The sequence below is a fragment of the Solanum verrucosum genome, unplaced genomic scaffold (genome assembly GCF_900185275.1).
Source record: "Solanum verrucosum unplaced genomic scaffold, falcon-dt-bn FXZP01000289.1, whole genome shotgun sequence".
Taxonomy (NCBI): Eukaryota; Viridiplantae; Streptophyta; class Magnoliopsida; order Solanales; family Solanaceae; genus Solanum; species Solanum verrucosum.
This window is the reverse complement of record NW_026020016.1, coordinates 841,927-986,105: the sequence shown is the minus strand read 5'-3', so window position 1 is coordinate 986,105 and position 144,179 is coordinate 841,927. Positions and strand designations below refer to the sequence as shown.

At 33.3% G+C, this 144,179-nt stretch overlaps 8 protein-coding genes across 9 annotated transcripts; 3 read left to right on the top strand and 5 right to left on the bottom strand.

Moving 5' to 3' along the window:
- Positions 1-51,337: 51,337 nt before the first annotated feature.
- Positions 51,338-52,596, bottom strand: LOC125820914 (uncharacterized). The gene has a single exon (XM_049500340.1). It carries the CDS (start codon positions 52,594-52,596, stop codon positions 51,628-51,630), a length of 969 nt encoding a protein of 322 aa, XP_049356297.1. The 3' UTR covers positions 51,338-51,627.
- Positions 52,597-53,557: 961 nt separating this feature from the next.
- LOC125820902 (kinesin-like protein KIN-14N) lies at positions 53,558-60,463 on the bottom strand. The gene is made up of 17 exons (XM_049500327.1): positions 60,093-60,463; positions 59,530-59,781; positions 59,176-59,320; positions 58,987-59,096; positions 58,780-58,899; positions 58,485-58,688; positions 57,864-58,073; positions 57,703-57,777; positions 57,440-57,586; positions 57,214-57,352; positions 57,000-57,109; positions 56,598-56,759; positions 56,303-56,517; positions 54,478-54,559; positions 54,284-54,388; positions 54,083-54,187; positions 53,558-53,910 (listed from the first exon to the last, which is right to left on the bottom strand). Exons 1-17 carry the CDS (start codon positions 60,147-60,149, stop codon positions 53,731-53,733), a joined length of 2,418 nt encoding a protein of 805 aa, XP_049356284.1. The 5' UTR covers positions 60,150-60,463; the 3' UTR covers positions 53,558-53,730.
- Positions 60,464-74,145: 13,682 nt separating this feature from the next.
- LOC125820946 (uncharacterized) lies at positions 74,146-75,960 on the top strand. Its single transcript, XM_049500368.1, has 2 exons — positions 74,146-74,494; positions 74,834-75,960. Exons 1-2 carry the CDS (start codon positions 74,146-74,148, stop codon positions 75,958-75,960), a joined length of 1,476 nt encoding a protein of 491 aa, XP_049356325.1.
- Positions 75,961-76,251: 291 nt separating this feature from the next.
- Positions 76,252-77,060, bottom strand: LOC125820919 (histone H2A.6-like). Of its 2 annotated transcripts, XM_049500346.1 has the most exons (3): positions 76,872-77,060; position 76,813; positions 76,252-76,717 (listed from the first exon to the last, which is right to left on the bottom strand). In XM_049500346.1, the coding sequence occupies exons 1-3, from the start codon at positions 77,058-77,060 to the stop codon at positions 76,509-76,511; spliced, it is 399 nt and encodes a 132-aa protein (XP_049356303.1). In that variant the 3' UTR covers positions 76,252-76,508. The 2 variants fall into 2 exon arrangements, with proteins under 2 accessions (XP_049356303.1, XP_049356302.1); XM_049500345.1 differs by having other exon boundaries at positions 76,252-76,755; positions 76,813-77,060.
- Positions 77,061-84,278: 7,218 nt separating this feature from the next.
- LOC125820945 (dihydroflavonol 4-reductase-like) lies at positions 84,279-88,496 on the bottom strand. Its single transcript, XM_049500367.1, has 7 exons — positions 88,373-88,496; positions 86,545-86,712; positions 86,234-86,451; positions 85,926-86,085; positions 85,601-85,811; positions 85,424-85,526; positions 84,279-85,169 (listed from the first exon to the last, which is right to left on the bottom strand). Exons 1-7 carry the CDS (start codon positions 88,494-88,496, stop codon positions 84,279-84,281), a joined length of 1,875 nt encoding a protein of 624 aa, XP_049356324.1.
- Positions 88,497-98,057: 9,561 nt separating this feature from the next.
- Positions 98,058-104,886, top strand: LOC125820904 (tRNA (guanine(37)-N1)-methyltransferase 1). The gene is made up of 10 exons (XM_049500329.1): positions 98,058-98,849; positions 99,697-99,795; positions 101,063-101,182; positions 101,264-101,430; positions 101,537-101,607; positions 102,013-102,155; positions 102,411-102,522; positions 103,657-103,769; positions 103,874-104,007; positions 104,816-104,886. The coding sequence occupies exons 1-9, from the start codon at positions 98,058-98,060 to the stop codon at positions 104,000-104,002; spliced, it is 1,746 nt and encodes a 581-aa protein (XP_049356286.1). The 3' UTR covers positions 104,003-104,007; positions 104,816-104,886.
- Positions 104,887-106,406: 1,520 nt separating this feature from the next.
- LOC125820903 (G-type lectin S-receptor-like serine/threonine-protein kinase At4g27290) lies at positions 106,407-110,319 on the bottom strand. The gene is made up of 8 exons (XM_049500328.1): positions 110,203-110,319; positions 109,078-109,909; positions 108,324-108,464; positions 108,042-108,205; positions 107,557-107,767; positions 107,111-107,348; positions 106,836-106,986; positions 106,407-106,755 (listed from the first exon to the last, which is right to left on the bottom strand). The coding sequence occupies exons 1-8, from the start codon at positions 110,260-110,262 to the stop codon at positions 106,450-106,452; spliced, it is 2,103 nt and encodes a 700-aa protein (XP_049356285.1). The 5' UTR covers positions 110,263-110,319; the 3' UTR covers positions 106,407-106,449.
- A 24,545-nt stretch (positions 110,320-134,864) lies between these two features.
- Positions 134,865-136,418, top strand: LOC125820925 (chlorophyllase-2-like). Its single transcript, XM_049500353.1, has 3 exons — positions 134,865-135,212; positions 135,446-135,656; positions 135,761-136,418. Exons 1-3 carry the CDS (start codon positions 134,967-134,969, stop codon positions 136,273-136,275), a joined length of 972 nt encoding a protein of 323 aa, XP_049356310.1. The 5' UTR covers positions 134,865-134,966; the 3' UTR covers positions 136,276-136,418.
- The last annotated feature ends 7,761 nt before the right edge of the window (positions 136,419-144,179 follow it).

The window sequence follows — 144,179 nt, the reverse complement described above, 5'->3', positions numbered from 1 at the left end:
TTACCAAATCTCTCCAAGGTTGTCCTGGATAAGCTAAAGGGTGAAACCAATCCATCAAATTCACCCTACCAACACCAAACTCAAAAGGAGGATCGATTGGATTTGAAGCAGCAGTGAAGCAACTGGTTTTTCCTATAAAACAAAATGAGTAATTATAGCATATAAAGTGAATGAACAAATGGTAAAATACAATTACACAACAATACATACTTTCCACGTTTCTTGGATAATTTGCTATCAACCCATTTTTTTAAAATGAAGGCTAACTTCACTCACATATCAAACCCCTTGTAATTTACAAAAGGATGCCTCCATAAACAGTACTTCACTGTGTTCACCGATGTGCCATCTGATTCACTTAAGTTTGTGTATGATGATTGGGCATACTTTCCTAGAATCTTCGTACAAACATGTTGAACTGGAGAGATATGTGTGTTTTCACCCTCAAAAACACCAAACTGATTGAACTTTGTTTTTCTAGCTTCAGCAACTTCCAAAGGTGTGACACAAATATTTTCAGATTCAACTTCTACCAATGATGACACATATGTTTATCCAGTTACAAGAGCAACCAATTGTGATTCACGCATATTGGGCATAACAAAGTCATCCAATGTAAGAGTTTTTCTATTTATTTCAAAAACATATTTAAGCTAACAAAAAAGAACTTACAACTGTTATAAAAAATATGATTACGAAACGAAGATGGTGTCTGGACACTATCTTTATCTCCACAATCTTGCAAATGTTTATTTTGGACATCAACTTTTCCTTTTCTTTGATCCTCAACAACAACCTTAATGTTCTCAATAAAAATAAAATTTTGAGTCATTCAGCTATTACAATAAGACAACAATATAGCTAATTACGGATATGTAATCAACAAGAAGATTAAACATATTTAGAAATCAACACAAAATATACACATTAACATTTATAATAGTTTTGAACTATCATTATACTGGCCATTGTTTAAACATATATTTTTTAGAGCATGATAACTATTTTAACAACATACTACAAAAACATAAAATAAAACTGAACTGTTAAAAATAATACAAACAACACTGCAACTTTCAAAATGAACATAACAATAAATAAATAAATCAAATACTATACTAAAACAATAATCTAATTACAAGCATAAATGGGATAATAATCATATTTATATACCAACAACACTACACTTGATCATACACTATCATAACAACCAAAAAACAAAAGTTAAAATTTTGAAAAGCAAACAACAATTATTTTAATATAATAAATTATCAATATGTGGGATAACCCTAGAATCAGAGATTAAAAACAAGATAATCATATCGTGTAAAAGAAAACAAATAATAAAAAAATGAAAAGGGAGAGACAAGAGTACATACCAGAGGCCAGATTTTGGATGGTAGCAATTAGATCAGCAATAGAAGTTAGAACCCTAACTTAGATTTCGGATGGTAGCAATCAGATCAACAATAGAACTTTTGACAAAAAAATCGAGTTAAACTTTTTTGAATGTCTGAGTAGATATCAATAGTCATATATTGTTTTAGAGTACAACACAAATACTTTTTTATTTTATTTGTATATAAACCACGTATGTTTTTAGTTATTCCTTATTTTTTTGTTTTTTCTTTTAATTTTTTGTTTTTATATAAAATCACATATGAAATTATCCCAAAAAATAAACAGTGGCTACACTGAGTTTCGAACCCACGTCCAATGGGCCGAATGACTTCGCTAGGTGCGCAACACCACTGGGCCAATCATTTTATTGTGCTTGTGGGTTCGCATGAAATTTATCTATAAATTTTATTTTATATTTTTATACAAATATAGGGTCTACGAAAAAGCCAGCGGGTTCATCCGAACCCCCTTTTGATACATTAGCTCTGCCCCTGTGTTGGGTGTTTGGTGTGGAGGAAAATATTTTTTCCTGGAAACAAGTGGATTTCTGACTTATTTTCCCATGTTTGGTGGGTTAGTAGAAAATATTTTCCGGAAAATATCTTTATTTTTACTAGAGAGTAGAAAATAATTTTTGAAATTGATTTTTTTTTTTAAAAACAAACTTAATTTTTTTTTGCGGGGGGACGGGGGGGGGGGGTAGGGTGAGGTGGGGTAAAAAAAAATAAAAAATAAAAATAAAAAATATTTTTTAAGAACAAACTTAATTTTTTTTTTGGAGTGGGGGGGGGGGGGGGGGGGGGGGGGGGCGGGGGTGTAATAGAGGGTTGATGGGAGGGGGGGAGGTTCGAGGGTAGGGGTGGATTGGGATTAAAAAATAAAAATTGGAAATTGGAATTTTTTTTTAAAAAACAAACTTAATTTTTTTTGGGGGGTGGGGTGGGGTGGGTGGGTTTAAAATATAAAAAATTGAAATTGGAATTTTTTTCAAAAACAAACTTAAAATTCTTTTGCGGGGTTGGGTGGGGTAAAAAAAAATAAAAATTGAAGCTGAAAATATTTTTTAAAAACAAACTTTAATTTTTTTTCTTGACGGGGGGGAGGGTGGGGTGGGGAACTAATTTTTTGTTGCAGTGGTGGGTGGGGCAAGTCAGGTGTTGGCGGGGTTGGGGTAAAAAAATAAAAAATTAAAGTTGAAAATATTTTTTTAAAAACAAGCTTTAATTTTTTTTTGGTGGGGAGGTGGTGGTGGTTGGGGGAGGGTAGGGGGCTGGTTGGGGAGGAGTTGGGGTAGGTGCGGGTTAAAGAAAATAAAAAATTGAAATTTTTACTTTTTTTTAAAAAAAAACTTTTGAATCGAAAAATTTAAAATTTGAACTATTTTTGATAAATAAAATTTTAAGTTGTGATTTTTTTGGGTGGGGTAGGGATAAAATAAATTGTTTTTTTTTATAAAAAAATTGTAATTTAAAGTTGGAGGTGAATTTTGGAAAAACTTTTCCTTAATTTTTGAAAGAAAGTCATTTTCCTTAAATTTGGGGTAAATTAGTTGATTTGGAAAACATTTTCCAAACATTTAAGGTCAACTAAACTTGAGAAAATTGGTAAACATTTTCCAAAAAACGTTTTCCTCCATACCAAACACACCCGTTTTCCTCACTATAAATAGATGGTCCTTAATCTTTGTCATTTCACAAAATTAATGTATAAATGACACTGTTCTTTCTATTTTACCCTTGAGAGCTAGTAGAGTTGAAACTTTGAATTTGACCGACATAAGAAAACTAAATGATAATTCATGTTCATTGGTCAATATTAAGAATCAAAATAAATTAACTTATGTTCATTTATTGAAAACTTGACATCAAGAAAATACTAAATAAAGGTACAATGGTAAACTTATATAGTCTCATAAGGGATGTGAAATCTAAAATGATGACATTTAAATAGAAATGGAGAGAGTAATAAATTCTAGCCCAAACTTAATTATTTCTTCTGAATGTTGAAAACGATTTTGCACAACTCTATTCCTTTCATTTCAAGTTGTTTTCAATATAGAATTCTTAATTTTCTTTGGGCGTGATGTAAAGTTCATGTATGTTCTGAAAACAATATATACCCATCATCCTGGTCAACAAATTGTGGATCTTCAGGAGCAAGTGTGGTAGCGTTTTCAACAGTTATATCATCATCAGTGAATTCACTTTGAAAATCCTCGACATCATTAATTTTACAATTATTCCTACCATCAACGATTGTATAGGAAACTTGTTCGTCTGATACTGAGAATCTTTTGGGTGTGCCTATTATATTATTAATGTTCTTAAGTTAGAAAAATAAATAACATAAATTTAAACTACATCGAGAAGAAAATAATATATATATATATATATATATATAAATATATAACTCACTACAAGGTATTTGTAACGACTGGGTTCCGTCGTTATAGAAAATACAACGGGGAAAAATTCTGGGCCGAAAAACTTTTTCGTAGTAACTTGAAATTTCCCAGCCTAGTCCAAATTTGGACAAAATCGGAATCATTAAGGTGTAGGGAAATCTGATAACAATCGGGTGATTTAATTATGATTTTGATTACATGAGTAGATAGATAAGTTGTTAAGCAACTCGTACGACTTTACAGAATTGAATTCAGGAGAGTAGAACGCTCGAAATTGATCTTAGCGTGAACGTGTAGTTTCTGAGTGTCGTTGGTTGAAGGTGTGTTGTGAAATGGGGGTAATGAAATTATTAAAATAGCTCACTATTTCGTGCAAGTCGCTTTGGCGGTGATTTCTATCGCCAGGGCGGGGTCACTGTAGCAATGTGAGGGCCGCTGTGGCGGACCAAACGCGACTTAAAGTCGTAAATAAATCTCAAAAATATTTTATTCTACATTTTTTGAATTTGAGAGCTAAGGAACGAACCCAGGGATTTTTCTTAACATTTTTCCATCATTCTTGAGGCGAAATGTAAGATTTTCACTCTCTGAATATGTTTTTCAATCAGTAGAACGTAATCTAGTGGGTAATTATCAATGGGGGAGGGTTTTTGATCTGGAATTTATGGTGGAAACAACCCTAATTGGGATATTGGGATCAAGGGTTTGATCTAGGGTTGTTAGAATTGTTTCGGGTAATTAGTGATTGTTTATTGATTCCCGTATTATATTGATTGTTTGTAGACCAAGAACAAGTGGAACAAATCCGGAAAGGGAAGAATCAAGTTTCTTAGGGTTTCAAGCTTGTTTCGAGGTAGGTGATGGTTGTGATTCTATGATTGTATGATGTATGTTTGTTCTTGCTTCATTATGATACATGTATGTATGTGAATGTTGCATTATTGATCACATTAATTGTAAATGAGGATATACGAATGATGATTGCCATGAATCATGACTTGATTGTATGATTATGAGAATGTACTTTGTGATTGTGATTGTAGCTTGTTGAATGGATCAGGTGTTGCGTTCCGACACACTAACTTGGATCGGTTGCCACGTTCCGGTATGCTAACATTTTGGGTTTGGGTTCCATGAGAGGACCAATGAGTTTACATAATTGTGTATCTTGAGAAATGTGAATTGTACCTTGTTCGTAATTATTGATAATATTGTATATGTTCGATATATGCATGTGATTATATTGTTGTAATGGCTTATGTATGTTACACTTAGTGGGATAGCCGCGTGATCCTACTAGTACATTGTGGTTGTGTACTGATACTGCACTTGCTTTTTCTTTGTTGAGTACAGGGCATCTTCAGGTGACTATTGATTGTCGTTCGAATTCAAGGGTGAGCCAGTTCTTTCAGGCTGCCATGAGTTCTCTTTCTGTCTATGTCCACATTTCGGACGTAGATTTTCTAGTTGGTTATTAGTTTAATTAGTTTGGGGTTGTAATCCTTCTTGTTTAGACTATGGTTCATTGTTAGGGTTTTGGTACATTGGCTTTTAGGTTCTAGGCGTATTTCTACATTGTTAGTTGTTAGATCTTTTGGAAGTTTATGGGAACTTCAGTTTTTAGCTATTTAACTTGCTTCCATAACTTAAATGCTTTAGTTTTTGGTTTAGTTGCTTGGTTTAAGTTGTAGTGGTGGTTTTCCCACCGGAGGGTTAGTGTGGGTGCCAATCACGACGGTCTAGATCTTGACAGTATTGCTCCCAGACATCATCTTCAACATCAACTCTTCGAGTTTCTTCATTCTACCCAGGCCTTTAATGAATTTGTTGCATGAACTATGAAGAAATGAAAAAAAAATGAACTCAATGAGTATTATCCCATGTCCAAACAAAGATACATAGCATATATATCCAAACAACCAAATAGCGATAGAAATGTACGTTTTTATTTTATATGGTGATACACTATTACAAAGATTCATATTCATAGAAGTGTAAAAAAATTCCATCTTTTAGTTGTAACTATAATCTATCTTTTTCCTACTTATAGAGAAGAATTGAGACGGAACAATCAAGATTGAAGCGATTTTTATCTCTTATACTACTTCAGAATAATAGATATTTGGCTTGGAATTAGAGAAATGATTTCTTCTGCTACTATGACTTGCACTTGTCTGTAGTTAACTGCCAGTGTTTCCATTAACAAAAAAAAAATCATGTCTTAAACATGCTAATCTTATGTGTTCTTTAGAACTAGGGAAGAAACTTCTTGTTGTCTGTTATAACTTGGATGAACTAAGCATTGGTATAAGCATTGAAGAGAATATTGGTGCTATTGAACTATATGTTACCAAAGATTCTGATATTCACTTTTAAATAGGAAGCAACATAACTTTGTGAAGTTGAATTTAGCAATAATTAATGTTGCCCCTTATTTAAATAATAATGAAAATCAAAATTCTTGAAAGTCATAGTTCAATAATACTTAATCTTCTTTTCAACACTTGAACCAATTAATTATAAGTCCATTCATGTTATAATAATGGATAAGGACTATTATGTTCTCTAAATCATTGGGACACATAAGATTTACATGCTTAAAGTATGAAAAATAATATTATTGGAAACACTTGCAATCAATTGCAGAAAAGTTTTAGTAATAGTAGCAGAAAAACATTCTTACTATTTTTTAAAGCCATGACCTCTATTCATATTTTGAAGTTGTACAAAAGATAAAAGTCGCTCAAATCTTTCCTCCTCCATCTCAATTTTTCTATTAAGTGGGAAAAAAAAGAGGATTATAGTTACTAACAAAAAAAATGTTTTTTTACACTTCTATGTATGTTTAAGTCTTTGTTATATTGCATCTACATTCTTTCTTAAGAATATAAATCTATGATTAAAAAATATATGTTAAGAGGCACCTTGATCACTGATCACTTCTTATTTCTTGAGGATGACACTCTTATAAAGTGGTGGATACTTTAGTCATACCCTAACATGTATTATTACTTCTAAGTCCTTAGCAGCTAAAATAAAGTAAAGTGCCTCAACAAAGAAAATAATGAGAAATTTTCCTTAAAACACCACTATGCAAAAAAATTAATGAGAAATAACTCACTTATTTTCTTCAAATATAATTATTCAAAGAGAATAAAATAATAATAATCCTTAGCTTTTAAAAAAATCAATTTTGTAGTTTGTTAGTCCAAATTATGACTAAACTTTAATTTTGTAAAGAAGTTCAAGGAGCTCTCCACCCAAAATCTCACATACATAGCTTCTAGTTGCCATGAGATTAAGAATATCAAAGAACTTAGCTTTGCTTTTAATCCTGTTGAAGAGCAGTATATCATTAAAATATACAATTCAAAATTTGAATTTTTTTTTTTACATTAAATGCAAATTTATTCTTGGTATGAAAGTTATATTTATTATAGTTATCAATCATCCTTCATATGCAATTATTGGCTTTTGTCATTTCAATAAACATGAGTACTATCTAGTAATGTGTGTGGATAATAAATGAAACTGTTGAAGAAATCAAGGGCTGCTTACCAGGTAAAAAATACAGATTCAACATATAATAATGGAAGGGAATCAACTTACATAATACTTGGCAAATATGACTATAGAATAGGGAAATTTCATATTCATAGATTTTCAGAGCATGGATGCGAAAGGAAGGAAATTTATAAAAAGTGACAAATTCAAAAGCTCATATCTAAGAGTATCACTGATAAGGAGATAATGGGGAAGGGAAGGCTACAATATAAGCTTTTTCACATATACATTATTTACAAAAGGTATAGGGAAAACAAGAAATGTGAAATGCTATCCATCCTAGGCTATTTTCAGCTAGCACAAAGGAATCAACAAAATAAGAGGATCTAAGTCAGATGGAGACACTTTAACCTGGAAGAAGTTTTAATCACTAGTATGAGGAGGTGGAAAGAAGTTGCCTGTGTACTCCATTCAAGCACCACCTTTAAGGTAGCAGAAACAGAAGAAATCAGAGTTGAGGGGAAGAATTATTTTTAAAAAAAAGTAGAAATCACCAACATAATGATTAAGCATCCTTCCCTAAGATAAGATCTAGAAGTAACGTACAAGGAGCACGGTCCACTAAATCATAGAACACAACTGCAAAAGGCACTTTGGTCAGCTAAAGCAGGCATATGAACAAGGAAGTAAGGAAAATAGAGAAGACTTACTCTAATTTAGCTAATAAACAAGGAAGCAAGGAGAATAATTCAACAATAATCCATAACATAAGGAGGCGAAACTTCTTGTTATCCTAAAGAGGGAACATCATGAAGGTGATGAAGGAATATAGGCTGATTTATAAAACCCTAGACTAAATGAAATATTTATAGGGATTATATTTTGGGCTGGACGTGAAGTAGGTTGTGTCTGTTAGGTTATTTTGTTAAGTCTTAATAGAATATTGTTTGGTGGAATCTCATGTCTTCTAGATATGGTAGCCAATCTTTGACACTGATCACATTCTTTCACATAAGCTATAGAGTCTTTGAATAAATAGGACCAAAAGAAGTCAGATTGCAATACCTTGTGAGTTGTGTGCTCTCCTTTATAAGGACTTGCATGAAAACTCTCGAGAACTTGTTTGACCTCATTTTTTGGAGTGCGTCTTCTCACAACTTGATCCACTTCTTGTTTAAATAAGAATGGTTCATCCCAGATGTAAAATTTAGCATGATGATTCAGCTTCTTTCTTTTTTGAGTAGTTGCGCCTAGTGAGAACACTCCACTCGCTAATAGATTTACTATATCAGCACACCACTACACTTGGGATATATCTAAGGCCATCAACTGCTCATTCAAAAACTCTGCACATATTTTTCCCCTTCATTCACATAAGAGAAGTCTTTTAACCTCGAAAGATGGTCAGCTATTTGATTCTCTCTGTACCTTTTCGGTCTTTGATTTCAAGGTTAAATTCTTGAAGAAGAAATATCCATCAAATGAACCTTGGGATAGCATCCTTCTTGTTGAATAGGTACCTAATAGCTACATGGTCAATATAAACAATCATTTTGGTATCTACCAAATACGCTATGAACTTGTTGAAGGCAAACACCAGAGCAAACATCTCCTTCCCAATCACTTTGTAATAAGCTTGAGCAGAATCTAGGGTCTTGCTAGCATAATATATCGAATGGAACACCTTCTCTTTCCTTTGTTCCACTACTGCACCCACTACTACATCACTTGCATCACACATGAGTTCAGATAATGGTAGCTCTCAATTAGGAGCAATCAAGATTGGAGCTTCAATTAAGTTTCGTCTTAACACCTCAAACGCTTTAACACAATTTTCATCAAACTCAAATTTCACTTCTTTCTTCGATAGACTGCACATAAGTCTGGCAACCAATTGTTCCTCAACTCTAACCGTTCTTGAATCAGTTAATAGATCTCTTGTATTCGTCTCATCTGCAGGTTGCAAGAAACATCCAACATTCATATGTAGTAGGTCATAGCATCCACGAGGATGTCTTTCAATCAAATCTTTGATAAACTCCGGTCTAATTAAAGTACACATTTTGCCAGAAACAAAACACCATGAAGTGATCTTCCTTTGCCATCGTATTTATTTGACAAGAAAATGAATTAATTTTAGAACTGTAATGACATAAGATAGAGAGGAATATTGTTATGATGGACGTTTGGAACAAAAATGTAACGTAATTAGAAAACAAAGAAGATTTAAATAATATTGTCATGTACAATTTCAACAAAAAAATTGCATTTTTGTTATCTGCAAGAAGGTCATCAGTTTGCGTAGTTCATTCATCGTCGAAGTTTAATTCCAATATCAAAGGCATTAATTTTTGGAATTCATGTTGTAGCCTTATTTGTTCTTTAGCTATTGTTGTCCATCTATCAACAGATTTGGCCAATAGAATTCTTAATTCTCTTTGGACATGTTGTAAATTTCATGTATGTTCTGAACAAATTATATATCCATCATCATGGTCTACAAATTGTGTATCTTTAGAAGCAGGTGTGGTAACTCTTTAAGCAACTATGAAGAAATGAACAAAAAAATGAATTCAATGAGTATTATCTCATGTCCAAAAAAGATACATAACATATATACCCAAATAGTCGAATACCAATAGAAATGTACGTTTTCTTTATATGGCGATACACTATTACAAAAATTCATATTCATAGAAGTGTAAAAAATTCCATCTTTTGGTTGTAATTATAATCTATCTTTTTCCTACTTGTAGAGAAGAGTTGAGATGGAACAAGCATGATTGAAACAGTTTTTATCTCTTATACTACTTCAGAATAATAGATATTTTGGCTTGGAATTAGCGAAATGATTTTTTCTGCTACTATAACCTGCACTTATCTGTAGTTACATGCCAGTGTTTCCAATAACAAAAATTTTCATGTCTTAAACATGCTAATCTTATGTGTTCTTTAGAACTAGGGAAGAAAATTGTTCTTGTCCGTTATAACATGGATGAACTAAGCATTTGTTTAAGCATTGAAGAGAATAATTGGTGCTATTGAACTATAGGATACTAAAGATTCTGATCTTCACTTTTAAATAGGAAGCAACATAACTTTGTGAAGCTGAATTTAGAGAGAATTAATGCTGCCTCTTATTTAAATAATAATGAAAATCAAAATTCTTGGAAGTCATAGTTCAATAATACTTAATCTTCTTTTCGAACACTTGAACCAATTAATTATATGTCCATTCATGTTATAATAACAGATAAGGACTACTATGTTCTCTAAATTATAGGGACACATAAGATTTGCATGCTTAAAGTATGAAAAACAATATTATTGAAAACACTTGCAATCAATTGCAGAAAAGTTTAAGTAAGAGTAGCAGAAAAATATTCTTACTATTTTTTAAAGCCAAGATCTCTATTCATATTTTGAAGTTGTACGAAAGATAAAAGTCACTCAAATCATTCCTCCTCCATCTCAATTCTTCTATTAAGTAGAAAAAAAGGATTATAGTTACTAACAAAAAAATGTTTTTTTACACTTCTATGTATATTTACGTCTTTGTTATATTGCATCTGTATACTTTCTTAAGAACATAAATCTATGATTTAAAAATATATGTTAAGAGGCATTTTGATCACTAGTCACTTCTTGTTTCTTGAGGATGACACTCTTATAAAGTTGAGGTTACTTTAGTCTTACCCTAACATGTATTATTACTTCTAGGTCCTTAGCAACTATAATAAAGTAAAGTAACTCAAAAAAAGAAATAATGAGAAATTTTCCTTAAAACATCACTATGCAAAAAATTAAAGAGAAATAGCTCATAGACTTTCTTTAAATATAATTATTCAAAGAGACTAAATAATAATAATCCTCATCTTGTAAAAAGATCAATTTTATCATTTATTAGGAAAAAATATGAATAAAATTTAACTTTGTAAAGAGGTTCAAGGAGCTCTTCACTAAAATTCTCACTTGCATAGCTTCTAGTTACCATGAGATTAGAACATCAAAGAACTTAGCTTTTCTTCTAAATTCTATTATAAAGTAGTATATCATTGAAATATACGATTCAAAATTTGGAAAAAAAGAATATTACATCATATGCAAATTTATACTTGGTATGAAAGTTATATTTATTATATTTATCAATCATCTTTCATATGCAATTACGGGCTTTTGTCATTTCAATAAATATGAGTACTATCTAGTAATGTATGTGGATAATAAATGAAACAGTTGAAGAAATCAGGGGCTGCTTACAAGGTAAAAAATAAAGATTCAACATATAATGATGGAAGGGAATCAACTTACATACTACTTGGCAAACATGACTATAGAATAGGGAAATTGCATATTCACAGATTTTCAGAGCATGGATGCGAAAGGAAGGAGAATTATAAAAAGTGGCAAATTCAAAAGTTCATATCTAAGAGTATCACTGAGAAGGAGATAATGGGGAAGGGGAGGCTACAATATAAGCTTTTTCACATATACATTATTTACAAAATATATAGGGAAAACAAGAAATGTGAAATGTTATCCAGCCTAGGCTATTTTCAGCTAGCACAAAGGAATCAACAAAACAAGAGGATCTGAGTCAAATGGAGACACTTTAACCTGGAAGAAGTTTTAACCACTAGTATGAGGAGGTGGAAAGAAGCTTCTTGTACACTCCATTCAAGCACTACCTTTAAGGTAGCAGAAACAGAAGAAATCAAAGATGAGGGGAAGAATTATAAGAAAAAGTAGAAATCACCAACCTAATAATTAAGCATCCTTTCCTAAGATAAGATCTAGAAGTAAATCACAAGGAGCACAGTGCACTAAATCATAGAACACAACTGCAAAGGCACTTTGGTCAGCTAAAACAGGCATATGAACAAGGACGTAAGGAAATAGATAAGACTTACTCTAATTTAGCTTATAAACAAGGAAGCAAGGAGAATAATTCAACAGTAATCCATAAAATAAGGAGGAAGAACTTCTTGTTATCCTAAAGAGGGAACATCTTTCAGATGGTTAGGGATGAAGGTGATGAAGGAATAGAGGCTAATTTAGAAAACCCTAGACTTAAGGAAATATTTATAGGGATTAGTTTTTGGGCTGGATCTGAAGTAGGTTGTGTATGTTACGTTGTTTTGCTATGTCTTAATAGATTTGGGTGTAAAGCCCAAATAAGTTTTGGATTTGTGTTTGAATTTTATCAATAAAAGCCTAGAAATTTGACCCAAAAAGTATTATCTATTAATGAATTGAGTAGTCAAATTTGAATTGAGGTATGACAATTCTCTTTTTTATATTGAAAAATTAATACATCTAACTCCATTCACTAAGAATCAATAATTGGTCATACTTGCAAAAATAAATTTTGTTATAGACTTCTTCACCGACTAAGAAGTTTTTATCGAGGGTGACTTTCAGGAAAAAAATGTTTGTGTCTCCTCAAGTATGATGCTTTTTGTAGAAAAAACTCATCTCAATAAAATATCACTCGATGATTATAAATATTTTTAATATTCATTATGTGTTTTTCATGAGCACATTCTACGTATATTACAAATACCAACATAATTATAGACATTATTTGTGCATCAACCACTAATCTAGCGCAATATTTAGATCGGATAAGGATTTGCGATGAATATTGTTGATGAGTCCACAAATTGGACTCATCTAGGGCTATATTTTAATAGAAATTGTGTCCTCAAATGCTTATTTTATCTCAATATATGATGAAAACCCTTAAGTTTGAGGTATTTGAAGTTAAAGAGAGCATGTACACTACGTCACAAAAAAGAAACAAAAAGGGCTGAAAAGAACGAAGAAATGAAGGCCAGAGGATCGCCGAGTCCACTTGGCGAGTAGCCGAAGGGTCTTACTTCGCCTTTTGTTCCAGTGTGCTGAGCCCTGAAGAAAAGGATCAAGTCGGCGGAAAAAGGGAGCAGTCGGCGCATCGCCGAGCAGTTCCACGAAGCAGTACCATACCGCCCAATGACCCAGAGCACGACGATGCAGAAGGTTGGTACGGGACGGCGATGAACTACACCAAAGGGTGAATCACCGAGTTGATCGGCGATTCCGACTAATGACTTCGAAGCAGCACAAATCTGTGATAACTATAAATAGTAGTTAGAGTTTTAGTTTTAGTGTGGAACTTTTATTATAATTTTCACTTAGAGAATAGTACATTTGGATATTTTTTTCTCTAAGATTTAGAGGGTTTTGGAAACTTCAAGAAAAAGAGGGTTTCATCTCCAAGGATTTGGACTTGGGTCTCTTGGATTCTTCATTCTTGGCCTGTAACAAGATTTAAATCTTCATACCCATTTGAATGCTAGCTCATTTAGGTATAAATTTCTATCTCTTAATGTGTGGCTAAAAACCCCCATTCTTGATGTGATTTAGTGAGTGTGGGTTAAAATTGTTGTTGGGTCTTGTTTGTTGATAGTTTAGATATAGTTTAATGGTGATTTCGTCTAGTAGTTGTGGATGAATTTAACAAATTTTTAGTTGCAAATACAAGTTTATTTATGTGTTTTCAGCTTGCTCGAGAGAGAGGTCGCGAAACCAAGACTACTAGATTGATGACCTAAGGAGTGGGTCAATATGAGGTTCAGTTCAAGAGAGTGAACCCTAGTCCCATATCCTAACACTCAGCTCGAGAGAGTGATTGGGGTAATGCGTAGGTTGGTCTTCATGCGGCAAGTGAGTGTCCGAGAGGAACCCATTTGAAACGGGGTAAGTTGCTCGAGAGAGAACTTATTCCCACATAAAGCTTAGCCTAGTCACTATTACTCTATAAATTTGCTAGCGAAAGCATGTACCCAATAATTTAGCTTAACCCATATTCCCATCACATCCCAAGGATTCCCTCTCATTATTTAGAAACCCTTGCTTATTTTGTTGTTTTTACGTACTTGTGACAAAAAATCCCCTTATTGTTAATTGACACTCTTGTGTCCCACTCTTTAATTTAAAATTTTTTTACTCGTTAATGTATTTAGCTATGACTAGTTAGAATGAAATTTTATTTTTCTACAAATTCTTAAAACCACTCTCTTGGGACGATCCCAACCCTTGGTTGGGTTATTAAACTATTGCACGATCGTAGACACTTGCATTGGAAGTTGTGTCCTTGATTACGCACACATTAAAATGGTGCCTCTGCCGGGGAGTGGTGTTATTTGAGAACTTTTAGATTAGTAGAATTTTTGTTCTTCTTAGTTGTAGTCTACTTACCTAATTTTTAGTTTTGTTTTGTTTGCTGTGTGAATATTTCAGAAAGCATGAGTGTTGATGGTAGCAACGGTAGCCAGGTAGGCCACCAAGACGACATCGGAACTGTCAACGATGTCCAAGAGCCTAACATCAATGGCCCCTATCTCATGGGAGGTGTTGGAGCCATTCGTTTATCCCAGACAAGGGAAATGTAGTGTTCCACATAACGAGCATCATGTTGCAACTCTTGCAACTAAAAGGACTTTTCAGCAGATTGACTCATGAGGACCCTCACGAGCATGTTCAAAACTTTGTAGATGTGTGCGGACCATTCTTGTTCAAAATATCACTTAGGAGTCGGTCCGATTGACGTTATTCCCTTTCTCGTTGATGGGAGAGGCGTGCAAGTGGCTAGTTGAGCTACCACGTGAATCCATTACTTCTTGGGAGAAATTGGTAACCGCATTTCAAGTGTGATTTTTGCCTCCCTCAAAGATGATGTCATTGAGGGATAGCATCCAGAGCTTTAAACGTCTAGAAAGAAAGCCTCTACATGAAACTTGGCTGCGGTTTAAAAAATTGGTGCTACAATGCCCAACCCACGGTTTGCCGGACAACGTGCTACTTCAATACTTTACCGGAGTTTGGATTCGGTAAACAAAGGTGTCGTTGACCAACTCTCACCTGGAGGCTTAATGCAGCAGCCATATGCAGTATCAGCCCAACTCTTAGATGGCATGACGACCATCAATAAGGCATGGTACACCCGTGAAGAACAAGTCTCCTCTCTCACATTCAAACTTTCCAAGAAGCAGATGGACAAAGGTAATGAGAGAGACCAAAACATGGCCAACATCATGACACAACTTGATATTTTATCCGAAAATGTCATGGGGATTGGTGCCCGAGATGTCAACGATGTGGGGGTCGGGTGTGCAAATCCTGAGGAGGCGAATTTTGAAGCATTATATAATGAAGAGGTGAACTTCCTAGCTAACCAAGGTGGTGGTTATCGTTCAAACTACCCAAGGCAGGGTGAAAATCAAGGTTGGGCTAGAGATGAAGGATGGAAGGATCGAGAATGCAGAGTCTGAAATCATAATTGGATGGATGGGAAGAAGGACAGATATGTGCCTCTCTACGAGTGCCAAAAGCCAAAGGACTCGGAGTGTGGTAGGTCTTAGGATATGATTTCGCGTATCCTCAACAAAGTTGAAAGGTCAGACAAAATGTTGAAAGGCATGAAAGAAGATGTTTCTACCCTCAGCCAGACCGTCACCTCCCATTCTGTTTCAATCAAGCAGCTGGAGACCCAAATGGGTCATATCTCATCTCACCTTAATCCGAAACAAAAAAGGGGGTATGCCTAGTGATACTATGGCTAACCCAAAGAGTGAGATTTAAAGATGGACTAGCGTCGTGCCACGACGATAACTAAGGAGTTGTTTGGGAGGCAACCCAAACCCCTTTAATTGCTTTATTTTTACTATTATTACTTATTTCTTGGTAAAACTATGGTGTGTTGTTTGTACAGGTTAAAGTATGATAAGTGTTTGAAAAAGTGAAGGATGGCAAGCAATAGATCCAGTCGGCGAGCATCGAAGGAGTTTGGCGAATCTAACCTTCCCCGCCGTGTGACTCAAGACATCGTCAACATTGGAGTCTGTAAAACTCGGCGAGCTTTGGAAATTATTAGCGAATCGCCGACCATGTTGGCGATCATGATAGAAACCGCCGTTTGGACCTTCACGATGACTGAAGGTCCTGTAAAACTTGGCGAGTCGAGTGCTCACTTAGCGAGTCGCCAAGAGGTTCGGTGATCAGAACTAATGTCGTCGAGTGTGGCGAAAACTGGATGGTTTTTGTAAGCTAAAAGTTTAAAAGTTTCAAATTTATTCACTTTCCCTCAATTTTTATCTGCCCAAACTCACACGTGCACTTTATTTTCAATATCCCTACAATTTTAGAGTATTTTAGTTGTTGGTTTACATTCGGGACTTGGATTACATTGCTGCCTAGCGAATCAATTCCATTCTAGTCAACACAAAAGGTTGGTTCCCAAACTCTGAGTTCTTTCTATCGATTTTGGACTAAATGCAATGATGTTACCTTTTATATTTGTGATGGGATTCTCTGGTAGGAGTAGAATATTTGTTTGCCCGTTAGATTTGCAAATCTTGCATGTACTAAGTTAAATAGTTAATTCCTGAAGGTTGCGTTTTTAAATTGACTTAAAATTCATGGGTTGAGAATGATTGTCACTGGGTCTAAGCCTAATTGGAGTCGTGCATAGTTTAATTGTGTTTTCGGGGGTCGCAGGGTTGATTATGAAAAGATGGGTCGAAAATAGGCACGTTGGGTCGGTTGGGTAGGTAGGTCGAGCTCACCATACGACTCAGTGGTTCGCCTAATGTCCCCATCTTGTCGATAATGTCACACCTTGGTTGTTCTTTGATACTGTAACTTTTGGCGAGAAGTCTGAGTGCGCTGAAAGCACTCGACGACTCGCCGAAAGTGTTCTTATCACCCTTTATCTACACCCTTGTATTCTCTACGCACTACACTCGGCGAACCACCTAAGTATTTGTGCGCTTCGCCAACTGGTTCGGCATAGTGATTCTGCAATTAAACTGCATTGTTTGAATACTTTCTATTTTTTTCTCGAAGCTTTGCGGAAATGGCTAGACCAAAAGTAGCGGGAAGAGATATGCCACCCCGACAGACAAGAGCAAAAAATTTCAGGAAAAATACAAAGGCAACAAATCCCCCCAAAATGGATAATGAGGGCAAGAAGCCCAATCCCAACAAGGGAACAAATCCCCGAGACCCAACTATCCCCTCGTGGAAATGCTCTATCAAGACCTAAAACAAAGAATACCATCTCCCAGGGAGTCTTTTTATTTTGCATATCTCCAGTTTCGAATTCTCGTCACGTTTTTTCCATCACGATTTTCTCTTCGAGAATGCTCAACTCATCGATCATTCCCCTCGTTCTTTTTATCTTGGACATTAAGATAAACTGATTCCAGATATTATATCTTCTTTGGTCAATTTTATGATGTGCTGGTCCATGATGATTATTCTGTTAAGGGAATAAATATCTCCAATATAATCTTCACAGCCATCCACTCCTTTTTGGCGGCTCATGACTTGGACAATCTTAGTAAGTCAACTACTGTTGAATCTTCTGAAGAAGCTCCGGGGGCCATTATCAAATTCCAGGCTGACACGTTAGGCACTGATGCCTAGACAGATGGAGCAACTGTGTAGACAGGATTTCTACCTCCCTTTCTGTTTTTCTTTATTTTTAAAGCCTAGATATTCTGCTAGATGCATTTGAGGACAAATGCTTTTATTTGTGGTGGGGTAAGGCCCACTTTTTGTGTGCTAATTTTGCTCGTGTTCTTGCTTATGTATTTGGGCTTTGAACTATTATTGTGTTGAATACTGCTTTTTGTGGATGTTTGAGCTTATGGCTCCTTTCTTGTTTTTAAATTGTAAAATAATTTTGACCCTTCCAAAAAAATTTGAATTTTTCGAACATTTTTGCCACCTCTTGTGTGATGAATGTGGTTATTCTTTTGCAAAATTTAAGTCTCGGTCCCGATCAATTCTGATGACTTGAATAGTGCTTACAATCAAACGAACATGAATGTGCAGCTATAATGAGGCCAAATGAAGTTGCATAGACAATATGTGAACTCTTTGCATCTTGTTATGACTAGCCTTGTATCTAATTGATTCTCTTGTGATGATCATTGCACACTAGCGAAAGTGTGGAGTCTTGTACTTCTTGATCTACATCCCCTTTTCACCACACCCCCAAATTAACCACAACTTCATGAGGATTCTCTTGTGATAATCATTTCTCCACTACCCATAATCCTCATGAAGTTGTGGCTAAGTTGGGGGTGTGGTGAAAAGAGGATGCAGATCAAGAAGTACAAGAAAGTCAATCCCACCCATGGTTTTGAGAAAAATGGAACCCCTCTATATAAAAAAAGAAGAAGAGAAAAGACAGAAAAAGAATGAAAAATAAATTTATGGAATAAAGTACAAAAGAAATTGGGTTTCCAAGCATTCCATGGAAACTGAATAAAAGGATGACTTATGACCACTAATGAAAATGATGAAAGAGAAAGGAAAGGAAGTGTTATGAGCACCACATTTCATGAGGATGAAAGTCACTGAGCCTAAATGACCATACCTTTGCACTCTGCCCCATTACAAGCCATGAAAAGACCTTCTTTTTTTTATCGTGAGTGAGCTGAAACAAATGTTGATTGGAAAATATGGGCAAACCTATGGGTGAAAGCATGCATTATGTTCTTGTTTGTGAGTGTGAGCATTGCATATGATTCTAAACCTATAAACTGTGAAACCATTGTGTGAATATGGAATCATTCTATGTGTGAGGGCATTTGAACAATATAGTTGAGCTTGAACTTGCATTTGAAGCAAGTATTGTGAGCATGAGATTTGTTGATATTGGTGAGTCACAACTTGAATCTTTAAGTGCACATTTGATCTTTGCATAAGTAAATTGAGTCTTGTTGTGTGCATTTATGATTGAGTCTTGTGTAGCATTGTTTGAGACACCCTTTTTGAACGGCTGAACTTGAGTTTGCTTGAGGACAAGCAAAAGTTTAAGTTGGGGGCGTTGATGAGTCCACAAATTGAACTCATCTAGGGCTATATTTTAATAGAAATTGTGTCCTCAAATGCTTATTTTATCTCAATATCTGATGAAAACCCTTAAGTTTCAAGTATTTGAAGTTAAAGAGAGCGTGGACACTACGTCGCAAAAAAGGAACGAAAAGGCTGAAAAGAACGAAGAAATGAAGGTCTGAGGATCGTCGAGTCCACTTGGCGAGTCGCCGAAGGGTCTTACTTCGACTTTTGTTCCAGTGTGCTGAGCCCATAAGAAAAGGATCAAGTCGGTCGAAAAAGGGAGCAGTCGTCTCATAGCCGAGCAGTTTCGCGAAGAAGTACCATACCGCCCAATGGCCCAGAGCACAATGATGCAGAAGGTTGGTACGAGACGGCGATGAACTACACCAATGGGTGAATCACCGAGTTGATCGGCGATTTCGACTAATGAACCCGAACGATCCGCTGCAACACAAATATTTGATAACTATAAATACTAGTTAGAGTTTTAGTTGTAGTATGGAACTTTTATTATAATTTTCACTTAGAGAATAGCACATTTGGATATTTTTGCTCTAAGTTTTAGAGGGTTTTGGAAACTTGAAGAAGAAGAGGGTTTCATCTCCAAGGATTTGGACTTGGGTCTCTTGGATTCTTCATTCTTAGCCTGTAACAAGACTGAAATCTTCATACCCATTTGAATACAAGCTCATTTAGGTATAAATTTATATCTCTTGATATGTGGCTAAAAACCCCCCATTCTTGGGGTGTGATTTAGTGAATATGGGTTAAGATTGTTGTTGGGTCTTATTTGTTGATAGTTTAGATGTAGTTTAATGGTGATTTCGTCTAGTAGTTGTTGATGAATTTAACAAATTTGTAGTTGCAAATACAAGTTTATTTATGTGTTTTTGGCTTGCTCGAGAGATAAGTCATGAAACCAAGACTATTAGATTGATGGTTTAAGGAGTGGGTCGACATGAGGTTCAGCTAGAGAGAGTGAACCCTAGTCCCATATCCTAACACTCAGCTCGAGAGAGTGAGTGGAGTAAGGCGTAGGCTGGTCTTCATGCGGTAAGTGGGTGTCCGAGAGGAACCCATTTGAAACGGGATAAGTTGCTCGAGAGAGAACTTATTCCCACATAAAGCTTAGCCTAGTCACTATTTTTCTATAAATTTGCTATCGCAAACATGTACCCAATAATTTTTCTTAACCCGTATTCCTGTCACATCCCAAGGATTCCATCTCATTATTTAGAAACCCTTGTTTATTTTTCTGTTTTTACGTACTTGTGACAAAAAATCCCCCTATTGTTAATTGACACTCTTATGTCCCCCTCTTTAATTTAAAATGTTTTTACTCGTTAATGTCTTTAGCAATGAATAGTTAGAACAAAATTTTATTTTTCTACAAATTCTCAAAGCCACTATCTTGGGACGATCCCAACCCTTGGTTGTGTTATTATACTATTGCACGATCGTAGACACTTGCATTGGAAGTTGTGTCCTTGATTACGCAAACATCAACTGTCACACCCCAAGCCTACACCCTGGACGTGGCCAGCACTCGAGAACCATTGTTGGCCCCGAGCGAACCTTTGGCTTAGCTTAACTCTCAGCGGAAGACTTACTCAACAATGGAATGTATGGAAAACATTCATAATTGAACTGTCTCAACAAATACTTAGAATGTTTTAGAAATAAACATTCAACTAGCCAAAGTGGCAACTGAAGTCTCAACATGAATAACTGGAAATGAAAAGACTCCTGAACTATAACTATCTATCTATAAAGCCTCTAATACTACGAGAGATGTCGGGAAAATACGCAACTCAAGTCTCAACATGAATAACTGAAAACGAAAAGACTCTTGAACTATAACTATCTATCTATAAAGCCTCTAATACTACAAGAGATGTCGGGACAATACTCGCGATCATCCTAACAAATTGAAAAGACAAAACAATAATAAAATGGATCCTCCGAAAGCAAGGAGGCTCACCAACACTTTGAAGCTCAACTAGATCAACGAAGCACTGGATGTTGATCCTGGTTACATGTATCTGCATCATAAAACATGCAGGCCAAATGGCTTCAGTACATATAATGTATGAGCATGTGAGGGGAACTCTAAACAAGACATAAGCTTGAACTGGAATCTGAAAGAAACACTTACCTCATCTCAACTCAACTCATCTTAATATAATGCAATAATAAAGGTGAAATATAAAGAAAAGTTCTAAAACATGTAGCTAACAACTCAGTGTATAAAAAGACACGACAATAACTTAGTTTTGTGTATGAAAATACAAGTAACTCTATAGGAGATTCTCTAATCGACAACCATCACTATGAGCTATGTGATGATACAACGTCTAGCCCACGTTGCCAGAACTATCTTATACTTTGCCGGGGTATAAAACCTACTACTAAGTGGATCCACTAGTATATGCTAAAAAACATTAAGGAATCATCTAAAAAGTATGACCCTTTCTACCCACTGTAACACCCCAGAAAATTTTTGAACTAAGACTCGAACCATCCTTCATTGTGTGTAGGATTTTACCAAGGTATTTAAAATTTCTTAAGTATTAAGGCCAGGTCACTAGATATAATACCTTGAGTTCCAAAAAGAATTAAAGAGAATTCATTCAAGTCATTCCTTAGTTCTTTTAAGTTTTGGGTAAACTTCAAACAACCATAACTTTCAGTACAGGATGAGTTAGGAGACCCATAAGATATCAAATCAAAGATTTCTGAGTCCTCTTTCCAACGCCACTGAGTTTGCTAATTTTTGAGCTCGTATGAGGGAGATATGTTTGTTTGAATTTAGGCTGACTATTTAAGGAAAGTTACCCAGATTTAAGAGGGGTATTTTGGTATTTTCCTTACCCTATCAAATTTAATTCATTTTTAGTAATTTAATAGGGGTCTAAACTGATTTGGTTCAGTTTACACAATCATAATTCACGCTAGGGTTTTAGAAAAGAGTTCAAGAGGAGAAAGGAGGAGAAAAGTCAAGGTTTCATCAAGTTCTTGAGGATTCGTTGCGAATTCCGCCAAGGGTTTGATCCCTAAGAGGTATGTAAGCTTCTATGGTGTTGGGTTTATTCACCCACACGTCAATCATGATTTATTCAACGTAATTTCATTCTTGAAATTTAAGGATTTAAGTTCTTGAAGAGTTCTTGATAAGTGTTCTTGAAGTTTCATTCTAAATCTTGTTTTGTTGGGATTTCGATGAGTTCTTGAGATAATCATATGGATTTTAAGAGTTTTTTTATTATATTCTTGTATACTTTAGTTGGGTATTCGAATCTAAGTGATTATGGAAGAAACCATTCGATTCTAGGTGAATTAGGGCAAAAAATCGAAGAGCAAAATTCATCGGGTTTTCTGGGTGGTGTCTAGGGCAATGCGCCACCAATACACTAGGGGTGGGTGGCGTGCTGCGCCATCCAGTACGCCAAGAATAATGTTGTCACGCTCTGAGCTACCCCCGAGACGTGGACACGGGACCTAGGATCACAAGTGACCCCAAGCTAACCCTGATGGCATGACATTAGCATACTATGAATAATAAGAACTAATGCGGAAGCTAAATCATGAAAATGAAAGTGATGGGGAATACCCATATACTAAACTGAGTATATTAAACTCAAATACTAAGCCGAATCTAACTATGTCTGAATATAGCCTCTAATTGAGTAGAGTGTTGGGACATGCCCTAGCTAAGTCTAGCAAAACTGAAACTAAAACAATGAAAACTGAAATATAACATGACTATTATCCTGGAAGAATGAGGACTCACCACTGATGTTACTGAACTGGAGATTGGGAACCGATTTAAGCGTGATCTGGATGCTAAGAACCTGAACCTACATCACGAGAAGATATAGCGCAGAGTATGTGTCATTAATTGAAAGGTACTGAGTATGCAAGATAGAGTAAAGCTGAAATAAACACATAACTGAACAAGCAATAAAGCAAAAACATAATCTGAATATGATATAGATATTGAATACTGAGCTAACTGAATGCAATGACCAAACTTATAATATGTTGAGACTGAATATTGACTGTAATGAAATATGTTCAATGCAATGGAGTCTGATTGGACTGTAGGAGCTACTAATAACCGATAATAAAACCACATGAGCTAAATGTGGAGTCCGATGTATACGCCTCATCGAGAGTACCCAATACACCCGACCAAAGGTGTAGACGCATGTTGGCGTGATCACTAAAATGATGCCTACAGAGGTGACTTACAACCTATGTGGCTCTTAGTTCTGGGACTATATGGGTGACTGACCCTAGTCCAACTCAGTATTATACTACTCCCAATATATAAAATGATCAACACATTTTGACTGAATTTCTGTAATATACTGGATAGCTCAAAACTGACATGCAAACTAAGAACACATATTTATATACTGATAATATCACATTCAAGACTGAAGCATGTATATCTGAAATACAAAAATATCTTACCTAGCATGTGTAATTCAAGAACTAAAGAAATACATAGGTAGGGTTCTGAAATTCATGCAATAAATGAAGTAATAATATGGTAATCTGATTTGGAACATGTAAATAACCAATTCATGATAATTTGCGGAAGTTCTAGAAACCCCAGGTCTAGTTAATAATAGGGACCTAATGGGCGAAAGGAACTCACTAGTAAAATTCCACATACCTGGTGATGAATTCCACGGAGAAATCTTTCAATCAGGGCTGGAACTAATGGAACCTTGCTGCATTCTTGAACTAAGGTTTGGTCACCTCTTTCTTCTCTCTAGCGTTCAAATTTTCTAAGTTTGATGAAAGATCTAACTTAGGTAAGTTCTAGTTATGTTTCTAGGCTAAAACTGACCAGAACCACGTAGTTTAGGGTTAAAACGACATAGTTTAGGGGTCCAACAAAATAGGAAAAGACCAAAGAACCCCTGACTTAAGTTGTAGACAGGGTTGACCACGACAACTTTCACGGACTGTGAAAGGGACCACGGACTGTGAATGCCCTCGTGGTATTCACTTGGTCCTGTGATTCTGAAGGCTTGGTCCATGAGCCACTACCACGGCCTATGTGGAGAACCACGGACCGTGAAGGTCCCCGTGGTCCTCACTTGGGCTGAGATCTGGAGGCTCAGTTCTGAGGGACTACAAATTGGCTTTCACAGACCCTACCATGGGCCGTGTGGAGGACCACGGACCGTGAAGGTCCCTATTGTCCTCACTTAGGCTTGAGGGTCTGAGGGCTAGTCTATGAGGCCTACTGCCTAAGTCTTCACGGATGTCCCCACGACCCGTCTTCAGGACTACGGACCGTGAAGGTCCATGTGGTCCTTACTTGGGCGAGGAGTGTTTGAGGGCTAAGCTTTAGGGCCTACTAGTTTAACCACTACGGGCGCCACCACGGCCCGTCATCAAGATCACGGACTGTGAAGGTGCTCGTGGTCTGATGCCTGGGCCTGGTGACTTCCAAGTCATGACCACGGGCAGGTCAACGGACTGTGAACCCTCTCGCGGTCCATGAACCCTACCGTGGTTCACTGCTTCAGGTAGAATTTCTGCAATTTTTTTCTAGGTCTAGTTTTTGAGGTGTTAGAATATTTCCCCCTTGAGATCATTCGTCCTTAAATGAAGACTAAACTAGCTGAAATGGAGGAAATGAGCTACAACCCTACCACCAAACACTGAAGACTGATTTCTGACTGAACTGAGTTCCAAGAACATGCAAATACACTGAAAATGCAATTACAAAGTGAAGGAACATGATGCTAAACTGATTTTACCCATGAATGACTGAAAAACTGAAGAGAAACTATTACCTCAAGCTGGAGTGGAATCGGAAGGAAAGAGGTGAGGATACTTGGACTTCATAGTTGCTTCTACTTCCAAAATAGCTCCCTCTACGAACTGACTCCTCCACAAAACCTTGATTGAAGTGACTTCTTTGTTTCTCAATCTTCTAACCTGATGATCAAGATTCTCAATTGGTACATCCTCATAAGAAAGACTATCTTTCACAGCCACACTCTCTAATGGCTCTACAGATGCTGGATCACCGACACACTTCTTTAGTAGTGAGATGTGAAAGACTGGATGCACTGCTACTAATTCTGCTGGCAACTCTAACTCATAAGTCACTTTACCAATCCTTTTCAAAATCTTGTATGGGCCTACATATCTAGCATTGAGCTTCCCTTTCTTGCCAAATCTCACCACCCCTTTCATAGGTGACACTTTCAAGAAAACCCAATCATCAACTTGGAACTCTAGTTCCCTTCTCCTTACATCTGCATAAGACTTCTGGCGACTCTGGGCCATCTTAAGTCTATCTCTAATGAGTTGCACTTTCTCTATAACATAATGGATTGAATCTGGTCCTACCAAGGCTGTTTCACCTACTTCAAACCAACCAATAGTAGATCTTCATCTACACCATACAATGCCTCATAATGGGCCATCTGAATTCTGAAATGGTAGCTATTATTGTAGGTGAACTTTATAAGAGGAAGGTGATCATCCCAACTACCCTTGAAATCGATCACACACGCTCTCAACATGTCCTCTAAGGTCTGAATGGTATGCTCTGCCTGACCATCTGTTTGTGCATGAAATGTCGTGTTAAGATTAACCTGTGTACCAAGACCTTTCTGAAATGAGAGGTAAACTGAAGACCTCTATTTGAGATGATAGACAAAGAAACCCCATGTAACCTAACTATCTCATTAATGTAAAGCTTGGCGTAGTCCTCCGTCGTATATGTAGTCTTGATCGCCAAAAAGTGAGAAGACTTAGTGACTCTGTCAACTATCACCCAAATGGAGTCATGTAGTCTACGAGTACGAGGTAAACCTGTAATGATATCCATGTTGATCAGTTCTCACTTCCAAGTAGGAATGTCAATCTCTTGAGTCATACCCCCTGGTTTCTGATGTTCTACTTTCACTTGCTGACAATTGGGGCACTTAGCCACAAAATCTGCTATGTCTCTCTTTATGCCATTCTACCAAAAGACTTCCCGCAGATCACGGTACATATTAGTGGCGCTTGGATGAATAGAGTACCTGGAATTATGGGCTTCTGTAATAATATGTTGTCTCAACTCGCCCACATTAGGAATACATAATCGACCGTGGTAGCGAAGCACACTATCTCGCCCCTTGGGAGAAAACCTCAACTCTCTGTTGATGGACTGCACCTTGAGTTCGAGAAATATCGAATCACTGTCTTGCTTTTCCTTAACCTCCGCCACTAATGAAGATTTTAATCCATTATGAACTGTCACACCACCATCTGATACACTCTTGAGACGAACTCCTAGACGAGCAAGTCTGTGAACATCCTTCGCTAGCTCTTTTCTTTCTTCCTCAACATGGGCTACACTACACATAGATAGTCTACTAAGGGCATCTGCTACTACATTTGCCTTACCCGGATGGTAATGCACACTTATGTCATAATCCTTGAGGAACACAAGCCATCTTCTCTGGTGAAGATTCAACTCTTTCTGGGTGAACACATATTGAAGTCTCTTATGGTCTATGAACACATCTACATGAACACCACACAAGTAGTGTCTCCAAATCTTGAGTGCAAACACCACTGCTGCAAGCTCGAGGTCCTGAGTCGAATAGTTCTTCTCATGCACCTTAAGCTGTCTAAAAGCATAACTTATAACCTTACCTCGCTGCATTAGCACATAACCTAGTCGACTCTGGATGCATCACAATAAATCACATAACCATCTGACCCCTCTGGTAGAGTCAAAACAGGAGTTGTAGTCAACTTAGTTTTCAGTTCTACAAAGCTTTTCTCACAATCATCTGACCACTGAAACTTGACCATCTTCTAAGTCAACGTCAATGGTAAGGCTATGGATAAAAATCCTTCCACGAACCTTCTGTAATAACCGGCTAGACCCAAGAAACTTTTGATATCTGCAGGAGAGGTAGGTCTGGGCCATTGTTTCACTGCCTCTATTTTCTGGGAATCCACTCTGATCCCTTCGCTAGATACTATATGCCCAAGGAAAGCTACTGATTGTAACCAAACTCGCACTTGTTAAATTTGGCGAATCACTGGCGATCCTTGAGAGTTTGCAGAACAACTCTCAAATGACTCGCATGTTCTCCCTCATTCCTAGATTAAATGAGGATATCATTAATAAAGATGATAACGAACAAGTCCAAGTATTGCTTGAACACTCTGTTCATCAAATCCATAAAAGCTGCAGGAGCATTGGTTAGTCCAAAAGATATAACTACAAATTTATAATGACCATACCTAGTTTTGAAGGTTGTCTTCGGAATGTCACTATCTCTGACTTTGAGCTGATGATAACTTGATCTGAGGTCTATCTTTGAGAAATGACTAACACCCTGAAGTTGGTCAAACAAGTCATCAATCCTGGGGATGGGATACTTATTCTTGATTGTGACCTTGTTCAACTACCTATAGTCAATGCACATTCTGAGAGAACCATCTTTCTTCTTCACAAACAATACTGGTGCACCACATGGCGAAATACTAGGTCTGATGAAGCCCTTATCTAGAAGGTCTTTCAACTACTCTTTCAATTTCTTAAGCTCAGCTGGATCCATTCTGTAAAGAGGAATAGAGATAGACTGGGTATTTGGAAGGAGATCAATTCCAAAGTCAATTTCCCTATCGGGAGGAACTCCAGAAAGATCTTCTGGAAACACTTATGGGAACTCATTAACCATAGGAACTGACTCAAGAGTTGGGATTTTGGAGCTTCAATCCTTAACCCAAACTAGATGATAGAGATAACCCTTAGAGATCATCTTTCTGGCCTTAAGGTAAGAAATGAATCGACCCATAGGTGCTAAGCTACTACCCTTCCCCATTCTAAGATTAGTTTATCTGGAAACTGAAAATGAACAATCCTAGTTCTACAATCGACTGAGGCATAATAGAAATGTAACCAATTCATTCCTAGAATGACATTGAAGTCTACCATTTCTAACTCTACAAGATCTGCTGAGGTGACTTTCTGGGAGACTGTGACAGGGCAATTTTTGTATACCCATCTAGCTATAACTAGGTCATTGACTTGAGTAGAGACTGAGAAATGTTCTAAGAGAGTTTCTGGACTAACATCAAACTTAATTGTTATATAAGGAGTAACAATGGAAAGAGTAGCCCCTAGATCTAACAAAGCATAAACATCGAGCTAAAAGACTCGTAACGTACCAGTGACTACATCAGGAGAATCTTCCTGATCCTGGCGAGCCTGAAGGGCATAGAGCATGTTTTGGCGTTGTCCACCACTTGCACCAGATGAGTTACCTTGCTGAGTTGGGAGACTTGTTGGTGTTGCTGAAGTTGTGGACTGAGCTCTACCATTTCCTCTTTGACCCTGTTTAGAAGGACAATCCCTCAACCTGTGACCAGACTGACCGCACCCAAAGTATCTTTTCTTTTCTGCAAGGCACTCGCCCGAATAGTTCTTACCACACTTAGGGCAAGTTGGGTAGGTTTTGGTACCTGAAACACTTCCCCGAGACTTAGAACCTAATGCCCTACCTTTTTGATCTTGTCTAAACTTGGAGGATGGAACACTAGCTGATGAAGGTGTTAGAGCTGAAAATGTTAGTTGACCCTGCGAGCGATTTCCAGCACCCAATTCTGTTAAGAATAGTCATAGTTTTCGGTCCTAGCCTTCTTATTCTCCTTAGAATGTTCCCTAAGCTTATTACCCTCAACCTGCTGAGCATGAGTCATGAGCCTAGAGATGTTTATATTTTTCAGCAACATAGCATTTCTACACTCTATTTTCACCAAGTCTGACACTCCATATAGAAACTTATTCATCTGAGCCCTGGAATCAGAAACCATGTGAGGAGCATACCTGGAGAGTTGGGTAAACTTAAGCCCATACTCTTTGTCTGTCATGCTACGTTGCCTTAAGTTCATAAATTCCTGAGCTTTTGCCTCCCTTAGCTCTCTTGGGAAAAGCCTGTCCAAAAAAGTCTCACTAAAACAATCCCAAGTGATAGGAGCTGCATTTGTACCCCTGTTCTCTTTCCACTAAGTATACCAGATATGAGCCACATCCTTAAGTTGGTAAGATGCTAAATCAACCCGATCAGTCCCAGTTACCTGCATTACTTCGAAGATCTTCGTGACTTCATTAATAAAGTTTTGGGGATCTTCAACAATCTGTGATCCTAAGAACTCTGGCTGATTCATCCTAACAAAATCTCGCACTCTGGCTGCAGCTGACCCAACATTAGTATTTGCCGGAACTGCAGTCCACTGATTGTTATGGTTGGAAACACTCTGAGCCAATATTTGAATGGCGTTCCAAAACTCTGCATTCGAAACTTCTTGATCTGGGACTGGAGGAGCTGCGTTTGAATTCCTGGCATTAGCGTTCTTGGTGTTAGGTCTACGATGAGGTATGATCACTGAAATGTAGAACGTCAAGTTAGAACGGAATTAGATCATAACTTATGTACGATAAGAGAAACAAGAAAATGAAGATCTTTCGTAAAAACACTTTGTAGCCTCCCTCTCATTAGATGTGGTGAAATTCACACCCATGAAAAGGACTCTACTTAGTGCGGCTTTTCAGACATCCTAGGACTCTTAAACCCTAATGCTTTGATACCAAGTTTGTCACGCCTCGAGCTACCCCAAAGACGCAGACATGGGACCTAGGATCACAAGTGACCCCAAGCTAACCCTACTGGCATGACATGAGAATACTAAGAATAATAATAATTGATACGGAAGCTAAATCATGAAAATGAAAGTGATGGGGAATACCCTTATACTAAACTGAATATATCAAATTCAAATACTAAGTTGAATCTAACTATGTCTGAGTATAGCCTCTAAATGACTAGAAGTGATGGGACATGCCCCAGCTAAGCCTAGCAAAACTGAAACTAAAACAATGAAAATTGAAAGATAACATGACTATTGTCCTTGAAGAATGAGGACTCACCACTGATGTTGCTAAACTGGAGATTGGGAACCGATCTAAGCGTATTCTGGATGCTGAGAACCTGAACCTACATCACGAGAAGATGTAGTGCAGAGTATGCGTCAGTACTTGAAAGGTACTGAGCATGCAGGATAGAGTAAAGTTGAAATAAACACATAACTGACCAAGCTATAATGCAAGAGCATAATCTGAACATGATATAGATACTGAATACTGAGCTAACCGAATGCAATGACCAAACTTATAACATGCTAAGACTGAAGATTCAAGAATCTGACTGAAATCAAGGAACCTAATGGGTGAAAGGAATACACTAGTGAAATCTCACATACCTGGTGACGAATTCTACAGAGAAATCTTTCAATTTCAGGGATGGAACTGATGAAACCTTGATGCGTTCTTGAACTAGGGTTTGATCGTCTCTTTCTTCTCTCTAGCGTTCAAATTTTCTAAGTTTGATGAAAGATCTGACTTAGGTAAGTTCTAGTTATGTTTCTAGGCTAAAAATGACCAAAACCACGTAGTTTAGGGCTAAAACGACATAGTTTAGGGGTCCAACGAAATAGGAAAAAACCAAAAGACCCCTGACTTAAGTTACAGACGGGGCTGACCACGGCCACTTTCACGGACCGTGAAAAGGACCACGGACCATGAAAGCCCTCATGGTCTTCACTTGGTCATGTGGTTCTAAAGGCCTGGTCGACGAGCCACTACCACGGCCCGTATGGAGGACCACAGACCGTGAAGGTCCTCGTGGTTATCACTTGTGCTTAGGTCTGGAGGCTCAGATCTTAGGGCCTACTGACTGGCCTTCACAAACCCTACCACAGGCCGTGTGGAGGACCACGGACCGCTTAGGCTTGATGGTCTGAGGGCTAGTCCAAAGGGGCTACTGCCTAAGTCTTCACGGACGCCCCCACGAACCATCTTCAGGACTACGGATCGTGAAGGTCCCCGTGGTCCTTACTTGGGTGAAGGGTATCTGAGGGCTAGGCTTTGGGGCCTACTGGTTCAGCCACTACGGGCGCCACCACCGCCCGTCATCAAGACCACGGACCGTGAAGGAGCCCATGGTCAGATGCCTAGGCCTGGTGACTTCCAAGTCATGACCATGGGCAGGTCAACGGATGTGGACCCTATCACAGTCTGTGAACCCTGCCGTGGTTCACTGCTTCAGGTAGAATTTCTGTAATTTGGGCTGGATCTGAAGTAGGTTGTGTATGTTAGATTAATTTATTATGTCTTAATAGATTTGGGTGTAAAGCCCAAATAAGTTTTGGATTTGTGTTTGAATTTTATCAATAAAAGCCTGAAAATTTGACCCAAAAAAGTACTCTCTATTAATGAATTGAGTAGTCAAATTTGAATTAAGGTATGACAATTCTCTTTTTTATATTGAAAAATTAATATATCTAACTACATTCACTAAGAATCAGTAATTGGCCATACTTCCAAAAATAAATTTAGTTATAGACTTCTTCACTGACTAAGAAGTTTTCATCGAGGGTGAGTTTCAAGAAAAAAACGTTTGTGTCTCCTCAAGTATGATGCTTTTTGTAGAAAAAACTCATCTCAATAAGATATCACTCGATGATTATAAATATTTTTAATATTCATTATGTTTTTTTCATGAGCACATACTACATATATTACAAATACCATCATAATTATATACATTATTTGTGCGTCAACCACTAATCAATCGCAATATTTAGATCTGATAATGATTTGCGATGAATACTAGCATTCCCTGAGCCTACACCTTGGGCTTGGCCGGCACTTGAGAACCATTGTTGGCCCCAAGCAAACCTTTGGCTTGGCTTAACTCTCAGCGGAAGACTTACTCAACAATGAAATGTATGGAAACCAATCATAATTGAACTGTCTCAATAGATACTTAGAATGTTTTAGAAATAAACATTCAACTAGCCAAAGTGGAAACTCAAGTCTCAACATGAACAACTGAAAATACAAAATAATGATAAAAAGCCCGAGGGATGTTGGGACAATACCCCCGATCTTCCTAACAAACTGAAAATACAAAATAATGATAAAACGGATCCTCCGAAAGCAAGGAGGCTAATCAGCACTTTGAAGCTCAACTAGATCAACGAAGCACTGGATGTTGATCCTGGTTACCTGTATCTGCATCATAAAACATGCAGGACAAATGGTGTCAATACATATAATTTACGAATATGTGAGGGGAACTATAAACAAGACATACGCTTGAACTGGAATCTGAAAGAAACACTTACCCCATCTCAACTCAACTCATCTTAATATAATGCAGTAATAAAGGTGCAATATAAAGAAAAGCTTTAAAACATGTAGATAACAACTCACTGTATAAAAAGACACGACAATAATTTAGTTTTGTATATGAAAATACAAGTAACTCTATGGGAGATTCTCTAAGCAACAACCATCACTATGAGCTATGTGATGATATAGTGTCTAGCCCACGCTGCCAGAACTGTCCTATACTTTGCCGGGGTATAGAACCTACTACTAGGTAGATCCATTAGTCTATGCTAAAAAACATTAAGGAATCATCTAAACAGTATGACCCTTTCTACCCACTATAACACCCCAGAATTTTTTTTAACTAAGACTCGAATCATCCTTCGAATCATACTCAGTACGCTAGGGTCACCTGCCTCCACCCGTTCTCCGTCGTTTCGTCCGTGTGAGTTCTTTCGAAGGGTACCTTTACTCCCCTTTGATTCTAACACTTTAAACTACTTATAAATAAATATAAATCATTCATAACATGAATCATAACCTTGAATTAATAATTCAAATGCAAGGTAGAGTTAAGAGCCAAGTCTTGAGAGTTCCTTTGAACATTTTGAGAAAGTCCCTTTGAGTCTTTTTGAGGAGTCTTCTACAACTTCTAATAACTTGTTTCAAGACTCGAGCAAGTGAGTATGAGAATGAGGAGAATGTATTCATGAGCCTACATTATCATCACGAGATCCTTCATATCATGAACCATAACTCTTGAATTCATAATTCAAATTCAAGAGAAAGTTAAGAGTAGAGTCCAAGAAAGTCTTTAAGTTCAGTAGTGAATTCTTTGAGATCAACTATCCATTTGAGCTAAGTTTTGAGGAAGTGAGTATGATAATGAGAAGAGTCGTATACATGAGTCCCATATTGCTATGTAGTCCTCGAGTCAAGTCGTGCATGCCCATAAATTCCACATGAACTTCGTAAACTGAGTATCTTTGAGAGGAGTAGTACCTTCAAGTTCTAAGTCTTGAGTATTGAGTTCCTAATCCTTTTGAAATTATATTCCTATTCATGGGACTACTACATGTTACCCATGAAGGTCCTTGAGTTGAGTAGTTCATGCCCATAATTCTACATAAACCCTATGAGTCGAGCAGTCTTGAGGTGAGAAGTATCATTGAGTCCTTTAGTTGAGTAGTTCATTCCCATAAATCCGCATGAACCCTCCGAGTCGAGCATTCTTGAGATAAGTAGTATCATTGACTCCTTGAGTTTTGGAGTTGTTGAGTTCCAAGTATCGATTTCTATGCATGGTTATTGAAAACCTTAAATTGAATCGTTCACGTCCATAATTCGACATGAACCCTATTTTAAGAAGTCATTTTACAAATTATTTTAAAACTTGTTTTAAAGACTTGAGCATATGAGTTTGAGGAAGAGTAGAGCAAAGTTCATTTTCTCTAAAATGATATATGGGAACTAAGTATTCCCAAGAGTAAATGTTTTTACATTTAAGATGAGAGGAAACACCGATTTCCTAAAGAGTTTTCATGAGCAGTTTTACTACCATCTCTTTTAAGAGATACTTTTTTTTAGTAATAATCTCAAACCACAAAAAAAGTTATGTTTTTTAAAATATGAGCTAGTTACATTTTGGGAGTAGTATTGAGCACCGATATAGGGACAAGTTCAGATAACTTAAGTCTCCATAACCATGTACCCAATGTGGGCAGAAAGGGTCATACTTTTTAGATGATTCCTTAATGCTTTTTTAGCATAGACTAGTGGATCCACTTAGTAGTAGGTTCTATACCCCGGCAAAGTATAGGACAGTTCTGGCAGCGTGGGCTAGACGTTATATCATCACATAGCTCATAGTGATAGTTGTCGGTTAGAGAATCTCCCACAGAGTTATATTGTATTTTTATATACAAACTGAGTATTATTGTATTTTTCAACACATTGAGTTTCTATGTACAGTTTTATAGCTTTCCATATATTGCATCGTTTATTGTTGCTTTATCCTTGAGTATCTTGAGTTGAATACCTTTGAGTTGATTTGAGTATATAATCTTTGAGTTGAATATCTTATTCTTGAGTCGAGTTGAGTTGAGTTGAGTTGAGTGAGTTGAGAAGAGGTAAGTATGTTTCCGTTTATCAAGTTCAAGCTTATATATATGCTTTAGAATTCCCCTTACATGCTCGTACGTTCCACGTACTGAGCCATTTGCATGCATCATTTCATGATCCATATACAGGTATTCAGGATCATCAACATGCATTTCATTGGGGTCATGTGATATTCCAGTTAATTTTGGTGAGACTTCTTATATTCCGGAGGACTTCACTTTTATCTTACAGTTAGTAGTTTTGAGATGTCGTGGGTCTTGTCCAGATATCCTTTTGTAATAGTAGAGGCTTCATAGATGGATAGTACAGTTGAGAAGTTTTTTTCATTTGTTTTGTTAAATGATTTAAAGATTTGAGTTTCATATTTCTGGCGAGTTGAATATACTATTTTATTCAGAGTTAATCTTTTGAGTTAAAGATTTTATAATTGAGTTCAATGGATTTTATTCAGTTTTAAGCTTTGTATGCTTGAGTTAGTCTTCCGTTTGTAGTCATCCAGGATGAGGGTTCGCTTGGGAACCAACAATGGTTCTTGAGTGTCGGCCACGTCCAGGGTGTAGGCTCGGGTCGTGACACCCATGTTGGCTACATGGTTTATGGAGACTTGAGTTATCTCAACTCATCCCCATATTGGTTCTCAATACTACTCCAAAAATGTAACTAGCTCATATGTTTAGAAACATAACTCTTCATGTGGTTTGAGATTATTACTCAAAAGTCTTTCTCTTAAAAGAGATGGTACTAAAAACTGCTCATGAAAACTCTTTTTGAAATCGGTGTTTCCTCTCATCTTAAATGTGAAAACATTTACTCTTGGGAATACTTAGTTCCCATATAACATTTTGAAGAAAATGAACTCGGCTCTACCCTTCCTCAAACTCAATGCTTAAGTCTAAAAACAAGTTTTAAAACAATTGCAAAAGACTTTTGAAAAGACTCTAAGAACTCTCTAGATTTGAATCTTAGCTTTACTTTGAATTTGAATTATGGATTCAAGGGTTATGATCTCATGTTATGGGTGATCTCTCGATGTTTAGACGTACCTTAGAGTCTAGAAAATAACTAGAAAACATAGGTACGATTCGAGGGAACTTAAAATGGAAAGAAGTGGGAAAGGGTAGAGGACTTGGCGACCTTGGCGTACTGAGTGGCGCAGGGCGCCAGACCCTGAACTATAGAGTCTGGGTTGGGATGCACTGAGTGGTGCGGCTCCCCAGAGCCAAAACTACATACTCCTCTTGCTAGCTCACTGAGTGGCATGGTGCGCCAACACCCTGCCCAGAAAACCTAACGAATTTCCTTACTCGTTTTCTAACCCCAATTCACCTAGAATCGAATGGTTTCTTCCCCAATCACTTAGATTCGAATACCTATCATTAGTGTACAAGAATCTACTTAAAAACAACCTTAAACCTTATACGATTATCTCAAGAACACATCAAAACCTCAACAATCAAGATTATGAAGGAAAACTTCAACAAAATTCATCAATAACTCATATCCTTTACTTTCAAGAATGAAAAATGGCTAAATTAATCATGATTGGTGCGTGGGTGAACGAACTCAACGCTATGTGAACTCACATACATCTTAGGGATCAAACCCCTGGTGAAATCCATGAAACTTCAAGAACTTGACGAAATCTTGACCTTTCTCTTCTTTTCTCTTCTTGAACTCTATTCTAAAAACCTAGCATGAATTATGATGGTGTAATAGACCACTAATTAATTACTAAAAATGAAATAAATCTGATATGGTAAGGAAAAGACCAAAATACCCTTATTAAATTCGGGTAACTTTCCTTAACTGGACAGCCCAACTTCAAACAGGAATATCTCCCTCATACGAGCTCAAAAATTAGCAAACTCGGTGGCGTTGGAAAAAGGATTCCAAGACGTTTCATTTGATATCTTATGGACCAAGTAACTCATCTTGTACTCAAAGTTATGGTCGTTTGAAGTTGACCCAAAACTCATACTTAACATAACTTGCCAAAATTTCCAAATTTATTCTTTCAAAAAATAGTTTCTTTCTAATTCTAGTTCTTTCTAAGGCAGGATGTTACAAATACTTGCATCACTGGAATTACATCATGATTAATGGTATAAAAGTAAAAAAAAATTACATTTATCTATTTTGACACATACAAAATTTCAGAAGCATTATCACACAAAAGTGTTGATCACCATTAATGATACGTTGTCATCAATTGTATATTTTAACGAAATATTATTTGTGAATATCAAATACACTTATTCCACACAATTGATAGAGAAATCATCCGCCTCCTAATTGCTCCTCTTTTGGTCATAGTTATGCAAATTATATATATATATAGACACTTTATAAATTCAACCGATAAAATCATAAATTTACCTAATATAGTGATCAATAATTTGTTGACAAAATAATTACCTATTTGAAATGAATCCAACCAAAGGTGTTGCCTCTAGCTATGAGGAAACATAACAATTTCATTTAACATTTATTGCTTGCATTGTGGTTCATTGAATAACTTGATAACTCATAAATTCAATATTTATTTGATAAACCCACTCAAAGAAATCTAACATAGAATTGGGATAAATTTTGGGACAATTTGTAGGTCATGGGTAATGTGGACCATTTATGAAACATTAAAATAAAAGGTTAAATAAGATGTAAAAATGGATAAAATGTATAAAGAACAAGTAGAGAGCTTGTCATGACCCGAGCCTACACCCTGGACGTGGCTGACACTCGAGAACCATTCTTGGTCTCCAAGTGAACCCTCATCCTGGCCGACTACAAGCGGAAGACTAACTCAAGCATACATAAGCTTAAAACTGAATTACATTCATTAAACTCGAATAATAAACTTTTAAAAAAGAATTCAATCTGAACAATACTCAATGAGAATACATACAGTTTGTAAAACAACTCAAAGAAAGTAAATACCAAAAAACTAATCAACTATGTCTATCTATGAAGCATCTACTATTACAGAAGGATTTTGGGCCAAGACCCGCGACATCTCAAAACTACTAATTGTAAGGTAAAGGTGAAGTCCTCCGGAATATAAGAAGGCTCACCAAAGTTGACTGGAATGTCACATGACCTCAACGAAACGCTTGTTGATGATCATGAACAATTGTATCAGCATCATTGGTTGAATGAAATCAGTACATTGACTATACAAGTAAGTGATAAGGTTAGAGTAAACAATTAACTAGCTTGAATGACTGAAAGAAACTCAACTGAATCAATACATGAACATGAAGTGAAAACCATTTAAACTTTACCATAAAATATATAATGAAAGCAACATGAAAATAATATACTTTACTTATGGGTAGTTTCTCTAACAGACAACCATTACCATAAGCCTAGCAATGATACAATGTTTCACCTCACGTTGCCAGGGCCATCCTATACTTTGTCGGAGTATAGGATGATATCGTGGATAATGATCCATTTGATTGGCCTTTTGAGAAGCAGTGAGGAGTCGCATGAAGAATCAATGTTATCCTATCCAATATTGGCTACGTAGTTTTATGGGACTTCCAAATCATAAAAGACTCTAACCCACTTCGGTGCTTGATACTACCCAAAATAAGTGATATAACTTTATGCTCAATTCACCCATTAAAAAGAATGGACTTGTTATTTAATTGAAATAATTTTCAAACATTAGACGTGTTTAAATTCTTGAAAACATGCGCTTGTGAACTTATCTTTCAAGTCCAATAATCAACAGAGGTACATATATATAAATAACATTTGTAACTCTTAAGTTTTTAGGAAATAGAACCTTTAAACTTTTTCTCAAAACTTAGTTTGAAACACAATGATTGAATTTCAAAGACTCTCAAGACTAATAACTCAATTGTTTCACATAAGCTATAGAGTCTTTGAATAAAGAGGACCAAAAGAAGCTAGATTTCAATACCTTGTGAGTTGTGCGCTCTCCTTCATAAACTTTCGAGAACTTGCTTGACCTCGTTTTCTAGAATGCATCTTCCCACAACTTGATCCACTCCTTGTTTAAACAAGAATGATTCATCCTAGATGTAAAATTTAGCATCATGCTTCAGCTTCTTTCTTTGTTGAGTAGTTGCGTCTGGTGGGAACACTTCACTCGCCAATAGATTTACTATATGAACATACCACTACACTTGGGAGATATCTAAGGCAATCAACTGCTCATTCAGAAACTCTTCACGTATTTTTTCTCCTTCATGCACATGAGAGAAGTCTTCTAACCTCGAAAGATGATCAGCTATTTTATTCTCTATACCTTTTTGGACTTTGATTTCAAGGTCAAATTCTTGAAGAATCAATATTCATCGAATGAACCTTGGGTTAGCATCCTTCTTGTTGAATATGTACCTAATAGGTGCATGGTCAGTATAAACAATCACTTTGGTACCTACCAAATACGATATAAACTTGTCGAAGGCAAACACTAGAGTAACCATCTCCTTCTTAGTCACTTTCTAATTAGCTTGAGAAGAATCAAGGGTCTTGCTAGCATAATATATCGAATGGAACACCTTCTCTTTCCTTTGTCCCGATATTGCACCTACTACTACATCACTTGCATCACACACGAGTTCAAATAATGGTAGCTCCTAATTAGGAGCATTCAAGATTGGAGCTTCAATTAAGTTCCATTTTAGCACCTCAAACGCTTTCACGCAATTTTCATCAAACTCAAATTTCACCTTTTTCTCCGAGAGACTGCACATAAGTGTAGCAGCCAATTGTTCCTCAACTCTAACCACTTTTGAGTCAGTTAATAGACCTCTTGTTTTCATCTCATCTGCAAGTTGCAAGAAACATCCAACATTCATATGTAGTAGGTCATAGCATCCACGATGATTTCCTTCAATCAAATCTTTGATTAACTCCGCTCCAATTAAAGTACACATTTTGCCAGATACTAAACACCATGAAGTGATCTTCCTTTGCCAGCTTAATTGACAAGAATATGAATCAATTTTAGAAGTGTAATGACATAAGAAAGAGCGGAATACTCTTATGATGGCAATTTGGAACAAAAATGTAACGTAATTTGAAAACAAAGAAGATTTAAATAATAGTATCACGTACAATTTCAACAAAAAATTCAGAATTTTTCTTATCCAGCAAGGAGTTCATCAGTTTGCATAGTTCATTCATCATCGAAGTCTAATTCCAATATTAAAGGCATTGATTTTTCAGCACAAGTACTGTTTTTTGGAATTCATGTTGTAGTCCTATTTGTTCTTCAGCGATTGTTGTCCATCTATCAACAGATTTGGCCAATAAAATTCTTAATTCTCTTTGGATGTGATGTAAAGTTCATGCATGTTCTTAACAAACTACATATCCATCATCCTAGTCAACAGTTTGTGTATCTTCAAGAGCAGGTATGGTGACTTTTTCAGCAGCTATATCATCATCAGTGAATTCACTTTGAAAATTCTCAACATCATTAATTTCACACTCATTCCTACCATCATTAATTTTCGAGTTTCTTCATTCTACCCAGGCCCTTAATGAATTTGTTGCATTAACGGTAGAAATGTAAGTTTTTATTTTATATGGTGATACACTATTACAAAGATTCATATTCATAGAAGTGTAAAAAATTCCATCTTTTGGTTGTAACTATAATCTATCTTTTTCCTACTTATAGAGAAGAATTGAGATGGTACAAGCAAGATTGAAGCGGTTTTTCTCTCCTATACTATGTACTTCAAAATATGGATAGATATGTTGGCTTGGAATTAGCAAAAATGTTTTTTTGTGCTACTATGACTTGCCCCTGACTATAGTTAACTGCAGTGTTTCCAATAACTAAAAACTTCATGTCTTAAACATCCTAATCTAATGTGTTCTTTTGAACTAGGGAAGAAAATTGTTCTTGTCCATTATAACATGGATGAACTAAGCATTGAAGAGAATATTGGGTGCTATTGAACTATAGGATACCAAAGATTTTGATCTTCACTTTTAAATAGGAAGCAACATAACTTTGTGAAGCTGAATTTAGCGAGGGTTAATGATGCCTCTTAATTAAATAATAATGAAAATCAAAATACTTGGAAGTCATAGTTCAATAATACTTGATCTTCTTTTCAACACTTGAACCAATTAATTATAAGTCCATTCATGTTATAATAACGGATAAGGACTATTATGTTCTCTAAATCATAGGGACACAAAAGATTTGCATGCTTAAAGTATGAAAACACTATTATTGGAAACACTTGCGATCAATTGCAGAAAAGCATAAGTAATAGTAGCAGAAAAGTATTCTTACTAATTTTTAAAGCCCAGATTTCTATTCATATTTTGAAGTTGTACAAAAGATAAAAATCGCTTCAATCTTTCCTCCTCCATCTCAATTATTCTATTAAGTAGAAAAAAATAGATTATAGTTACTAACGAAAACATGTTTTTTTACACTTCTATGTAAATTTAAGTCTTTACTATATTGCATCTGCCTACTTTCTAAAGAACGTAAATCTATGATTAAAAAATATATGTTAAGAGGCACCTTGTTCACTAGTCACTTCTTATTTCTTGAGGATGACACTCATATAAAGTGGTGGATACTTTAGTCAAACCCTAACATGTATTATTACTTCTAGGTCCTTAGTAGCTAAAATAAAGTAAAGTACCTCAACAAAGGAAATAATGAGAAATTTTCCTTAAAACACCACTATGCAAATAATTAATGAGAAATAGCTCACTTATTTCCTTTCAAATATAATTATTTAAAGAGATTAAAATAATAATAATCCTTAGCTTTAAAAAAAACAATTTTATAGTTTGTTAGCCAAAATTATGACTAAAATTTAATTTTGTAAAGAGGTTCAAGGAGCTCTCCACCCAAAATCTCACATACATAGCTTCTAGTTACCATGAGATTAAGAATATCAAAGAACTTAGTTTTGCTTTTAAATCTAGTTAAAGAGCAGCATCTTTGAAATAAACAATGAGGGAAGAGAATCAGGTTACAGACTACTTGGCAAACATGACTATAAAAAAAAAGGATATTGCATATTCACAGATTTTCGAAGCATGGATGTGAAAGGAAGAAGAATTATAAACATGGGCAGAGCAACACACATTCAAGGATGGTCAGATAAACACCTTTCGACGAAATTTTTTATGAATATACAGATTAAATATAGATATTGTTGAATATATATACTAATTGTTGAATACCCTTGACACAAAAAGAGAGATATAGCTCAGTGGCTAAAGTTATGCAAATTTTCCTCAAGGGCCTGGCTACGACCCAAGGCTCCTACAACTATATTTAGTTGTTTTTTCACTTTAACAAAGATCCTCTTTTGTTGTTGAAGATAAAATGAAAAACTCTCTTTTATGTTAAAAACAAAAAGTTCCTTTTTTATTAATCAAAACAAGCTAAGGATATCATTTAGTATTTGACTTTCTACTTTTTAAAAATAATTACTATTTTTTAAAATTTTGGTTAAAAATATTAAGCCGCCACCCCCCCCCCCCCCTGTCATAAAAGTATGAACACCCTTGACAAAAATGTTGGCTCCACCACTGATTATAAACATCAAAAAATTAAAATTTTCATATCTAAAAGTATCACCGATAAGGAGATATTTGGAAGGGAAACCTATAACATAGGTTTTTTCACATATACACCATTTACAAAACACACTTGGGAAATAAGAAATGTGAAATGTTATTTGGCCTAGGCTATTTCATCTAAAAAAAAGAACTCAGCAAAATAGGAGGATTTGAGCCAGATGGAGACTCTTTAACCTAGAAGAAGTTTTAATCACTAGTATGACCACTCTATTCAAGCACCACCTGAAGAAATCAAAGATGAGGTCAAGAATGGAAAAAGAAGAAGTAGAAATCACCAACCTAATAATTAAGCATCCTTCCTTGAGATAAGATCCAGAAATGACGCATAAGGTGTCACGACCCGAGTCTACACCCTAGACGTGGCCGGCACTCAACAACCATTGTTGATCCCCAAACGAACCCTCATCCTGGCTGACTACAAGCGGAAGACTAACCCAAGCATACAAAGCTTAAAAACTGAATAAAATTCATGAAACTGAAATACAAAACTTTAACCCAAATGAAAAACTCTGAATAAAATAATATATTCAACTCGCCATAAAATAGGCAACTTAAGTCTTTAAAACATTTAATAAAATAAATGAATAATACAGACTTCTCAACTATACTGATTATCTATGAAGCCTCTAACTGATAAATATGGAAGTCGGGACAAGACCCACGACATCCTGACTAAACTGAAAAGTAAATGAAATCATCCAGAAACAAGGAGGCTCACCATAGCTAACTCGAACTCCCGGATGTATCAACGAATCTCCTGTTGATGATCCTGAATACTTGTGTCTGCATCATGAGAAGATGGAGGCCACATGGATTAGTACGTGGAATGTATGAGCATGCAAGGGGAATTCTAAAACATAAACATAAGCTTGAATCTTGACAAAAAAAAAATTCTTACCTTTTCTCAACTCACTCAACCCAAGAATAAGATACTCAACTCAAAGATTAAATACTCGACTTCAAAGATATGATACTCGACTTGAAATACTCAACTCATGAATACTTAACTGAACTGATTTCATTATAAAGAAGTTTAAAACAAGTGCAATATAAAGAAAAGGAAAACTGTTTAAAACATGATGTCAACTCATAATCATAAATTCATTGTAACACCCCAGAAATATTTTGAACTAAGACTTGAACCATCCTTCGTTGTGAGTAGGATTTTACCAAAGAATTTAAAATTTCTTAAGTGTTAAGGTCACTATATGTAGCACCTTGAGTTCCAAAAAGAATTAAATTGGAAATAGAAAATTTTGAAATTTTGCAATTAAGCTAAGTATGAGTTTTGGGTTGACTTCAAACGATCATAACTCCTAGATCAGGATGAGTTAGATGTGCTACCAGATACCGTAGGAAAGATATTTGAATTATATTTCTAAAGCCACTGATTTTGCTAAGTTTCGAGTTCGGATGAGTGAGGTATGACCCTTTGAAGTTAGGTTGTCCAGTTAAGGAAAGTTAGCCGAAAATAGTGAAGGGTATTTTAGTCTTTTCCTTACCCAATCAGATTTAATTCATTTTTAGTATGGTTTTAAGGGTCTAATCCTATTAGGTTCAGTTTTATAATCCTAAAATTAGCCTAGGGTTTTAGTTGAGAGTTCAAGAAGAGAAAAGAGGAGAAGAGAGGAGAGGATCAAGCGTTCGTCGAGATGCTTGTGTGTTGTAGCGGATTTTACCCATGGGTTTGATCCCTAAGCGGTATGTAAGCTTCCAAAGTGTTGGGTTAGTTCACCCACACGCCAAACATGTTATTTTCAGCATAAGTTTCATTCTCAAAAAGTTGAAGGATTTAAGTTCTTGATAGGTGTTCTTGAGGTTCATTCTAAAATCTTGTTTTGTTGGGGTTTTGATGATTTCTTGAGATGAAAGTGATTGTTTTGAGTGTATTAGTGTGTACTTAGGATGGGTAATTGAATCTAAGGAAAACATGAGAAAATAAATTGATTAAAGCGATTTAGGGTCAGAAAACGAGAGGCGAAATTCGTCGAAACTTGGACTGGGGAGAAGCTGGCGCGGTGCGCCCCAGATGCGCCCAAGGGGCTGGGGAAGTGCGCCCATAAGCAGACTCTGAAGTTAGGGGCGGGCGCCCCAGTCCCGGAACGCGCCAGGGTCGCCTGCCCCCACTCATTTTCCGTCGGTTGTCCCATTTGAGTCCCTTTTTAGTGTACCTTCACTCCTTTTGATTCTAATCACTCTAAACTACTTATAAACACTTAGAAATCATTCATAACATGAATCCTAACCTTGAATTAATAATTCAAATTCAAGGAAAAGTTAAGTGTTAAGTCTTGAGAGTTTTTCCGATCATTTTGAGACAGTCCTTTTGAGGAATCTTCTACAATTTCTAGTAACTTGTTTCAAGACTCAAGTAAGTGAGCTTGAGAGTGAGGAGAATGTATTCATGAGTCTACTTGATCATTACAAGATCCTTCATACCATGAAGCATAACTCTTGAATTCATAATTCACATTCAAGAGAGAGTTAAGAGTAGAATTCAAGAAAGTCTTTGAGTTCAATTGTGAATCCTTTGAGATCAACTATTGATTTGAACTAAGTTTTGAGAAAGTAAGTAAGAGAATGAGAAGAATTGTATCATGCATTCCATAATGTTATGTAGACCTACGAGTCAAGTCGTTCATGCCCATAAATTCTGCATGAACTCCATAAGTTGAGTATCTTTGAGAGGAGTAATATCTCCATGTACTAAGTCTTAAGTATTGAGTTTCTAACCCCTTTGAGATTAAATTCATAATCATGGGACTATTACCTATTACCCATGAAGTCTATGAGTTGAATTGTTCATGCCCATAATTCTGCATAAACATTATAAGTCAAAAAATCTTGAGATGAGAAATATCTTTGAGTCCTTGAGTTGAGTAGTTCATGCTCATAATTCCGCATAAACCCTCTGAGTTGAGCATTCTTGAAATTTGTAGTATCATTGAAGTTCTTGAGTTCCAAGTATGAGTTCTATCTATGGTTATTGAAAACCTTGCATTGAGTCGTTCATGTTCATAAATCGGCATGAACCATATTTTTAGAAGTCTTTTACAAATGTTTAAACTTTGTTTTAAGACTTAAGCTTTGAAGTTGAGTAAAGAGTAAGAGTAAAGTTCATTTTCTTCAAAGAAGTATATGGGAACAAAGTATTCCTAAGAAGTTTGAAAATGTTTTCACATTTTGAGAAAGAAAAGGGAACATCGATTCCAAGAGAGCTTTTAAGCTGAGTTTTGAATAATTATCTCAAATCAAAGAAAGAAGTTGTTTTAAAACATATGAGCTAAGTATATTTTGGGAGTAGTATTGAGCACCGATATGGGGATGCGAGTTCATATTAACTCAAGTCTCCAAAAACCATGTAGCAATCATGGGTATTAATGGCTCATACTTTTTAGATGATCACATAAGTTAAGCTAATGGATCCACTAAGTTAAAGTGTTCTATATAACGGCAAAGTATAGGACAGTTATGGCAGCGTGGGCAAGACATTGTATCACCACTTAGGCTCATAGTGGTAGTTGTCAGTTAGAGAATCTCCCACATAAACTATATTAATTTATTATATAAGTAAAGTTAAGTTTGTTATTGCATTTTCTTTAACGAACTAAGTTGTTTTTACTATTTATAAAGCTTTCCATATATTGCATGTATATTGTTGCTTTATATTGAGTTGAGTACCCAGAGTCGAGTATCATATCTTTGAGTTGAGTATCTAATCTCTGAGTTGAGTATCTTATCTTTGAGTACTTCTGAGTTAAGTAAGTTGAGTAGTTTTGAGTATTCCTTGAGTTGAGTAAGTTTGAAAGGAGGTAAGTATGTTTCCACTTTTCATCAAGTTTCAAGTTTAAGTTTATGTTTTAGAATTCCCCTTACATGCTCGTACATTCCACATACTGAGCCATTTGGCCTGCATCTTTTTAGGATGCAGACACATGTATTCAGGATCATCAACAAGAGCTTTGTTGATACATCCAGAAGTTTGAGTTAGCTATAGTGAGTCTCCTTGTTTTTGGAGGATTTCATTTACTTTTCAGTTTAGTCAGGATGTCATGGGTCTTGTCCCGACTTCCATCTCTATCAGTTAAAGGCTTCATAGATAGTCAGTATAGTTGAGAAGTCCGAATTATTCATTTATTTTATTAAATGTTTTAAAGACTTAAGTTGCCTATTTTATGGCGAGTTGAATATCTTATTTTTATTTAGAGTTATCTTTTGAGTTAAAGCTTTGTATTTGAGTTATTGATTTTATTAAGTTTTCAAGCTTTGTATGCTTGAATCAGTTTTTCGCTTGTAGTTAGCCAGGGTGAGGGTTCGCTTGGGGACCGGCAATGGTTCTCATGTGTTGGCCACGTCCAAGGTGTAGGCTCAGGTCGTGACATTCATAAAAGACATACCATGCTCCCTCTCAAAGTCTATTTGTGCAACGCATGAATGAAGTCCCATACCCCATTCATACTAAGCCGAACCCCAAGAGGAACCATGCAATTTATACTGTGGGAGTTTCTCTAACCGATAACCATCACTTAAGAGTTATAGTGATGATACAACGATCTACCTCACACTGCCAGCGCATCCTATACCCGGCCAAAGGTATAGGACCTGAACTACTAAGTGGATCCACTAGTATATGCGAAAAGGATTCATCTAAAAAGTATGACCCTTTTTACCCATGATGGCTACATGGTATATGGGGACGTGAGTTATCTGAACTCAAACTCGCCCCCATATCGGTGCTCAATACTACTCCCAAATTATACTTAGCTCATATATTTGTAAAAACAAAACTCTTTCTTTAGTTTAAGATAATTACTCAAAAACTTAGCTTAAAAGCTCTCTTGGAATCGATGTTCCCTTTCTTGCTCAAAACTCTTTTGGAAATCTTAGTTTCCTCTCATCTTAAATGTGAAAACATTTACTCTTGGGAATACTTAGTTCTCATATATCATTTTAAATCTCTTTGGAAATACTTAGTCCCCATGTACTTTTGAAGAAATGAACTTCAAGCTTTACTTTTTACTCTTTACTCAACTCAAAACTTAAGTCTTAAAACAAAGTTAAAACGTATATAAAAGACTTCTTAAAAATATGGTTCACGCCGAAATATGTACTTGAACGACTCAATGCAAGGTTTTCAATAACGATAGATAGACTCAAATACTTGGAATTCAAGAACTTCAATGATACTACAAATTTCAAGAATGCTCAACTCAGAGGGTTCATGCCGAATTATGAGCATGAACTACTCAACTCAAGGACTCAAAGATACTTCTCATCTCAAGATTGTTCGACTTATAATGTTCATGCGGAATTATGGGCATGAACAACTCAACTCATGAACTTCATGGGTAATAGGTAATAGAGACTATATAATTTAATTAACGAAGCTTCCTATATGTGGAAGTAATTCGAAATATATTAATTAATTCTAGCAGAAAAATTAGGAATTATTCCACTAAAAATTGTATTGCACTCCTAAGTTTCATTTTGAACTTCTTCCATTAAACCTTATTTTACTCCACATGTTAAAATTTAGATAACATCAACATAATAATAATGTAATTCCAAAAGTGGGATCTAGAGAGGATGGTGTATAAGTCCTACTTTGTGAAAGCAAAGAGACAGTTTAATTTAGATACTAATTAATTAAATTTAATTACTAACAATTTATCTTATTGATTATATCATTTAGACTTCCGTTTAACTTATTTCATGTGACGGATATAAAGTACATCTTTAGAATTTAAACATAAAAACTCATAAGCTATTGAAAAGGTGTATCATCATTCTCTAGACCAAGATACGAATTTCGTCAACTAACTATTATTTCGTCAATATATGTTGTCATCATCCAATTTACTACACATATTGACCCACAAAAGAATATTAGTAATTTTTAGTAAATTGAAACATATAAACAATACATAAAACTAATAATAATTATACCAAATTAAGAGTATGGATATTTAATGGACTAGAAAATTTATTTTATTAAGTCAGTTAAATACTTATTTTTACTTGCATTCGTTCAACACAAACAAAATGTACTAGCATAAGAAGTCAAAATTTTATCATCCCATAATCAAGATATATATTTAGCTTTCTGTTGCGATCATTCCAATGACTTGTCCAAAATCATCTTAGATTGTGAACATACTCTTTATTATTTATATGAACTGGTGTAATTTTTCGTGTATAAATCAAACTCTATATACTAAATCATTAATTATAAACATGAAGGATACATAAAAAAAAATTATTATCGATTTAAATATATATAATAATATTATATATTTAATATTGTATCTAAGCTCATCGCCAATAGTATATATCATAATAAGGAGCTCTTTGACATTTGTGCATGGAGCATTTCATTGGCTTGGCTTATGACGAAGCTAATTGATGATTTTATTTAGTATTTCAAATGAGGTGTTTATAGAAAGATACCATTGCCGAAGCAAATGGCATCAATATGTAATAAGTTTGATGGTTCATTATTAGGAAAAGTATTTACAATATAAAATACAAGAATTTATTAAGCCAAACCTAAATACAGGTTTTCTAATTATGAAGTGTTTACTCTATTGCTTAAATGTTGAAACTTCCATCGAAAGGATCTATTATATTATGGCTTCTGTTTGATATCATTTGGGACGAATTCGTTTTAACATGAAGTTAGATCTATCCAAAGTTATTAATCTAGTATTTTCCTTTTACCTATGATCAACACATATATTTTTTTCAAAAATTATGTTTCTACCCTTTTTCCTTATTTAAAAAGATTTGCGTGTAAAATTCTTGGTGTCATTATTTTCTTATTATTTTAATTGTATTTTTCCAACAAATTGGTATTAGAGTTTCGATTGCAATATCTATATTTTTTGAAAATGACGAAAGTCAACACAAGTAGAATGGTTACTTTGATGACGTTAATTATGTCATTTGAAAGGGGGGGGACGAAAGATATGTTCTATGTCAAGAATTTTTATCAATCACTCGTTACCACTATAAAACCTAATAATAAAACAGATGACGACAGGTCTGTTGCACAGGTAGTGGATTGACGATAATGTGGTGAACTATATTTCTAGAGACACATGCTCGGACCCTATGAGAGCATATTAAAAGTTTGTATGCTCGGAATAGTGGAAACAACAAAATGTTCTTGATAAAGCAGATGTTCAACTTAAAATATCATGATGGGTCTAACAGATCATTCGAATAATTTTTCGGGTGATCATGAACTAGTTATTTGCTATGGGCATTAAATTTGATGAAAAACATTCAAGGCTTGCTTCTACTTGGTTCCCTACCACCTACCGGCCTCTTAGAGAAACATTTAGAACTTTATTATCAAATTCATTACCAGATTTGCATCAAAAATGGTACAAGATCTTCGATGGTGACAGTGGCTAGGCAATTTTCATTTTCATCTTCTTTTTTCCTTTTTGTCTTTATTCTCCTTCTTCAACTTCTGACACAACTTCTTTGTGCATCCTTTCATGTCATAATGATAGCACTCAATATCATTAAGTCTGCCTTTAGATTTGTTTCTATTATGTTCACTATTATGAAAATCACGCTTCTTGCTTCTCCCCCTCAGGACAGTCATCAGGGCTTCCGACAAAGAGGAACCTTGAGATTTTCTTCCCATCTCATCGTTCAGAACATTGCTCTTCACGAAATATATAGAGATCACACCATCCAAAGTAGAATTTGACAATGAAGTTCTAAATGTATCCTCCGAGTCCGATAGAGAACCAAGTAGAACCAAACCTTGAATTTATTCATCAAATTTAATGCCCATAGTAAATAACTGGTTCATGATCCCCCTGAAAGTTATTCAGATGATCTATCATTAGAGAATCATCATGGTATTTAAGCTTAAAATTTGCTTTATCAAGAACAATTTATTGTTTCCAGACTTCCGAGCATACAAACTTTCAAGATGCACATATAGAGTCAGAGCATGTGTCTCTCTAGAAACATGATTCACCACATTATCATCAATTCACTGCCTAATAAATCTACAAACCTTTATGTGCAACAGATTTCACTCTTCATCTATTTTATTATCAGGATTTTAGTGGTACACACTGACTGATAAAAAATCTTAACATAGAGCAGATCTTCCATTTTCCCCTTTCAAATGGCATAATTAACGTCATTCAAAGTAATCATTATACTTGTGTTGGCTTCCATCGTTCCCCAAAAAATAGAGATATTGCAAATCAAAGCTTTAATACCAATTTGTTGAAAACACGCGGAATAACACAAAAATATTCACAATCAAAATAATGGGAATAAAATGAAAAAATAATGACACCAAAAACTTTACGTGGAAATCCTTTTAAATAAGGGAAAAACCACAGGTCAAGAAGAGCAACTAATATCACTATAGCAAGAAATTTTACACGGTTGTCGAGTACAGTACTCAAAGTGACTACAATACGCTAAAAAGATATAACCCTCTTTTGATTTCTCACCTTACTAAAATATCACTCACACTATTTTTGCTTCAAAGATAATTTTCTTGTATAGTCTATGGTATACTTCACTTTGCTCTCTAATAGTTTTCTCTCTATTTTAGGTGAGTTCACAAATAAGCAAAAATTCTCAATTTATACGAAAGAAAAGCATGCATGTGTCTTTGATGACATAGGCAAATGTAGCAATTTCAAAATGTGAAGAGATCTTTTGGCCGGTTGTCAATTTCATCAAAGGTGTGAGTAAATCTTTTGTCCATGCTATTGATCCCTATCAACATATGCTAGGACTCGGGTACTACGCATGCTCCTTTGATGAAAGATCGCAGGTGTGGCTCCTTCCTATAGTCTCTACTGCCAACTCGTTTCACTCCAGTTTACCGTGGCAACTACAGCAAGCTGACTAGCTAGACTATACAAGCATTGCAGATGCTCAACATTACCACAACTTGGACCATTCTGGAGCAAATCCATTTATTTCTCTGAAATTTTAGCATCTTGAAATTACCTCAGGAAGATGCTTGTAAATGAGAACATAAGTCTAGGGAGAGTTATGGATTTCTGGCTCTAATGTCATTTCATTCAGTAGTTTTACATCTTATACATCAAATGATAATGGATGTTTTTCACTAATGCTTACACAGATAATCGAAAGGTTGGTATTGTCTTCAATATGCTGTTAAGTATGTTTACAGATATATCATGCAGAATTATTCATAAGGATTCAAAAAAGGGAATGAAATCACCATATTTTGGCTAAATGAGAGAGCACATACACATCTTTCACCTCCTAGCAATAACAGTACATATGTTGATGCTTAATTAGTTCATGAAGCCAATAGTTTCTTGTTCGTTCCAAAACCTGGCAAAGCTAGTACATGGACGTCATACAGGAAGATACTGTAACGGTTCTAGGAAGAACAAAATCTCGAAAAAACAATAATATCATTGCTAAGGATAGCTATCCTAAAGTTGAAATGATGTGAGTTGTAATACCTTGAATTGTTTGTGCTTTACTTTTTTCCCCTAACATTTGACACCAAATCCTTCAAGAACTTAGCTGATTTCGTGATTGGCGAATTCACGGCCATCAAGTTATACAAAACATTCTCAACTTCAACAATTGATGGCCTTGTTTTAAACCTTGAAACCACTTTCAACTCTCCATCTTCTTCGACGAACACGTACCATTTCTCACCACTCAAAACACCATCTTTAACACATTTAAACATCACCCCTTTTCTATTACTCAATATCCCTCTAACCTCCAATCCCATAAATGAATACACAACCTCAAATGAACCAACAAATCCACTCATCTCACCAAAACTACTCTCTTCATCAAAACCCCATTTAGGATTAAAAATCACCACAGGCTTTGGGTACAATGTATCAGAAATCTCCTTCATTGCAGTCAATCTTGAAGCCTCTGGAGCCATAAACACTACCACATCAGCAGAAATTTCAATTCTTGATGAAATATCTAAATTTTCAATAATGGGGTTGGAAGATTTCTTCTTCTCAAATTCTGTTTGTGCAGCTTGGGTTAAGGTTTGGTTAGGCCATAAAAGTAGAATCTTAATTTTTGGGGATTTTCTTTTGATGGGCATTTCTCCAAAAATGTCAAAAGCAAGTTGGGCTAATGCAGATGGGGAGTCATCAACAACTGGAATTTCGACACGAAATCTTGGTTGTTTGAGTTTCTTGATTTTCCCAATGAGTTTGGGATTGTTAAGGGGTTTCTCTAAAGTAGTTGAAAGAGAGAATTTTGCTTGAGAAATGGCATCTTCTTTGGTTGTAGGTGGAGTAGGAGAAGATAGTGAACATTGAAGAGGTGAAAAATCTGACTTGGGTTTTGTGAAGAAAACAGAGTGATAAAGATTGTTAAGTTGTTGTTTTGATCCTAAAAAGCTTAAGGAACTTGCTGTGTTATGAAGTTTGTTCAGCTTGAACTGGAATGAAGGATGAAGATTGGAAGCCATTTGAAGTCAATTCTTGTCAAAAGGAACAGAATTTTTGCTAAGAAAATAGGTACAATTATGGAAATATGTGTTCATCTGGATAAGGCTGTAGAGAAGTTTCAGTAGCCTCACACAACTTGATATTGTAAAATTCTTGGTTAGTCATTACAGGTGTCAAAATTAACGCATGAAATCATAACTCGACAACTTATTCAAGTTTGGACTAATTATTGGCCTGTCCAATTTTATATTTGAATTTGAGGACTTTATAACTTTATTTGGATGGTAGTTACGTATTGTTTCATAATAATATATCATATTGTATCATATTGTTTTAATGAATACTGTGGATATATTGTATCGTTCTCAATCATTACATAATGTCACGTATTCATAAATTGAATGATAAATCTATCAAAAAAAGTAAGGTACAAGGTAAAGTTACTACGAAAAAATAGAGTAAAGGATAAAATAGAATTATTAAATAATAAGTGAAGACAAAATGAGAAGAAAATATTAAAGTAACGATGTGATCACACCAAATCAGTCGTTACATATAATGGGTTTTTTCGTTATTACTTAACAACGAATTCAAACAATACAAAACAATATAACTTAAATACCAATAAAAATAAACATTTTATTTAAACTAACAATACAATACAATAACAACCATCTAAACAAGGTACGTACTCTAAACCTAGTAGGATAGAAGTATGTGAACAACATAATGTTTAACCCCCACGTAAACAAAATTTCAATTGTTTACTTGTAGTGCATACTTCCAAGAAAATAAAACTGCAACATAAAATACACTAACTTGCAACCTGGAGATCAACTGTTTATACTTGAATTAATTTGTTTTTGTTTTTCACACTTCAAAGATTTCCAACAAAATAATCCTTTCTCCAAAGAAAGGTACAAAAAAAGAAGAGGTAAATTATCACACAAGTAACTCCCCATAAAAAAATGACAAGTATAGTAATACAAAGCCCCATATGCTATTACTGATACAAAGACAATACTTTATCCACTATACAAATTGGAGGTGGATGTTGTTAGAGGTAATATAGTTTCTCAGTTAAATATCAAACTGCCATACAGAATTACAGACAAACCAATTCTAAAAGCTAGAACGAGAGTTCTGCTAAAAAGTTAGCCAATGCTTAGGCGAGAATCTATGGGACGCAAGCTAGTTTGACGCCTTGGGATCCCAATCTCACATGCATTAACCCGTGCTGCAAATCGGAGTGAACACAGGGATTCACCCACAGATGGAGGATCCGGTGAAACATTAACAAACATTAATGTCTTCGAGTTACCACCTAGACAGGGCTGAGTAAAACATGCAATGATCAGCAGGTGTGTGAAACAAAAGGTGTGAATATACACAACTGTTAAAATGACATTGGAAACATACAGATCAATCCTAAAAGTATACCTTTACCATCCTAGGAAATTAACCAGAACCATGTATTTTAACTAGGAGCTGAATAATCATTTTTACCTGGAGAAGGTATGTGAGCTTTGAGTTCCTAAAAGGCACATGCTCCTCTTTCTTTGCTAGAGCAAATATGACATCACTTAGAGACGATAGACTCTTGTTGATGGCCTGAATGAAACTCGTGGATAACAGGGAAATAAGTTAAAAGAACATCTTGGGAAGTAGGAAGTTCTTGAAAAGAGATAGAAAGTTTCAAGCAAATACTTGAGTTTCTTTTAGCCGATCTCCAGTACACCCACTCTTGGATAGACGTTCACTTCCAGCGAGATCAATCAAATTGAGTACACCTTGTACTTGTTGCTCGGTACTCTAAGATAGGATACTATTAGTCAACTGAAAATACTTATAGAAGAGGCAATCAAAATGGCATGCTAAATGTTAGGTGAATGTCCCCGAACCTCATTCACACCAGAAATTCTCAGAGTGAAGACAAAATGGCTCCTTGAAGACTGTTGGTTCATCTGAGTCTTCCCAACAGATCTACACAAAGAAGAAATAGAACGATAACTCAATAGAGCACAGGTCTCACAAATTTTAACTCCATTTCAGTCCAAATATAAGAATAGTTGGACCCCCTAATATATATATATATATATATATATATATATATATAATGACAAGTGATCGCATATCAAACATATTAAAGGTACAAATGACAAAAAGAATTGTTTCAGCAGTAAATCAAACAGGAAACAAAAGACTATTTTATGCAAAGGCTGATGTTACACACCCTACATTTTTGTTAAGTTTTAAGTTCACATGCATGCTCTAAGTTAAAAAAAATAATGTGTTTTATATGTTGGGAAGGTGTTCAATGCTTAAAATTTATCCCGGGGGTATAGGGATGTAAAGGACTAAGTGGAGTTTGATTTTAATGTCAATGGAAAGATGTCCAAAGTGAGCATAGCCTAACTTCAAATGTGCACAACCCTTATAATGCTTAAAAGTTTCTTCAATGAGACGTCCGGCGCAAATTTATGTCAATTTTACCCGTGTCTGTACAATTGAAGAAGGTTTACGCCACTGGGTTGATGCTAGCCATTGAAAATCAATGGCCACCATTAGAAGTTTAGAACCCTCCAGACTGCAAGCTAGGCATTAAGAATTTAATGCTAGGACGACTAGGAGAACTACTATATTGCTACAGAGTATACTCTTCCTCATCTTTCATTATTCATCTTTTATGTCCTGGGGCGGTCCACGAACTCGGACTCTGTTGGCTAAGGTCCTCACTTATCTCATCACATGAAGTTCTAAAAAGGCCTTTCAACTCTTTTCTATTCCGCAGCAGGACAATTTCTCAACACTAGCAGCCTCAAAACTCACTGGAATCAGACCCAAACTCAAAGTGGATGAATGAGAGGTTTTACCATTTAAGTTTGATGCACAGCACTAAAGCTTCACCAATTTAGTATCTAGATCAAATGTTATTTGGGGCATTGTGAAAATGTGAATTGACAAGCGGGTACATCAAGAATGATATGATGTACAAGTGTTAAGAAGTGATTTCAGGATCAAGGTGAGTGGAGACCTAACTTTAAGAAGTGATTTCCCTCAATTAATGCTTGTTTCACGTGTTTTAAATATCTTAAAGGTTGTTCTGTGAATTTTCTTATGGGGACGAGCGGGTACGAGTGTTACCATGCTATAAATTTTATGACTACAATTTGATTAAAGTGATACTTATGATAATTTTAAAGGTTTTATAATTACGACTCATGATATTTACCTGAAAGAAAAGTGATATAGAAATGATATGATGTTCACTTATGACTATCATGCTCATGTTTAAGCCTGAGGATTGTATTGGTGATATGAATGACAAAAAACATATCTTGGGATGTATTGTTTCCTTCTTTACTCTTTTTATATTTGAGCAGCGTCACAAAGACCTTATGATGTACTTTGATAATCTTAAAAGCTCCAAACTTGTCTAGAAAGCTTGTTTTGGGCCCTTGGCTTATATGCTACTCTTGTTGTGGTCTACATGTTGATTAGGACTGTAATATTAATGTTGCCTTCCTTATGAAATGATTTAGGCTCTCAGTGACGGCAATATGATGGTGTCATTATGGGCACATTGTCAATGATAGATGTAGAGGTTAAGGATTCGTTCAGCAGGAGAAACTTTGTTGGATGCCAGTCTTGGCCCCCTAGTTTGGGTCGTAACAGATGACATAATAAATTGCTAGAAAGATTGAAGAAAATATAAGGTGGTTTTACCTGCTTTCTGCTGCCAGCCCAAAAAGTTTAGAAACCTGACTATAGCAATGAACATCCACAATTGTCAGATCGGATACATGGGTATTGCCATTCACATCATGTTTGATGGCATATTGCTTTCCTACATGTTCTGGTCGGGATGCATCAAAACTAGACGAATTTGATGTTGATAAAAGATCCCGAATAGTTTCATTGTAAATTTCAAGCATTGAGACCTGAAATATGGTGAAAACACTTTCAGAAAAAAGAAACAAATCAAATTGAGAAATGATCATTACAAACCTCCATTACTAACCTGCATTTTATAGTTCCACCCTTGGTTTTGAAGAGACTGCCTGGTCTCAAATACCTGCTCTAAAGAGCGTGGAATAAGCCCTTTCTGATTATCAGAGTCTGGCTTGCCCACCATTGTGTGAGTTTTACCGGAACCAGTCTGACCGTAAGCAAATATGCAAACCTGAAAAGGAAAAGGAGGGTAATAAGCTAATAATTTTTGTGAGGCTGCAGATAAACATTTTCTTCCTCATTCAGCAACGATTTGGAACTTTAAAGATATAATCAATGTTTATTTTTTACATGTAACACCAGTTAGCCAGAAACAAGGAGCACGTAACTAAGGATGATTCAGAGTATTGATTCTTTTGCAAGACTTAAAGACATCATTTGCGGTAGCGCACAAAATTTAAAGGTATCTCACCTTATAACCGTCAAGAGCACTCTGTACAAGTTGGGATATCTCAACAAAAACATCTTCTTGTGAAGCCTCAGGCATGAATACTTTGTCAAATGTGAATGATTGTTTTTGTCCTTAAAATAACACAAACTTCGAAGTTCAATGTCAAATAAAAACTAAAATAGAAAAGGAAAACACAAATTCTTGCTGGTTGAATGCATTAGAAACAAGTGCACACCATTTTGGATCAAATCGATGCCTCTTCCTTGTGCTTCTGTTGAAGTTGGAAAAGAGATAACCTTTGTTTCTGCACTGACAGCGTCATCAGACAAAAATGGCCTCACCCTGCAGAAAACTCTAATGTTGCCTTTCAATTCCTGCATTGGCAGAAGATTCAGAGTGAACATCTAATTTGAATCCAAAAGTCAATTTAACGTAGCTTCACATTAGTGATCATAAAGTACCAGAATAGTATTGTGCAATTTTTTACGCAGTTTCTCTCCTTCAACAATTTTAGTTTCGGCATCAGCAAGACGGTTCTGCAAGTCAAAAATAACATTCTTCTGCTCTTCATATTCTTCTTTTGTCCTCACAGCTGACATGTCGGACATCTAACAAAGTGATTAAACATTTGAAATATTTGAGAGGATTATCTTCTAAAGGCTCATGAGGTTAGATATAACACTGTAAATTCAAACAAAGAAAGGTCATAGAAATGCTGTGTCACCTCGAGTTTTTTCTCTGCAAAGGCAAGTTGTTGCTGCAATCTTTTTATTTGTTCACACTGAGACAAACATGTCTCCTGCGAAATAATTCAGGAAGAGATTATTATCTGATGCACATATATATTTGGATTTGCCTAGTTGAGATAAATCAAAACAGACAAACCTCCAGCTGATTGGTCTTTATCGCCATGCCTTCTAACTCGGCAATAGATTTTCCAGTGCATTCCTTATATTTTATCACTTCAGCTGTTAGAACCTGAACTTGTAACGATTGCTGATCGCGATCATCCCTCATTTTTTGCAGATCTCCTCGCAAGAATCCTACTTCACTAGCTAAAGCCTCTTTTTGTTTGACAGACTCATCCTGAACAGCCTTGTGAAATCGAAAGGTAAAATAAGAACATGAATCAGTTGATGGCACACCTAATCTTCAGATTACAAAGCTGAGTAGTCCAGATAATCAAGATGAACAAACCATTTGGAGTTACATATCATGAAAACCCCAAATAAAACCATTAAATTAATCACCCGATTACAATGCATGCAACACCATCATCGAGCAGAAAATGAGAGAAGGAACATCTATAATATTCATAAACCATCATGTAAAAATCTGAAAAGAGTTGTAAAACAATAAAATTCTAGACAGTTTGCAGAAATGAACAAAAGAAACATTGAAAGGTGTTAAATGTTCCTGAATGAAACAATAGTTCATGAAAGTATCACTGGTGATGCTAGCAACTTGAATAACAAAAGCAGAAGAAACAACTAATCAAAGACTTACTCTAGAAGAAGTGAGCTGTTCCTGCAAAGAAGTATAATGACCCCTAAGTCCACTGAGATTTTCAACCACTGCAGCTTTCTCTGTCTCCACGCGCTTCAGTGTTTCATTGACTGTACCAAGGTCTTTCTGGAGCCTACTGTTATAATCCTGTAAATTTTTGTTGTACTCTTGTAACCCCTTGTATGTATTACTTAGAGACTGGATCTGCACATATTAGGATTTTTAAGCTATGTTCTTACCAATGGATTCACCACTGGAATGAAGCCAAACCAATATGCCTGAGATTCTTTCTTACCTTCTGATTTGCACTTGCAGTGTCTTGTTGAGCTCTTTTGAGCTCTTCTGAAAGGGAAGCTTGCAGTTTCTCTGCTGTATCTCTAGCATGTTTCTCTCTATTATAAGAATCCACTGCTTCCTGATGAACAAATTAGCAATTAGAGAAAATTAAATATATGAAGTAAGAAATATACAAACTTAATGATCATTGCCCTGCAAAGCCTACCAACTTGGCTGCCTCCTCCTTGGCAAACTTTTCCTGGAGTGCCTCAATATCTTTTCTCAACTCCTTGATGATTGAATTCAACTCTTCCTCTTTGACATTCATTAGCATCTCTAAACAAAACGAAAAAGCTAATATAAGTCTAAAATTCATCCCAGGGCACAAACTCATACTATTGCTACACAACCATACCCATCTCATTGCATTTTTTCTCGGCCAACTCTAACAAGCCGCTGAGTGATGCCTGTTCTGTAACATAGTTTCCTTCAAGCTGTTGGAACCACTTAATACATAACTTGAGCCTTCTTATATAATCTGACATAAGATCACATTTTTCCTAATAGAAGCAGTAGAAATCTTTGCATCAATATACATGAAGCAGATACATATTGAGTTAATATGAAAACAGTTAACTTTCCACGCACAGCATTGGCTACTTCTATTAACTTTACTGTTAGCACCTTAATTAATTAACAAAATAACCAAAACTACAACCACATTCATACCAGTATTACCATTAATCTGAAAAATAGGTCATTCACTTACCTTTGTATTATACTTGTTCTTGGTTTTCAGTTTCTCAGTGAGTAAAGCTTCAACTTCTTCTTTGCTAAACTCAACTATCACGCTGTCTGAACCTGCACTACTTGGCGGACCACTAGTTGGAGGCACATCTGCAACCCCATTCACCACTGCTAATGCCTGCCGGGTTCTTGCACCAGTAGCTGTGGACGGCATTTTTGGATTCCCTATTCTCCTTCTCTTCTCTAATGAAACCTCACCTGCTGTGTAGTTACTCTGCAAACCAAAAACAGTAAACTATCCAAAATTAGGAACTTCTTCACTTAAACATCAAAATAACCGAACCCACACAAACAAATTAGGAACTTCTGCCCTTGAACATCAAAACAATAAATACCCAGTAGAGGAAATGAAACTTCACAGCAAAAAAGCAAAAACATGGAAAGGTACGATCAAAAATTTGTCCTAAAATCCACCGAAATGTGAAATCCGTCAATTTCAACTACACAATCAGAGGAAATGAGCATAACCCAAGGACAAACCGATGAGGATATATAGAGTGAAAATGGGTTCTGGAGAAAAATTACATCAGAAGGGGCTGAAAGAGTACGAAGTGGCGGCTTGTTCTGGTTCTTGGGAGCCATTTGAAATTATGGTAACAGAGAGAGGGAGGGGGATGGGATTTCGGTGAAATTTATGGATGTGGGACCGTGAATTGAAACTCAAAACAACAACATTCTTCTACATCTACTACCGTTTGCTTTGAATTTTGCAGTAAACTGCAAAATTGGTGCTGAAAGATTGAATAAGGCAATAAACAAAAGCTATGTTTGAAAGCAAACAAGGGCGAAAATGGTTCAATTTCTGAGTGTGATTGTTTCTCCGCCGTAATCGGCGGTGGATTTAGGATGAAACGACGGCGTAGTTGGAGGAGGAAGAAGGGGAGGGGGAAGGGGATGCTGAAGAGTTTGAAATTTTTTGAAAAAGGGATCGGGCGCTACGGAGCGTTTTTGATTCGTTAAATTCAAACACTACCAATTCTACCCCTAACACTATTACTATATAGGATTAAAGTTGTATTATTAAAAGTAGGTGTTTGGCCATTCGAAATCATATCACGGTATGAAATCGTGAGATGGAATCAGCGTTTGGACATATAATATTACACTGATTTCATATCATGAGATGGAATACCATACTCTCCAAAAATTATGATATGGGAATTCCATATCATGATTTGAAATTTTTGAAATACAAAAATTGACCCACAAGTGTATATTTTATTTAAAAAAAACCCACATTATATTTACTAAACATTTATTTCAATTAATAATCACATCATTACTTTTTTTAATTTATTATTCTCACTAACATAAAATTTATTATTGCTTTCAATTTGGTGAATATAAATGATAAAACAAGAATTGTTTTGGTGAATATAAATACGAACGGAGGGAGTAATACTTTTTTGGGTTTACATAATAAAAAAAAAAACTTCTCTTTCGTCTACATATGAAAATGTTTAAAGCAATTTAATATTCCCTCAATTTCAAATTAATTGAATTGTTGAGGTGTTTCACACCCTTTAAGAAAAGAAGATTAAGACATAAATTAGATATAACTTTTCATTTTTACCCTTATTAATTATTGTCAAATTTACGATTAAAATAACTAAACATTAATTAATAACTAATTCCAATAATAACAAATAAAGGGTAAAATTGGAAGAACATTCTAAAAGTAGCCTTGAAAATTGAACAATTAAGTTAATTTGAAAAATAAAAAATGTCTCAACAATTCAATTAATTTAAAATGGAGGGAGCATGAAAAAGGACAAAATTGGTGATGTATGTTTGATAATCACTATTTCCAATATGTTTGATTTTATCACGAAATTAATGTACTGAAAATGTGTAATTGCACACAAGTTAAACAAGGCATGAACCATATGATATTGACACACAAGTGAAAATTGTCATAACTTGTACAATGTTCCATAATTATTTGCGATAATACCAAAGGGGTGATGAAATATTTATGGTCTATAAGCATGAAAATATAGTTGCAAATGATATTGACAAAACAAATGGTTCAAAGTAACAATGTTGGTTTGTCTTTTCGGTCATGATAGAGAAATGCAAGTTCAACGTTAGAAGATTGTTCGCACTACAATTTATATTCAATTTTTTTTATTGAATTAAAGTTAGATGAAACAATTAATTAAGTGGATAATAGATAGCTTTGTAATATTTTATTATGCGATTTTATAAAATTTTTGTTTATTTGATAAGATTGAATAAACAATTGGGGTTATTTTAATAGTTTTACAACTTATGGAATTCTCATGTTTATGAGAAAATATATAACACAAAAATTTCATATCGCATGTCCAAACAAAACTTCAATTTCATCTCATGATTCCATATTATGATATCATATCCTGATTTCATATCATGATTCCATATCGCATGGTCAAACGGACCCTAAATAATTCATTCTAAAATAATGAATAAACATGTTTTTAATACTCATAAGTCTAATGCGTATGAATGAACTTATTGATAAATTGAAGCTCGAGATTATAAAATATTTTTGGATTACCCAAAGATTGATTATTTGTTCTTATAGCCATGGAGCATCAAGTCAATAATTAAAATGTATTGTTAGTGCTATTGATATAGCCAAAGATAGTAACTATTAATGATAGACACATTGAAACTAGCGTTTTGCCCCAAGTTCTCATGTACTTTTGCCAAATAATACTTGGGCCAAGTTTCTTCCAGGTTAACACCCTGTGTTTGGGCCCAAGTTTCTCAAAAAATATTTGACTATTTCAAAAAATATGATTTATACTCATAAGTTTTAAAAAAACTATTAAAAATACCCATAAGTTTGTATTATCTATTTATAATGAATATGCTCCGTTAAAAATAATCTTATAACATAATTGATAACAATCAACAACAACAAAATAACAATATAGGCAAGAGTAATACATTAATGCATATTCAAACGTGTCATTGATTCGATTATAATTATAACAATCTCTGGAGGAGATAGTAACAAACTATTCATTTATATAATCTTCCCAGATTCTATGAACAATCTTTTCCGGACAAGCTTTCATTTCTAGATTAGATGACTGAGAAGACGAAATAATATTGCTACTCTGAGTTGATTGTTCGGCATCTTCATTAGTAACCATTCATCACGTTCATGTTCATTGAATATTTCATCACTACTTTAATTTTCACGCAAAAAATTATGTAATACAGCACAAGCAACTACTATTTCACTTGCATGTCTAATTCATAGTTGTTCATGTCTTTGTCATAGTATTTTGAATCTACTTTTTCACGCACCAAATAGTCTTTCAATTACATTACGCAAAGAGGCATGTCTATAGTTAAATAACTCGTTGTCATTCTTAGGCTCTCTTTCACTTCCTCTGTAGTCCTCCAAATGATATCGCATTCCTTTGTACGGAGCTAGAAATCCTTTTGTGTTCTGAAGACCAACATCAACAACATAATATTTTCTACAAAATTTAAAAAAAACGCAATTCAAATTATACTTCTATTTTTTTTTAATTTTCCTTCTTTCTAAAAGACTATCAAAAATGAAATTCATAATTTACATACCATGCGGTGGAAAAGAAAAGTTAGTCGATGAGTCAAGAGTTGCATTATCTAGCACTTTACTATCATGGGCATTACCCTCCCAGCCTACTGCGACAAGGGTGAATCTCATGTCAAAATCAAATGCACATAAAATATTTTGTGAAGTATTTCCTTTACGATTACGATATGCATGTTGCTCATTTCTTGGGACCTCCCCTTGAATATATGCTCCATCAATTGCACAAATACAACCCTATAAAAAGACAAATACAAATATCATCAACTATAAAGAAGCCACGTTAAACAATATAACTTATGGAATAATGATTTTCAAAAGTTAGTTAATAGAAATATTTGAAAATTTATTTTACCTTAAACCAAAAACAAAAACGATTGCTATGTCGAATTTTTGGATGTACACCAGTCATATTTCTTGAATAAACATATGTTGGTCAACTGACAAAATGCCACAACGACTATTCTAACGTGCGATTTATTTTCTCGAGTAAATGTTGAAAACATTCACTTGCTGATCATTGACTATCATTACGTGCAACGACAGTTAGAAAATAGCTACACACTCTATTAATGGAACATGTGTCATACTACCCTCGAATGAGAACAAATTATTTTCTTTTACCACTTCAATAAGTTGATCGATAAAATATTTCAGGATAAAAACACAGATTTATACATATGCATGTGTTGTCCATGAAGAAGCTCAAAAATCCATGTCATACCAAGCCTAGATGTGTGTTGTGGTTGGCGAGTTAATAACTTATTTTCTCGTGTGATCTGTTCAACATGATTAGTTATAGCACAAAACATAATGTAATCATCATTGTCGTTGTCTGAGTCACTGATATCACTATTGGATATGCTTATAATTTTTCAACTCGATTCACTATATCACCACTTCAACCTGAGAAGACCACAAGATGTTATATAAAAGCTTTAAAAAATAAAAACTGCACGTAGAAAGAATAACACATAGAAAGTCATTGCGCAAAATAAAAATGTACATCTCACAATTTTCCTTAGTAAGTCATTCATTAAAGAGGAAGTTAATAACACATAGATCATTGCGCAAAGTTACGGTCATGCCTATTTCACAATGAATTGTAACAAAAATAATTAACTTCACAGCATTTCACACATTAAACTATAATATGACTAATGAAAATAACTATTAGCTCATTTTTTGTGTAAGTTGTTGAACCGTTGGATTTGATTTTTTTTAGTCATATGAACAAATACCTTGCGAAATCTGAGATTAACCAAATAAGTTATTGTCAGTGAAATTTTTTTGTTGACTATATCATGTTTTTCCAAGATAAATTGTAAATGGGTAATCATAGCCGTCTAGGAGTAGACATCAAATTCAGTTTCTTTTGTCACTCGTGCTTGTTTATGTTCTTTCTTTAGTTTCTGCATTGTTTTTTTTACACTCCAAGTGTTCCTTGAAATAATCAAGAGAGTGATTTGTAGCTTTAATACGATTTTTTATGACCGGTAGATGTTTCATCATCACAACCAGAAGGTTCATTCTCCTTGACAATAACATCATTTGACTTTGATGAAAAATTAGAATTTTTAATATACATAATATTGTCGCACATAATGTGTAGTTTAACATCAACATTTTACAATACATGTGTGTTAACTGCCCATAAAATTAAGTTTTCCTCGCATAATATAAAAATAGTAAGTTTTACTCGTAATATTCATAAATTAAAAATATATAATTGTAATTGTATAAGAAAAATGACTTAACATGAGTACATTTTTTTATCTCCCAAATTTATCTTCACATGATGTCTCCAAATATCAATTGGACATGTAACTGCGTTAGTTGTAGGATCTCATCCATACCCAGAGTAAGCATTAAGGAGATCTTTGAAGGTCTTTGTGTCGGTCTTTAATCTTTGGATCTTTGTCTTAATTTTCTCATCATCAAACTTATCTTTATTTTCAACTTTCATCAAAAACTCATTCTTAACTTCTGTCAATCGTGGACCACCACTGCGTAACCTTTAAATTTGGATTTTCTCGCATCATCATGTAGGACATTTATAAGGATCGATGTTTCTTCATACGTCCATTTATCAACAGCTGAACCACGTGGTTTATTCATTCTTTTACCTTTCTACAATACAACATCAATAGAACAACATATCACATGCAACAATAAAACGGGTACACGCACAAAATGAAGTATAGTACCTTATAATCGAAAAAGGCGAAGTCACAGAGTTATCGTCAGATATCTCAACATCATCTTCAGGTATTATGGACATTACAAAACTTTTTTAAAAAATAAGCCCAAAACATTAGTTGCACCAATAAAATATCAATAACTAATAATTACTCATTTTTTCTCTAATAGATATTATGATCAAGTATATTTTTTTAATCATTTATAATTATAAAGTCTGGACAAAAGAAAAGATTCATACATATCAAATCGAGTAAGATCAATATGAAAAAATATATATAGATGTTTCTACAAATTACCTTCGATCGTGTCTTCACATAGAGAATTTCACAGAATTTTTATAGGATATTTTTCAACTATTTTGGATGAAGGTTTTGTAATATGTTCCTTATATAAATGAAAGATTTATTTTAATATGGTTGGTGTTGAGTTAATAGATAGATATGAGTGGTATTTTCAGTTAAATAGATAAATATGGTTGATGTAGATTTTAATACTCGATTGGTGACATGTTAATAGATAGAGTGGCTGGTGGCATGTCATTAAAAAAAAAAAAGAATAGATATGATAGATAAATAGTAGTTTGATTCGGTTATAATTACAATCTATTAAAAAATTGTTCTTTTTTCTCAATTTTATCATTCAAATTAGAACTCGAATTGTTTCAGAGGAGGCAGTAACAAACTATTCTTTTAGATATATATTAGTAGGAAGTAAGAGAAAAGACATAAAGACATCATCAAAGTTGTTCCGTATTTGCATAAAGACACCTCAACTTTCAAAGTGTCCTATCACCCCACAGAACCATTTAATATCTTTGTAAATGGGCCATTTTGACCCATTCCCTAGTCTATGTAGTCGTGCGTGTTGCTCACTCCCTGTGATAGAATTCAACCCGACCCGATCCTATTCTTTGAAGAAAAGTCGTCTTCTCCTTTCCTTTTCTTCTCTGTTTGGCTTGCACCTCCACTATGACTATCATCATTATGCCTGTTGATCCAAATGAACCAACATACTGTTTCTGCAATCAAGTTAGCTATGGTGAAATGGTTGCTTGTGAAAATCCTAATTGCAAAATAGAGTGGTTCCACTACGGCTGCGTTGGCCTCAAAGAATAGCTCAAGTGGAAATGGTTTTGCACGGATTGTGCAGGAACGCAAAAGAAGCGGAAAGGGAAGTGATAGAAATAGAAGAAAATCACCCAGTATACTGATTTTAGACGTTTTAGCAATGGGATAAATTTAAGTTGATACTGTGCTACTGTAATTCTGTTATGTGTTGGCTGTTTTCTTGACAATGCTTATGTCTATTGTTTTGACTCTTCTGGTAAAACCTTTTTGGAGTCCATTACTCAAATGGTCAATCAACTATTCTATGTTAATCATTAAGGACGACGTAAGATGATGAAGTCGTCAAATAGAGAGCAACAACGTTGATCTTGCTATGGAAAAAATCATGAAATTGAAAAATTAAGGCTACCAATTGCTATTTTGGGTTTAATTTGGGGAAGATGACATAAATTAATTAAATAATTAATAATAAAGAAAGAAAATGACATGTGGCACTTTTAAACTGGTCCATGATAGTGAAAACATTGCATGACGCGCCTCATATGCGTGGTAACAACCTAGACGAGGGAATGGGTCAAAATGACCCATTTACAAAGATATTAAATAGTTTTGTGGGGTGATAGGACACTTTGAAAGTTAAGGTGTCTTTATGCAAATACGAGACAACTTTGATGGTGTCTTTATGAAGTAATTGTATTTAAACAAATATAGTTCATAATTCACATTTAAAATTTATGAATTTTAGTGCTCTAAACTACCTAACGACTCGTTATACAAGTGGTATCAGAGCATGATTTAGGAACTAATAATTTTCTTAATAAATATTCTTTTTTAATCATATGAATTTTAATTGTAAGATTGAATTGACTACAATATTTAATTAAAATTTTATGTGTGAAAAAAATTGATGTTATGTGAGTTTGAATTCAACATATAAGTTATTCATAAGAAATTTTTTTGCAATTATTATATATGATTGGTTAGTCATCAAATAAGTTAAATTTTTATAAATAATTCATTCTAAGATAATAAATAAACTTGTTTTAAATACTCATAAGCCTAATGTGTATTAATGAACTTTTTGATAAATTGAAGCTCGACATTATAAAACATTTTTGGATCACCCAAAGATTAATTATTTATTCTTATAACCGTGGAACATCAAGTCAATAATTAAAATGTGTTGTTAATGTTATTGATATAGCCAAAATAATAACTGTTAATGATAGACATATTGAAGATTACCAAGTAATTATGTTCATTCTAAAGCGTCATTATGTTTAATATTTTATGATGATGTATTTCCCAAAAGACAACATCAATATTTTTAAGATTACATAAATCATATTTGAATTTGAAGTGTGTTTAAGTTTATAAATCAAACATTAACAAATGAGCATATTCAATTTGCAACACTTCTTGTCATTTGCATTGTACTTCTATCATGACTTTTCACCAACTCAACCTCTCAATTTGATGCCAAATCAAATTACTTCTTGAAGTTTTAAATTTTGACAATTCTAATTCACTTTTCGAAATTCATAGAATAATGATTGATGAAGATTGAAGCATTTCAAAACTCAAGAAAGGAGTTATGAAGATCGTTGTGACAATAAATAATAAAAATTTTGTGAGCATCGTCATACTTTTTGTAATATGAGCAATTAATTATACAAGACAAGGAATAAAATGAGACTGTTTTCTTAAAGATATAGAAAAAATAATAATTTATATCTTAAATTAATTTTTTTATTTCCTTCCTGTTTAGAGTTCAAAGGCTTATGTAACAACCATCAATGATGTCATCGATTCAAACACAAGTACTAGCTCTATCCTATTCTTGTAGATTTAGCACTCAAATAGTTGATATGTGACATTATATACCTACGAAATATGACAGAATCAATCCAAACATCACAATTCGGTACAATACAAAATGTTATATCCATTAAAACAATACAATACACAACTATCCAGACAAGGTGTTAAGTGTCTTTGTAGGATTGTGTTTGGATGCAAATTCCATGTTGATACATTGTAATAAAGAATAACATCTAGGACTCGTACAGAAAGTATAGATAGGGTTTCTCAAAATGGATTATATCTAAGCAACAAAAATATGAAATGGTTAACCATGCAATAAAATTAAAAATACTTGATAAAAAGGGTCTTTGAAATACAAGAACAAAGATTTGAGAAACTAGCTTAACATACCTTAAAAATTGTGACCATGAAAAATTTTCTTTACCACTAACTTTTATTGAACAAATAGTATCTTTTAAATGGTTCTATGAGCTTCATAAATTTATGAACAAGTTACAACACACTCCTACACTCTTTTGATTACCATTTCCGCCTGCAAAATGGTAATGAAAAGACTTGGTAATAACTTAAAAACACTGTAATTCTACCGAAATGGACGTTCACATGTCAAGTAACGGAATTTATGATAAGACAACCTAAAGCATGCTGAGAATTATTGGCTTCCTAAATTTAGATAAGATGTTACGAGACAGCAAACAGTGAGGATCTAAAATGAAGAAGAAGAAGAAGAAAGATCTTACACATGAAAGCATCCATTCCTGAAGAACAAGATAAGGTTATACCACTCGAAAATCATATAAAACAACACGAAAGGGAATAACACTTTTGGCAGCAGATGACTTCAGTGAGCTGCATAAGTACACATATTTGAAACACAAGAGTCTCAAACATAGAAGGCCTAAGATTCTTCAAGTCCACTTAATGATCGACAAGTAAATTTAGAACTTTCTTTTGAAATAGGTAACCAAGTAAATATTAGAACTTAGAAGGTAACCAGGCAAAGATATATACAATAAATGTAGTACAAGACAACTCTTGTGAGAAATTTCTTAACCAATCCAACTTCTATCCTTACTTGAGTGATGAAATCTATAAGACATCTCACATCATGATATCAAACTTCTGATGATTTCGGCCCCAGTTATGTTTTCTTGATCATCAAACAGTACCATGACGACCAATGTACTAAAATTTATTTATTTCCATACGAACAAACATATGGAAGAACACATTTGGAAGACCCATAAATTCAACAGACCAATAAATTTGAACTTAAAGTCACCTTACAAGACAAGTTGAACACATATTGCCATATGCAAAACTGGGTCAGCTCTATCAGCCAGCCCCAAAACATGGGACGAAGAAAGGGTCTCGACTCTTAAGAGCTAAAAGAAAGCTCGTTATCTAAACCTAATTCTAAACAACAGAGTAAAACATTATGTAGCTAACTGATGTGTTAAAAAAGCAGTGATTGAGCCGGCACATGCTAATAATCAGTCATGCCTTGAGAGAACTAGAGAAGAGAAACATACCGGCAATAGAAAACATGTAAAACTAAATCTGATAACAGCAAACACAGAGACGAATCATCTATAAAGAAAACCAAATCAACCCTCCTCATAAATATCAAATGTAAAAATCTCATTGCTTGGTACTAACATCGCAGTCCGCAGAAAGCAAACTCAATAACTCCACACAAGATTGAGCACAACCAAATGTGCTAAAATAATTAAGAAACAAAAAGTACCTTACAAGTATTATTTAATATGAAACCATAACAAGTATGTCATTTAATCTGTGATGTAACAATTATTCAAATTTGTAACTGGTCTGAATCAATAAACCGGCCAAAGGCATCCACTGAAACTACATAATATGGCCAAGACTAATACTTCAAATACTCGTGCTCAAACACGACAAAAAACTAGTATCAGTTACAGGCTTACAGCTCAATAATATGGCCAAAACCAATACTACAAGTTTTCATGCTCAAACAAGACAAAGAACTAGTATCAGTTACAACTCAAGCTTAGATGCAGTCATAACATCGAACAAGAAAAGCCTAAACAATAAAGATAACTGAAAGATAAATCTTATGGGAGTGAAATAAAGATAAACCAACATCCTTCAGGAAATGAAAAAACACTTCCCTAGGAGAAAACCACATAGATATGAGTATATTACATACCACATTTACCAGCAACCATGCACAAATTGACTCCAGTAGTGCATTACATATGAACATCCCTTTTGCACTGGCAATGTTGTTGAGTCCCAAACCAAAAGGGCAACAATTTTTTTCAAAAATTCCAAAAGGGCAACTCAATTAATTATGAAACCAACCAAAAGGGCAAAAAATTTTAATGCCGTGTAAATCAGAGTTTCTAAAACGAGGCTCAAATTCCGATTAGCCTTACAAGGCTCAGCCGCCAATGAGCCTTGCAGGCTGTTATTTAAAAAAAAAACATTCTCATTTTATTTTCTTGTTTGTTAAAAGTCTAATAAGAATAATAATACATAGTTGTTGATATGATTGGCAACTCCCGACACCTCGTATTATCCTATTTTTTACTGTGCTAGAGTATTTACGAGTGTGCCCAACTACACACAAGAAGAAGGTAGTGGCTTTCAAACTCCTAATGTTGTAAATTTGGGTTTTGAAGAATTCAACGAAGGAAATTATGGTTTTGTACGACAAAGTCAATTTCAAAACTCACCATTTCATGCTGGGAGATTGAGTTTTTCGACGATAAACAATATACTCTTTAAATAATCTATAGAATATTTTATTTATATTAAATTAAATGTTAATGATTTACATCTTATTCCAGGATGACATGTCACAAAATCAAAATGATGATGAAGTTGGACCTTCACAACAATATGTATGGTGTTATAATCGACAAATTTTCAATTTTGACATTTATAAAATATTAATAGAATTCAGTAATAAATATAATTTGGCAGGACATCAACAACCCTCGAAGAACAACAAGGCCACACGTACCCACTACCTGTGGAACCGGTAGACATAAACTACAACAACAACAATCGCATCAAGACAGATGATAATCTCTAGAAGTGTTGTCTTTTATATTTTCTATCATGTCCCTTATATGTTCTATCAATTTTTTACAAATTATATATATAAAATTGAAGTTTTCGAACTCCAACATATATGCATGGTTCATGTTTACTGTAAATTATTTAAAGAGTATATTATTATTTTTACCTTGATATGAAGTATAATTTTTCTCATGTTTTCAACATATTCATCAATAGGACATTTCCACCAAAATAAAGTATGACTAAAGAAGGCTAAATTTTATTATTCTGCAAGTGAATAAACCAAATTATAATTTCACATAAAAAAAGTTGAAGAAAAAAATATCAACTAAGTAGTAAATAAGGTCTAAACTATTGGATTTAGTTCGTTTGAAATGCCACAAAGTAATGGCTAGCAATAAGGTCTAAACTATATTTATGCATCATATCAACAAATATGTATTATTATTATTATTAGACTTTTAACAAACAAGAAAATAAAACGAGAATATTTTTTTAAAAAATAACAGCCTGCAAGGCTCATTGATGGCTGAGCCTTGTAAGGCTCATTGGCGGCTGAGCCTTACAAGGCTCATTGGCGGCTGAGCCTTACAAGGCTCATTGGCGGCTGAGCCTTACAAGGCACATCGGAATTTGAGCCTTGTAAGACTCATTGGAATTTGAGCCTCATTTTAGAAAACCTGATTTACACGGCGTTAAAAATTGTTGCCCTTTTGATTTCATAATTAATTGAGTTGCCCTTTTAGAATATTCGAAAAAAAATTGTTGCCCTTTTGGTTTCGGACTCCAATGTTGTTGATCAATCATCAGAAAGTTCCATCTAATATTGCAAGGAGAGATTAAATACTTATATGAAGATATATTTAATGCACTTGTCTAAAAGGAAAAATAATATCAATGACAACAAATCCTTCAGAAGGAATGATATAATAATTACTACTACACATTAAAGTATGTTCTAATAAAGGCTACTAAAATTCAGTGCAGCCTAAAAATGGTATTACAGAGAGCTAGCGATTAAGGTGGTGACAAAAGCTTGATATAGATAGTAAATGCTACCATCAACCCAATAAGCCAAATTATGACAATAAGAACTTAATGCAAATAAAGGTTATTGCCTCTCACTATCAACCCAACTTCGCTGAATTGTTAATGTACACCAAGGGTACATTCACGCAAACAAAATCCACTAAATACCATAGGCCATAAGAAGCATAAAAACTCAGCATTTCAGCAATATATACATCAGCAGCAAACAATAAAAAAGCTCACTGACCTTCATATACAATCATGTCCATAAGCAATGATTTCTAACGTCTATTCATATTGCCACAATCCGAACTTGGGGAGAAGGGGGTGGATAACAAAGCAAATGCCCTAATTGGTTGGATGCTCATAAACATCATGCCCACAGACTATAGAAAACAAAATTAATTCATCATGATACACTGAGGCATATGTACATGAAGGGGAGGGGGTTCACATGCACCCATCCTCCCCTTCCTAACCCCTATATAATACTATTATTTTTCTAATTATCTTTTTAAATTTGTATTGGTGAACCCAAGGTTAAAAAGAATACTCTAGTATATTGATAAGTAAGTATAAATAGAGGGTGCATAACTTATAGATTTGTGGTTCAAATTTTTCTATCCACATTAACATTTTTAATTTTTAATTAATATAACAAAATGTGCCACTTTTCATAGATCTTTTTAATAATTTATAAATAAAAAGAGGTTCAATTACCCATATTTTAGGTTGCATTAGCTATGTCTAGACCTTAAGCTAGAAGTGTCAATAAAGTCAACTTATATTTTTTACTTTCTTTTTCTCCTTTCCTTCTTTATTTAGACGTTTTTCTTATTATTTTTTTTAACTTTTTCTTTTGACTTTTCAAATCCCTAAACTAAAAGGTAAAAAGGAGTAAAGACATCATATTGTTATTCTTTTGGCTTCATTCCACATTTCCACTTTGTTGTTCATGGTGAAGTAGAAGTGAGATTTGAGAACAAGTAACAAGGTATGTTATCTAAAAAAAATATTATTTATTAATGTACTTCATTTGTTTTATATGTTTTTCTTGATTTATGAAGTGGTTCCATGATTTGATTTCTTGAATATTTAAATTTATAAGAATTTCTTGATTTCTAAATAGTTATCTAATAATTGTGATTCTTTTATTAGTAAACTTGTTATTCGTGCTAATATTTTTAAAAATTATTTTGTTTTTATAAGATTGAATAGAAGTGTGAATATTTAATTTTGTAGGTAAAATAATTCTTACAATCAATTCATCAAATCACAAATGGATAAGTTTCTCATCAAGCTACCAAAGCCAAAAGATGACCAACCAAGTTCTAGCTCTAATCAACCATTTGTGAGTTCACAAGTTGCTCCGAAAGTTCAAAGACATACAAATTCTTTTCCACTTTCAAATATGGATAATATGCTTGATTTTAAATCTCTTGAAGCAGATCCCAAAGATCGAATGCCTATTTCATCTTATGGTCCTAATATTTGAGATGCGGTAAGGAGGTATTACATTCAAAAAAAGCCATGTCAGCCTGTTGATCATATCTTCCCTAAAACTAAGTTTGGAGATAAAATGAGTCAATTTCGACCAACTTGGTTTAAGAGAAGATCTCAATGGTTGGAATATAACATTAAAGTAGAAGCGACATTTTGTTTGTGTTGTTATTTGTTCAAGAATGAACTTGAAAGTCGTGGAAATGCCGGAGATTCATTTACAAGAGATGGTTTTAGGTGTTGGAACAAAACTTTAGAAAGATTCAAAAAACATGTTGGTAAGGTAAATAGCATCCATCATAAATGTTTCAATAGGATGCAAGATTTGAAAAACCAACGACAATCGATCCAATCTTCTTTTGACAAGCAAAGTGAAAAGGCAAGAAGTGATTATCGGATGTGTTTAAATGCCTCAATTGATGTAGCAAGATTTCTCTTGACATCGGGATTTCCATTTCGTGGACATGATGAAAGTGAAGGTTCCGAATATAAGGGTGCTTTTCTTGAACTTTTGAAATGGTATGGGGATAGAAGTTTTGATGTGGGAAGAGTAACATTAGGTAATGCTCCACAAAATGATATGATGATTTGTCCGAAAATTCAAAAAGATATTGTGGAGGCTTGTGCTAAAGAAACAACTAAGGCTATCATTGAAGACTTGGACGGTGATTATTTTGGAATATTAGTTGATGAATCAAAGGATGTTTCTCATAAGGAGCAAATGACTCTAATTTTGAGATAGGTCAACAAAAGTGGAATGGTGATAGAGCGATTCTTGGGTATTGTCCACGTAAATGATACATCTTCTCAATCATTAAAAAAGGCAATTTATTCTTTGCTTTTGGATCACTCATTATGTACATCCAAAACACGTGGTTAAGGTTATGATGGGGCTAGTAATATGCAAGGGGAAATAAATGGTCTCAAGTCTTTGATTTTACAAGATACGTCATCTGCATATTCTATTCACTGTTTTGCTCACCAATTGCAATTGGCACTTGTAGGTCTTTCCAAAAAGAATTCGGATGTGGATAATTTTTTTTATGTTCTCACTAATATTTTGAATACTATTGGAGCTTCATTTAAACGCAGAGATTCACTTCGACAACATCAAGAAGATAAGTTGGAAGAGTTGCTTAAATTTGGAGAAGTTCATACAGGGCAAGGTTTGAATCAAGAACGTGGCCTCCAACGACTGAGTGATACTCGTTGGGGGTCTCATTTTAAAACCTTGGACAATTTCCTGATTCTTTTTTCTTCAATTGTTAATGTGCTTAAGGATATGAAACGTGATTGTCCATATCATCTTGATAGATTTGCGGCGAAAAATCTTTTGAGCAAGACTCATGAATTTGAATTTGTCTTTATGTTGCACTTGATGTTTAAGGTGTTGCTATTGACGAATGAGTTGAATAAAGTTTTACAAAAGAAAGATCAAGATATCGTTAATGTTATGGGATTGCTTGACCTTTCAAAGAAACGATTGCAAATGATGAGAGAGGATGAATGGGACTCTATGATGGATGATGTTAGCTTATTTTGTGGTAAACATGGAATTTCAATTTCCAAAATGAATGAAGACTACTCTAATGGGAAGTCGAAGCGTAAGAGGTCCAATATTTCATATTTGCATCACTTTCGTGTGGAAGTATTTTATGTCGTCATTGATTTAGCACTTCAAGAACTCAACAATCGTTTTGATGTGGTGATTAGTGACTTGCTCCTCGGTATGGCTAGTTTGAGTCCGGTTGATTCATTTGCTAATTTTTACAAGGATAGGATAATGAAACTAGTCGAGTACTACCCAAGTGAGTTTGGTGATAAAGAGCTTCGGGAACTCAATTTTCAACTTGATGATTTTATTGTCTATGCTCAAAAGTGTGATAACAAGTTTCTCAACTTGAAGGGAATCAAGGATCTTGCAAAAGTGATGATAGAGACAAAACTAGATCAAACTTGGTCACTTGTGTATCTACTTGTGAAGCTAACTTTGATTATTCTTGTTGCTACCGCAAGCGTGGGAAAAGCATTCTCATCAATGAAGTACATAAAGAATGATTTGCGTAATAGGATGGATGAAGATCTTTTGAATGGTTGTTTAGTTTGCTATATAGAGCGTAGTATATTTTAAAATGTAAGTAATTATGCCATTATTGACCGTTTTCAAACTATGAAAACTCGTCGAGCACAATTGTAAGTGAATGATGTTTTTTGCTAATATATTACTATATAAAGATTGCTACTACCTACTTGCTCGTCAACTTGTTCTCACCGTAAAATTTATATAATTGAATTAATTGTCTATTTTGAAGATAATGGTGCCCTCATGTTCTTGAGATCCTGGATATGCCTCTGGATACACATCAACTTCTCAACCATAAAATGCTGAAAAGGAAGGAAGAAAATTGTAAGTTTATGTATAAAGATAGATCTCATTGAGATGATATTTCATAAATAAATAAAAATAGTAACCAAGAGAAACAATTTAAGAAAATAGTCTTTCATTCATCCCTCCATTTATATATACAGACTACCATAAACCCTAAAAGCTTCGACTAAACCAAAAGAAAAACATAATTGATTTCACCTAATCTCTATGGAATCTAAGAGACAGAAACACCAATTACTAAAAAAATAAATTTAACCCTCAACCCTAGAAACCTTCTCTTATCCTTCCACCTAATCCTCATCAGCAGAGGGCTTTGATATGCCAGCTTTCTTAGGAAGCAAAAGGTTATGGATGTTGGGCATAACACCACCATTAGCAACTGTCACATCACCAAGAAACTTGCTCAGTTCTTCATCGTTCCTCACAGCCAACTGGATATGCCTTGGAACTATTCTAGTCTTCTTGTTATCCCTAGCTGCATTTCCAGCTAATTCAAGCACTTGAAAAGACCAAAATTCACATACAAAATCAGAAACACTAAACAAAAATACAAACATAGGATAAAAATCAACTTTCAATTACCAAATCAGAAACCCTAGAAATTGAGAAAACAAAAACAGATTTTTTTTTATGAAAATAAAGCAAAAATTCACCTCAGCAGCAAGGTATTCGAGAACAACAGCAAGGTACACAGGAGCTCCGGCACCAACACGCTCGGCATACTTGCTGGCTTTCAGAAAACGAGCAATAAGACCAATCGGAAATTGAAGACCGACTTTGCTACTACGAGATTGAGCCTTCTTTGCGGCACCAGAACCAAGAGTTTTGCCTCTTCCAGCCATCAAAAACCTCTGTAAAACACAAAAAAATGAATTCAATTTGTGTTGTATAGAGAGTAACGATGAGTGATAAAAATTTATTGGAGTTGGTGTTTATATAGTACTAAGGGAATTGTAAATGAACCAATGAGTAAAAAGCACAAGGATCGTGATTTTAACCATTGGATCAGAAAAAGATTAACGGTGAAATTAGGAAGCTAACGAGTTTTACCGCTTTAGGGATTGATGATGAGTTTAGAATATGACACATATGGAAACAACTGGCAATTTTCGAGGAAGTTTTTTAATTGCCAAATATATCCATAAAGTTTTTCGAGTTAGTAAATATAACCCTAATGTTTTTTGAGTTGGTGAATACATCCCTGATGTTTTTTTTTAGTTCTGTTTTAATTTTAATTTTCCACATGAAGTATTTGAAATCACAAGATTAAAAGATAATACATAAAATTCCTCCTAAATTTTATGCCTTACTTTTTAATAAGTCATTTAAAGTTTGTGGAAATCATATTACCATGTTAAATCATTTTCAATCAAAATAAATACATCTTTTTAGATATTTTCACATTAGCTTTCTTTCTGTACGTGTATCTCACACCAAATAAAATAATATAAGTATTTAAGATTACAACTTTTTGTACATCTGTCATGCCCCGAGCCTACACTCTGGGCGGGACTGGCACTCGAGAACCATTGCTGGCCCCAAGCTAACCCTTGTTCTGGCATACTTACTCAGTGGAAGACTTTAAGCATTAAGAAAATAACTTAAATGCAAGATAAATCAACTGTCTCAAACTAAACTCATAATGTTTTAGAAATAAACATTTAACTTAGCCAAAGTGGCAACTCAAATATGAACATAAGCCAATAACAAGGTAAAGACAAATGACTAACTGATTGTCTATCTATGAAGCCTCTAAAACTGAGATGGATGTCGAGACAAGACCCACGACATCCTAATGAACTAAAATACTGAAAGCAATAAAAGGGGTCCTTCGGAAGAAAGGAGGCTCACCAACAAACTCTGGAGCTCAACTGGAATGAACGATGCGTTGATGTTGATCCTGGTTACCTACGTCTGCATCATTAGAAGATGCAGGCCAAATGGCATCAGTACATTGAATGTACGAGTATGCGAGGGGAATTTAAAACAAAACATAAGCTTGAAAAGAACTAAAGAACTTACCTGGCTCAACTCAACTCAACTAGACTGAACTCGTTTCAATATAAAGCAATAACATAAATGCAATATAAAGAAAAGCTTTTAAAACATGGATATAACTCTGTGTATTTAAAAATACAATAGTAACTATAATGTGTATGCAAGGATACAATATAACTCTGAAATGTATATAAAAATACAAAATAATACTATTGTGGGTGTTTCTCTAACCGACAACCACCACTATGAGCCTAAGTGGTGATACAACGTCTTGCCCACGCTGCCAAAATTGTCTTATACTTTGTCGTCATATAGAACGTCTTAACTAAGTGGATTCACTAATCTATGCTAAAAAGCACTTAAGGATTCATCTAAAAAGTATGATCCTTTACTACCCATGATGACTACATGGTTTATGGAGACGTGAGTTATCTGAATTCAAACTCGTCCCCATATCGGTGCTCAATACTACTCCCAAAATACTCAGCTCATATGTTTAATAACATAACTTCTTTCTTTGGTTTGAGATAATTACTCAAAACTTGGCTTAAAAGCTCTATTGGAATCGATGTTCCATTTCTTGCTCAAATATGAAAATATTTACTCTTTAACTGAAAACTATCTCAAATGCTCTTTTGGAAATCAAGGTTTCCTTTCTTCTTTAAATGTGAAAACATTTTACTCTTTAACTGAAAACTAGCTCAAAGGCTCTTTTGGAAATCAAAGTTTCCTTTCTATTTTAAATGTGAAAACATTTTACTCTTTGGGAATACATAGTCCCAATATACTCTTTTGAAGAAATGAACTTCAATTTTTACTCTTTACTTAACTCAAAACTCAAGTCTTAAAATAAAGTTAAAATATTTGTAAAAGACTTTTGGAAGACTCTATGAACTTCTCTTGACTTGGCTCTCAACTTCTTTTGACTTGACTCTTAACTGATCCTTGAATTGAATTATGGATTCAAGGATGGTGATTTGTGATAGGAAAGATCTCATGATGTTTAGGAGTGTTTTTAGATAGTTAAACAAGAGAAAAAAAGGTGAAATGATCTGGTGGACCCTCATACTTGTATGTGTTTGTATTGTGAACCCTTTTACTTGTTCCTTTGTCATCTGAACCCTTGAACTTATCAAAACACAATATTTTAAATACGTTTTTTACTACTCAACTGTGTGTGTATCACAAACGCCTGACACGTAATTTTAAAAATAATTATAAAATGACACGTATGATTATAAAATGACACATGTATATATGATCACTCCATGTCATTTTTCCTTTTATTATATTTGATTAATATACCTACACTTTCTCTTTCCAATTTTTATTTCTCTTGCCATAGCCATCTGCATCTCCATCCCCACAATCTCATTTCAACCTTTTCTTATCTTCCTTACCCTTTTCCTTTTTCCAACCTCTTCTACTCTTTCCATTGAAGTAAAAAATGTTGGCACGATTTCTGATTGTTCACAATCTTGTCAAAGTTCGGAGTTAATTTTGGGTTCTGTTGGATTGGGATTTTGGTGGTGACCGATGGCGTTAAGGAAAAAAGGGGGTCTATTGGGTGGTCTGATTGTTTCTAGTTGTTCACAACTTGCGGCGTTGTGAAAGTCGAGACTTATTGACGGAGTTAGTTTGGGGGTTTTATCGTTGTTGTTGTTGTTGTTGGTTCTCATTTATAGTTTGTTGGTTGAAGCTTGTCAGAGATGGTGAGAACGAAGGCAGTTTGGTAGGAGAAGGTGAGGTGGACAAGAAGAAGGCAATAAGTTTGGGTTTGGTTTGGAACTGAAACAAGGGGTCAATGTCAAATATATTTGAGTTTTTTGGTTTGATTTTCAACTTATCTAGGTAGGTTTTCCAATTTATTTTCGAATTTATTTGTTGTTTAGTTTGAATTTGATCTCTATTTGCGTCTTTGTTTGATTTTGGGGTTTTAGTCGATTACATTGATTTTGTTGAATTTTTTTGAGGATTTTGCATTTTTGTGTCTAATGTTAGTGTAATATATTTTGGTAGTAGTGTTATGCCTTCCATGGCATTTTTCATAAAAAGAGAGTTGTATAATAACAAGAAACGATAGAGAAGAAATTTGGGGGGGAAAGATAAAAAAAGAGGCCAAGAAAACCTCAAATTTTGTCCAACAATGGTGTTAGATGCAAATAGGAAGATGATGGCTTTACAAAGCCTTAATGTCACTGTTAGATCCTTTTCCAAGGGTCTCACGCTCCTAATAGGTGTGTGTCACACACTCTTTGATATTAACTGCCACATAGGATGCCAAGTCAAAAATAGTGTTTAAAATATTGTGTTTTGATAAGTTCAGGGGTTCAGATGACAAAGGGGCAAGTAGAAGGGTTCACAATACAAACACATACAAGTATAAGGGTCCACCAGACGATTTCGCCGAGAAAAAAAATTCAAGAAATCACTATCTGGAAGCAAGTTCGCGACGCGGAGATGCATTTAATTATTTAGTCACAATTTTGAGGCAGAACGGTCCGTGACCACTCCGCGACGCGGAGAAACTTTTGTCAATTCTGAGGAACATGTCCACGATGCGGACCTGGTACCCATTTTGCCCGACTTGTTCCTTCTTCATTTTCTAGCCCCAATTCGCCTAAATTCGATTCTTTTTCTCAATTCCTCTTTAGATTCAGATACCAGTACATGTACATAAGAATCTAACTCAAAACAACTCTAATAATCGACCTTAAACTCTCAAGAACTCCTCAATCTCATCCCAAATTCAAGAACGAAAGCAATTCAAGAGTACAACTCAAGAACATCAAAGTCTCAATCTTTTAGGACGAAAATCATACTGAAATAAACATGTTTGGCGCGTGGATAAACAAACCCAATGCTATGTGAACTCACATACCTCGTAGGATTGAATTCTTGGCGAAATCGGCACTCAATTCCTCAAGAAATCAACGAATTCTTGCTTCTTCTCCTCTTTTTTCCTCTTCTTTTCTCTTCTCTCAAAACCCTAATTCCTTTTTATAAAGCTTAAACTGATCCAAATCAGTTTAGACCCCAACTTAATTACCAAAACGAAATTAATTAATAGTGTAGTGAAAAGACCAAAGTACCCTTCTGAAATCCGGATTAGACTTTCCTTATTTGAACAACCCAACTTCAAATGGGCATATCTCACTCATACGAACTCGGAATTGCGCAAACTCAGCGGCGTTGGAAAGATAATTCCAAGATCTTTTCTACGGTATTTGAAAGCACACCTAAATCATCCTAAGCTAGGAGTTATGGTCGTTTTAAGTTGACCAAAAACTCAAACTTAACATAACTTAACAAATTTTCAGATTTTTCATTCTTTCAAAAACAACTCTTTCTAATTCTAGCTCTTTCTAGTTCTTTCAAAAAGTGAGGTGTTACAATCTAAGGATTGACTCTAACAACACCTATCAAAATTCTCCCTAATTGTAGATGCATCTTCCAACATTTCAATGGTTTTACCTCTATGAAATTAATTTACAACTCATGAAAACTACCTAGGCTATCGTTCACTCTAGCCATCTCTTTGACCCCATCACCTGAGGAGTTGAGGGAATGCCTTGGTACTGTTGATGTTTTTCCAATGAATAAATAGTGGGTCTTAGTTATACCAATACAATATATGATATTGATTTAGTATCAGTTAAGTAAAATTATCATCATTAATAATATCAATACAATATATGATATTGATTTAGTATCAATTAAGCGAATTTAGTTGGGGGTATATAGTGTAATTATTTAGTGGATATGGATATACAAAGGTATATGTTTGTAATTATTTTGCTTTTATGGGTATCTGCTTAGTTTCCCTTAAAATAAACTAAGGGCGGCCGCAAGGGGTTCATCGAACTCTACCCGACTAGAGTTGTATATATGTAATATCAAAATTATTTTTATGATATACAATAAATTTTATTTTTTCTTTGTATATTTACTTGTTTATATTTTGAAAAATTAATCCTTTTAATAAAAATCTTGCCTTCCTCATTTATATAAACTATCTAATATTTTTTTAATGAACAACTTATAATAGATTCTCACACAATTGGAATCTCTCATTGCTCATCCTTCAACAACCGTCTTTACAACTTTACTGGAAAAGGAGATACAGATCCCTCGTTAGACCCCAACTATACAAAGAATTTGAAAAAAATAGTGTTCTCCAAATGACCAAAATACCCTTGTGGAGATGGACCCTGGAAGTGTCAGGACATTTGATAATTCTTATTCTGCTTTACTTGATGATAGTGAAACCAAAGATTATCTCAAAAAATAAGGAATTAATCAATATGGATCCACTTTTAAAAAAGATTTAGGGACTGTTTGGAAGGACACCCTGGTAATTGGATTTAATGTAATTGGGTGTAATTACACTGTCTGTCTTGTTTGGTTGGACAGGTAATTACTTGGTCAACATGTAATTAGTGTAATTGGCAAGGGGTAATTACATTCTACAATTCACAGGCAGAGGCTGTGAATTGCTGGTACATGGTGTAATTACCAACTGATTACTATTTAATTATTTTTTTAAAATTCTATTTTTATTTTTTAATTATTTTTACTTCTATTATTTTAAGTTCTATTTTTATTTTTATTATTATAAAATTTTCTAAAAGTTTATTTTATATTTTATTATTATATTTCATTTTCTTCTCGTTCTCAACCTTACTTCACGTGATTTTATGTAATTTTTTTTTGTATTATCTATTTCTTTATGCCATGCTTATTTTCTCATTAGCATAATTTTATCAGCATTCTAAATTTTAAATTAAAATAGAATTTATTATTAAGTGGGGTTATAGACTTACGTTTTCTTTTTAAAAATAAAATAAAATAAATCATATTTATGTGTACTATGTTGAAATTTGCTATAAGAGTATTATGTTAAATTTTTTGTTTTGAATTTATAACTTATGTTATATTTTCAGTTTCATTTGTTTTAGTAATATTGAATTTACATTGCAAGTCATTTTTTAATTAGACTTGATAGATTATCTTTTTGTCGAACATTTAATAATTTATGACATTTTATTTATATATTAACCTTTTTATCAAACTTCCATTTCACGATGTTCGTAAAAACTTCATACTTTTTAGTTTTTATGATCAATTCAATTGAAATATATTAATTTGAAAAAATATAAATCATTTTTTTTTCATAATATTAGTTAAGAACATATGTTTATTAATTAATATATTTTCAAAAAGAATATATATCTTAAATATTTAATTTAATATCATTTATAAAGTTTCTTATTTGTCTAGTATGAATTTTAAATAATTAATTTTTGTTTTTAAAATTTAATATAATTTTATGATTGCAATTGTGCATCCAAACACAACATGTGTAATTACACTGTGGCATCCAAACATGACATGTATAATTGCAATGTAATTACACTGTGGCAATCAAATAGGTCAGTATAATTACTAGACCGTATAATTACTAGACTGATAATTACTACCCTAGTAATTACTCCAATTCCAATTAGCAGGTGTCTTTCCAAACAGACCCTAGTGAGTCTATGGTCAAAATGGAAAGAGTTCCAAGTACTTACTGGAAATCAAGGTGAAATTAGAAAAGTCTGCTCAAGGGTCAATTAGAAAATTCAAAAAAGAAAATGTGTGTTATTTAGTATTGATGTAAGTTTTATTATTGAATAATGCGTTTGTCATTTAATATTGATGCAAGTTTATTGTGTTTCTTAATTGAAAGACTATCAAATTTTCAAGGTAGCTTAGGGTATTATTCATATGCAAGATATACCAGTATTTCATTAGTTTCTAAGCACGCTGTACTTTGGGATTTTTTTGAATTCAATAGAATCTCGATTCAAGTGAAGCATAATAAAATTATATATGGAAAAGAATATATAGAAATGCAGATAATAATAACAATAATGATAATAATATCTAATATTATAATTAAAGCATAAAACAATAGATATAAAAAATAATAATTGGAGAACAAGATAGTATATGAGTAATTAAGAGTAATCCTACTAATTATATGTATCTCCCTTTCTAGAGTCGTGTCTTCGGTATGTTCAAGTGTGTCTTTCTTTTGTTGGATTATTGATTGATCTCCTTATTTTGGTTTTCCATTCCTCAGAAGTTGTAGTAAACAAATCACGCTCTGAAATCCAATTATCACCAAAAAGATTATCATTAACAGTACTAGAGAGTCTAATCAAGTGTTCTTCATTCTCAGGAGTACTAACTGCATTCTGAATAAAAGGATGATTAATTAGTTCATCAACACTCAATAATCTACCTGTAAAATCACAAAACAAACATTCCGTCACAAAACCTTTAGCCATGTTAGAAACATCAGTGTCTATAAGCACTTCATCAGGCTTATCAAGACCACATATCTGACGTTTATATTTGTTAATCTGTCCCACATACCACGTGGGCTTCCCGGTGAGAATCTTTGCGACAACGCACCCTACAGAACAAATATCAAAAATCTGATGCTTGCAACTTGTTTCTTCTTTGGCAGATCCAAAATCAGCAATTTTTACCAACTTATTGTTCGGATAAATAAGTATATTGGTCAATTTTATATCCCCGTGGATATAACCTTTCTTATGAATGTGACCGATACCCTTCAAGAGTTGATAAGCATAGAGTGCTGCCATTTGTTCTGAAATTTTTCCATTAAAAAGTATGAAATCTAGTAAAGTGCCACTAGTGGCGCATTCAAGCAAGAGATTATACGTCCGCTTTGCGTATTCGACGCTCTCGTCTTCCCCAAAACATCGAACGATATAAGGCGAACCTTTTAATTGGTTCAAAATTTTTCCTTCTTCTCGTAGCACAGAGTACTCATCCGATCCAATTTGTGCAGATTTGACAGCTACAGCTTGGGAATAATTGTTGGCAGAAGAATGTGTTGCCAAATATACAGGGCCATTTAATCCAACCCCAAGAACATACTGTTTAATCCAACGCTTATCTGTTGTAATCATACTTATAATGAATGAATGAATGATGAGAAAAATAGGTGGTATATATAACAAGTTGAAAAATCCGTTTCCAACTCACAAAGGGATTCAGAGAACAATAAAAGTTGAAAAATCCGTTTCCAACTGAGAAAGGTATTCGTAATTGGAACACAAATTTGCAATTCTTACTTTTGAATAGAGGCAAAGAAGCCATGATGTATACAACTACTAATTGTATCTCGTACGATATCATTGATTTCATACTTGAAAGAAAATCCCAGAGCTCTCAATTTCTTTGATGAAATCTCTGAGGGGATTACTGAATCATGTCCTCCGTCATGATCTTGCCTGTAAATACAGAGAATTAGACTATAAACTTCATGTGGACTATTTAAGTACGTAGAAATCGATGGATGGATAACCTCTCTATAGCAGGGTAAGGATACTCTTTTTTAAGGTGATCGATAACTTCAGACATTGCCCAACTCCGAGCACAACATATATATCGTCCTTCTGCTTTAATATTCTCCATGAGGAATATGTGGGCACGACATATATCCTCTATATGAGCTAATGCTATTGATCCCATTCTTGTGTTCACAGCTGTCAGTATAGCTGACAGTTCAGGATCACCTATAAAATTAAAGGACATGTTTTATGTGTTACAAATATTGTAGGTGCATATTTAGCGCGTTTCTTAACAAATATATACAAAGTTTAGACCAAAGTTATTGAGTTCTGTCAAACCTGTTATTGGTGACAAGAGAACTCGAATGCTTGATGGAACTGTTGGAGTGAGGAATGGACCAGCTATAGTAGGTGTTATTGTTGAAACCAAATCAATGCCATTTTCTTTTGCAAACTGAAATGCTGCATCCTCTGTCAAAACCTTTAGTAGTACATAAACCTATAAAAGTGAATTATAAAATAATCGATAAATAACGTAAAATGATAGTAGTACTTTTGCCTTATGTTGCTCAAAAAATGTTGTCAGATCCTTCAAATAATGCATTACTTTTTAAGGATCCGGTAGACGTATAGGAAAAGAGAATTACCCAACCACTTGGTTTCGTGTTCTTAACATGTTGGATAGGTATTTTGCAAGATTCATCGACAAAAGGTCTCCATTTCCCAAAGTTGTCTCTGGCTGTGATTGTACTGATTGATGATGTGAAAACAACTTTTTTTACAGAATTGGATTTCAAGCAGGATTTCAGAACATTCAACGTCCCCTCGATTGCTGGCTCTATCATATTTTCTTCAACATAGCTGTCTTCATCAAGTTAAAATAATTAAGCCAAAAATTATACAATTTCAAATAATTTAGGAGCAAAAATTAATGAGTTAGATAAGCATATATATTTACCAACGTTTTCTGTGGCTTGTGGGCAGAATTCCATGGGTGCAGCAACATGGAATAGGCCAATGCAACCTCTCATTGCTTCATCAAAGCTTCCTTCTTTTCTTAAATCAGCTTTGAACAATCTTAGCATCTCACTGCCCTCAGCTAACTTCAATAGATGTGATGACTTCTCTGTAATATTGGAAAATTCAACCTAAATATTACCTTCGATCTCAAACTCTTATAAGTTGAGAGTACAAGTAGAGACGAACTCATAATTTAAATAGAGGGGACACCATTGCTTTAAAGGGAAAAAAAACTCCAAAAACACAGTCCCTTGTCTAGGATCAAACTCGCAGTAACGCGAGATACTGTTGCAGGTTCAATCAGCGCACCAAATGAGTTTTGATATATAATTAAATATATCAAGCTTAAACGACTATCTCTACAACAAAAACACATTTTAGCGGCAATAAATATATACATTAACAAAGAATGTTAAAGCCTTTATCGATATTAGTTAATTGTCATTAGATCCAATGTCGCTAAAGACTTTAAAGACATATATAAAGTATGCTAATTGCCACTAAAAATATATATTTAGTGACAATTAAACTATTATCATAATTAATTGTCGCTAAAAAAATCATTTTTAATATAATATAAGAAAAAATTGATAAATTGGACTGAATTTCAACATGTTTAACATGTATGTAAGAATTTAATACACACACTACTGCCACATATTCTGTTTATATAGATCAATATTGGCATGCTACTTTACTAGAGAATTCACAGGTCCCACCAATATCTCGTGAAGTACTAGCATATGCTGAAGTAAATTTTCACATAGCTCGAGAAAAATTACGGGCATTAGTGGGTGCTTGGTCATAATTTTCTATGAAATTTGAAAAAAGTAATTTTTATTTTACAAGTAAAAGATAATATTTTAAAATTGACAATTTGAAATTGAATTTCGAAGTTCAACTCTGAAAATAGGTCGTAAACTATGTCATTACCCCTCAAGTTTTTCATATAATACTCCCTCCAATTTTTTTTATATGTCATTTATTTTTATAAATAGTTGGTCTATAATACTTATTGTTTCATAAAATCAATACATAAATTATCATATTCAATTCTTATTATTAGAGTAGTTAATAAGTCTTGAAAATATATACTTTGACCAATCTAGGAAAAGTAATAAGTAATTAATATTCGTTGGGATACTTCATACATTGATTAATTATTCTCTCCATTCACTATTCTATAAAATCTTATTTTGAAAAAGAAATCTCAACAAACAAATTAAAAATAAAAGATGGAAAAAAAATCAAAAATAATCTTGAAAGTTGAAGTTTCAACAATTTTTTAAAAAATTTGAATCAATTGGTGAAAAAATTTGTCTCCAAAAATAAACTCAAAAATTTATATAGTCATCCAAATGCATTTTAATTTTTGAAATCTAGCATATTAATCATTTATTGAAAAATTGACTTAAGAAAACATTAAATAAGAATAGAAAGATCAAATTAAAAACAAAGAGAGTAGGTCTTAAACTATGTCTTTGTCCACCTACCTTAAAAATTTAAATTATATACACTATCAACATGAAGTTATGTTCGTTTGTTTGGGGGCAAAGGCGGTGGAGCCAAAAGGTAAGGTTAATGGGTTCGAATTAGTAATTTATACATATTTAGTAAACTTTTAATTATAAATTTAGAATATAGATTTGATCGAACTTGTAATCAACATACTGATTAAAGTTTGGTGTGCGCGCGGCGCTGGCCGGGGGTGGGGGGGTGGGGGGGGGGCATTAGTTTAGAAAGAAGGAAGGATAAAGAAAAAGAACCAGGATGGCGCACAGCAGCATGGACTTTGTAGCCCATTTGAAGGAGTGATTTAATGAGCCATGAGCCAATGAAGCCTGTCCCTCCTGTTACACAATAACTCTTCAACTTCTTGTTCTCCTCCATCAAACCTAACCAACAAGAGAAAGCACTACTATTTTTAGCTTGATTTCAAGAGAGGAGTGGTTAACTAGTAGCATTCAAGTTTGGGTTAAAAAAACCAAAACAAATGTGGTAGTGATTCCTCCTTGGTTGTCTTTATATGACTTTTCTGTTTGTTCAGGAGATAAACAAACAATATTTCTCTGTCCATTCTTGGAAAGCCCCCATTAGGCATTAACACTTCACCATTTCTTTCTCTCTCCATTCATATTTTATTAAAAGTGTTACTCCTACCTTCATATTTTATACGAAAACCGGTGACTAACTAAACACAAAGTTATCGACAAGTTATGAACATTTGCCAAGAAAAAATATTTCACATAACACATAAATATGTTTTTTTAACTTGTTTTAGCTGACATTTATATCGTTCAATTTTAGGTATGCACAAGTAGGCACTTAAACTTGTATAAAGTTGAACAAGTAGATACATATATCCTACATAACATCTCACGTGAATTGTCACGTAAGACGTGTGTATCTACGTGTTCAACTTTATACAAGTGTAAGTGCTAACTTGTGCACACTCAGACGTAGATGTTAATTGAGGCCAAATTAAAAAGCATATTTATGTAATATGTCAATTTTATTTCGATTTATATATTGAAAATATTTTTGCGCGTGTTTATCAGTATTCATTATATAAACAAATTAATCATACAATATATGTCTCCTAGTTTAATTATACACATCAACAAAGTAATTTTTAATAAAATATGGGTGTTCCTAGTTTTTAAATACATACACCATGTCTATCCAAGTTAAAATATTTTTAATTTTAAAAAAATGGTGCACGTAGGTTTTGGGTCATGAATCGTGGATCGATTCAATTCGATCTGAAGTTATTTTCTGGAAAAGGAGATAAGAATAAGTTTAAAAAAAAGGTGGGATGTAACTGCTTCACCGTAAATAATAGCGGTGAAATCTTCTTGAATCATTGACATCAAGACATCCAACAACATGACATTTAATTTGTGAAATTTTATCTTTGTTTCCTAGTGATACAAATAAGGATTTGGAGCAAATTATTCGGTTCGTGAATTTCATTCCGCTGTAACAATCAAAGGTACACAAATTCTATACCGAATGTTGTTTAAATCTATCAATGGTGTCATAGCCATCATTAATTGCTCAATGATTATATAGTATTTCTTGAAATTCTGTACGGATTGTGTGTTATAAAAAATCTTGCGTCAAGAATATTTATATGAAAATCAGTATTTTTTTTTATATAAAATTATGATTCATTCGAACTCACCTGTTAAAAGAAAAAAATTTGAATCTAATTGTAGATCTAAAAATATACCTCCGATTCTTCAATTTTTTTGGGGACGAGTAGCCCTTTTTTCCAGTGTTTCTGACGATGAAGTGTTTGTTTATTGTGTTGGAAAAAAAAAGGTGATCAATTTTTTTTATAACCATTTTGGATAGAGAAGAAGGAAAGTGTGGATCTTTTTTTTTCATCATTCTTCTAGAAGTGGCGTTTTTTTTTCCATTCTTTTGAATTTTGTTTTTTATCTAAAAATAAGATGAAAAATTGAATAGGAATAGAGTTGTGAAGTGAATAGAAGGGCCATGTATGATAAAGGACCTTGTACTTTTTAATTTATTTATTTTATAAAGTTGGATTCTTGAATTTTTTTTATGGGAAAGAGTCAAGGGAGTGGAAAAAAACTTTAAATACACGTCCTTTTAGGATATGACGACAAGTAATATTTATTATAGTACTATAGGAACCTTAAACTTTTATGGAAAAAATATAATTTGTCTTCTTTTTAGTAGATGTTTATAGTCATTTAAATATATTTTTTGTCCTCTAATGTGATATTCATTCTTATTTACTTAAGGGAGTAAATATTGTACTTGTACAATGCATTGGATTAAAAAGTTTTCTTATTCAAGACATGTAAAATTTATACGGAAAAGGGTCAAAATTGCCCCTGAACCATATGAAATAGATCACTTATACCCTCAATTACATTTTTGGATCAAAAATACCCCCGCCGTTATCCCAAGAGACCACAAATACCCTTCAAAAGTTAACATTCTAAATTTTTAATGACGTGGCAAGCCACATAGGACTGATTCCTCCACCTAAGCTGCCAACTAGGATTTCCACTAACCCATCAATTCATCCTCCCAAAAATTAACCTCTATAAGTTCCATAACTCAAGCAATGTATTCAAAGTTATGTATTCTAATACTAATTCTACATTTCAATACCATGTGGCACAAAAAATGTTGAACATATTATTTATTTTGATAAACAACCAGATACTAAGTGTGGAGTTTTATCCAAAGTTGTTGTAGGAAAGCTACCAGCTCATCCGCATAATCAAGAACCATTTGTCGAGCAAAACAATATTCAAAATAATTTCAGTGCTCAGTTTAGTTATCTAAATAACTATCGATATAAAAAATTAACTTGATCTTGAAAATTAAATCACTTCCTCAATTGAATTGATGGAGCCTCTGACATTGCTTCAATGATAAAGAAGATTCGATTTTTTTCTCTCAAAATTAGGTTTGATTTGGGAAGATGAATTGATTGGTCAGCAGGAATGAATTAGTGGGAATCCTAGTTGGTGTCTTAGGTGGAGGAATTAGTCCCAAGTGGCTTGCCATGTCATTAAAAAATTGAAAGTTAACTTTTGAGGGGTATTTGTGGTCTCTTGGGATAACGGCGGGGGTATTTTTTATCCCAAAATGTAACGGAGGGTATAAGTGATCTATTTCATATAGTTCAGGGGCAATTTTGACCCTTTTCCGAAATTTATATAATTAAATTTATTATTTTTTTGAATCTGGTCAAAACCTTTTGGATTGTTGACTTTATATTTAGTTATTTATTTATTTTTCACAATCGTATGTTGATATTTGAGTATATACATTATGGTTGAGATAAAATATTTATTTGGTCTTGATAAATTCGTTTAGTTTTAAGTTTCTTAAACAATTTTTTATCTTCTACAAATAATAGTGACATATGTTGTCACACGGAGTGGTATAATCGTTCTTACTGTTTCCTTGTTCCTATTGCAATCATGACTGAACAGGAACAAACTCGAATTACTCCAAGTGGAGGTTCTCGAAGTCGAGCAAAGGGACAATGTAGAAGAGCATGTCGCCATAGAACATGTTTCCGAGGGCGAGAAATTATACGGACTGGTGTTTCAAGGGCGACACAAAATTTATTAAGGAATCAAAGTGCTATTTGAAGGAAAAGAGTGAAGAATTTTTTAAAAAATTAAGTCTTTGAAGATGTCTCCTAATATTTCAGCGTGTGATTTTATTCGCCTTTTTGAATTAAAATGAGATGGATTGGCTGATTATGAGGACATTTTAGATTGAAAAGCTTAGCTTATATAACAGATGTTTTCCGTGAACCTTGGAGTAGTAGCAGGGGTGGCTCGACAGTGTTAAAAAAAAAACAAGTGCCTTAGGCCCCCAAATTTAAGGGGCCTCATTTTTAATGATAATAGGTTATAAGTTATTTATTTTTTTTAACAAATATTAAATATTATTTGTAGAAAAAGTAAACATTTCATGAAAAATGAAGGAATATTGGAAGAAAATTGACATATTTGGAGTACTATATCTCATGAAAAAATAATTTAAAATAAGAATGGTTATATTATCAATTGAAGACTAGAAAAAATCAATTATATAAAAGTTATTAACAATTTAAGTTTAAGGCCCCGTTTGATTTTTGCTTTAGGCCACTAATATGCTTGAGCCGCCCTTGAGTAGTAGATTGATGGATGTTTATCATGAGATTCGACCTAGTCAACCTTTTAGGGTGTATATTTGTTATCTTCAAGACTCGTGGGAGGATTTTAGTCTTTAAATGACTTGTAACTTGTTATTGCTTATTTGCTTTCCAATATATAAATTGTGTAGTTTGTTTTTTTCTCAATATATGTTATTAGACTTAAAAATCTTTGTTATTAAAGTCTTCAATATATTAGTATACACATTAAGAAATTAATTTTGAATTTTGGTTGAATATTTAGTTCGTAGATGATGATTGAATGCTTACGTATCTTTTCGATTTTACATTAAATATGAAACCTTTAGGAGAATTGATTTGCTTAAATGTGTATATGTCACATGCATAATTGATTAAAAATTCTTGCCTTATTATATCTCAAAACAGACATGACATCAAAAATTATTATTGCTGACTTAATCAAAGGTGAAAAATTGAATAGTGACAATTACGACATCTGGAGTCATAAAATATGGTATGTACTGAAAGAGCAAAATACTCTCGAAGGTATAAATCATGTTTTGAATCAACTAGAAGAGGGTAACACTGCACAACACATGATAAGGGATCTTGAAGCTTATAAAGCTTGGAAAAAGGCTAATTCCACTGCACGTGAAATAATAGTTAGTTCTATGATTGATGACCTCATACATGAATGTGAGAAATTCCCTACTGCTCATGCTATGTGGGCACATTTGTGAGAAACATATGGGGTACATCTGACTCTCCCCCGACAATTAACTATTAAATTTGACACTTACAAAAAACGTCATGATCAAAATGTCAAATAACGCCAGGGTGATGTCAAACATGATAACTCAACTCAAGAGTGTTGGCCATGTTCTTTTAGATCAAAAACTTGATGCTTACGACTTGTTTATGATGATTTGGCAAAACTCTCAAATTACTTTTGATGATGACAACATGAACCTGGTTCACACAACACATGTCAGACTTAAAAGAAAGAGGCAAAAAGAGTTCACTCATTCAAATATAAAATAGGAAAATCTTGTCTTTTTTTTCTCAACAAATCTATACCACTAGATAGGGCGTCTAGCGGCCTTTTATTAATAATAAGATAAAATCCTCAACGTGAATAAGTACAAGCAAGGGGGGCTAGGCCTTACCTTACCAATCCTAATGAGGTAACAAACCTCTACTAATTAACAAGCATGAAGAAAATAAGAGTTAGAGAAAACTAAGTATTCTATGATCATCACAGAGTTTATTATACACTCTATGATGATATGACAAATGGAGATACTTAAATAATGCAAAATTATATACGTCAAGAATAAGGTTGAGTTATCAACCTCAAACTTTTTTTTATATATGTATGAACTAAAAAAGATAGTTTGCCCATCTAGAGTAACCTGAAGTATTTTCCTCATGTCTTCTTCTTCATATCCGTCCAATAACACTTGATAGTTCATCAATTCTTCTTGGACTTATTAGATCTTGTCGAAGTTGTTGAAACTATCATATGATTTTGCTTTGCCAATCGCATAGGTAGGTGCCTTGGAACAAATTCCTCAATCACCTTACCATCCCAACTATGTCTTCCATGTGTCTTTTTTTTGCTTTTGTTGCTTCCACTTCTTTGTTGCCTAGGTGAAAGATTCCCATCCCTAGCCACTTTATCAAAACATATATCTAACATATTATCTTCTTCATCCTCTTCAAAGAATTCCTCTCCCAAATCAATACATTGGCTAATTCCTAATGCTAAGGCTCCTGACTCATTCTTCTTTGCGATCACACTTTTAGGAGCAAATATTGGAGCCTCTGGGCTTAATTTTCTATTCAAAGGAGAAGGTGAAACTTGTTCTTCTTCATCAACCAAATCAGCCCACCTAGAAACACTTATCTCTCCTTGTTTTTCCTTAGAGATAATCAAATCATTTGTCGATTTAGCATGAGAGAGAGATGACATACCTTTCTCCATACAATGCTCTAGTTGAATTTTTCCAGTTGCCAACAATGGTTCAAACACATTTTGAGTTGGTAAAGTTAAATTACGATCAACGCACTTAGTCGCACCTTTTTCCTGACTTGAAGAATTACTTCGACTTGTCGAGGAACCAATACGACTACCAACTGAATTTTTGTGTGCAATCACAGTCCAATTTCCAGATGCATTCTCTTCTCTATTGGAATTTTCAGCTTGCAAGTCAATAGGTTTTGAAGCTACGGTAATTTCAATATTAAGCCTCGCATCAGTAGCGCTTTGATTTCTAACACCATTGCCATTTAGTTGCTGCCCAGAATCGCTTGACGATGTTGTGACCAAAGCTTTTGCAATTGTTTCACTATTGTGCTCTTTAACTCTAACATGATCAACTATATCACCAATAACCACACATTGTTGATTATTGCAGCCACCCGAAACATCCATTTGGTGTTGCACTACTCTCTACTAGGAACAAGAATTTGATTCTCTGTTGTCGCTACAACAGAGACATTTAGTTCTGAAGTTCTAATTTCAGTATGTTTGGCAATTTGATTTCCACCTGTTACCCCTGCAGAAATAGCCAAAGAATTATCCTTGTTCAAATTAATTTTCTCAGCTAATTGCTGCCCAATATTTTGATCACCTACAAGTTTTTCAATATCTTTTTGCCCAACTCTCTTATCATTCAAAAAATCACGTGAATCTCCCTTTAATTGTTCCGTATTGTTAGCCTCGGAATCAGGCTGCATAAGTGCAAAATCTCGCCCAACTTCATCACCTAATTGATCACCTTGAGACACTGTTTTCCTCACCAACAAGCGACATTTATTTTTTTCATGTCCTTGATGTTTACAATGAGTGCAATACAGTGGAAGATTATCATAGATAATTTTCTGATAATGTTCAATAATTTTACCCGATTCTTTCTCCATAAACTGTAGTCTTACATGATTTGGATGCTTATCTAATAAGTCTAGGATTATCTTAACCTTAACAGTACTTGGCCTGGTTCGATCTTGTGTTGCTTTATCCACCGCAATAGGCTTTCCTGTCGCTGTCACAATCGATAATAAAGACCTCCTCGCAAAGAGATCTGTAGGTAACTCTGGCAATGAAATCCATACCCAGGCTTTAGGTCTTTCCTCTTTAGGGTTGAATGATGGCGTCCACAGAAAAATTCTGAAGAAATACTCTTCACCATCAAACTTAAAATATCCATAAGAATTTGATATAACATGTACAAAGTCCTCATATAAATCAAACCTAATCAAAAGGTGATGAAAATCAAGTTGTCCGATATTACAATTTCCTTTAACATCAAATTGTTTTGGCAAAAGCTTTCGCAACTCGGATAACACCGGTTTTCTATAAGCAAATTTGATAATCACGGCTTGATGTAAACCTTCTTCCCTAGCAAACTGCTCTCTTTCTTCCATCGTAAATCTCACAGTGGGTTCTCCATGAATAAACTCAATTGGCTTTAGAACGGTTTTTAACAGGTTTTGGGTCGTTTGTTGTGGTTTAGGATCGCTGCATAGGGTGCTTTTGTATTAAGGTTGACGTTTGTCTCTCCCACAACCAGAGGCTGGGGAGAGGGCGAAGCAGCCATGGCTGCTATTCAAGTCACCATAGAGAGAGGGAAAGGAAAGAGCGGAGGCTAGGGTTTTAGCTAATTACTCCTCAACCCTTAGCTACCTTTAGAAAATCTTGTCCAAAACAGCAATCCAAGTTAAATAAGAAATAAAATAAAAACAGACGGCGGAAAAGGAAGGAGGCAAACAAGTTCTACAAGGAAAGGAATTAGTTTTCTAAGGAAGGAGGCAAACAAGTTCTATAAGGAAAAGGAATAGTTTTCTAGGAAAACTAATTCCTTTCCTTGTAGAAGTCGATTAAGGCCCAATCAACTATATAGAAGGACAAAGCCAAAGAAAGAAAGAGTTGTCTTTGCAATATCAAATTCAAGAGATTTATTCCAGCGAAGGTCAAGTCATTGAGGAGATCAAGAAAGAGAAAGAAAGAAGTACTAGAGTTAGGATTTCCTTTTGAAGTTTAGTGTTGCATTGGTTCATCTTAAATCAGTGTTTAGGAGTTGTGTTATGAGAGTTTGAGAGAATTGTAACAAGAAGCGGGTATTCTTTGAGAGTAGAGTTTGAGAGAATAGTAACAAGAAGCAGTTTTTACTTCTTGAAGAATAGAGTCTTCGATTATAGTTAATTGTTGAAGAGTAAAGTTATTAGAGTTGGTTCCTTTTGATTGTTGAGTTGTAATCTTGAAGTGTTCTTGAAGTTAATAAAATCGTAATATGGTTTTTCCTTCCTTGAGGGAGGAAGGTTTCTACGATAAAATCAGTATGTTAGTGTGTTACGTCTTTATCTAGGTAAAACAAACAAGAACCTAGTTCTTGAATAGGGTAAGGTTTCTTCAGTTTCTTCTTTGGTTGATCCAAAATCAGCAATTTTTATTAAATTGTTATTCAGATATTTAAAATGTTGCTCAATTTTATATCCCGTAGATAAACCGTTTGTTATGATTTATGAATGTGACGGATACCCGTCAAGAGTTGATATGCATAAAGTGTTGCCACTGGTTCCGGAATTCTTCCATTAAAAAGTATGAAATCTCGTAAAGTGCCACTAGGGGCTCATTGAGCAAGATAATTTATAGGAAATGATTCATAACATTCGGCTGACGATACAATATTGATAGACGAATTGAAGGAGTTTATTGGAAATGATATGAGGGGAATTTATAGGAAAGGTGAAGGAGATGGGGAGAAAATGGATGGTTTTTTACCTGGTAGTTCTGGACAAACAATTGATGTCATCCACAATGACTAAAGAATGTAGCTCCAAGTTTTGGCTCGTAGTCGAGAATTGGATTCTATTTTGATGTTGATTTAGCAGCAGTGTAAGTCTAAGCTAATAAGAATAGTGAAAATATGCCTGAACTGGTCATTTGCTTATTATTATCTGAATTAATTAATCTCTCTGTGGTTCCTATTCTTACTTGCATTATATCCTGGTGTTCTCTCTGTTTCTCACAGTTGTTTATATCTGATATCTCTATAGGTGATGTTTTTGCTGGGGTTGGTCCCATTGCAATATCTGCTGCGAATATGTATACGCTAATGCTGTTGAATATCGATCTGCAAAGAAACTGTGTCCATAACAAAATTGAGAGGAGGATTGAGTACAAATTTATCCAAGTTGTATTTTCTATACTAACTTTTGAATAATGCAAAGGATCTACATGTATATAAATATATAGTAAGAACAGTGATTTTGAGGTACAAATTCACGGAATGTTCATTGACAGTATTTTTGCAAGTGAAAAACCTAGGCTGGCTAATCAAGTAGTAATCAAAAAGGTTCAAAGAAGCTAATCTTTTCCTCGGGTAAGTTCGCAATTCCCCTGTCTCTGCTCTCAATAATTAAGAAGCATTAGCTTCTACAATTTTTGAATCCTCTGTAGTTGAAGTTATTGGATTACACATTCAAATATTCTTCAAATTTTGGAGCCTTAGTTGTTTTCGTTGTAGATATTGTGGATTACGAATATTGCTACTGCTTATTTATTTCTCTAGAATTTTGAAATTGTGTAACTCTCATTTGCTCTCTCGATCTGGAGATCAGAATCCAACCCCAAGAACATATTGTTTAATCCAATGCTTTTCGGTTGTAATCATAGTTATAATTCTTTCAATTTATAAAATTTAGAATGAATGATGCGAAAAATTGTATAATAATGCGTCCTATATATATAATTGGAAGACACATTCGCAACAGAAAGGGTTAAACTTCAAATAATGGCGCTCTATCCATTGCCCACCGCCATTATACTCAACAGAACCACTCCTTTTGCTTGCCGCTTTTTCCCCAAACCTCTCTCTTCTTCCCTCTTCTCCGCCTCCGCCGCCGCCGTCTCCGCCGCGATTACCGCAACCTTACCCCAACACCTTTCCTATGGACCTTCCCTCTACAAAGGCCACAAAACTTCACACCAAAACTCAGATGAAGAAAACTTCACTAGAGTCTTCGATATCACTGCTTTACGAGTCCCTGCAGAACAATGTTTCTCACTCGAGAGTAGATTACGCGGACACCTTTTAAATTGGCCGCGCATTCGTAACATTGCTAGGGTTGCCGGTGACGATATTGATGACGAATTGAAGGAGTTTATTGGAAATGATATTAGTACTGATGATGAAACCCTAACAGTATTGGAACGGAGAATTTACGGGAAAGGTGAAGGTGATGGGGAGAAAATGTGTTCGGTGTTGTATAGAGATAAGCTTGCGAAGACTTTCAATTCGATAGGATATGTGAAGTTTGAGAATTTGGCTAAAATATCGCGGCCGAAGAAGAAGAAATGGAAGAGAGAGGAAAAAGAGGGAAATGGAAGTGAGAGGAGAGGGTATGGGAGAAGTGATATGTCAATGGTGGAGGTGGTTGAAGAAGAGGGGAGTGGAGATGAGGATTTCAGTGGGTTATTGGGTGATGATTTTAGAAGAAGAAAATGGAGTGGATCGACGAGGTTATTGCTATTGGATGAGAGGTACGCGAACAAGGGGATAGAGGAAATGCCCGAGGCAATTAAGGTTTCTGTTTTGTTTTAGCACAATGCTATTTTATGAGTTGTGCATATGCTTTGAGTTTCATGAGTAATGTCTTGTTAATATGGAGTTCTTTTGCTTTTCGTTCTACCTGCAATTATTCCCTATCCGTGTGCTGAGCCCCCTGAGCATTTGGTTCCACTACAAAGGTAGTGCAGCAGGGTATGTGTGATAGATACATGTCATGAGTTCAGATTCTAGCTGGTTAAGCAAGTCTGGTCTTTAGGTAGAGAAAGGATAAGAGTGGCAGGCCAATTACAAAAAAAAATCTTGTTTGGTTGTGGTTTATTGACAAGCACCTGTTTCTTTCATGGTTGCAAATTATGAAGTATGTTATGAAATTTGTCAAGAGAGCTATTGTCTCAGAAACAAGAATGGAAGGATTGGGACCTTAAATATAGTTAGACATTCATTAATTGGTGTACTGTTGATATAATACATATCAAGACAGTGTTGTAAATCAATATACTTTTGCCCTTTTGTCATCATTGATTCACTTTCCCGCTATAGTAGCGAATAAATTAGATAGTTGGAGGGTATGAGTATCATGCATGTTTTACCAACAAGTCTACTAGATGAATTATATGTCTAAACACATCTTGAAGAGCACTTGTTTTTAGGGTAATTCATCTTGATCTTAATTTCAAACTCTAAGGTGCACCACATGTATTTATATCAGTTAAACAAGTAATTTGATAATGCCCAAGGGAGATGGGTGGTTATGGAATGCTTGTACTCATTCAAAGTAGAAATTAAATGCTTAGATTCAACTTCTTGCTGATTTTTGAAGGCTTAATGGCCCCTTTGTTACGAATTTGGACTATGTTTGCAGGCAGTCCTCAAAGAACACAATGAGGAAAGTACAAGATTAAGTTTTGAAATTGTGAGATGCAAGTTGACATTATTATACAATTATTGGCAAATGAATGAGGTATGTCCCTTTTTTTGAGAATGGTAAATTTTACTTCTATATATCCATAGGTATACCACAACAAAGTGTAGTCCCCCATCACAAAAGTTGTCTCTTTACATAATCCTGATATATCTACTTACAGCCAATCAATTGCATTAAAAACACCTTTGGTGCTGTCTATAACTACTTGTTTACACCAAAAATAGTAAAGGCCTAAGCAGTCTGTCTTGATCTTCTGTATGTTGCTCTGATTTCTCTCTTTCCATATGGTCCACCACATACATGTAGGAACCATCTTTCATCTCTCCTCCTTCCCTGCATTGCCATCACCGATCCAGCTTCTTAGCACCTCTTTGATTCTCTCAGGTTTCTCCCACCTCATCTTCCTCTTGTGGTTGAACATCTGCCACAGCTGGTCTGTCCATTTTCAATGCAGAAAGAGATGGTTGACTGTCTCTATCTGTTCTTCACATTGATAGCATCTAGAGCATAGGTTGATTTTCCTCTTGTTATGGTTTTCATGAGTGAGGATGGCTTCCTTTGCCAGTAGCCATGTAAAGTAGTTTACCTTACAAGGCACTTTGGTCTTCCAGATTATTCTCCTTGGCCATCCTATCTCCTGAGTATTTGTTCTTGCCAAGTCTTTGTAAGCTGAGCTGACAGTAAAAATACCTCTGTTGTCCACCTTCCACACCAAACTGTTATTTTCTTCTGTAAGATTGAAATTTTGAGGGACTATATTCAGAAAAACTGCTATAAAGGTCATCTCCCAGTCATTTAGGATCCTTCTAAGATAAAGGTTCCACCCTTGTCCTGTCTCATAGTTCAGCCACACTAGCATCCTGAGCTTGGCATAAGTTGTTTCTTTAGCACAGGAAAAGTCTGTATCATCAGAGGCCATTGCCCACACCATATATCCTTCGTGAATGAGGTATGTCCCTTAAATATTGTTGACCATGTGTCTCAGTTTTGCTATTTGTAATGCCTTTCTAGGATGGATATTCCTTTTAGCCGTTTAAGCATTTCCTATTTCTTGTCGAGTATGGAAGGTTCATGGGTAAATCAACACGTGCTTTGTCAATTACCGTACTTGAATATATCATAAGTAGAGCTGTCATGTATAGTTGGATGGGATATAGAAGGCGAAGCCTTTGCTTTATTCCTATTTACTTTTGCATTCATCCGTTGTGAGCTGTGCTGTGTGGAAAGAATATAATTGGAACTGCCATGAATATGGACAAGTAGCTGGTGTATCTTGCAAAAATGAGGGATTTGCATCTTGCAGGTCTTAGAGGTCTTGCTTCCACAAGGTATGATTGTTCCTTCAGCTTTTGAGACAGTTGGGCATATTGCCCATCTAAACTTGAGAGATGAGCATTTCCCATACAAGAAACTTATTGCAAAGGTACCTGGTTTCTACACATCTACCACATTTTTTATGGTTCTATGAAATTTCAGTTTATTTCTTGGGATTGTTTTTTACCAGGTAGTTCTGGACAAGAACAAGCCGAAGATACAAACAGTTGTCAATAAAACTGATGTCATCCACAATGACTACAGAACAATGCAGCTCGAAGTTCTGGCAGGAAATCATTCTCTTGTTACTACTGTAGTCGAGAATGGACTCTATTTTGATGTTGATTTAGCAGCAGTGTGAGTGTAAGCTAATAAGAATACAAGTAAAGATGAAAACCTCCTATTAGTAGAATCTGATATCCCTTGTTTTTTTTTTCTTCTATAAATTGTCATTTTCTGGTAGATATTGGAATTCTAGGCTGGCAACCGAAAGACAAAGGCTTCTTAGTTGCTTCACCAACAATGATGTTGTTTGTAAGTTTTCTTGAATACTATGTTACATGCATACATGAGTTCCTGAATTGGTAACTCTACGATTCCACTTTGATTTCTTTTTTCGAGTTTTTCTCTTGGTTTTTCCACTACACTCTCACACTATTTAGCCTATCATGGGGTCAGCAGTTTCCATTTTAATAGTCTTAAAAGAATTATCCTACTTGAATTTTTTCTTAAATTTAGCAATATGCATGTGACAGTAAACAATTAAAAGAAACTGACACTACTTCAAGAGTACCCAAAATTAATATGAATGAATTGGTCTGCTCCAAACTGCTTTGTCATTTGCTTATTATCTGAATTAATCTTTGTGTGGTTCCTCTTCTAACTTGCATTATATCCTTTTGTTCTCTCTGTTTCTCACAGTTGTTTATATCTCTATAGGTGATGTTTTTGCTGGGGTGGGTCCCATTGCAATATCTGCTGCGAAGAAGGTCAAATATGTATACGCTAATGATTTGAACCCTAATGCTGTTGAATATCTGGAGAGAAACTGTGTCCGTAACAAACTTGAGAGGAAGATTGAGGTATAAATTCATCTACATGCAAGTAATAATTTCTGGTATTTCACTAAGTTTTGAATAATGCATAAGATCTACATATAACATATTTATAGTAAAAAATAGTGATCTTTAGGTAGGAACTCACCGAAATCAGTTCACTTATTTTACACCCTTGATCTTGCCGGTGTATTAATGGTTTATATTTAACTTTTGGTTTCTTGAATTCATGTATCCAGTGATATATGGTGTCACAAAATAGTGATCTTGTTTATTTTGTAGATTTTTAACATGGATGGGAGGAGGTTCATTGACAGCATTTTTGCAAGTGAAAAAGCTAGGCCAATTACTCAAGTAGTAATGAATTTGCCAAATGATGCTGCAGAATTTCTTGGTACGCAATCTTTTGATAAATTTCAAGCTTTAAGTTTTGATATGCTATCGGATGTTATTGGTGTTAGTTAACTTGACAAATTTTCAGTTGTGAGCTCCATCGATGTGGTGTGATTTAGTTGAGAAAATAAGCCCTCTGCAGTCGGCTTCAAGTTTTTCTAATTCTCTCTCCCGGGTCTAATTCCGAAGTTGCTAAATTGAGAAGACGACTTCTTGATATTTCAACTGCACTTCCTATTGATTCCTGCTGACTCAGTTCTTGACCTTAATGAGTGATTCTAATTCAACATCTCTTTTCTTTTATTCTCATTTAAGTTGTCTTGTAGCATATAAAATATCTCCATATCGCTAATATAAAATGTCTCAGTTTCTCTTCTTTTTTGAGGAAGTATCCTGCTTGTCGAAATCTGATTTTTGACATCTCTCATTACTATGGGGTTAGAGGTTAAGGAGCACTGTTGGCCGTGATTGTTTGTTTCTCTTGGTTGAACTATGGCCCCAGAAAGCTTTTCATTAAGAAGATTTTGTTACTTTTGTTAATGCCAACTTGCATGTGACAGTGTAGTTGGAGCATAGTGTTCCAAGGATTGACAGTAATTCTTGCATAATAACGAAGAATGAGAAGCTTGAGTTTTGAAAATTATTGATGAACAAGCTTCTCTAGGGGCACCAAAAAAGCTTATGCAGAGCATGAGGGAGGGTAGGGTTTTCTTTAATTTATTGATACAATTATGTTTCATTCTACTAGCATGGTTGTTAGGCATTGGTTTGACGGGTAAGACACCCTGTTTTTAGTGTTGAAGCAGATCTACTATGACCTTTGCAGGGGCATGATGTTTATATGGATTATCTGATGGATAATTCATTTCAAGTATTACTATTGAGTATCAATGTCAAAAGCATTTTCCATCACTAAAATTATTGCCTTGATTAGTTCTCTTACTCCCATATTTGAAATGTATGGTGTGGCATGACAGCACTTTCAAAAATTTTCTCAGAAGGCAATGTGCTGCATTACATTCCTTTTTTCAGTTTAATGTAGGAGCTGAGGTGACCAAAACAAAAATAAAGGCAGACCTTCCATTCATTTATCTAGATGTGTAGCCATACATAACTGCTTTTCTCATGTTTGCAGATTCTTTTAGAGGAATTTTCAGAAATAGGCACGCGGATAAGCAATTTACCTTGCCAAGGATTCATGTATATGGTTTTTCGAAAGCTCGGGATCCTGAATTCGATTTTCATGAGGTCAGCTGTTAGTTTGTGCGCTATTTCTTTTCATTTGACTCAACTTTTTTGCTCCAGGTATTACTGAGGGGAATGCTGAATTTTTCTTCTTTGAACTTGAACAGAAAATCAGGATTGCACTGTCTGAGGTGGCTTTTGAGGTACAGATGCACAAGGTTCGCCTTGTTGCACCAGGAAAATGGATGTTATGTGCATCATTTGTTCTACCTGAGACAGTGGCATTTGCTAAATAAACTCGGTAAGTAATTATGTTTGAGTATCTTATCAAAAAAAAGTAATTATGTTTGAGTAATTGAAGACTTTGTCAACAACTACATGTTACTGTCTATCCCATTTTCGGATGTAAATGAGTTTTATCGAAAGCATATATAGGAGAAAAATTGTAATGAGAAAGTTGCTAAGTAGAGTATCTTGTTCTGTATTCTGTTTTTAGATTTCTAGTTCTTTACTCGAGGCGTAGAGGCTGTGTATAAGCAGTCCTCCAACCTTATCTGCAAGATTTTTTTTTCGTTTTGGTCCTTTTCTCATTTTGTTTTCTGTGTACTATTGCTTCTTGAGGATGCTCGACTATAAAATAAACTGTTATGAGAATGATTGGTTGAAGTTTATGTCGACCAGAATTACAAACGGCAGCAATACAAAGAAAGATGTTAGCCCCATGAAAATTTTGTTATATTTTCAAACATAAACAAAATTTAAAACTTCATAAAAGAAAATAATTTTGGAAGTTGAAAAGTGATGAACATTACATAAAAAAACTATACAGTTGTGAAAGCAAAATTGGTCCATCAATTTGAGATCGGACATAATAATTCCTACACACCTTTGTATAAAGTAATAAGTTCTAGTCAAGTACTTGAAAGAAAATTTAGAGAAAATGTTTTGGGATGTATGGGGCGGACACATGGCAGGGTGTTCTAGTATACATGAAGTGATGTTAGACTGTAAATTCTGTCATGCAACTAATTTGGGGGGGGGGAGTTCTTGCCCTAGTATCAAGCTGGGACATTGCCTAATATGCACACTTGCTATTTTGTGCCTTGTAGGACATTCATGTAAGCAACATGGGAAGAGAAATAAAGCAAGGTGTAGATGAAGGAGGGAGGGAAGTCCGTTGGTAAACATCTACTTGATCATTTTATTTTGTTTCCTGTATTAGCGTTTCCCTTATAAATGATGGAGCTTGTGTATTCTCGAGTTCCTTATCTTTATCTCTATTATATAGACGTTCAAGGGTAGGAGCATTGCAACACAAATAGGAAAGCAGAATTTGCTGAGAGTGAGCTGTGTCCTTCAGATAAACTATGAACAACGCAGATGTGGACTAGTTTGGAAGTGGGTATAAAGGTGAAGATCGATTGTAGTACTCTACTATCTAATTTTGGTTGCCTAAATATACGGATTTGAACGTCTTTTGCAGTTATGATGCACCATGTCTTTTAGAGAATGTATATATTCATACAACTGTAGTGTGTGGAAATTGTAGCTTTACTGTGGACCATTATAGTAGTCATCTCACTTTTCATTTTGAACAGCACCCTATCGGCTATCTAGACTTTGAAAGAAATCACAGCAATGGTATCCAGTTGTGGATCTTATATTCATGGCTGAATTTCTTTTTATTTTCTGGTACCATTACAAACACAGCAAGTCTATTTCTTCTTAAACATGAGAGTGCTGGTAAGACCTTGATTACCATTATTCATATCACCATTTGGAGCTTCATCCATGTTTACCAATGAATATAAAAAAAAAAAAAAAACAAACAAATCTTGCATTAACAAGTTCAATAATCATAAAATTAAAGTTGAATTTTATTCTTTTTTTTTGGTAAGCGATCCAAGGAGGATAATTGTTTCTTTATTTTTCCCGTAATATCAACAAAAGAAAATAATCAAATCATTCTGGAACCATTAAAATAATAATTTAAAAAAAAATGGAATTGGGAGAATAATAAAATGAAATCATCTATGCAACGAAACTTATATGTAGCTTAGTTCATCGAAGTATATTAAGAAGTAGTTCGTTAATAGGACTTAAAAAAAAAAAGGAAACAAGATGATCTTTTAGTGTCAAGGTGTGTATTATGGTGAAATTTTTTAATTTATGACCAATCAAATTGACTTTGAATAACATGTCTATATATCTTACAAAATGATCCTTTTAGTGTTGGATCTACACATTCTTCCATCTTCTTAATTAATGGATAAACACATACATATAAATTAATACTAAACTATATATGAACAAAAGCAAAATAACACATACAAGAGAAATAATATATACCGATCCTGAAAGTTGTTTTGTGATTTTTACATCTTTTACATTGCTATGATTAGCTGTCTATGGCTGACAGAGAAGGATCGCGTGCAGAGGCATATGGGTACACTATTACGAAAAGATGAATCTAACATATAAATTTATATATAGGTCAAATTTTAATTTATATTGGTATATATAGAATTTTGTACACCCTTAGAACCAATGAAGACGTGTAGTGCAATGGTAAGGGTATGTTCAGAACTTACATGGTGCCCAGGTTCAAATTGCTCAGGATATATAGACAATATATTAACACATGTTAGCAGTTTTTGCACCATGTTACAAGAAGATGCACCATTGCTACAAAGAAGAAAAGAATGAAGGGTATAATAGATTACTATTTGCAATGAAGAATTTACTATCTGGCATCTAATGTTGTGATGGTGATCTGATTCACTGTACTATGTGCATATTGACTAGAAGAGAATTCATTATCTGGTGTATTTGTTTCTACGAAGAAAGCTGGCTGTTTAGCAGGTGGCACTACACCTTCATTGTTTAACATCATAACCACTGAAGACATACTTGGACGATCTTCTGGACGATGATGAACACACAATAGACCAACATGGATTGATCGTATAACTTCAGGTGTAGAACAAACATCAATGGGGAAATCCCCGAGTAATTCCATTGATCTACCTTCTTTATAGAGTGTCCATGCCTGTAGATATTAGTATCGTGTTAGCATGACCAGGTTTACGAGATAATTTACTGATAGACAATGAAAAACACAACCCTTACATGTCCCAGGAGGTTAAGGTTATGGTCCGGATGAGAGAATTTTCTGTTCCCTTTCCCACTCACAATTTCAAGAACTAAGACACCAAAGCTAAATACATCTGACTTCACCGAGTAGACACCATGTACAGCATATTCCGGTGAGAGGTAGCCACTGCATAAAACGTAAAAAGAAATTAGCGTTACTAATACTGGGTAAACATACTATGATAATCTCAAGGCTCTTCTTCTATTCCAGTTTTGAATGATTCAGTAAAATATCATCTTAAGATTCTTACTATGTTCCAACTACTCGGTGTGTCTTGGCTCCAAACTTGTCGTCTTCACAACTTCTTGCTATACCAAAGTCTGATATCTTTGGATTCATGTCATTGTCTAGTAAAATGTTGTTAGCTTTCAGGTCCCTGTGAATGATCCTCAACTGAGAATCTTGATGCAGATACATAAGTCCCCGAGCTATCCCATTGATTATGTGAAAGCGCTTAGACCAGTCTAATACCGTGCTTCGTGTGTCATCTGTTAAAAGTTTCATAGTTGGAGCATTAATTCACACAAATCAGGTAAAACTGAGAGGGGGATTTAAACATCGAACTAAATCGGAAAAGTAACAATAAAAAACATAACTTTGGGCCAAGAGGATTATTTGGGTACTCCTACAGGGCATCTATCAACTGAAATGTAACTATTAAGCACAATTTTTTTCTTTTTTTTGAGAAATCCTTACCAAATATAAATGAATCAAGACTTCCATTTGGCATGTACTCATAGATCAACATTTTTTCTTCTCCTTCGATGCAACATCCGAGAATCTTCACCAGATTTCTATGCTGAAGTTTCACAATATACATCACTTCATTCATGAACTCATCTTGTCCTTGTGTGGAAGTCCTAGACAGCCGCTTCACAGCTATTTCCTGTCCGTGTTCAAGCACGCCCTAAACATCATATATCTACATGTTAAGTTTTTTCAACACCGAACATGAAAGTCAAATTATACTTCCACCAAAAGGTAGAAGCTCAAATTATGAAGAATTGAGCAACTATTATAAATTCAATCAAGTTTAGCTAATGTTTATAAAACTCTTCCAAAACTATAAAGTCGTTAAATCATTCCTTACTGTCGGTCTTCCCGAATCTCTCTATGCTCAATTATGTGGGCTGTGAATTGCTTATTTCATGTAAACAACTGCAAATGCTATAAGTGATTACCTTGTAAACAGGTCCATATCCACCTTCTCCAATTTTGCTCATCCCTGAAAAGTTGTTCGTAGATTTAGCTATTGTAGATAAGTCGAACAGTGGTAACTCATATTCTTCACTGAGGTTTCCGTTGAGGTAATCCATCTTGTAATTGCCATTGCGCCCCCAGCATCCTGCCAAAAGACCAATGTCCCAAATTCAGTTTGGCAAATACTAGACAAGAAAGATTTTCCTTTGAATTTGAGTTCATCTACTAATTATATTCCGAACATAATGACTTGTCGAGGTTACCTTTCTTTTTCTTTGAAGCTATCTTCCTTCTTCTAATCCAGATCACTAGGCTTAGGATTATCAAAATCACTCCAGCCGCCGATAACGGGATAATCCAGGAGAGTAATTTTCCTTTGTGTCCATTTGATTTCACCTGACTAGCTGCAACTATTCAACCCAAATATAGGTAATCAGTTCGACTTTCTCCATCAGCTTGTTAGACAGGACAACATTAGAGCTCTTTTATTTGTCTAGACATCATGGTCACCGGTTCAGCATAACTCCACTCTTAACTCATTTTTCTTAATCCAGAGACGTAGCTGTGCTAATTTCATAGTATTTTGTTCAGTTAAATCTGTGAGTTTTACTTTTCCGTTATAGTACAACATTTTTTATATGAAAATAATGGTCGAAATCGGATTCAATTGTCAACTGTTCCTATCAAAACATAGGATTGACTACCCATTCAGAAGGAAGTGGAGTTTTATCCCTTCCCCATTAAAGAGTTCATATGTGTTTCCACGCACCTTTGAGACCCCGAAAAATGGACAAATTCCTTTTCTTAGGAACACATAAAAGGTTCATCACTACAAAAAGGATAACTGTACTCCTACCATTAACTACTTCATTTATGAATTTCATAGTAGTCATTGGCTGTGTCTACAAGAAAATTCAGATTTTTTTTTATCCCGGGCTCCTGCAACTCATAAATTTTACCGTCTTTACGAAATCAATCTCAAAACTATTAATTTTATATTTTCAGCAATAAACTTACCTAATTCAGAGGCAGCCATTCTAATGTAGATATCTTGTCCTTCGTTGGCTAGCTGTCGAATATCAAGCAGATCTTTAAACCACAGTAAGCAACCGGTTCCTCCATTGCGTATGTCAAGATTTGAGTATGCCATACAAGAGCAATTTCTCAAGCAAACTTTCCGGCATTCTTCAAGGTTCATAGTCACATTAAACCATGAATTCCGCGTGTCTGGTAATTTAAGTTTCGAATACTTCAAAAAACCATCTCCCTTGACGCAATTCAGTTCAATCCTCCTAACACAACCACTTGACCAATCTGCCTTCCCCCAATCTTCAACATGTTTAGGCTCGAACTTGTCTAAACATCCACATACCGGAGAATTCAAACTACTACAACTACCATATCCTCCACACAACTTATAAGTATCACAATTATCTGTTGGTAATGAAAGGTAAAGTGCCCAACCTTTATTCCTATCGCCCCAAGTCCATCGTTGTAACGCACCATTCGGATTCAAACAAAACCTTGTAATAACCGAAGCTAGAAGGTGATAACTAAAATACACCTCAGTTTTAGTTGAGATCACACCAAATGTATAAAATGGACTTTGTCTTGAACTTGTTGCTCCGCTAAACCTTAAGCCATTCCATGGCCCAGATCTGTATACCTCCTTTGAACCTTTCTTCAAAATGTTCTGCAAGTAACCAGAAGGATCACAATGGTACGTATAATCACCCGGAGCTGGATCCTCCTCGTTCTTCCACGACGACAAATACAGTTCCTTCCCAGTCACAAAATTCCACCCAATTTTCATCCCGGGCAAAAGGGTATCAGTTGGGTAATCAAAACTCTGCCAGAGAAAATCCCCAATTTTAATATCATCACCAACACCATGACCAGCATCAATAACAACAAGATTTCCAGAATCAAGCAACTTTGCAACAGGGTTTTGCACAGATCTCGAGGTATTGGTAGACCATATGATGTGGTTACTATCATTCACTATAACAAGTATTCCTGGTTTGATAACTTTTAGGGTACCTGAATTAGTTCCTAGAGGAGCTTCTCTATTGGCAACCCAAACAACGGTTGTTACAGATATGTTGCTATACCATATACCTATATAACGATTTTTGGAATTACCTGGACTGAAAAACCCCATCTGAAAACTTCCACCGGATGAAGTGATACTGGGTTCACCATCTTTGAGAAACTGAGTTGTTGTTATGGTATCACCTAATGAAATTTGGAAAATGGAAAATAAGTACAAAACGAACAAGAAATGAATAGTTGTTTCTAGAAGCTTCATCGTTGGAAAAATAAAATGCAGCTTATTTATTAGCGAATTTCTTCCATTTTTGGAGCTCTTTGCAACACAATCAAAGACTAGTAGTTTGGTAATGGAGACGGCCAAAATGGGTCATCAACAGGGAAGTCGCAGACATTCAGGATTGGGTAGGTTGGTGTGTTCATACTTAACTCGTGTGACATAATTTAATTTGATATGAAATTTAACAAAGTAAGATTTTGAAATTTTATGACAAAAAATAAGTCTTTCATATTAGTGTGATTATAAATTATTTTATCAACATGAAGGGAATATTTATAACCAACAAACATTATGACATATTTTATACTATAAGTTCCAATTTTTGTTTTTAAATTTCGTGTCAAATTAAACTACATCATATAAATTTGAAGTCGATGAAATTCCTACTTTATATTTTTGTGTCAAGTCAAACTACATCATATAAATTTGGAGTCGGTAAAATTCCTACTTTATATCTTTGTGTTAGGTTGATTGAAAAGGAAAGTCAGTCATATAAATTAGACCAAAGAAAGTATTATAAATCAAACGTGTAAAAAAAATATAGCAGCGAAGAAATTCTGTTGAAAACAATTAAGAAACAGAAAAATAATAAATAACAAATAATATGATAATTGAAGCGAAAAAAAATAAGTACCACTTTCTTCGTTTATTATTGATTGATACACCCTTTAGGGAGCAATACATATAATGATATTGTTATTATTACTATTTTAATATAAAAAATTTCAATATTTTAAAAATTGACTATAATTAATAATAAAATAAATTAAAAGTAAATAATAATTTATCTCCTGAATTTTAAAGTGAATAAGTAAAAATAACATCTATTTTAGGAGAAGTAAAAGTGAATGCCGTTTGGATTGACTTAAAAGTTGGTCAAACCTACTTTTAAGTCAGTTTTTGACTTTTGAAAGTGTTTGACAAATATAAAAAACAACTTAAAATAAGTCAAAAATGACTTAAAATAAGTTACGAAGTGTTTGGCAAGGTAAAAAATGACTTAAAATAAGTCAGAAATCAAAAGTAGGTCTCTCCCTACTTTTTATTTTTTGACTTAAAAGTCATTTCAGTTTAACCTTTTATTTTTGAGTTAAAAACTACATTTTTTAAGCCGATCCAAACGGGCTCTTATCCAAGCAAAAAGTTGTGTCTCAATATATTAAAAAAAACAACACAAAAAAATAAAACTGATTAAATTTGTATTATGGTGTGGTCTAATTTGGTTGAGATATTAAAAAATTATCTTAATTCCATTGATTTGAATCAAATTTCGCTTTTGACTCCACCACAATTTACTTTTACTATTATTCAGTAGGTCTGACTAGTGATGAGGTGGAATATGCTGTACTTGTCAAATTATCTTAATCAAGTGACTCATTTCTTCTACCTAATTACACTTACTCCATTATATATTGCAAAATAAATTTTATCCCCAACAAATATTTCTATTAATTAAATTGATGTATACTGACATACATTATATATATATTGCTATATCATTTGATCACAAGTAATTAATATATATATATATATATATATACACTAGTTACAGGAGCCCGTGCTAGCACGGGCTCAACATATATTTTTATTTTTTATTTTAATTTATGTGACATTAATAAAATTTTAACGGTCAAACAATTTTTTTGTATGTTCTTTAAATTTTAAGTTATTGATTATTGTGGTTAATAATACTTTATATGTAATTTTCAATATTCTCTTTGTCCCAATTTATGTGTCATTGATAGAATTTCGAAAGTCAAGCAAATTTTGTATATGTCTTTTAGATTTTGAAGTTATTTAATTATTATGAGTTATAGTACTTTTTACGTATATGTTACTTTTTCTATCCCAAACTATGTGACATTAGTAGAATTTTGAGAGTTGATCAAATTTTTTGTATGTCTTTTAAATTTTGAAGTTGCTAATTATTGTGTGATTTGTAGTACGTTTCATGTTATTTCAAATAATATATGTTATTTCCTCTATCCTAATTTATATGGCACTAATAGATTTTGAGCTTCAACCAAATTTTATAGATGTCTTTATAATATTTTAGGGTTTAATTACCTCTTTTTTATTTTTAATCCATTAATATGCTTTCTTCACAATTATCAGTAGAGCTACCTTTCAGTGTTGATGGTTTAGCAACATACCCTTAAAAGAACAAGACCAGCGAAAGCTTCCTCTTATTGCTTATTGTGCATATTATTAAGTAAAAAGTATTCTAATTAATTCTACTAAAGATTCACTAATTGAATGCTGAGAGAAATTAATTAATGTGAGAAAAGTATTGAAAGAAAGACTTAATCCTACTCCATCCGTCCAATAATTATTGTCTATTATACTATTTTGGAATGTCCTACAATACTTGTCCATTTTATGAAATCGATGGATAATTTACCCCTTATCATTAATTATAGTCATTTTTCAATTATATTTTTTAATACATTATATTTATTATATTTAAAGAATGATATAGTAATATTACTCTTTTATTTATAATTTCTTAAAAAATGTATAAAGTCAATACTGGAGAAATATTATTGGAGAGAAAATACTTGATATCAGTCACCAAAGCAATACAACTAAGTAGTAATAAGTGGGGCCCATGTTTTCAGAAAGTTGTGCGAATTACTTGTAGTTTTAAGGGAACAAATTAGTCCAATAGATACAAAAAATGAAATGCAGTTGCACTACTCCTTTAACTAACCAATTGAATTACATTTTTTGTCAATTCGCATAAACACGAAGCTCCTCACATTCACTCTTATTAATAGTAGTAATATAATAATTTTCAAAGTTAAATTAGATTGTATTAATTTGATATTTTAAACAAAAAAATTAAATATGCAAAATCTATACAAAAAGTACTATAAATTGTAATTTTTTTTGCATATGAATATGATGAAAAAACACATTGTAAAATATTAGTTAAAATCCTTATAGTTTGACTCTAAAAAGGAAATCATAACAATTAAAAGTGTATAGAGAGAGTAATAAATAGGTAATTAAATTTCAAGAAGTATAAAATAAAAGGTTGAAAAAAAGAATAAGATAGACAACATATATTAAAAATTGAAAACATATAAATAATAAATGGGCCCAAATGAACATTTGTCATGTGGTAAATAGTAGATATTCCCACTTATTATATATAGGAATATATATATATATATATATATATATATATATATATAATTTATTTATTAAATATTTAACCATGAAAATCGAATTTGATATGAACACCTGAAAATAAATATTAGGGAAAACCCTTATTGTATCATCAAACTTTGAAAAAAAATTTATTTATGTTATCTGTTAAAAGTTTATTTATCTATACCATTGTCGTAATATTAAATGTCAATTCGTCCTATTATTTATCAAAAAGAAATATACTTAGTTTTGATATACCACTTTTTACTTATGGACAATGATACAATGGACCATGTCACTAATTAAATTAACAAAATTTAGAAATTCACCTAAATTAAAATATTCATCCAAATTTAATACCCAACCCACATCCCTTTAAACGGATAGACAAATTTAATACCCAACCCACAAAAGATTATTACTTAAAACATGTATGAATAGTACGAATGATAACCATTTTTGTAAGAACATGTGTTATTTATATATTTATTGAATTGATGTAAACACTTGGTGCCGCACGAATTGTTGGACCAAGTACTTGACTAAAAAGTAAGTCCACCAATCTCTTGACGACATTATCTGATAAGACAAAGTGTTTGTTCATCTTTCAAACACACCTCACATTCTAGCTTGATATTAGGGGGTTTGATTAAAACATTTTCTTTAATGATATTGAAATAATTGAATATTGATAGTAGAGTTCAGAACCGCTTCTTTCAGGTATTATAAGCTATGGTGGACGACCAATCGACAATGGAATTTCGTCAGAGTAAAAACGAGGATTTGTCCAGAGTTCATATATTATGACACCTGCACTCAAGGATATGGTTATACAAATAAATATGATTAGTGGTGGGCTGAATTTGATGTCATATAAATTGTGTATTGTCGATGAGGTTGTTGGAGAAACAAGTGATGGTGGTACCACTGACAGTACTATTATCGTGTCACCACCATCCACATCTTTTGTGGTGGTGAAAAATAAGGCTAATAAGCATAAGATGAAAAAATTCATCGTTCTTTCAAAAAATAGATGATTCTAATTCAAATAACAAGAGAAGAAAGAACATATATTTAATTCGTGGTAGAACCCTTCTTCTATTTATACAAGTATATATATATTCTATGGCTAAAATATAATGGAGTAATTGTAAAAATTCTATGCATACAAGTGTCTAATGTTTATTGGCTAATCTATAACAAACTTAACCAACTAAAATATTCCTTCACCTATTTACAATTGTTTATGTATATGTCTTCTTTACGTGGGAAAGGATCCTGCCAACCTTCCAATCTTAACACTACATTTCTCACACGTACATTTTACTGCTTAGATTAGTTAATTATAATTGGTTATGATCAACAATTACATATTCACTACAACAATTAGCTATAATTAATTAACGATAATAGTTTAATTGTTGTTAAATATACTAGTATACATACCCGCGCGATGCGCGGCCATTTTACTTAAAAATTGAATCATTAAATAGTTTTACACATTTAAAGATAACGATAAAAATAAATTTGATTTATGCAAATTAAGTGTTTGTTGGTACAAATAAAATTATATTTCTTGCAATTCTTTATTGTCTAAATTATTAATAACATTTTTTTTTGTATTATGTCATTTTGTTACTTAAGTTTTGCAACGAATTCACAGTGCAAATATTTTTATTTTATCTCTATCACTCTTTTTGTAAATAATTTTCTATTGTATATTTTAAATAGTTTTGTCATATAGGATTTTAGTAATCGAAATAAGATTATATTAATTAATATTGTTAAATTGAATTTTGTATCCAAAGATAAGAAGAAATGTTTTTTTTTTTCCAATGTTTAAAGCTTTTGAAAAAGCTATCGATACTTGTAAGGATTATCTTTTTATATTATATGCATGTGATGTGATAATATACAAAAATTTCCTTCCATTTTATTTTTAACATATAATTTTATATTTAATTAAATTAAGTTTATAAAAATTCCTATATGAAATTTTAGTACTTTTAAATTTTTTATTATGTTGCTAAATTTATGTCATTATATTAGATTTTCAATTCTAGATTTTATGCCTTAAGAATTAAGTTACACGATACTATCTATTGCATGGTTTCGTTATACATTATCATTCTCCTCTTTATTTAATTCTTTTTCTACAATGATATTTTTATCAACTTTTTCATTTATAGTTCAAATAAATAATAATGTTATTATTAAATTTTGAATTTAAATTAATTATCTTACATATCAAAGTGAGTATTTTTTATCTTTAAAATGGAGATATCAACATGAAAATTTGAATTTAATTTTTTATTTTTAAATATGTTTCTTGAATATTTTTTCAATTAATTATTTTTATTTTTGTCGTTATTTAGTAAGTTCCAATTACATGATCTTATTCGTATAGTATTATTTTTTTAATATTTCAGAATACTTTTTCATATCAAATTTAAATATTTATTTTTTTACATTGAAATTACTTTATTTATATATTGTGTTAACCTTATGCCATACATATTTTTTTAAATATATATATATTATCACTCATATTTTAATTACTCATATTTTAATATTACGTATATAAATATATAGTTTTTGACTTTCAAAATTCTATTTATTTTTTATTATGTTTTTATTTCCTTAGTAAAAATCTTCTCATTGTTTAAATCCAACAAATGTAATTTCATTCACTATATGAAATATAATATCATCCAAATTAGATAGAGAATGAAGCATATGTTGTCAAAATTTAATAATTTTTATTGGTTTTTTTTTTAAAGTTTGAACCCCTTGTTTACTTAAAGTTGTTGTGACTCATAAATAAATGATTATTCAATTTATTTACTTTTTAAAAAATATCAATATTCTGAGTAATGTGAATGAGGGAAAGGGGAAGTTACTTAGAAGTGGGTTGGGTTAATAACTTTTTATTGGTTATGTATGCATAAATTTTAAAATTTATCTTATCTTCTATTAAAAAAAATACTACTAATAACTCACATTTCCTTCTGTTTCTTTTATAATTGAAAATACTTTTAGATTTCATTATTTAAAACAGTTGCCAAAATTTAATTTTTTAAAAATAAAATTTCAAAAATAATAGAAACTATTAAAATTTGAATTTGATTTTTTTTTTAAGTTAAAGACAAACAATTAGACTTAAAGATATTTAAATATTTTAAGATTAAATTGAATTTTGCTTTTAATGCTAGATTTTCTTCCTTTTACTTACACATAGATGGAATTTGAATTAACTTTTATTTCTAATGAGAAAAATACTACTTTTTATGATAATGACATGTGACAATTTTTACATCTCATATTATATATAACTAAAAGATATTGATTAATACATATTTTTCATAAGCGTGAAATTTTAAAATTAATGTTATTCTCTATTTTATTGGTTATAATTCTTCCATTGTCTAAGTGTATTAACAATAATATATAGCATTTAATTATTTGCTCTATTTATGCCCTTTTTTTTAATCAAACAAAAAATATAACCCCATTATATCTTCTCTAACTGTTTTTCACAATAGTGTTTAGTATGTGATTACACATGTAACCTTTGAATTTGCCTTAATAAGTGGAATCGTTTCACAAAGTGATTTTTTTATTTCAAATTCTTTTTTCTATATAACTTTTGTAAAGATAAAAATTCAAATGTTGATAATGATAAGAATTGTTATGAAAATTATATATCAAACACTTTTCAAACAACTATGGTCAATATAATGATAATTAGTAGCCCATTAGAATTTTCTGAATAAATGACAAAATTAAAAATTTACATATTTCTTCTTGTTTTATGACTCCAACATCATTATAAGCAAGAATGAATGATTGAATATAAGTATTTTCTTCTTCAGATGATTTAATTAAATACAAATTTAAAAAGTTTAAGGTTAATAGAATTTCATACCTATTCAATGCACTTAAATTACTAACGACATGAGTTGATTTTAAATGAACATTTTTTTCCATAATAATTCTAATAGAAATCCTCACAATTTAAATTTTATTTATAATTTAGAAGATATAACAAAAAAAAGAGAATAAAGACTCCCAAATTTTGTGTTTTACTTATATGGTGGAGAATTCTTCAATCTGTGATGAAGTCCTAGAAGTAGTTCATTCCTAAAGAAATCAAAATTATATTTTTATTATGTGGATACAACTAAATACATATACATAAAAAAAAAAAAGGATGAATCAATTGAAAATACATTTTAAATTCATTTTGTAATAACACAAATATAAAACAGAGAACAAATATATGATCTTCAATAAAAAAATTTGGTATTAAAATAATCATTCTTCTTATTCACTTTTTTTTTTCTGTAAATTGAAGACTTTTAAATTTTTATAGAGAATCAATATTGGACAATGATACGGAAATAGAGAATCAAAGAGAGTAAAATCAATTATTGAGAGACCGGCTAAAAAAGATCAAAAGCTATATTATATAGCTTTAAACATGGGTGGCAGTTTTAAGACATTTGAATTGACAGTTTTGATTTTTAAATTTTTTGACAGTTTTTTTTAAAAATTTTTTAAAAAATAAACACACAACAGGTACCCCATTACCCACTTATACTCACAAATATATGGGATAAAAATAAATACTCTAATTCTAATTAGAATAAATATAAGAGTCCAATAAAATTTAAACATTAGCCATCTAATCAATTATTTCTAAAAGAATAAAAATAATAAAGAAGAGTTATTTTATCTATGTTAACTTTTTAATTTTAAAAATAATCCGTTCAAAATATATTGATTTTTCAAAATTCTAAAATTTAAATTGAAAATTACTAACCAATGCAGATTTAAATTATTTTAAAATTTTTATTTTTATTTTTAGAACTAAAAAATGGAGAATTTTTGTGGTGCTGACATGTGGCATTTTTTACTTGTCCGATTATATATAGATAGAAGATATAAATTTTATATATTTTTTTAAATGGTTATATCATGATAAATTTAAGTAATCTTTAATTAAAATTAATTTTTAAAATTTAAGTTTAGAATTTAATATGATTACAAATTACAAATAATTTATTTTAATAAGGAAATTATTTTTCTATTGCAATAAGATTTTACGAATTATATTTTGTGACTTTTGTCTTATAAACCATAAGTTATAAATCTATCCAAACATGCTCTAATAAAAACAAATAGAATTATCAAAGATATCCCATCTATAAGACAAATAATAGTTTTATCGAACTTTATAGGCAAACATAAATAACATATGTTTAAACAGCATACTCTTCACAACAATACTACTTAAAAAATATGTAACTCTTTTAATTTTATTTTTTTATAATTTTAAAATATTTTCTTACTTCCTTATTAGAAAGTATCAAAAATAAAATCAACACACTAAATTATTCGACCATTAAAACATAAGCATCAAACCAACAAACTCAAAATATACTACTAAAATAGTATAGAATCTTAGATAACTTCAACAAAATATTGAGATAATTTCATGATTGTTTATACAATCAAATAAAAACATATGCTAAAATTTTGTATTAAATTTATGATCATGACTAATTTATCTTGCGCTAAGATTAAAAATCTATATTTTAAAAAAAGATATGAATTAATACAGTGAACAAACTTGTTAAATTCTAAAATAAAAAATTATAAATACTTACCTCTAGTGTTGATTTTATACTCCAAGAATCTTCCAAATATTAACCTGTCACATTTTGAAGTGACACACAAACCTAGTAAAAAAAATATATCGAAAATTTAACATTTAGATTGAAAATTTTTAGCAAAAATGAAGAACAATGAATATACATATAAATAAGACAAAGATAAAAGAAGAACAAAAACAGATACAAAGAAAGTTGAAAGAATGGTTTTCCAACATCACAGTATTAGTATATATATAAATAGTTTCAATTTTGTAACCGTTTTTTTTAACTCATTTATTAGAAAGATTTGCAAACCGTGTGTTTGAATTCTTTTGAAATTTAAAATTTATTTTTAAAACTTTTTTTTAAGAATTTAAACCGTTTATGTACTTTTTAGAAATCTGCTAAACAAATTCAGTTTTTTTTTTTAATACTACTTTTTTTTTTTAAAAAAAAAACCAGCATCCAAAAAAAAAAAAGAAAGCAGATTTAAAAGTTTTTTTAAAAAACCGCTTTATACGATATTAAAAAGCAAATTTTTTATACGATATTAAAAATAAAATAATTTTTTTTTGGTGATGACATTTGTCAGCATTTTTATATAAAAATAGATGACATTTTATCCGTGTTTATATAAATGCATTTAAAAAAAAGAAGGCATAAATTAGTTTTTTTAAAAAATATATATTAAATCTGTCCTAGATAGAATTTTTTTTAAAATTGAATTTTGAATTTTTTAACTGATTTGAAGTGGAGTTTTATAACCAATTGATCTTTATTTGACTGTGTTTTTATTTCAAATTTTGAATTTAGAATATTTAATTAGTTATATAATATTTAATTATTTATTATTTAAAATTCTAAATTTTGTGGTGCTGACATGTGTCCTTTTTTCTTCTCCTTTTATATATAGATAGATTTTTTAGAGGTAATTACTAGTAACACTTACATTTTAGTAATCTTTGTAAATGTTCTTAAAATTTATAGCGACATTAGATTCAATGACAACTAACTAATGTGGTAAATTAAAAACTTTAACATCTTTGTTAATCTGCATATTTATTACCGCTAAAAAATATTTTTATTATACTGATAGGGAGCTGGTGATAGTAATGAAACTGTACGTGGTGAATGTTTTCCGGAAAAATTGTATGGGTGCAAACTAAATTAAAATTTATAAAAATGAAATTAAAGGTAAGTGAATTAGTTCTGATTACATTTTCTTACTTTTTTGGCTAGGACCTAATAATAAAAGTAGATAAAAAAAATATTTTCAAAACTAAAAGTAAATTAATGACTTGTTAATATCAAGATCTCAAGATTAAAACATCCATAAATTTGTATTATCATTTTATAAATGAACATATTCTATGAAACGTAATGAGAGTGAACACAACTAGTATGATCTGAAAAAGAGGAAACAACAAAAGGAAAATATCAATAATTTATATAAAAAAAATTTCTATTACTACTTGTAATTGAAAGTGACTTCAGATAGTAAACTCGAATAAAAACAATAGGGCAACTACCTACCCGGTCACCATGTTCTTGGTATTTTTATTAGACTGGGCATTAGGGTATTCCTAATAATAATCAAGTTTCTACGAAATACATCTAATTAGCGTATGTCGTTGTCATTACAACAACAACAACAACAACATACCCAGTGAAATCCCACTAGGTGGGGTCTGGGGAAGGTAGAATGTACTCAGACCTTGCCACTACCTCATAGAGGTAGAGAGGCTGTTTCCGAGAGACCCTCAGCTCAAGTACATCAAATCCAAGTAAAAGGCGAGGAAAACAGTGTATAAAACATAACATCCAATAAGAAAGATAGTATATAATCAACAAAGGAGACAGTAACATCAATAAAACAATGAGAGAAGTGAAACGCAGTAAGCAACAAAAGGCTATAGGTATCACAGACAGGATCTGCAAGTGCAAGGCTAGGACTACTACAAGCGCTAACAACCCATACCCTCGCAAGGGAGGACAGCATGCTAGCCCTACTAACCTTCCACTTTAATACGCGACCTCCACTCCTTCCTATCTAGAGTCATGTCTTCGGTAATGCGAAGCTGAGCCAAGTCTTGTCTAATCACCTCTCCCCAATACTTCTTAGGCCTACCTCTACCCCTCCGCGTACCCTCTACAACCAGCCTCTCACACCTCCTCACTGGGGCGTCTGCGCACCGTCTCTTCACATGTCCAAACCATCTCAGTCTCGCTTCCCTCAGCTTGTCCACCACAGAAGCCACTCCCACCTTCTCCCGGATAACTTCATTCCTAATCTTATCACTCCTAGTGTGCCCACACATCCATCTCAACATCCTCATCTCCGCAACATGCATTTTCTAAACATGTGAGTTCTTGACTGGCCAACACTCCGCTCCATACAACAAGGCCGGTCTAACTACCACTCTGTAAAACTTACCTTTAAGTCTAGGTGGAATTTTCTTATCACACAAGACTCTAGAGGCAACCCTCCATTTCATCCAAGCAACCCCTATGCGATGTGTGACATCATCATCGATGTCGCCACTTCCTTGGATTACAGACCCAAGATACTTAAAACTTTCTTTCTTAGGAATGATCTGTGTGGCAAGTCTCACATCCACATCTGCCTCATCCAACGCATCACTGAATTTGCACCCCAAATATTCTGTTTTGGTCCTACTCAACCTGAACCCTTTGGACTCCAGCGTTTGTCTCCACACCTCCAACCTCGTATTAACTCTGTCCCGCGTCTCATCAATCAATACTATGTCATCCTTAAAAAACATACACCATGTGACCCTCTCCTGAATAGACCGCGTCAACTCGTCCATCACCAAAGCAAATAGAAAAGGGCTAAGGACTGATCCTTGGTGCAGCCCCATCTCAACTGGGAAATGTTCCGAGTCACCTCCAACCGTTCTAACCTGAGTCTTGGCTCCACCGTACATGTCCTTTATCGCCCTAATATAAATCATCGGGACACCTTTAGCCTCCAAACACCTCCAGAGTTATTCGGTATTTATATTGATAAAAAAAAAAGTAAATATAAGATGAAATATATAGCCTATGACCTAAGTATATGCATAAACTTAATTGAATTTCACTGTATATCAATACTAACAATAACAACAATGACAATAATATTATTATAATAGTAACAATAAGAGTAATAATAATAATAATAATAATAATAATAATAACAATAACAATAACAATAACAATAACAATAACAATAACATTAACAACAATAACACAAATAACAATAATATAATAATAATAAAAAAATCATCATTGGCGGCGTTATGACTTATGACTTACCGTAAGATACTCATTTAACTTGTGTTACTACTTGCTTGGACAGTTGAGGTTTGAAATTTGTGTCAATTAAATAAAAAAGTACTTTAGATTAGGGTAGTACATATCTATGTTGAAACTGGTCAAAGATTTTAGGCATCCAACTTAAGCATTTTTAACATTTCTTTTGTTAATTTTTTTTTAAAAAAAACGTGTCTTTTTAATATTTTAAGGGTTATAAAATGAATTTAAAAGTAATTAGAAGAAACAAGAAAGTAGACGAAAAAACATTCTTCTTTCTTTCAAGTATTATATATATATTCAAGTGTCTACAATTAGCATTTTTATATCTCCACTTATAATATTACACAGAGACATACAAAAGAAAGTCTTAAACATACCATTAAATATATGAAATAATGGAAAAGGTGAGATGCTGCATGAAATTAAAGACTTGAGATCATCTAGAAGGCGAAATATAAATGTGAAAAGTTATGTGGGGGATTTTATTTATGTAGTGGACACTCACATAAATAAATTAATATAATCATAACATAAAATATTATGTTTTTTTTTGTTTTTTTGGTTTAGGTAATATCTGCAGAGTCGCAAGAAGTTTTTTTTAATTGAATATTACGCATTTCAAATGTCTTATTTTAATATTAGAAAATTTATTGCTGATGTTGCAATTCTTTCCTATATGTTATATTTGACTTTACCAATAATTTGGTGTGCACGTAAAGTTAAGAGAACATTAAATTCAATAGCAACCTTTTTTATTTTTTTTGTCTATTTTTCTGCTTGCGACAAACCTTTTTGTTACACTAATTATATTAAGTCACAATTATTAAGGTACAAGGTACATATATTCCTTTATTCATAATCAATATCAATCATGTTCTTTGTCTGTCCATTTATACTTATTCATTATACAATTTTGAAAGAGTTTTAGGCTAAAAAAATTCTTAAATTATGACTCAAATCTAAAATACAATATTCTTGTGTTATTATACTAAACAAAATACATTCCTTGACTAATTTAAAATTAGTTGCAACAATCATCCTTCTATTTACTTTCTGTCAAAAACTAACTGCTCCCACCTCGAATATCCCTATTCCATTCTTCCCTTTTGTCTTCATCAATCTTTTCTTTCCTTCTGAAAAGCCTAGAGCTTTTGGATAGAGAAACCATATACTTAACTCTTTACACCATTAGTCCATTACCAATTGAAGAGCTATATATAGCTTTGACACAATTTGTATTCTACGCTATATATAGTTGTGCTTCACAAATAAAAGCAAAAATCAAGTCCATAGACGAGAGGGAGTTGCTCGGATGGTAAGCACCATTCACTTCTAACCTGAAGGTTGCGAGTTCGAGTCACCAAGGGAGCAAAAGTGGTGGAAGCTCCTAGGGAGGGTTAAAATAAAAATAAAATAAAAAAATAAAATCAAGTCCATAATTTTTCTCTATCCAACAATGTTTCTAAAGGAATTACAAATAACTAATTAATTTTTGTTCTCTTCATCTTGAAAGAGATTAGCTTATTTTCTAAAGGAATTACAAATAACTACATAATACCAAAGATCTGCTAAGCTAGTGTTGAAATGCCTTTTACGTGTTAGGTAAAATGATCCAAAGAAATTGAAAGTATTGGTATGGCACAAATTAATATAAAATTCACTAATTGTTTTCATCATAAATCATCGCCACTTGTGTTGATTAAAAGGTTTGATAGTATTAAAAGAAAAAAAGAAAGAATAAGTTGAACAATATATATGTTTTAAACAGGATGTAGCAATTGTGCATAATGAGTATTTATGTGATGAATTTTCTTCTGTCGTTAAAAAAAATATATGAATGCTTTTTACATGTGACTGAAGAAGGTGAAAGATGGTTGGACAGGAGGTACACAAATTGAGAAATTAAAGGAGAAAGTGATGTGATTTATGTGTATGTCGTTAGTTTTAGACAGAAACTAAACAGAAGGATGATTGTTGCAACTTTTGAATTAGTTTAGGGATGCTTTTTTGTTTACTATAGTAACACAAGGATGTACTTTAAGTTTGAATCATAGTTCAGTGATGTTTTTAGCCTAAAACTCTATTTTGGAATGTCCAAAAATACTTATCAAGTTTATAGAACCAATGGATAATTTATCATGTTATAACCTTGATATTAAATACTATTAATTTTTCAATGTTTAGATAACTTATATTTAATTAGGGTGATTTGATAAAATTATCCCTACCATATTTTACGATTTCTTAATTCCTATGTCAAATCAATCATGGACAACTATTATTGGACATAAAAGAGTATTTTATAACTCCCTTTCCAGAGATTATATATTACTCCTCTGTTGCATTTTAGTTGTCATTTTAACTCTTTATATGCTTATTAAGAGATAGGAGTAAATAAATAAATAAGATATAGTTTATAAAGTTATTCCGTTTAATTAGATGCTTTTTATAAATTGAGTAGTACTAAACAGAGTTATTTCTTTAATAGGATGTAGCAAAAAATAATTGTCAATCTTAATCTTAAATTTATAATGTGAATTATTTTAGGGCGAAACTAAACAAATACCCCATAAAAGCAAAATAATTACAAATATATACTCATTTACATTCATACCCCACTAAATAATTACACTATATACCCCCAACTAGTTTCACTTAACTGATACTAAATCATTATCATTTACTGTATTGGTATCATTAAGGCTGATAACTTTGCTTAAGTGATACTAAATAAGTATATGTATATTGCATTGTTATCATTAAGGTTTCTTATTCAGAAATTGCTCATTAATCAATGATACTATAAGAGTATTTATATACTCTTATAGTATCATTGACTAATGAGTAGAGTGTAAACAAGAAATCTTAATGATATATATATATATATATATATATATATATATATATATATATATATATATATATACACTTATAATATCATCATTCACTAATGAGTAATTTCTGAACAGGAAACCTTAATGATAGATAGAGTTGAGGAGTCTAATTTTGCACTTCAGATAGCCTGGGTGAGCCTTCTTGCATTCCGGGGGTCTTCACATTTATTTTCCAGTCAGTTGTCTTGAGATGTCGTGGATCTTGTCCTGACATCCGTATTGAGTAATAGAGACTTCATACATAGATAGAGTTGAGGAGTCTCTCAATAGTTATTTTTCCTTGAGATGTTTTTATATTACATACAATTTGAGTTGAGTATTTACTTTGAGTTTAAATGTTTTAAATTTTGTTTTTAAGCCAATTATCGCTTGAGTAAGTCTTCCGCCAAGTTGTTAGTCAGACCAAAGATTCGCTTGGGGATCAATAATGATTCTCGAGTACCGACCACATCTAGAATATAGACGAGGCTTGACAGAACCAACCGATACACAATCCTAATACATCAATCAAGGCAATAGTCAAATTGAGCGCATAAAGTGACTTCAACAACTTGCATACTCTTGTCTCCCCTCGTTTGTGAAATCCTTGTGTAAGTGACATATACACCTCCTCATCCAGATCTCCTTGAAGAAATACAAGGCACTTGTCAATTTTGGGATTATAAGACATGTCATCATCATAATTGAACGCAAAGTTTAGACTGAATGAGGTAAATACTTCTCCATGCTATGGAACATATATCTGAAGTCAATGTATCATCATGACTTGACAATTTTAATTTCTTTAAAAACTATATTGTTGATCTTACGATAGACAGTGAACTGAAATTCGTCATTGTTTACTTAATTAAAGATTGTATTAGTTACCTTTTGTAGTTCTAAATTCTCATTGAAATACATTCTTCAATAAGTTGTATCCCTCACAATTTGTTTAATGTAATTACTCTCTAGCTACTATAATTCTTTATACAAAGATGATCCGTGTTCTAAATCCTTGATTTCGTCCTAAACTTTGCCCCAAAGTATTTGTGCAATGTATTCATATTATTTTGCCACAAATCGCGCTTTGATAAGTTGAAATTTTTGAGAGATACATAGACTTGCATAACTAATCATGTTAGACTCACATAAACTGAATCACCAAGTTGGAAAGGAGGTGTAATGCTTTTCACTATATGAGCAAACTCCAAGATTTATTGGATCAGATAGTCTTCGTTCTCCAAATTTTTCTCAGCATATCACTGATTTTTCTTATCCATTAGAGAGGTTAATTAGGATCGCACCAAGAATATTTTGGAGAACAAAGATGATCTGATCCAACAAATCTTGAAGTTTACTCGTACAATGGAGAACATTACAGCTCCTTTCCAAGATGATGATATGGTTTATATATGTGAGTCTAATATTTGTTAATCTAGTTTCCGTATTTCCTCAAGAATTTCAACTTACCAAAATGAGAATTATTGCAAAACAATATGAATACATTAATGCATAAATACTTTGGGGAAATATTTATGATGAATCAAGGGATTGGGACACATATCATCTTTGTATGAAGAATTGTAGTGTCTAGAAGGTTACAAAAAACATTGTGAAGGTAACAACTTATTGGAAAATGTATTCTGATGAGAATTACGAAGAACTAATACAATCTTTACTTGTGCAAGTTAGGACAGATCACTGCCTGCGGTAAGATAAAAAATGCAGTTCTTACAGAAAGTAAATTTGTCGAGTCATGATGTTGCACTGACCGCAAACATGTGGTCCATATGCAAGGGAAGGAAATTACAAGTCGGAGAATCAAACTCTCATAACTAATATGTTGAAGGTTTTAATCCCATATTATATATAGTAAATGATTACATCAAATATTTAAGAACTATTTAAAATTATGATTCAACAAAACAATGTAACTAATGTCTTGTCCGTTCCTATTTTATTTTTTTCAAAAATAATTCTTGAAATTCGATTATTCTTTGTCGGAACATCATATATATATATATATACAAAATATTTTTTTTCTTAAATATGGTTTATATTCCATTTTGTTACGGCAAATTTAAAAAGGGTGTGTTCCTACTTATGCTAGTTGAATTAGAACAAATCAAAATTGTTTAACAAAAATATACCGACAATTAGCCTAAATGAAAAATAAAAGAAGAGATAGAAATTACTATTGATACAACTACATCAAATGAGAAGAATAATACCCACATAGGATAAATAAAGAAAAATTAAGTAAAATAGCACTTACCTTATTACTGAACTTAAACTAAGCGGCAAGAGCGAGAGAGTAGCCAAAGAGATGAACAAAGCAAGAAGAACAGATAGGTTATAAACGTTACAACACTTTTAAGTAGGTCAAATTGAATAAAAATTACCTAAACGACCCTTACTTGCCTCAAGTGATCTATAGCACAAACATAACTGTTGGAAATTATTAGAAATCACGGAAATCTCATAGTTTGAGGAGTGCATGTGGCACTGTTTTTAAGGATATTTCACCAGTTTAGGTATATTCCCCTAGATTAAACAAACTCTTCTAGTATTAAAACTAGAAATCATAAACTAACAAAAAAAAAAATTTACTTAAAAAAAACTCGGAAAATAAAATAAAAAAGAGAAATTTTCCTTGTTTTTCTTTCCTATCTCATCTCTCAGCTGACACACAAAGATACTATATATAGATATAGCATGTTGAGATTTTCAAAATCAGGCATACAATGCACATTTAATGTATGATATAAATGCCATAAAAGCTATTGACTTAATTACCATAAATTCCTTTAAATCTGTGCAAATAAAACACAATCAATATTTGATTGATGCCATAAAGGCAAATATTTGATTGATTGATGCCATAAAGGCAATTAACACACTACCATATTAAACCAAATAATCTGGGCCACATTTGAAAAATACTTAATAGAATACTCCCTCCATTCCATAATAAGCTAGTGTTTGGCCATAAATTTCTAAATATTCTTGACAAATATTATTTGGGTGAAAATTTGGGTGAAATTTCACCATGTGTTTGGCCATAGTATTTGGGAAATATATTTCACTTTTTTAGAAAAATATGATTTATACCCATAAGTTTTAAAAACTATCAAAACTAACCATTGTTTGTATTACAAGTCAATTGAATCTTCGTTGCAACAATAACAAATAGTGTCCATGACACTAGTGCAATGTGGTAGTTTGGCGTGAGTGCAACAAGCATCATTCCATACATCGTGAAGTAGACAAAACACATGACTTTGTTACCTTGAGCCGATTGTTCATCATTTTCATCAACAACCATATCATCATTTAATATTCACTGAATATTTCATCACTACTTTGGTGTTCACATGAAAATTATGTAATACGACACAAAAAACTACTATAGAGGGTGTTTTTGTAAAAATAAAAGTTTGGGGTAAAATTTTAATTTTCAAAAGATCCCAAATAATGAGATTTGGTCCAAATACTAGAAAAAACTAGTATTTGGGAATTTGGGATATTTGCCAAAACTATTTGTCAAATAATGATAAATTGTATGGACAGACATTATTTGCCAAATTTTTTCCCAAATATTATTTGGGAAATCTATGGCCAAACGGGCCCAACTTAAGCTTTGAGCCCTTTTCCATTTTTCAAATTAACTTAAGTTTTCAATCTGCAAGACTATCTTTAAAATATTCTTCCAATTTTATCCTTTAAGTTAGTATTGGAATTAGTTATTATAATTAATGTTTAGTTATTTTTGACAATAATTAATAAAGGTAAAAATGGAAAATTATGTTCAATTTATGTCCTAACCTACTTTTCTTAAAGGGTGTGAAACACGTCAAAGCTTATTCTTATATTTTTTAATATAGAGATATTTAATATGGGGCAATAATATATAAAAATAAGACAAAGGAGTTTTCATAATTTCATTTTTTTTATCATAAATAATCGCTAACAAGAATTTGGTTCTTTTTACGAACTTGATGTCGATAAATCTGCGAATCTATAAATTCATTTCGGCCAATTGAACCTTCTCGAACTCTTTCTTTTTAAGAACCAAAAAGATTTGTGTCAAAATAACAGATGCCAAGAAGAACAAAAGTCCTTGGACACGTAATGGATCTTGAAGTACTATTTCTGCATCTCCCTGATCAAATCCACCTACATTAGGATTACTCGTTAATGGTTGATCAAATTTGATAAAATTATTCTTATATTTTTTAAGATAGAGATATTTTATCAACTCCAACTACCGATATTGACTGTATTTTCCTGGTACAAGTAATAAAAATTAATATAGCCCATTCTCAAAGAGATATCCCTTAGAACTCTATTAAGTGACATCATTTAACAGTGTATAGATACAAGTTATGATAACCCTCACATATTGGGATATATGAGCATTTTAGTATTATATATTAGGTGCTCATTGTTGCATTTCATTTGCTACATCACCTTTATAAGTGAATCTCGGATTTGAAGATATGGGTGCATCATCAATGACTTGCATGTTAGCTAAAGTATGTCACTGAATGCCAATTTTATATGATAATTTATTTAAATATAAAAATATAAAACTAATGTAGTAGTGTATAAATATAAATTAAATGACTCTATTAGATAAAGTTTATTGTGTGGACGGATGATTTTAAACTTCACTTTGCACCACGAAGTCGCAAGTTTGAAACTAGCCACCACCTTATTTATTCAATATTTTTAACCATCCCAGATAAAAACAAGGAAAAAAAGTAAGAAAAGTAGTTAATGAGATTTGAACCCTGTCCCCTCAGAGGTGTAGCGTTTAAAGCAGTTCACGCAAATATGTTTAATTAATGTCTTTTGGTGCCTTATATATATATATATATATATATATATATATATATATATATATATATGCACGTGCACCCTCACAAAGACACGTGGACCCGCCTTTGATCACCCTGACACATTTGCTGCCTTAGAGTTGGGTGATGAGTAGTGACATTTTATACCTCATTATTCCCATGATGTGTAGTTTTATTTTGTGTTGTGAGGTTAGTAGTGATAGAGAAAGTTGAGACACAGAAAAATATTTTAAGTCTTCAACTATTTTAGCATACAAAGCAAAGTTAATTTATATGTTGAAGGAAGGTGTTCTAATGGTGGAGCCTTGAACTCTTCAACTAATCCGGAGTTATTTGAGTTGTATGACATTGTTGAATTGTTATATCCTAAAGGGGACAAGTCAAGAGATATATTGCTAGATCGATGTAAATTACATTGCAGGACTAGAGTCTCTTTTAAGAGAACGAAATATACACGCCTCCGCCTGAATATATTTATCGATTCATTTTTGTTATTTTATTTTCAACTGTATTTTACTTTAATTTGTGGTATATACACCAATATCACATGAAGGCAAAAGAGAAGGCTTTTGTTAAGATAATTCACCCATACAATAGAACAAAGAGATCAATCAGTGCATACCATAGAACACTTCCCTAGATCTTGTCTTTTGGAAGACACAAGAGTGAAACAAAAAATCTATTAATATTGGAAGACCTAATAGGTTCTTCTAGTGTATCATTTTAGGGTCTAATGATATTCACAGATATACGAAGAAGTCCAATCAAATACAATTTCTTTTCCTGATCATATTTTGATTGTTTATACGAATATAAGGATCGTTACTACGTAGTATTACACCCTTGATCATGAAATATCGATTTCTTATAGAACATTGTGAAACTATGGAAGTAGAATATTTCAAATTCGTAGGTCAAAAGAGTTTTTAAAAACATTTTTGGTATAACAAAATGTGAATGAAAGTTCCCACTACATAGAATCGGGTCCATGAATTTAACTGAGAAAATTTCATTCATATATATATATATATATATATATATATATAAAGAGAAAATTGACTACTCTTTTTGGTAAACTTTATATATATATATATATATATATATATATATATATATATATATATATATAAAGTTTACCAAAAAGAGTAGTCAATTTTCTCTTTACAGACAAAATAGCCCAAAAGCGTCATGGGTTCAACAGAGCTCGGTCCACGGTCATTAGTCCATTGTTCTTATCACTTCTTTTTTGAAAAAATTGTATGAAATAACAAATATTTAATTCATATTAAATGCTATAGCTATAGTTTAATTACTTTATTTCCAATTCACAGCTACTGTTCCACATAATTTGCTATCTAGCGGGACCAACAGTTTTGTATTTAACTTAAATAAAAAGGTGAAAGGTATATTTGTATAAAGATATATATAAATCAAAGCAATTCTTTTCTATCGCCATTTACATCATTTTCTCCTAAAATCTCTCACCCAGATTAGTTTCCTCTCACCCATATTTTTTTTGAATTTTCAATTTTCGGTTCTTTTCTCTCCCCATTAACACAATTTTCTCCTAAATTCTCTCACCCAGATTAGTTTCCTCTCAGCAACATTATTTTTGAATTTTGAATTTTGAATTGTCGCCATTACCCCCCCGATTGTGCTATTAAAATTTCAGGTAACTGCCAAAAACATGTTGAAGTCAACTTTATATATTTTTTCTTTGTATTCTGTATATATTTTTAATTTTTTTCATGAATTTTCATATACATATACAGATTCAACTAATACAAATTTTTATTTATATACATATTACACATATATACATATACAACTGAAAAGCACAACAAAAAGAACATATACTTGTACAAATTACAACTAATACTATTTCTTATTTGCATATGGATTTCACATATACACTTATACAAAGAACACGTACATATACAAATTATAGCTATATGTACATATACAATGGACAAGGCTATCAAAAAACACATATACATATACAAATAACATCTAATATACAAACACAATTATCATAATTAAAGACGAACATGACTATATACATATACAAATATAGAAAAAACTGAAACGTTTTATATACAAATTATTCAATTGTATAAATGAATTTATATAAAATCGACCAATTTATATATAAATTGGATGTATTTAGCGAATTATACAAATCAAAAGCTCCATAACAAACATAAAATTTGTTATGGAGCGCAATTATGCAAAACTATAGTTATAACATACAAATATGTTTTTTATGTTTGCTAAACCTAAAATTTACTCAATTTTTTTAAAAAAACTTGTTTTGTTTGGTATTTTCGCTGCGTTTTTATTTTATTTTTATAAAAAAATTTCCTTTATTTTTTGCAAATCTTTTTCATGTATCAATATTGTATAATTGGTGTAAAAACAAGTATATATGATGTACAAATAATTATGTAGTATATATGTAATGCATCAATATTTTATAAGTAGTTATGTAGTGTATTGATATGGTACAAAATGTGTATCGCTATTGCATAAATGTATAAACATGTATATATGATACATAAATAGTGTATAAACATATATATAGTTATATAGTTATGTAGTGTATATGTGATATATTGATATTTTATAAATAAGTATATAATGTATCGACATTGTATAAATGATATATAATCATGTATCAGTATTATATAAACAATTATGTAATGTGTCAATATCAATATTTATTTGCTTATCATACATTCCCACCTTAATAAATAAAAACAACGTAAATGTTCATTTTCCACAAAAAAAGTGAAACAATTAGAAAAGGAAAAATTTTTTTTTAAAAGGGAAACAAAAAAAATGTAAACAACAATTTTTTTTAATAGCACAAAAAATAGAAATAATTTTTTTTTATAAATAAAAAATGGTCATGCATAGCGATGTTTAACTGACTATCAATGCATTCTCATCTTAATATATAAAAAAGTAAAGAAAAAAAAATAAACGACATAAAATATTTATTTTTCCACAAAAGAAGAGAAATAATTAGAAAATGATTTTTTTTTTTTAAAAATTACGCGGTTAAACAAACTTATACTACTTAATTACTCATCATAGCTATAGTTTGCTATAATTACCACTCGCGACTACCATTATACATTAATTATGTGGGCTGACTTCCAGTTTGTATATTAGCCACGTTTGTATATGTATAATTCGTCATATTTATATAATTCGCAGCTAACAGTTCTTTGTTTGATTTGTATTTGTATATGACGACGATTTCCTTTGTTTTTTCAGTTTTGTCATCATATACCTTCAATTTTTTTGTGTATTAACTTTTTAAAGTTTGTATACATGTAGTTTTTGGATTTTGTAAAATATAATTTATATAATGTAATTTGTATATATATTTTGTATAATTGTTTAAAGTTCATATGTTTATGTTTGCATCAATTCATTATTTCGAGTTTTATTATATTTGTATAATTCCAGACTTTATATTACTCAATTATACAAAAATACATGAATTATACAAACGAGATGCGAATTATACAAATTATTGTCCTCTCTCGCTCTCCTCTCTCCTCCCTCTCCCAATCTCGCTCGCCTCTCTCCTCCCTCTCCCAATCTCACTCGCCTCTCTCCTCTCTTACCCAATCTCTCTCGCCAGAATATACAAATACATATGTATAATATACAATTATCTAACTGATATACATATACAATTCACCTCTCTCCCACTCTCTGCCCTCTCTCGCTCGCCTCTCTCCTCCCTCTCCCAGTCTCGCTTGCCACTCTCCTCCCTATAACATGTAGCTACGAATCGTAATTAGTAAACTATAGCTATGGAGCGTAATTAACTATTTTTGAGTGGATATATGCGAAAGTTCCTTCTTTTTTTTTGGTATACTAAGTCCCAATCTTTTCAAAGAAAAAAAAGGATTAATTACATCAATTCATCAAATATGGTCATTTTGTCTGAATTGGGCATTTTGGATAATTTATAAAGTTGAGCTAGAAAAGTGGTAAACAAATGTTATGAACTATCGATGTAATTTTCCATTTAAGAAAGGGTATTCTTATTTACGTAAGAAGAGAAAAATTTCTCATTTTTCATTTCATAGCGGAAAGATATGTGAACATAAAAGATAGATTAAGTAGGACGACCCCAAGCTTCTCAAGTTTGTGGCTTCAATATTAGAGAAATTATCTTTTTTTTTTACTACACTCGGACATATGTTTTCCAAACAGTGTTGAAGACCGATTAAATTCGGATACACACGGGAAAGTCCCACATTGGGGATAAAGAGCGTTCCATAACAAAGACGACCCACATTGGAGCCCGACTAAATCCGGATAAAGAGTGCTCCATAACAACGCGACTCACATTAGAGCTCGACTAAATCCGGATACACACTAGGAAGTCCCACACTGGGGTAAAGAGCTCTCCATAACAAAGACAACTCCGTATCCAAGGAAACTCAAACACAAGACCTCTTGATTAAGAATGAATGAGTACTTATCACTCTAGCTACCACAACCTTCGTTGGTGAGAGCTCAGCTAACGTTTAAACAAAGAAACACGATTTGCTTTTCCCTAAAGGAGGAAAACAAAAGAAGAAAAAAGCAAGAAACTTCAATTTTATTGTCTCATTCACCACAACAAGGAAATAAAACTGGAAATTCATAACTCTTTTGTTAAAAAATATCTACTACATTAGCATTGCATAAACAAGCAGCGATGGAAAAGAAGGCGAAGGTACGCGATGATGGTATAGCATTAGATTTCGAAGTAGGAGATGAAGTTGTTAAGATAATCAATGTCAAGAGCTCTTCCTTGCCATGTCCATTATTAGTATTTTCGCCGACTACAGAAGGTTCCTATCCCATTTTATTATTTTTCCATGGATTCGGTCTCCAACCCGACTGCTATAAGTCCCTCCTCCTACATATTTCTTCCCATCAATATATCGCCGTTGCTCCTAAGGTACAGCAACAAACTCTGTATACGTACGTACACTTCATATTAATTTGATTTCATTGATTGAAGTAAAATTGATCGAACTTTAGTTCAATAGATATGATCAAACCTGCATATCCTCAATTTCTGAACACAATTTAAAGATTACATAAAGTTAAGGCCAGATTAAAATTTGAACTTCCTTCGATTAGTTTGATATCGAATTTATTCTCAATTTGTTTGTTTAAAATATGTTGCAGTTCTCTCTAATGACATCTCGATGCGAAGTAAGAAAAGCAAGAAAAGTAGCAGAGTGGTTATCAGCTAAGAAGCTGAACTCAGTCCTGCCGGAGAAAGTTCTTCCGGACCTCCACAAAGTCGCAGTCTCAGGCCACAGCAGAGGAGGTAAAACAGCATTCGCCTTAGCTTTAGCCTATGGATCAGGTAGCAAGGGCGAATCCATCACTTCAGGTACGTGTCCCCACGAACCTATTAGCTTTTGTTAAATTTTATAAAATTTTTGGAGATTATTGTAGTAACTCATAAACATCAAATCCTGGATCCACCTCTGTCAGGAAAGGCAACCCGAAAACAAAAACAACCCCCTCTCAAAATTTCAGCACTCCTCGGAATTGATCCTGTTGCTAAAGGGTCCTCTTGTTTGTGCTCTTCCAACATTCTCCAATTTATTCCTTACAGTTTCAATCATTCAGTCCCCGTAGCTGTAATTGGTACCGGCTTGTCAAATAAACGAGCATATGGTGTGTGTCCACCTGATGCACCAAATGGGGTTAATCATGCTGAGTTTTTCAACGAGAGTAAACCACCTTGTTACTATTTTTTGGCTAAGAATTATGGCCATGCTGATATGTTGGATGATGGAAACAGAATGACGACTTTGATGGGAATGATGAAGAAAAGTGGGAAAAAGGGATCAAAGGAAGATCTAAGAAGGACTATAGGAGGACTTTTCGTGGCATTTTTCAAGGCTTATTTGGAAGGTCAAGCTGATGATTTAATTAATATTATTGAATCACCTAGTATTCGTTGTCCTATTAAACTTGATCCTGTTATATCTATCGAAGAGTAATTACATATGATTGATATAATCATGAAATAAATAAGAGATCATACCTCCTAATAATTGAAGTGTGTCGATGTTTGCATCCTAAATTTGTATTTCGACAACAATGAGTGAAGTATATATGTTCAATAAAAATGTTTGTTTTTTTTATCCTTTATTCATTTCTTTTATGAGAGTAAAGCCATCTATAGTAAACCACTCCTATTTTCACTTGGAATAGATAATGCTTGTGCCAAACCAACATGTCTCAGGTCTCTGATGCTCATACTTAACATGTTGACAGTTCAAACAAATAGATATATGTTTTACCATCTCTTTCTTCATCCCTTCTAATTCAATGATTGAATGTCTTTGATACATCTTTGTAAAACCATGATCTATTGAGTACCTCATCTCGCTAAGAAACATACGTCTCAAACCCCCATATATATCCTGATCAACGCGTCTATGATCACCACTACCTTGAGTTTTTCTCAAGGGGATGATTGTGGACCAATAGCGCGCCAACTGTGAGATCACTCGTGTTCTCCACAATTGGGACGATCCACCAAGTATTCGATTCTTTGTAACTTATGTTTTTGAAGTTTCAACTTGTCTGAAATCACCCCGAGTCCTCGAGTAATTACCACCTTAACCATCCTCACAAATCATAAATAGTACTATGCTCAAATTAAATCAAACAAAGGCAATGAATTAATGGTACTTCAAGGAGAATAATAGAGTAGACTTTCCAAGAAGACACACGCATAAGGAATGGTAGTTTCCTTTTTTGTTTTTTTTTGCAAGATGTTATGTCCTTTTGTATTCATTTGTGCTTCTAAAGAAAAAACTAATGAAAAATCAGACTAGAGATTCCAAATTAAAGTATTTGATGACTGTGCCCCTATCAAACATATGTCTAGCTACTCACTGTTTATATATGGATTAGCTAGTGAATTCGCTATACTTGGTCCTCCTATAAATAAAAATCTCACTAGTTTAGGAGAAAATTACTTTTCTTCACGCGAGTTTCCAATATTATGAATCTTATTAGAATTTGTACGTCAGATACACGTATGTCCAGATCCATGTATCACGGATACATTGGGTTAAAATTAGATGTAATTTGTTCGAGATACACTGTAATCAACTGGATTCTTCGCATTTATCTAACTCTCTTGGTCGCCTCCCTCCCTATGTATCTGTATTTTTAGAATGTATCTGGTATCTCAGATACATGAATCTAACTGTGATTTGCATGTTGTAATGACCCTCCCAGTCATTTCCTCTTTATTGCGTTATTTTTGGCGTTTAAAACTTTTCTATAGCGACCCCAAGTCATTTATGACTTGTTGGAACTGACAATTCAGTCACCTGGTCATTGGTTTGGTTTTTATGTAATTTTCGTGTTTTGGAGCTTTTGAAGCTTGAACGGTTGACTTCGGTCAATACTTTACGTAGTTGGCCTCAGAATGCAATTTTGACGGTTCCGTTAGCTTGAAAATGTCGAGTTTAGTGTATAAGGATTTTTGGTGTGGACCTGAGGCTTCCGGGCTCATTCAGAGCTACTTCGTGAATTTTGGCTTAAAATTACGAAGTTTGGGTATGGGACACACTTTTTGTCGAGACGAACTCCGTTGGAAGTTTCCACATCTCCGTTGAGTCTTGAATGTCGGACTTGGTGGGATAGCATAGTTGTTTGCATGCACGGAGTTCCGAAAGAATCTCAAGCTCCGTCGAGGCATTTTGCCAAGTCTAATTTGGCTGGTACAACCTTTGTTGGTGCACCATGCATGCTTTTGTTTTTTGCATTCACAGGCTCAATTCTGCATTCACGGGTGGTGAGGTTTTGACCCTTCAAGTTGGCAGATAGGCTCTTGCGTTCGCGAAGAAGAGTCGGGGTTGACCTGACCATGTTGACCATTGTGTTCGTGAGCATGAGCCTTTGTTCGCAGAAGTTATTTGACCGGTCTTTTAAATAAGACCAGTCCCGAAAATTTAATCATATGTCTATTGAGTAAAGTTGATTTCTTGGTCTTGAGGGCTTTGATTGGGCTGATTTTTGTCTCTATTTGCTGGGAATTGTTAGAGCTTCGTATTGGGACCTTCGAGTTAGCGTTGTAAGGTAGTATTGTAGGTAAATTCTTGTCCCGAAGGACCTCTCCCATCTCTTTAATAGGGTTTTTGTTGCATATTGTATGATCTATTTTGGCTTGTTTTCGAGCTCAGATTGTGCCTAGAAGTCCATATGCATCTCCACAGCCAACTCGTGAATCACCATCAAATCGAATGGTCACCAGGTCTCAAAATCATATTTTCAAACCCAAAATGGGTTTTGATTACCTTGAAACTTCAACCGCAATACACCTTCTGCTTACCCCAAATACCTTCAGTCAAGCATCCAAATAACCTAAATGGAAGGCTGTAATGACAGAAGAACACATAGCGTTACTTAACAATAAAACTTGGACATTGGTTCCATCTACTCCCTCTCCAAATGTAGTCGGGTATTAATGAGTGTTCCGTGTCAAACATAAACCTGATGGATTCATAGAGCATTATAAAGCTAGATTAGTGGAAAAAGAATCTCATCAACGTCCTGAAATTGACTTTCATTCCACCTTTAGTCTAGTTATTAAAACGACAACTACTAACCTTATCTAGTCCCTAACCGTGTCTCTTAAATGGCCACTGCGTCAACTTGACATAAACAATGCCTTTTTAGAAAATACTCTTCATGATGTTGTTTTATGCAACAACCACCTGATTTTGTAGATTTTCGATTTTCAATTCATGTGTGTAATCTACACAAATCTATCAATGGACTTTGCCAGACACCACAAGTATGGTATACTGAAATCAAGGAATTTCTCTTAACATATGGCCTTCACTTCAAACATGGTAACTCTTCTCAGTTACTCGCCTACTCATATATAGATTGAGGTGGTATTCCCAATACTAGATACTCCACTTCAGCCTATGTCAATTTTCTTGAAAAGAATCCAATCAGTTAGAGTTCCAACCAGCAATGCACAATTGCCAAATCTTCCACAGAAGCAAAATACAAGTTTCTATCAAGTGTTGTAGCTGAGCTAAACTAGCTAACCAACCAACTACAAGAACTTCAGGTCAAGCTGACTTGTCCTCCTAAGATTTATTGCGATAACATTGATGTCACTTACCCGTGTTGTAATTCGGTCTTTCACAGTTGAATGAAACATGTCGCAATTGATTTTCGTATTGTCTGTGACCAAGAGGAAACTAGAAAAATTTAAGTTCATTACATTCCAACTGGAGCTCTAGTAGATGCGTCAACTAAAGCACTTCTTAGAAGGTCCTTTGTCAACTTTGTTAGCAACATTGGTCTCAAGTAAATTGAACCAATGTTGAGGAGGCATGATAAGGATAATGATGCAAAATCATAGTATCTTAGTATGTTGGGAGTTATATGCGTGTCGTTCCTCTTATGTTTAGGTCTCTTATGCTCTACAAACTCCTTTCTCTTCTATACTTGTACATGTATAAATATCACACATTGTATCAATAATACTTACGCTTTCATAATCATATCCAACTCTTATAATAAGTACCTACTAGTAATATAAATCTAGTATCCCTACCATATATTAACGCTTCTAATAGTAATAAAATAATTTTTGTTACCTAGATTGAGTAAGTTTACGTTAGTATATTGAGTGTACAGTCCTAATGTGTTAGTATGTTTGAGTTATATACGTATTTAGTTCCTCTTATCTTTAGGTCTCTTATGTTCAACAAACTCCTTTCTCTTCTATACTTGTATATGTATAAATACCACACATTGTCAATAATACTTACACTTTCATAATCATATCCAACTCTTATAATAAGTACCTAGTAGTAATATAATTATATTATTCCTACCATATATTAACGTTTCTAATAGTAATTAAATAATATTTGTCATGTATATTAAGTTTTGTATTAGTCTCAGATGTCATATCAGTACATGATATCAGAGTCAAGTTCATCGTTTGGGCTTCCAATCCATGCTCTAGTTGGGCCCAGAGCATGAAAGAGTATTTTAGAGTGCGTAAAAGTCTCATATTAGTTGGGAATGTATTGGTGGTCTGCTTATATGTCCTTGATTAAACATCTCCTCATAAGCTAGCTTTTAGAGTTGAGTTAAACTCCTGTGTCATATCTTTACTAAAAATCCTTAAATCGTTAAACCTCACACATGATGTACAAATATATTATTGACATGCATGTCAAAAGAATGACTTACATAATGCATGTGTGATAAGAAAAGAAAAAAACACTTTTATTAAATTAAAAAAATATCTAAAAGGGAAGAAAAAAAATAAAATAAAGATCTAGAACCATCACTTGTTTTCTTTTTTTAGGTAATAAATAAGGTAATTAGATTTTAAAGTTAATGAAGGCGATTAACATAATTTAACAAGTTAGGGAGTTCATATTTTTGATATAGTGTAGATTTATTTTGTTTTCTTTTTGAATAAATTGCGTAATTATATTTTTAAAGTTCAGAAGGCTATAAATGTAATTTAATTTTCAAGATATAAAGTTCATGTTTTAATATATATATATATATATATATATATATATATATATATATATATATATATATATATATATATATATATATATTTTGTATGTATCTATAATATGTATCTATTAACTTGTTCAATCATAGTCTCTTCTCTCCCAAAGAAAGTACTCTATTTTTTTTTATTGAGTGTATGAAAATATGGCTCAAGAAGTTTAAGAACAACAAAAAATTGATAGAAAATATCTTCTTTATAAAAAGAATAACAGTCTTTTTAAAGAATCACAAGAGTTGTCAACTCCTATGTGATGTACAACTTGGGCTAATTATTTTTAGTCCAGAAAAGTTATTTTATGGTCATTCGAAACTAAATCTAGGGAAAGAATCGAGAGGTATTTAACCATATATTTAAGCATTCCCGAATATAAAAGGATGAATAATCTTGTTATAAATAAAACTCAAATTGTGAAGGCACGAGAAGTAAGCATTAGAAAAATGGAACAAAAGAATGAGGATAAGAAAATAAAGTTGTATAATGAAGTTGGTGAAGAAAAAAACATTTATGAACTTGATGTTGTAGAACTTAAAGGCTTGATAAATTTAAGTTATTTGTTCTTAAGAAGACTAAAGTTGATGAAAGGAAGAACCAACTTCAATTCATGAACATGATCCACCAATAGATGGTAATTACAACATACATGTTTTATTAATTTTTTTATACAAGGCATACATATGCTACTTCATGATGTTAATAACAATGATTTTGGTTCACTTTGGCGCAAGCGCACCAAATAATGATGACGCAGTTCAAATAGATAAATTGGCGATTCGTACTTTCTATATTTAGACGTAGAACTTTCACTTCAGTTAGCCAAATTTCTGTACGAATATATAAAAATTTTTTGTCACCTTATAATATTGTGATGTATTGAGTGAATTTTTAAGAAGTGAATGACAATTATGTTTATACAAAAATAATATCTATTGACATTTGTGAACAATTTCGTTCAACCAATCATCTAGTTAAGAAAATATGTTTCATCATAAAATGTACTTTGGACATTGATATTAAACTCCAAGAACCGAAAAATTCCTTACTTCAACCCTAATAACTAATTATCCTAGTTTCCTCAAAAGGTATCTCGTAAAGTTACATCTTCTAATGCCTCACCAATTTTTCAACCAAATTATAATTTTGTGGAAAAAATGAAAATGTCAACGCCCCTATATTGCTACAATTGCTGCTGCTACTTGCAAAAAAACAAAAAAAAAAAAAAAAAAACAAAAACAAAATACATGTATAGAAGCTTAAAGTTGTAGTGTTAGAGTGGGTAAATGTCCCACACTGATTGAGGAACAGACTGGTGGTTTGTTTATATGGACTTGGACAATCCTCCCTCATAAGCTAGCTTTTGAGGAAAGGATTTCTCAAGTCCATATAAGCAGACCAGCACATTGGTTGGGAAATGGATTGGTGATCTGCTTAAATGGACTTGGGCAATCTTTCCCTCATGAGCTAACTTTTTGGGTTGAGTTAATCCAGATGTCATCAAAGCCAAGTTCATTCATGTTGTTTGGGCTTTCGGTCCGCTTTAGTTGGGCCTGAGCGTGAAAGAGGGCGTTAGAGTGACTAAAAGTTTCACATTAATTGGGGAATGAACTGGTGGTCTGCTTATATAGACTTGAGAAAACCTCCCCTTCTTGGCAGACGTTTTTCCATGAAAATCCTTAAATCGATAAACCTCACACATGAAGTACAAATATTATTGACATGTCACAAGAATGAATCACAGAATGCAGGTGTGATAAAAAAAGAGAGAAACACTTTTTATTAAATAAAAAAATATCTTAAAAGGGAGGAAAAAGAAAAAAAGAAAAAAGAAAAGGACAGAAAAGAAAAAGAACTCTCACTTGTTTTCTTTTTTAGGTAATAAATAAGGTAAATAGATATTAAAGTTAAGAAGACAATTAACATAATTTAACTTTTTTCAAGTTAAAGAGTTCATACTTTTGATATAGAAATATAAAATTCATGCTTTTAATATAGTGATATACTCATAAAAAATGTCTTCTTTTTTAAATATTTGTGCAAGTGAAAATATATGTATCTCCTCATATCTAAAAACCTGATTAATCCATATCCATAGTAACTTATAAGTGTGAAATCAAAATTATGTAAATAAATATATTCTATTCAATCTTTCTTCATATGGATGAGGACTTTACTGGATAAAGTATATATAAAAATTTACTTCTGATTATTTATTTATACAATAAAATGGAGGCATCTCATAAAACTAAATCGAAATACTTTTTCAAAATGTTCCTCTCTATTATTGTAAAAAAATTAATTAAGAGTGTGGATTAGTAGTCAATGAAGTGGTAGGAGAATCATTACTACTATGATTCAAATTCTAGGAGATGCAAAAATGTACTTGGTTATTTTCTCCAACGTGACTAAGCTTTGACTCATAAAATTATTCGATATCTGTATTAATAGAAGGTTGCATAGGTTTTATTAAATATATTTTATATTTTATACTAGACATATAGATGCTACTTCATGATGTTAATAACAACGTTTCAGGTTCACTTTGGCGTAAGTGCCCCAAAAAAGTGATGAAGCAGTTCAAATAGATAAACTGGAGATTAGTACCTTTTAATTTAGACGTAGAACTTTCACTTTAGTTATTTTATGTCGAATTTCTATATGAATAGATAAATTTTTTGATACATTATAATGTTATAATGAACTGAATGACTCTTTTTAAATGTGGAAGACAATTAAGTTTATATGAGTATAATATCTATTGACATTTGTGAACAATTTCGTCCAACCAATCATCTAGTTAAGAAAATATTTTTCATGATATATGTTGATGAGATTACAATTAGTTTCAATTAGTTTGTAATTAGTTTAATTCATCACATTTAGCTTTAGAGTTCATAGAATTAGTTGAGTTCACAAAATCAGTTGGTTAAGTTTGTTATTGTGTCAGATCAAGTTGGTTAGTTGAACAATGTGTATATATATACACAATACCCTGTATTGTTTATTTTCAGTTTTGATTCTCAATAATATCTTTCCACTTTCTCTCTCTCTGAATATTCTCTCGTGAGCTTCAAACCTCCATCAATGGAGGAAGCCTGATGTTTTCCAGCCTATGCTGTTGATTTTGTCCTGGTATCAGAGCACAGGGGATGATTCCTACTTTCCGCATCCACATTGTTTCGTGAGTATTGCGTATCCTTCGATTTTCAGTTCGATTTCACGATTATGATTTAGGGATTTTGTGATTTTTTGTTCCCCTGCTATTTGTTCTTCTTTCTCGTTTCCTTCTTACTTTGCACTTCTCGGATTGTTTCCAATTACTCTCCAATC

Bases quoted from the DNA above. Each gene is read 5' to 3' on its own strand.
- LOC125820925 (XM_049500353.1), top strand. From the start codon at position 134,967: ATGGAAAAGAAGGCGAAGGTACGCGATGATGGTATAGCATTAGATTTC. The intron at 135,213-135,445 runs GTACAGCAACAA...AATATGTTGCAG, and splicing joins ATATCGCCGTTGCTCCTAAG to TTCTCTCTAATGACATCTCG. The intron at 135,657-135,760 runs GTACGTGTCCCC...CACCTCTGTCAG, and splicing joins GGGCGAATCCATCACTTCAG to GAAAGGCAACCCGAAAACAA.
- LOC125820902 (XM_049500327.1), bottom strand. From the start codon at position 60,149: ATGGCTCCCAAGAACCAGAACAAGCCGCCACTTCGTACTCTTTCAGCC. The intron at 57,353-57,439 runs GTACTTTATGAT...CTGCCAATGCAG, and splicing joins AATTGCACAATACTATTCTG to GAATTGAAAGGCAACATTAG. The intron at 56,760-56,999 runs GTGAGATACCTT...TTTCCTTTTCAG, and splicing joins GTGCTCTTGACGGTTATAAG to GTTTGCATATTTGCTTACGG.
- LOC125820945 (XM_049500367.1), bottom strand. From the start codon at position 88,496: ATGGAGGAGAACAAGAAGTTGAAGAGTTATTGTGTAACAGGAGGGACA. The intron at 85,812-85,925 runs GTTTGACAGAAC...TTAATTTTATAG, and splicing joins TCTCTTGTCACCAATAACAG to GTGATCCTGAACTGTCAGCT. The intron at 85,527-85,600 runs GTTATCCATCCA...CTGTATTTACAG, and splicing joins CCTTACCCTGCTATAGAGAG to GCAAGATCATGACGGAGGAC.
- LOC125820914 (XM_049500340.1), bottom strand. From the start codon at position 52,596: ATGGCTTCCAATCTTCATCCTTCATTCCAGTTCAAGCTGAACAAACTT.
- LOC125820919 (XM_049500345.1), bottom strand. From the start codon at position 77,060: ATGGCTGGAAGAGGCAAAACTCTTGGTTCTGGTGCCGCAAAGAAGGCT. The intron at 76,756-76,812 runs GTTTCTGATTTG...ATTTTTGTTTAG, and splicing joins TTGTTTTCTCAATTTCTAGG to TGTTTCTGATTTTGTATGTG.
- LOC125820946 (XM_049500368.1), top strand. From the start codon at position 74,146: ATGCAAGATTTGAAAAACCAACGACAATCGATCCAATCTTCTTTTGAC. The intron at 74,495-74,833 runs GTGATTATTTTG...TGGCACTTGTAG, and splicing joins TATCATTGAAGACTTGGACG to GTCTTTCCAAAAAGAATTCG.
- LOC125820903 (XM_049500328.1), bottom strand. From the start codon at position 110,262: ATGGTGAACCCAGTATCACTTCATCCGGTGGAAGTTTTCAGATGGGGT. The intron at 108,465-109,077 runs GTAAGTTTATTG...GAATAGTTGCAG, and splicing joins AATGGCTGCCTCTGAATTAG to CTAGTCAGGTGAAATCAAAT. The intron at 107,349-107,556 runs GTAAGGATTTCT...AACTTTTAACAG, and splicing joins TCTTGATTCATTTATATTTG to ATGACACACGAAGCACGGTA.
- LOC125820904 (XM_049500329.1), top strand. From the start codon at position 98,058: ATGGCGCTCTATCCATTGCCCACCGCCATTATACTCAACAGAACCACT. The intron at 101,183-101,263 runs GTACCTGGTTTC...GTTTTTTACCAG, and splicing joins ACAAGAAACTTATTGCAAAG to GTAGTTCTGGACAAGAACAA. The intron at 101,431-101,536 runs GTGAGTGTAAGC...ATTTTCTGGTAG, and splicing joins GATGTTGATTTAGCAGCAGT to ATATTGGAATTCTAGGCTGG.